The 109,701-nt window shown below is 53.3% G+C and overlaps 1 protein-coding gene and 2 long non-coding RNA genes across 5 annotated transcripts; 1 reads left to right on the top strand and 2 right to left on the bottom strand.

The window, feature by feature from the left end:
* Positions 1–9,243: 9,243 nt before the first annotated feature.
* On the bottom strand, positions 9,244–11,017 carry HES1 (hes family bHLH transcription factor 1). The gene is made up of 4 exons (XM_068692775.1): positions 10,790–11,017; positions 10,546–10,641; positions 10,374–10,461; positions 9,244–9,983 (listed from the first exon to the last, which is right to left on the bottom strand). Exons 1-4 carry the CDS (start codon positions 10,895–10,897, stop codon positions 9,499–9,501), a joined length of 777 nt encoding a protein of 258 aa, XP_068548876.1. The 5' UTR covers positions 10,898–11,017; the 3' UTR covers positions 9,244–9,498.
* Positions 11,018–11,223: 206 nt separating this feature from the next.
* Positions 11,224–11,915, top strand: LOC137861403 (uncharacterized). The gene is made up of 3 exons (XR_011099580.1): positions 11,224–11,579; positions 11,620–11,677; positions 11,758–11,915. It is a non-coding gene; the product is annotated as an uncharacterized lncRNA (long non-coding RNA).
* An 8,851-nt stretch (positions 11,916–20,766) lies between these two features.
* LOC137861401 (uncharacterized) lies at positions 20,767–92,556 on the bottom strand. Of its 3 annotated transcripts, none has more exons than XR_011099578.1 (6): positions 91,886–92,556; positions 80,579–80,701; positions 76,932–77,236; positions 61,394–61,562; positions 41,087–41,152; positions 20,767–40,319 (listed from the first exon to the last, which is right to left on the bottom strand). It is a non-coding gene; the product is annotated as an uncharacterized lncRNA (long non-coding RNA). The 3 variants fall into 3 exon arrangements; XR_011099577.1 differs by lacking the exon at positions 91,886–92,556 and adding an exon at positions 81,277–81,457; XR_011099576.1 differs by lacking the exons at positions 61,394–61,562; positions 76,932–77,236; positions 80,579–80,701; positions 91,886–92,556 and adding an exon at positions 41,310–41,682.
* Positions 92,557–109,701: the final 17,145 nt, after the last annotated feature.

Below are 109,701 nucleotides of genomic sequence, written 5' to 3'. Positions count from 1 at the left end.
AGCCTCCACGGCTTTTGGGGTTCTTACACGAGTCCTGCGATGCCCCTTCTGGTGCAGCCAAGCAACGTTAAGCTCGGCTGTAAAATTAACCCAGACTCAACCCTGTTGGGGCATTTGGAAAGAGGTTGCTTCCAAGGTTCGAAATAATCGATGAGAATTGCCCCCATTAAGCAACCCCGTGGCCCCCCTCCTGCGTTTATAGCTGGATTAAAACTGCCTGGTGCAGGGTTAACTCCCGGAGCAGCGAAATGAAGTGGCACAGACCGAGCACAGATCTTCTTGGGTTTCGGGAGAGCCAGCAGCGAGCAGCACCTGCAAAAACAGCGCCGGTGTCACCGGCTGCTGGCAGGAAGGGAAGCGAGCAGCACAGGAGCCGGGAGCAGCAGGGCTCCCACCGCTGCTGCTGGGAGATGGGCACCAAAACCAGTCTCCCACCAAAAAATTGGGTGCCCCAGGGCTGCTGCTGGCCCCGCAGCAGGGGACGTGCCGCCGGGGCTGGAGCGCACAGCCCTGGCCGTGCCGGCGCGTGCAGCCCGGTGCCGGGAGCAGCGAGGCATCGCGCTTGGCCTTTTAAGATCAGAAAGGTTTTTGAACTGACGTTAGCTCTGGTGCGCGGGGGAAAGCATACAGAAGGGTAATTAAAGTGTAAGAGCGAGGCTGGGTTTGCCTTTAATGGCTTGCAGCTGCAAATATTTTTCTGTCTTCTCTAGCCCGCTTGTAAGCTGTCTGGCTGTATTTCTCATCCCGGCCAATTAGATTCCCATGTGTGCTGCAGGAGTGAAAATATAGAAAGTGAATAATCCTCCGGTGCTGCTCCTCGTGCAGAGCCCTTTGAACCGCTCGCTGCCGCGGCTCCGCTGCCCCCGAGCCCTGCCGGCTCCCCGGGCAGCCCCCGCTCCCCTCCGCAGCACCAAACCCAGCCTCCAGCCGACCGTCCGGGCACCACCGCCGTTCATCTTCAAGCCTTTCTGATCAAAGCCATTTTTTTTTTCTTTTCCCCTCCTTTTGCTGAGTTTTACAGCCATTTTCCTTTTTTTTTTTTTTTTCGAGGCTGGTTTTCTGCCAAAAGTTCCACTCTAAAATCAAAAGGGGTAGTCCATTAATACGAGGCAGCTGTATCGAGTTCACCATTGTGCCGGCTCTTCCAAGGTACCTCGGGTTTTTAATAAACTGCGGAGCAAGGGGAGCTGGTTGGCTCCGCAAAGAGGGAGGCAGAAGGGGGAAGAGGCTGCCGAAAGCCGCCGTGCGGTGCGGGGCAACGTGGGGCAGGAGGCACCGGCAGCCCCCCGGCTCTCCTCCAGCTCCAGGATCAGGTATCAGTCAGCTCGCTTTGATCCCTGCCTGCTGATGAGGCTCTTGGCCAGGACCCACGCTGTGAAAACAGGCTCCCCGCCCCGGCTGCCCTGCGTGGGGCTTCTGCCCCGGCATCTCGCTGCGGGACGGGACCAGCAATGGGGTTGGTAGTGGTGGGGGAACCAGCTGCTGGTCCCCAGCACGGGTCCAGCATGGTTGGTTAAGGTCCCCAGCACTTGATCCATCTCAGTCCATGTGCAGGGCTGCAGCCAGTGCACAGCAGGGCCACGTGTGAGCTGTCCCATCCAGCTGGGAGCCATGCCCAGTGCCCCTGAGGTCTCCAGGACACGTGGCTGAGCTGCTGGCCACGGGGACCTCAGGGGCACTGGGCATGGCTCCCAGCTGGATGGGGCAAATTCCCAGCTGGAATTTGCTCCAGCACCACTTGCTGCAAATCCTGGTGGTCCCTGTCTTCCGCTCCCCACCTCCGGCTGTGCACGGAGCATCCCACAAGCCAAGGGCTTGAAGGCAGGTTCCCGTGCTGGGATTTGGGATCCACGGGGCGGCGGCGCTGACCCCACAGCGGGCAGGCAGGGATGCCTTTGGGAGTCAAGGTGAGGACGGGCTGGGAGCAGATGGGACCTGCCCCGGTTGTGAAAGAGCGTTTCTGCTATTTATGCTAAGCGGTGGGAATGCTTCTCAAGCATTTTGGATGGCTCTCTAATGAGGCCGGCCTAAATATGCCAGCATTGTTTGTGCCGGACAATTAAAAACTCCCACTTGCCACATTAGCAGTGTCTCTGGTCGGGAAGGGCCCTGGAAGCGGCGCAGGACGAGGGGCGACCACAAAGCCCGCCCTTTGTTTTGTGCTCCTTTGAACCTCCTCAAAGACCCCGTTTCAAGGGGTGGCTTTTGTTTTCTTTTCAGCGGGACCAAACCCAGAGCTGCCTGTTGTTTGGCGACACAGAAATGTGACCTTAATTGACTCTGCTGCTGGGCGCACTGCGTAAATCACTCCTGGCACCGAGGGAGCTGCCCCGTGTGCCCCAGCCCCACGGCAGCACCGTGTCCGGGACTGCTGCCAGAAGGACAGGGGTGGTGGCACCGGGTGGTGGCACGGGGTGGTGGCACATTGTGGTGGCACAGTGCAGTGCATGCCCTGGTCCACGGAGGCAGCAGCAGAGGCTGTGATGCCCTCCGTGGATCCCAGGCTGAGCCTGCCACTGTGCTTTTGAAAGCTCTGGGGCCTTGGGACTGGGACTACACCAAGCATTTAGGGTTTTTTCATCTGACACACAGATGAAAAACTGTTTCTCTGTGCTCCTCAAGACCCTTTAGCCTCCTGCCTCTGCCGATGGCCCGGCTGTGCTGATAAGGCTCCTTACCTGCCGTCCCCGGGACTCACTGGGTTAACATCACCGCAAGATAAATTAAATGCGATGACAATGCAGCAAATCCTCCTGCAAATGCCTGCCTTGCACTTAGCCAGACGACTTATTGGGAGGGTACCAGGGGGCTGGACCATTAGCTGATATAATTTGCAGGCTCCCGAGGAGAGGTTAAGGGCTGGAGCAGCTCCCTGCGAGCCGCCTCCGTCTCCCCGTGCCGCCCGCCCCGGCCCTAATCAAGTTCTCCTCTCAGCCCGTGTCCTGCGGGCCCCTCGCTGCCTTCAATGAGGGGAAATTTGCAGACAAATTTCTGCCAGCAGGACGCTGGAGCTCTCCTGCGTGGCGGGATAAAGATCCCTGCGGCCTCCACGCCTGCCGGGGGAGTGTGTCCGGGCGTGGGGGGACGAGGGGACAGGCGGTGGCCATCGAGAGCTGTGCCCTCAGGAGAGCTCTGAAGTACCTGCCCTGTTATTTCTGCCAAGGTACTTGTGCACCCAGGCCCTTGTGGCTGTAATCAAGCTGCCTCTTGATCTTTTTTCCTGATAAGCAAGAGGCTACTGTGTGCCTGCCTCCCTCCAGGGCAGTGCTGCAAGCTGCTGGGGACGGACAGAGGGGGACCAGCCCTCCCCTGGGCACAGCGTCCATCCTCTAAGCCCATGCCCAGCCCCTGGGCAAGCAGCTAGCTGGAGATGTGCCAGCTGGGTGGCCACTGCCCAGCAAGGAGGACGTTTGGGTCCGTGGGTGTCACCTCCCTTGGGCCCAGGGCACGGCGTGAGCAGCAGGCACCGAGGAAGGTGGGAGCGGGGCTCTGTCGCCTCGAGGAGCCTGCTCGTTTCACTGGCTTGTTTTAATTTCAGGCACCCGTCAAATAAATGCGTTTTACAGCCCTTCCCTTCCTCGCCCATTGGGATGAGAAGGTTCCAAGGGGACTTAGGGCCCTGCCTCCAGCCCAGCGAGCCAGGCGGCCACACCATCAGCAACGCTCCGGCGGTGCCAGGCATGGCAATTTTCTGCCCCAGCGCCGCAAACAAACAGGCAGCAGCGGGGCAGGGGAGCCAAGAGCACAGCACCCTGCTCAGAAAGGGAAGACAAACAAGACTTTGTCCTCAGCAGGCAGCCCCGGGGCTGGCCGCGTGTCCTCCCCAGCACACAGCCCTGGCACTGGCTCTCCTAACGCCCGGTCCCAGCGGAGCAGACTGGGATGGGTGCGAGCAGGAGCCTGCCCGACCTCCTCAGGACATGACCCCAGCAAGTGACAAAGCAGCTCTGCTTGGGGAGGGGGGTCTCGGTGGGCTCTAGCAGGTGGGGGACAACTCTGAGCTGTGAAATTTGGCTGCTGTGCCTCCCCCATGAAGGATGGAGGCTGTGCACTGCCTGCCCCACCAGGACCTCTCATCCTTCTGCCTGGGGGTGATGGTTAAAACCAGCTTCTGCAGCCTGACGGCCTCTGTGGGATCGCCCAGCCAGGGAAATGGGGGCGATAAGGGAGCCCTCGCTCCCAGGAGGATGCTGCTGGGCATGGGAAGCGCCTCCGCCTCGCCGCCTGCCCCGGCAGCTCCCCAGAGGCGCGCTGTGACCCTGCCCTCGCTCCTGCCGTGCCGCTGGCTGAGCAAACACAATGCTGCTCAGCCCGCTGGGGGCCGCGGCACCTCCAGCCAGCTGAGATAAACCCCATTGTGCTCCCGAAACGAGAGGGCAAAAACCCAGCGCTGGCTCCTCCGTGCTGCACGGGATGCTCCCACTGACCACCCGGCAGTGCGGGTGGGGTGGTGGCACGGGCACCCCGTCCCCATGGGTCTGTCCTCGTGTCCCCTGGCCGTGTGCTACCCACCCGAGCCCCCCAGCCCCGGCCATGCAGCTGAGCCCAGCGGGGAGCCCAGCCTGCGCCAGCGCCGCCTGCGAGCGCTAACAGCTGCTTGGAGCCCGCTCAGAAACACCAGCACGGGCTGTCGGGCTGCCAGCCCCGCTGCTCCCGAGCACAATAACAGCTCGGGGATGGCTGAATGCAGGCGGTCCCGTGGGAAGGGAAGCGCAGAGCTCGGTGCTGGGGGACCAGCCAGCGTCCGCCCCACGGTGAGGGGTGAGGAGAAAGGAAACGTCCACGTCACGGCCACCGGGTGCTCACCGTGAGACCCTCTGGCAGCTCTCAGCCCCACCAGTGGGAGCAGAAGGGCTCCAGTTTGCACCAGTAAGACCCCTGGCCCTGTGTGTTGAAGCCTTCAGAAGGGCAGCCCCGAGGGATGCCCCAGCCCCTCCTCTAGCTGGCAGCAGCTCAGGTATCACCCCCCCATCCACACGCTGCAATTGTATCTCTGGGTGCAAGGGGCCATGTGCTCTCTGCCCCTAAAACGATTCATTTCCCTGCTGGGACGAGGGCAGGTTATCCTCCGGGTCTGGAGTGAGTGCATTGCCGATGGAGCTGGGGACAGGGCTCAGCCTGATGCCGGAGCTGCAAACAGAGCCAAATATTCCCCGAGCTTGGCGGGATGAGCGTGTTTTGGTCCTACTTTTTATTAGTCACTGGCCCCGGGGAGGATGCTGCGGGGCTGCGGCGGGCTCGGGCCCAAGCCAGCCTCCCCTCGCTGGCACCCGCACGGCTCAGCCCTGCCAAGGCTGCGCCTGTGCCGGGGCTGCAGCGGGGCTGGGGAGCCGGAGCCAGGCACGATACGCGGCTGCAGGATTCGGCATGTGCCTCTACATCCTCCTGCCTCTCTCCCGGTACAAACACTGTCCAGATTTCCAACGTCAGCAGGAGAGAGACCAGCCAGATTGTTTTACGGTTTCGAGAACTCCTAATGGTTTCCAGAGAACAGGACCGCAGCCCATCTTCTGCAGCAGGAAAAGCCGCCGCAGCCCCACGTCGCTGCCGGGAGCGCTCTGACCCCCAGAGGCACTGACAGAACTCGGGGTGCCCTTGGAAAGGCTGTGGGGCACCCCGGGGTTGGGAGACGTGGCTCTGCGGGGTGTCACCTGCGGGGTGACCCTGTCCCGGCAGTGGCACTGGGGGCACCAAGTGTCCCCTCCCCATGTCCCACCCACGCTGCGGTGCTGGCAGGTCCTTATGGAAATGCTTTTATTTAAGTGGGGTGCTGCTTTTGTGAGGCTGAAATCAGCGGAACCAGGGCATGGAGCACTCGCCCCTGCAGATGGTTCCTGTGGCTTTCTCCCTGTGTGGCACCGATGTGGCCGTGTCCGGGGGGGGACAGCTGAGAGGGGCAGGGGATGCTGCTGGCCATGGGAACACGGTGCAGCGGCTTTGGGGACAGGCACCCCGAGGTGCTCCAGCTGCACGGCTTCCCCCCGCGCCCCGTCCCAGCTGGGAACGCGGCCCCGAGCACCAGCTGATGGCGTGGCCGGCCGCAAATGTTTAATGAAACGCAGCGGAGTCATTTGTCTGGGCTGACCCCACCAGGAAGTCTGCGCTCCGCAAAACAAACCAGGCTTTTGTTTGACTTGTTTTAAGCAAAACACATGTCACCCCTGTAAATCACAGGTCCCCTTCCCCACCCTGCCCCGGGGTGAAGGCGGGCGCTGGGGCTGGGTGGCTGCAGGGGCTGGGGAGGGGATCGGGACCCCCTGTGGGGTCAGGGGGGGGAGCTGTGGGGCTGGAGCATCCCGTCCCCAAGCACCGCGGTGGGCAGCGGGATCACCCCCAGCTTGGTGTGGGGGATCCCCCTCCCTGCTGCCCACCCTCAATCCAACCCTACAAAACCTCCCCAGCCGTGCCGCAGGCCTGCTTCTCCACCGGCCCCCGGGGCTGGAGGCCTGGACGGCGGCCCAAGGCCCCTGGCACGAGCGAGGCCGAGGCCTGTGCCGGGCGGCCGAGGCCGTGCGGAGGCGTTGGGCCGGCGTTGGGCCGCGGCGCCTGCCGGCAGCGGGGGCCGGAGCGGGTTCGTGTGCCGCGGGCGCGCTCCCTCTCCCTCCCTCCCTCCCTCCCCGCCGCCTGGCAGCCCGCCACCGCGCCGGGGGTTCGCTCCTTTCTCACGACCTCTCAGGTTCCTGAGCTCATCTGGGAGCTATTCATTTCCTGCCAGAAAACAGCCTTGCCTGCTAAAAAAACCACCTTGGCCGCAGCGCGGCCCAGGGCTTGGTACGAGGGCTCTCTCCCGGCTTAAATCATAAAGCCGGGGCTGTCTGGCTGGAATCAAAGGCAGGGCGGGCGCGGGGCGAGCAGGGGGGGTGGGGGGGGGGACCGGGGCCCGTGCCATATGGTAGCACTTAAGAGCCAAGGAGGAAGCGAGGAGGGGTTCTGCGCCGCTCGCGAGGAGTGTGGGAAAAGTTAATTGACTTTAATGACAGGTTTCCCGGGTGGGCGGCAGCGAGCGGCTGCGGGGCAGGCGGGGAGGCGAGGGCAGGGGCACGGGGGGGGTGTCGGGGGCACGGGGGGGGTGCCGGGGGCTGCGGGCAGGTGTGCGGCACGCGTGTGTGCAGCCGGTGGCGGTGAAGGGAGCTCAGGGCAATCAGCAGCGAGGCTTGGAGGCGGTCAGGGGGTTTTCTGCTCTGTGTTTCTCTGCAGCCCCACTGGTATTTGTAGGGAGGTGTCTGAGAGACCTCCAGGGGTGAGGGTCCTCAGCGAGAGGCCACCGTGCAGCAGCTTCGCCCTGTCCCTTAGTACCTCCCCATCCCTCCCTTCCCGTGGGAGCTCATCCCACGGCATCAGCGTGACCAAAGGCCAATGCACTTGCTGTACCTGAAGGGCAACTCCTGAACTTAAAGGCCCACGGACCCCCGGCCCGTATTTATCATCCCAATTTGTCACGGTCTGAATGAGCTGGCATCAAGAGCACGGCTCCTGGGAATTGCTCTGATCCCCTCAAATCCCACAGACTCAAGCAGATCTCTCGTGTCAACAGGCTGTGGGACAGAACAAACACAAAGCTTCGGAGGAACCGGTACGAGCATGGCCTATCTGCTTTATGCTAGGCTATTTAAACTCCATCAGCAAATGGGTTTGTCTTGTCTTTCACTCCTGGATTTGCTCAGTCTCCTCCACGAACCTCCCGCAAAGCCCTTTCTTAATGTGCTTTCCAAACCAACTGCTCCCAAAGAAGGGGCGGCCTCTGCCTGGCTGGAGCAGCCCCGGCTCTGCAGGTGATGTGCTGCAGCCCCGTGGTGAGATTCCCAGATGGACAAGTCCCACCGCTGTTTTCCCAAAAAACGAAGTGGGCTCAGGCCTGCCCACCTTACCTGCAGCACAGAGAGGTGACCTGCAGCCAGGGGGGGGCTGCACGCCTGCCTGGAGGCAGCAAACGTGGCGTTCCCAAGCCTTGCAGCCACCGTGAAGGCAGCAGTAAGACTGAGCAGCCAAGGCACGAGGAGATTCAGGAGGGGAAACTATCTTAAAAAAAAGAGAGAGGAACATTCTTCATCACCCAGGTGCTCAGGAGATCATCCTCTGCAGCCACTTTTAGAAGACAACCATCACCAGCCAGGTCCTCATGAGCAAGCCCTGCAGGGATGGATCCCAGACACGTCCCCCTGCCTCCCCCTCCAAAATCCATCCCAAGGAGCGTTTCAGAACAGGAGGCTACGTTTGTACACAGGGGGCAGGGAGGGCTGCGGAGCCCAGCAGGTTTCATCTGCCTGCTCCCCTGCTCTCCTCCAGCTTTCATTTCCCCAGCACCTGGCTGCAGTCAAGCACCTGGCTGAGCCAGGCAAAACCCAACAAGCCTTTGCAGTGGGATTTGGAAGGAATCCCCAGTGGATCCTGGCACGGTTTAAAGCTGTCCGCTCTGAGTTAGGACTTGTTAGGAAAGGTGATGCAAGCTGTAACCCGAGACTACCGCTTGCCTCTATCTAGGGCTCGCATCTTGCCTGGAAATGGGGCATGACCAAGTCAGAGGGGTCAGCTGCCACTCGCAGTTAGGAAGGGAGGTAGTCCGCGCAGCCCCACATCGCTCCCCCTGACATGTGTTTTCCATATTAAAGCAGAGGAAATGCCCGACTCTATCAAAACCACATGCAGAGCATTAATCATCCAGCACAGCCTGCCTCGCGCCCAGGGCTGGGAAGGGCTCTGCGCTTTCAAGTCCAGGTGGAGGTGGTACCCAGTGCCGCGCGAGCGCCTGCTGCAGCCTGTCAGCCTGGAGACGGAGCCCTCGTGGCACTTTGTCCCGCAGAGCCCGGCGTTCCTGTAACACGAGCCGCTGGCAGGCACCCTTCTGTAAATCAACGGACTGGAGGCACTCGTGATTTACACCACGGCCGGGGAGCGGGCCCCTCGGGGTCGTGCCGAATCCGTCTCGCTTTACCTGGGCTGCTCCGCTGTGGCCAGCCCCAGGAGCCAGGAGGAGAGCGGAGGTGCCTCCCTCAGCGCATTCGCCAGCTCTGCAAACATAAGCTCTTTTTAACAAGTCTGATCAGCTGAACTGCTCCCGAGGAAGCAGTAATTACATCTGCCCCGGGGGCAGGGAGAGGGGCCGGGTGGTTTCAGAAGGCGGCCGAGGGGACAGAGGGTCTGACTGACAGCTCCAGCCCTGCAGCAGCACAATCAATCCACGGGCGGCCGGGAGCGAGCCAGGAGCCGGGCTCCCTCCTACGCACACAACGCCAGCACTCCGACTTATCTCCAAAGGCCTTCCAAAATGGAAGAGACTTTTTATTTTAAGAGCATTCAAAAAAAAAAAAAAAAAAAATCTTTGGTGTCACGTAAGGAAGGGGAGGGAAGGGAGGAAAAAAAGATCTCGTGTAAAACACGAAACGCTGTTGAGGGAGTGCTATGGTACAAAGGCACAATCCAATATGAACATATAACCTATGTACAGCCGTGCCAGCAGCACGGGGCGCGGTGCTCAGTCCAGTCCGGTGCCCGCCACCCTCACCAGGGTCTCCACACCGAGTCGGCGGTGCCGGGTGGCGGGCCAGGCGGCGAGGCGGCGGTGGCAGCCGTGGGGGGGCCGCCGTAGAGGGGCAGCACGGCCCCCCCGGGGGCGAAGGCGGTGCTGGGGATGAGGAAGGCGAATTGCCCGTCGGAGGCGGGCAGCAGCTGGAAGCCGCCGTACACCTTGGCCGCGTCGGTGCCCGGCTTGCAGGGCATGCCCGGGAGTGGCCCCGCGCCACCGCCCGGCGGCACCAGGGGTGGCCCGAAAGCTGCGGCCGGCGGCAGCGGGGGCGGCGGAGGGGGCGCGGGGTAGTTCATGGCGTTGATCTGGGTCATGCAGCTGGCCAGGTGGCCCAGGAGCCGGGTGCGCACCTCGGTGTTGACGCCCTCGCAGGTGGAGAGGAACCGCGTCACCTCGTTCATGCACTCGCTGAAGCCGGCGCGGTACTTGCCCAGCACCGTGGGGTCCGTGCTCAGCGCGGCTGCGGGGCGAGAGGGACACGGGGAGGGGGTCAGCGGGGTGTGCAGCCCCCCGGCATCACCCCCTGCAGCCCCCCTGGGAGCAGGGGGATCCAGGCAGAGAGCACCGCACCCCCCAGCACCTCAGCCCCAGGTGGCGAGCAGAGTCCCCTGCTGCCCCCCCAGACCCCGTAGCACCGGGGGACCCATCCTATGAGCACCACCTCCCCAGCACCCTTGGGCAGGGGGCACGGGAGCCCCCCCAGCCCCAGAACCACGCACGCAGGGCGCAGCGGGGAGCCCCCAGGGCAGCAGCACGGTGCTCCCACAGCACGGGGATGGGGTCGGGCACCCCGGTACCCCAACCCCAGCCCCCCTCCGCCACCACTACCACCCCCAGCCCCATCTCTCACCGGTCATCTGCGCCCGCTGCAGGCTCCGCAGGTGCTTGACGGTCATCTCCAGGATGTCAGCCTTCTCCAGCTTGGAGTGCCGCGAGCTCTGCGGGCAGAGGGCTGCTCACACCGGCACCCCAATAACACCCCCACACCCCCCCCCCTCCCACCCATCCCCTCCCTGCCTTACATCCTTCTTCAGCGCGTCCAGGATCAGCGTCTTCAGCTGCCCCAGGCTCTCGTTGATGCGCGCCCGCCGCCGCTTCTCCATGATGGGCTTGGATGACTGCAAGAGAGCGGCGGTGAGCCCGGTACAGCCCAGTATAGCCCAGTACAGCCCAGCACGGCACTGCACAGCCCGGCACAGCCCCGTACAGCCCGGCACAGCCCCGTACAGCCCAGTATAGCCCAGTATAGCCCCGTACAGCCCCTACCTTGCGGTGCTCCGCCGCCGTCTTGGGCTTATCGGGCGTCGCGTTGATGCTGGCGGGGGTGGCTGCCACGGGCGAGGCGCTGCTCTTCTCCATCAGGTCGGCCGGCATCGTGCGGCCGCGCCCGCCCCGCCGCGGAGGAGGTGTTGCGGCGGCGGCAGCGGGCGGGCAGCGGGCGGCGGGCAGGGGGCGGGCGGGCGGGCGCTGGGACCGGCGCGGCGCGGCTGCCGCGCGCCCTTGGCCGCCCCTACTTATAGCGCGCGCCGCACGCGCGCGGCTCGTGTGAAACGTCCCCCGCCGCCGTTCCCACACTCGCGCCCAGCCAATGGGCGCCGCCCGCACGCCGCCCCGGCTCGTGGACGGCGCCCGCCCATTGGCCGCGGGCCCCGCGCCGCGCGCCGGCCAATGGGCGGCCCCAGCGGGTGCCGCGCGCGGGGCGGGAGGGGGGGAGGCCGCGGGTTTAACCCCTCGGGCGCCGCGCTGCCGCCGCAGGGCCCGGCGCTAATTGCCGGGTTAATGGCAGCCCGCGGGGGGCGCCGGCAGCGGGGAGGGGAGGTGGAGGGGGGGGGGGGCTGCGCTGTGGGGGGCCGCTGCCTGCGGGGTGAGGCGGGAGGGGCGCTGTCGCGGTGCCTCAGGTGCTGTCACGATAGCTCGAGTCCTGTCACGGTGCCCGGAGCCTGCCGCGGTGCCTTAGATCTTGTCACGATAGCTCCAGTCCTGTCACAGTGCCCAGGTCCTGTCACAATGTCCCAAATCCTGTCACAATGCCTTTGTCCCTGTCACGATATCCCAAGTCCTGTCACAGTGCCCTTGTTTCTGTCACGATATCCCAGGTCATCTCACAGTACCAGGGTCTGTCAGAGTCCCCCAGGTCCTGTCACAACGTCCCAAGTCTTGTCACAATGCTCTTGTCTCTGTCACAACATCCCAGGTCCTGTGACAGTGCCCTTGTCTCTGTCACGATATCCCAGGTCCTGTCACAACACCCTTGTCCCTGTCACAACATCCCAGGTCCTGTCACGATACCAGGGTCTGTCAGAGTGCCCCAGACCCTATACAATTCCCAGGTCCTGTCACAGTGTCCCAAGTCCTGTCACGATGCCTTTGTCCCTGTCACGATATCCCAGGTCTTGTCACAACGCCCTTGTCCCTGTCACGGTGCCCCCAGCCCTGTCACAATGTCACAGTCCCTGTCACAGTGCCTTATATCCTGTCACAGTGCCCCCGACCTTATACAGTGCCCAGGTCCTGTCACGATGCCCTTGTCCCTGTCACAATGTCCCAGGTCCTGTCACAGTGCTCCTGGCCCTGTCACGATGCCCTTGTCCCTGTCACAGCGCCTTGCATTCTGTCATGATACCCATGTCCCTGTCACGATGCCCCAGCCCTGTCACGATGCCCATGTCCCTGTCATGATACCCATGTCCCTGTCACGATGCCCCAGCCCTGTCACGGTGACACCAGCAGCTCTGCCCCTTGTCCTGTAGCACACCTCAGACCCCTCACACCTCCCGCTCCCACCAGTTCCCCCAGTGCCCATCTCCACAGGCCCACCACCACCAGCACCACCAGCACCCCGGGCACACCGAGGTGACGGCGGTGGCGGTGGCGGTGGCGGTGCTGGCCCGGTGACGCCGTGCGGTGCGGTGCGGCCGCAGGTGCAGCGGTGCGTGCGCTGCCGAGGGCGCCCAGGCGAGCGTGAAACCGCAGCGTGGTGCCCGGCGCTCGGCCCCGCTGCAGCTGCGCCTCTCCCACCTCCGGCTGGAGGGGTTACTTTAAAAAAAAAAAAAAAAAAGGTATTTTGCCTGGGGACTTGAATCTTTTTTTTTTTTTTTTTTTTTTTTTTTTTTTTTCCCTCCGCTTGACTGGCTTTCTCACACTCCTATTCCCATAGTCTGCCAGCTAAGCCTGAGTCATCCTGCCAAGAACTAGACCTGGCCTATTCAAAAATGTGCTCGCTCGCTCTTTCTGTCTCTCTTTCTTGTCTTTCTTCCTTTCTTTTTTTATTTTTTTTTTTTTTTTTGAGTATACACAGTAATGTTTTTCCACCTCCTCCAGTACCTGATCCGCACCTGTACGGGGCCAATCCCACACGTATCACCTGATCTTGCCTTTTCAGAGACCGTGAGAAAAATAAAGTTCAAGAAAGAAGAGACATGTTTGCAGATCTCACCGGGGCAAAGCCCTTGTCTCTGCAGAGGCTTGCCTGCACTGCCACGAGAGCTTTAAAAGGGAAAAATAAATAAAAGAGAGTGTCATGTTTAAAACTACAAGAAAAGCACAAATCCAGGCTTTCTTTCAGCTCCTTGGTCGAGCCGCAAGTCTTAATTTAAAAACAAAAAGCGGCCTTCAGCGTGTAGGGTTTAAGTTTAGATGAGCAATACTTGAGGTAAGCTCCAGTTATCCAGGCACTCGGACAGAGAGGAGTGGAGAAAATACTCAGACTGCATCAGGGAGCTACCAAAAAGTCTTTTCTTGCCTTCACACAGCAGTCCGAGCCAACTGGGTAGCATGAGAACTGCCATACATTACCGAACAGCCTAACAGGTTCGAGTGGGCCAATATTTTTTAATACTTGGGGGTGAAAAAAAAAATAAAACAAAAATGAAGGTCGCCACGATTGCCGAGCCAGCCCTCTCCCTCCCACGGGGATTTGCAAAGGAAATGCGAAGCCGGGCAGCCGGTCCCTCCTGGGCTGGGAGTGAGAACAGGCTGCAATTACGCCCATGTTTATGGTAGCCCAGGAGCTGCTAACCACCTCTAATTGCTGGCAACCGCTGGGTTTCTCTGGGGATGGAGCGAGGCAGGCGGGGAGCGGAGCGCAGGCTGTAATTACGGGCCGCCAGCGCTCGCCCCAGCCTTGTCCTGGCCCCATCGCTGCCCGCCGCAGCCCACGGGAGGTTTTTGCTCCTGGGGAGCCCGTTTTGGGACCTCGAGATCCTCCAGCCCTGTCCCCGCTGTGGGTCTCCGCCTCTGCCTGCCTGCTGTGAAATGCCGTACACGTGCGAGGGCTGCGGCCCCGCAGAGGAAGCGTGCCTGCGTGTGAATTCCCCGGGGATCAGGGGAGGAAGGGGAGGATTTACATGGAAGGATGTCTCTGGAAATGAAGTGGCCAAGGCCGAGCTCCAGCTGGAAGGAGGTGGCGAAGAGGCTCGTAACCACGGGGGGATCTGGAACAGATCCTCTGGGCTTCTCCAGCCCTGCGTTTGCTTAGGAAAGGGCGGTCAAGGGGGGGGAGAGGCTGTCCCGAGATAAGGGGCTGCCCCCGGTACCGGCATGTGCCATGTCCTGTGGTCATCTGGCAATGGTTTGCTTTGCTCAGGCACTAATCTTGGGTTACAAATTGGGAATTGTCCAAGGAAGATTTGGGGAAAAAATGTGGACAGCTCATCGGGGCATTACTGACTCGCAGAACATCTCGGAGGGAAAACGCCTTGGCAAAGAAGTTCAGACTGGTCCTGGGCACAGGCCCAGGGGCAGGGAGGTGGAATAACACAGGATGCTGCCGCCGCCGTGGCACGCAGGAGGCGAGGAGGTGGCAGAGCTGGCTGTGCCTGCTCTCCCGTCCTTTAGGAAGCAGCCCAGACCTGACCCAAGTGTGCGTCTGGAGATCCAAGAGCTTTAATATCCAAAGGGAGCAGGAAAAATACAGAATACAGAAAGCTGGGGTATGGCGGGGAGAACCCCTGGTGCGAGCTGGGGCCCAGGAATGGCACAGCAAGCCTTCCACCTGCAGGTCACGGACTGAAACCCTAGCCCAGCTGCAGCTGGAAGCTGTCACCAGCCCGAGGGCTGCAGAACAAGTGCTGCGTCCCGGGGACGTGCGTCCCCGCTGTGACAGCTCCTCTGTGCCGCCCCACACACGTGCTTCCACGTGTGCTCCTGCGCAGCCACCCCGCTGGCACACACGGTCTCGGGTAGCTCCGGGACAGCTTTCAGGGATTTTTCCCCTCCGTCAGTGTTTGCCAGCTCTCTGGGCAAGGTCACTTTCAAACTGACTTCCTGATGGAGCTCCCTAGACAAAGCAAAGCTTTCACGGACGTTGCTTTCCTGCGCACCGGGTCCTCAAGGTAAAAAGGGCAGAACAGCTTTCAGCAGCAGCACCGCTGCCCAGTCCTGCTGGCAGGAGCAGCTCACTCAGGGGGCTGGTACCCCCCTTTTCCAGCAGATCCTGCCCTCTTGGACGCTGGGGACCCGTTCCCAGGATCTGCTGAGACCCAGGACCCCAGGGGCAGGAGCAGAGGAGCCTCGGGGCTCTCACCCAGTGGCTGCTCCTTTGGTGCGTGCCCTGCAGGATCAGGGTGGCTTCAGCCCTTCCCTGGATGCCGCCGCAGAGAAGAGGCTGACGTGTTTGTTCATCCTGCTCCAAGCTGGGTGACTCAGGCTGGGTGTGGGGAGCCGCAGCCATCCCACAGTGACAGCCCTAGCACTGGGGAGGGCACCCGTGGGCTCCAGAGACCCGCACCCATCCTTCGGTCACCCACCCTTTGGTCACCCACCCTTTGGTCACCCACACGGCCACCCCGACGCAGAAAGCCGTGGGGTGAAGCAGCCAAGGCTTTGCTGGAGTAGCAAGGCACCACCCTGAGAAATTCGGGTGACTCCTGGGGCAGGAACCAGCCAATTTCCATCTCCCCATCCCGGCACTGGCTGCTGCGCAGCTCCGCACCAGGGAGGGCGCTGGGACACGAGCCAGGGTACCTGGATCTCTTTCTGAGCTGATTCCTCTTGGCAGGCTCCTATCCTGCTGAACCAGGGAAACGCTGCCCTGGGAGCTGGGGGTGGGGTTGGGGGAGTTCTGGCAGCTGTGGAATGCCACCCATGTGGACGGGAATTCCCTTCCTGCCCTGATAACCATCACGATTTTCGCGGTGCTGGTTGGGCTGGAGCAGCCGCACGTGTTAACGGGCGCAGGATGGTGCAGCCCCAGCTTTTTCCCTGATCCCCAGACTAACTGCAGGGTTGGGAGCTGTATCTGCCACTGCCATTGCCAGCTGGAGGCTGTGAGCTGCCTTATACCCTCCTCTCCAAGATGCTCTTTCCATGGGGTATGACCTGAATTCACCGGACCATGGATGTGCAGCCTGCTGGCCATGCCAGCCCCGCTCCGGCACAAGTCAGTGACTTTTGCAGGATGCAGCTCCAGCTGGCAGGACGCACGTCTCAGCCTGCAGCCCTCTGAGAGCCACAAATCCCGGAGGAGAGGAGCGTCTCTCGGTTGCTGTCCTCTCCGTGCGTGGTGGGAGGTGTTGGCAGCGCGAGCCAGCTTATTTCTGTGTTAGGATCCCACTTGTGTCGCTGCCTGAGGCTGCTGTCTCTGTGTCACGGTGCCTGCGTGCTCGCAGGGCTGATCCTCACGAGGATCCCTGCGTCAGCCCCTCATCTGCTGACTGCAGCCTTCAGCCACACACCCCTTCCCTGGGTGCTGTTTGCACCTCTTATTTTTGAGCAGCTTATTTTTGAGGGACAGGAGGGAGCGTGGCAGGGTGGGACCCTCACCAGTCTTCATGGCCCCATCCTGGCTGCCTTTGCCCCACGGGTGCCCAGCATCGCGGCTCCTGGGTGTTTCAGCCTTCTCCGAGCCCTGGTGCTGAAACCCTACAGGGCGAGCAGCTCCTGCCCGCAGCCTTTGCACTCCTCCGCAGTGATCAATCCCATTTTCCAACACGCTTCCCTCTCCTCGTCATCAATCAATCCGAGGAAGGAGGCTGCACTTATCGCCGCCCGCAGCTCCCCGTGGATTCACCAGCTGATCGTCCTCTCGTATTTACGAGGCCATGAATCAGCACAGGGCAGAGCAGTGCGCGAACCGCGCCTGATCCTAAAGCCCTGGCGGCAGCTGAGACACAGCCAGGAAATATTTGGGTTCCCCAACCCCTTTGGGAAGCGCTGGGGCAGGATCCCGGCCCTGCAGTGGGGCAGCTGGCAGGTAAACGTCCTTCACACGGCAGCAATTGGGTCGCTGCAGTGCAACACGAATAAATTCAGCATCTCTTCGTCTGCACCTGGAGGGCGCGGGATGGGCACAGATGCAGTAACAGCCAGATCAGTAACAACCCCACCGCTTCTGCTGAAAGCAGTGTAGCATGGCACAGCTTACACCGATGTAATAAAACAATCCATATATAAAGATATATTTCATTTTGGCCCCCTCGGTCCCGCTGCTCGTTCCTGCAGGCCAGCTGTGCTGAGCAGCCAGGGTCAAGCACTGACACCCCGGGACACCTCTGCGACTGGCTGCAGGCTGCGGGTTATAAATATTGATTTTATTATTTATAAATCAGGGCTGGAAGGCTAGGAGTGGTGCGAGAGGGTTGCTGCTAGAGAGTCAGAGAGAGAAATACAGGGTGACTTTACTGTTTTAAGGGGCAGACACGGGCTGTGAAAAGCAAATATCCTCCTTTGGGGCCGGTAAGAAGAAATTTACAGCATTCCCATCATCAAGAGCTGCGCCACCAATGTCCACTACCTCCAACTTTTCAATTTAAAACACTTTATTCAAGAAAACTCGGCATACCTCAGTGCGGCACCTTGCTCCTGTAGGACACCGCCTCTGCACAGCCAGCGCCCTGCTGCAAGTGGTGAGCAGATGGACTCTGATTAACCTGATCAATCTGATTAACCCCTGATCAATCACCTGCACTTGGCGCCTGATCCCACCGATGCCTTCAGTCCTGTTTGAGCTTGGCAGCGTTTCAGGGGCCATTAGCCTATCTCACTGATACCGTAATGTGCATGCAATTTGAACGCTACATCGCCGAGATCAATATTTATGATTCGAGGCGACAGCAGAACTAAAATTAGTCCAAGAATATGCGGACGGTTGGATGTCATTTCGGTTGGTGACCCTGTCTCCATGCGTGTGTGCAGGGCACGTGCTTGAGGTCTCACCGGAGAACAGCTTCTCTCCAGCTAGCTAATGCCAGGAGAAAAAAGGTGCAGATCTTTTACATGCTAGTCAAGAACCGATGTGTTACTAATTACTGTAATAGAAAACATTATCCCTCGGAGGATGTTGTTATTTTATAAACAAGGGGATAATTTACAGCTTAATTACTGACACCAAGAGCTAATTGCTAAGTGTAATGAATAAATACATTTGCAAGTACAACATTCACTTTGCACCGATTCCAGAAGTTTAGGCATTAAGAGGCAGATCTGGGTACATAACCTGGAGTGTCGTAGGAAATGACAAAATGACATCGAATCAAATTCCAAAATGTCCTGCAACAAGGCTCCAAGGGCCTTGTCCTTCCCCTCCGTGGTGAAGGGCAGTGTGGTCACCACCCTCCTCGGAAACACGTCCGTGTGGGAGCGCAGGGGGAAGGCAGAAATACCCCAAAGCGGCGCAGGGAGCCGAGCAGCAAGCCCAGCCCCAGCACGTCACCCTGCGTTAATGCAGCTGCGAGGTTCTTAATGCTAGAAAATGCAAAGAGAGAATGGAGACACCGAGATGGGGGACGTCTTTTGGGGTGCCCAGCCACCCTGCTGCCTCCCCACGGCCCCGGCAGCCCGGCACACTGCAGGCACCTGCAGGTTGCTGGTGCTGAGCGGTGCTGGGCTACTGGTGCCCTCTCGCAGGCTCATATCTTTATTGGAGGCTGTTAAAGGCGAGCCTCCCAACAGCAATAACGTGACTACAAAGCAATTCTAAGAAAAAGTACGTGGGAATAAGGGAGATACTGAGATCCCAGCCAATTTCAGTACAATACGAGGCTGAAGTATCCTTATAAAGTTAACAAGTCGAATTTAAATGTATACAAGGCTCAGGAGCATACAGGAAACAGGATCGGCCAGACCTTCAAAGGCCCATCATTGTCTTTCAGAAGGTCCACTGAAAGGCTCACGCCATAAAAAAGGTGTATTCAAGTGGCTGATAAGGTGATAAACCCGGTGGAGAAATGCCAGCAGAGGGTGGGCATGGATGCTCGCTGCAGGGATGTTAGGGTGTCCTGGCGCATTGTTGCGGAGCGCTATTGTCCCGCTCCCTCCGCTATTGCCCTGCAATAAAATGGGATGTAACTGGGGGGGGCTGGCAGGTGATTTCCTCCGGGGCTGGCAGCCGTCCTTGTCACCAGCCCCGTGCGTGTCCTGCTGTGCTGCGTGTGAGCCACCGTGGTCCCCTGCTGCTGCAGTTCCCCGAGAGGTGAGCACCTCAGATGCCAGAGAGAGGATGAGCAAAGATTTCCAGGAGCCAGCCTGCTTGTGCTGCCTGCCCAGGAGCTCCCCAGGGGCTCTCACTCATCCTGGCAGCATGGAAACCCTGCCAGACAGTCCCACGCATGCTCCTCTTGAACCCACAGAAGGACCAGATGAATGCCCAAACGTGCTTGGGAGATGCCGAGGACGCACAGCTGGCTCAGCCCGCAGCGGTGGTGCTGGCACATCCAGCTCGTGGTGCCTGCTGATCCTGCTCCTCGTGCTGCTTGAGGACATTTGTCACGTGCCCGTGTGTGTCACTGCGTTTCACCCATCTGCTGCAGAGCAAGAAGCAGTGCCTCGTGGCTCCAGCAGCCACGCTCTCCAAATAGCGAAGCATCAGTAACAGGCGGGATTGCAAACCATCCCCAGGCTGCAACGCAGCGGCATAAAAAGAGTCTAGAAAATGCCCAGCCACGCAGACATTGGAAAAATCAAGGTCATTTCATGGCTTGTTTGTGAGCAGGAAGCAAAACCACTCCGATTTGTTGACTCTGAAGAGGCCAGCAGATCTGGAATGCGTGTTGCAGGACCTGGCGTGCAGGAATTCACGAAACATACGGCCTGTCAAAAATAATTTCTAAATGAAATGCAGTGTCCTAGCAAAACACATGCCTCACACATAAAACAAACCCAAAGCACAAAATGTGGCGTTTAGAGGCTGGATTCCGTCTACAGTGAATAGAAGCCACATGCATGCATCTGAGATCAGATTTTGGCCTGATTTTAAACTTTGTTCGCAGAGGCTGCGATGAGAGCAGGCAAATGAAGGCTCCGTCTCCTTTTATGACCCTCTAGCCCCGAGCTACATTTTTGAGCTTCCCCAAGAGAGGAAAACCCTCGGTTTTTCACTGCAGCGTGTGTGCTGGGCTGGTAGCACGGCTGTGTTTGGTGCTGAGGATGCTGAGCACCGCTGGGTCCCACCCGCGCCTGCCTGCTCACAGGGCGGATTTGGGCAGGGCAAGCACTGAGCCCAGGATTTCCCACAGAAATCCTAGCACCGAGGCTTAGCCTTTATTAATTGGGGAGGGGAGGACAAAATAAAGCTGGCAAAATGTTGTCAAATACTCCAAATTAATGATTAATTCTAGATGGAGTGATAGCGTTTGATGTGGTCTTCGCTGGTTTGAACAGGAGGAGGGTGATTCACTCCGCAGGAATTTATAAAAACGCGAGTATTTGCTCATGGACAATAAATACTGGGGCAGATAAAAAGGGGGATGAAGTGTTCGGCTCCATGATAGCAGCTCCGCTCCAGAAAACTTTTGACCTTCTCACGTCTTAAATCAAGGCGGCTCCCCCCCGGCTCTCCTCCAGGCCTGCCCTTGACGCCGACGGGCCGGGCGCACGGCGCGGGCTGCGTCCCCGGCAGGTCCCTGTCCCCTCCCTGCTGCCCCGAGCACTCACACCAGTGTCGGTGTCGGGCCGTGACAGTGGCCGTGAGCGGCGGGGAGCACGCAGAGGAGCGGTGGCAGCAGGGCAACGCGTGCCTCGCGGCACCCCGCGGCCAGCCGGGCCTCACCCGGGGCGCCGTTCCCGTGGGAATGCACCTCAGCCCGGATAACCCCTGAGCCTCGCTGGGGCTCTGCCAGCCACATGAAAGCGCTCGGGCCCGCTGATTGCTCCGGCACGACGCCGGGTTTATGGGGGTGAGATTAGCCGCTCGCACTTTAAAGGCAGGCCTGGCACACAGCACCACCTGCTCCTGCCCTCCGCCAGCGGCTCGGGGCCTCCTTTCGCTCCGGGAATCACCGCTTTACAAAAACCCCTCTTATTATTTATTTTGATTCCACCTAAAAGGGAAGGCCTCGCCCTGCAGCAGCTGTGGCTGGGCTCAGGGGACGCGGGGCACGGCCCTGTCCCCCCGCCTAGATGCGGAGGCAGCGGAGCGGGGCCCGGCTCCGTCCTGCAGGCTGTCAGCGAGCCTTTCAGCGCCAGCCCCGCTTCCAGCACCCTGTGCAAAACACCTCGGCCCCGCGGCCGCTGCACTGCTCACACTTGGAAGTGACAGCGGCGTATGGTTTCAATTAACCCGGGGGCAGCCGGGGACTATCTGATTGCACGGGAGCGGAGGGGAGAGGAGGAACGGCCTTTCCTAGCGGCAGGGATGGAGCCTGTGGCGAGGAACTGCTAAAAAAAGCAGATGGTTTCTCTCTTTCCTTCCTCCTCCTTTTCCTCTTTTTTTTTTTTTTCTTTTTTTTTTTTCTTTTTCTGGGGAACAGACAGCCCAGCAGCACATTATTCACCATCAAAGCCCTGCTGAAGGGAATTCTCCACTGCTATTTCATTTCTTCCTGATGTTCACAGATCGTAAAGCAAACGGCCTCTGGAGGATGGGGAAAGCAGTCGTGGCTTGGGGCGACTGCAAAGGATCAGCCCCACACGGGGACGGGGAACAGGCAGAGGTTTGCAGAGTGCCTGAACCCCTATGGGGCTGTCCTCACCCCCTCGTGTCCCTCGAAGCAGTGTGTCACTGCGGGGCCACGTGGATGGCATGTCTGTCCCCCTGATGACCCAAAAAAAAGTCCTGTTGAAGGCCACGACATCCTCACTGGGCTGACAATGTGAAAGCAGGCACCAAGGTCCCTGAGGGCAGCCCCCCATGGGGAATTTTCCTCTTGCAGCCTCCCTGTGCCACGTGGGCATCCCGTGCAGGAGCAGCCAGGGATCCCAAATCTTCTGGGATCTTCTTGTGGGAGACGTGGGCAGGGAGGCAGTCATCATCCAGGGCACGAAACCACAGCTCAGCGTGTGCCAGCTCTTGAAAACACTCTCACTGCTGTGCTGCATGTTCAGTGCATTTTGGAAGAAAGGGAATGAAAGGAAGAGGTGTAAATGGGAAATGGGAGTGAAGGGAAGAGCCATCTGGCAGGCAGTGTCCTGCTAGCCTGAGATCTGCCAGTTTCAGACCTGGGAAGGCTGATTGCTGTCCCTGCAGCATTACGTGCACCATGGGGAGATGCTATCGGAACAGGAGGAGATGAGAATTCAGCCCAGGAACAGCAGGATGGGGAGGGATAGGGGCCAGAGACGGAGAGCTGTTGTTTTTCAGGGCAGTTACAGGGCTAGGGGAGGAGCCCCGATGGATCTGACCTTCTTTTCTGATGGCTTGGCACGAAAGTGAGCATTTGCTGGTGAGATGTGGATGCTGCAGACCTGAGAGATGCAGCAGCACGGAGGAGGAATGAATCACCCATCGGAAACAAGGTGCTGGGGTAGCTCAGGGACAGTGTTTGGCCTGGGCAGGCAGGGATGCTGCCCTGCTGAGATGCCCCCAGCATACCAAGGAGACACCTGGGCAGGTGAGGGCCAGGGCTGCTCCCTGAGGGCAGCCAGACACAGAGCAAAAACCACTGGAGGGAACAGAGGAACTGGTGGAAAGACAAACGGGGCTGAAAGGTTCATCCAGACGGGAGCAGCTCCCAGGGGAAGAGCAGCAGCCAGAAAAAAGCCTCATGGGCAGCCGCAGCCACGTGTGAGAGGCACGGGCTGGCGTGGGGCTGCGAGGAGAGGCACGGGGAGGGGTGGGCATCTTGTGCTCCGTGCCCCCGTGGCCTTCTTTCAACCTGGCTCCCCCAGTGTCACGAGCTCACACCTCGCTGCGAGCAGGAGGAAGAGATGCTGGGGAGAGCCGGGAGGACCAGCCAGACCTGTGTGATTTCTCACAGCGGGTTGTGTCGCGTTTGTCACCTCCTACATCAGCTTAATGCCCTGAAGATGCTCCTCACCCGAGGAAAAGCCATTTGTGGGCTCCCTACACGGGCTGGTGAAGGCTGGCTGTCCCAGATGGGATGTGGGTGGCACAGCAGGGGCTGGCGTGTGCTGAGCTGGGTCCGACCCCATGTCCTGGGGGGCTCAGGAGCCAGCGGGATCCTCTGCACCCCTGGGGCTCTCCCCAGCACCTCAGGGCTGATGGTGGGCACCCCTCATGGCCCCCAGTTACCGGGGAGGGGGTGTCAGGGCTCGCTGGGAGCGCTGCGCAGCCGACAGGCCGGGAGCGAGCTCCGCCAAAGAGTTTATGGCTTTCACACCCCGTCAGTCTGATGAATGGCCCCGCTCCCCAGGCGCTCAGCGCCTGCAAGGGTCAATTACAGCGATTACTTCAAGGAGTCAAACCGGCTGCCGGCGGCAGCGCCGGGGGAAAATCTTTGTTTCGGGTTCAGCTTTGTCGAGGGAAGGCAAAAAGTGCCGGGGCGTGCGCCAGGGGATGGCGGGGCCTCTGCCATGCGTAGGGCGAGAGGTGGCAGCTCAGCGTCCTGCCAAGGGCACTGGCACCCGATGTCCCCAGCCCGGGTGCCCCACGCCTCCCGTGCACGGGGCCAGCAGCGGCGCTCGCCCGTCGGGGTGGGATTTGGGGAGATTATGCCGGAGGAGTTACAAAGGAGCAGACTTTCCCACAGACGCTTCAATCGCCGCGCTGAGAAAGTGTGTGAGCCGAGCTGGCCCGCCTGCCTCACGGTGCTTTGGGGAGCGCGCAGGAACAGCACACACGGTTTTTAATAATTAAGTAACTTTAATTGTCCTGGGAAAGCGGCGCTTGCCTTGGGGCACTCTGCGCAAACTCATAATTAATGTTACCAGGAGAGATTACGGGAAGGAGAACTGAAGAATGATTCACTTTTGCTTTTTAAGCCTCCCCACGTTAAAGCTGTATTATCCCCCTGGTTTTAAGCCCCGTTTAGCCGTCAAGAAAACTGGGGGGAGAGGCGGGGGCAAGGCAAAGCACCCGGACAAATTGCCAGCGGCCGGCACAGCCTCGCAGACGGAGGGGCCGGGAGCAGCCCAGCACCACGGGCACGTGGCTGGCACCCAGAGGAGCAGCACTGCTCGGTGTCCCGAGGGATGCTCGGCACTGGCCCCCCCATGCAGCCCCCACGGGCAGCTCCGTGCCGGCGGGCTCTGGCTTCGTCTCGCCCAGCCTGCAGCCCAGGGCTAAATCCCGGGTTAAATCCCCGGATTTGGCAAAGCGCGACCTCCTCCTTGGAGTCAGAGGGTGGCTCATCCTTTGGAAATCCGATTTATTTCTAGCAAATAAAATAGGTGTTTAAAATGCTAAACCGGGCTGTGCTCCTGCACCACCGAGTGCCCGGGTCCTGCTCCGATTCCCCTTGGCTGCGGTGCCTCCCTGGTGTGCTGGGCAAAGCCCTTCCTTGGGTGGTAATTCACCCGCACCAGCTCAGCACCCCGCAGCCCTGGGTGGCTCAGCTGAGTCCTGGCACTTCAGAGAACTCTGGCCAGCCAAAACAGCCCCGCAGAGGGGTGCCAGCAAGCCCCCCGGAGACCCAGGCGGGAGGTTTGCAGCCCGCGGGGTGGCACGCAGGGGTGGCACTGATGGCATGGGGCCGGGGGACACAAATCCTCCCCGGTGCGCGCGGCGCCTGAGAGCTGCGGCGCTTGCTGGAGCGTTTCCCTGCTTTAAAACCAACAACCCCTTGGACTGGAGCGGCTCTTTTCTTTCTTTTTTTTTTTTTTTTCCTTTTTTTTTTTTTTTTTTCAAAGCAAATCACTGGACTCACACAGGACGCAAGGTATTTTTCTCTATAGAAATCCTTTTTTCAAGCAACTATGTCAAGAATGTTTTCATACTTTGGGCTGGATGGGAAAAAAAAAAAAAAAAAAAAAAAGGGCTTAATCCCCTGAGATGGTTATTTCTCTGAAAACAGACATGCAAATGCTGGACTTGTCAAACCTTAAAATGTTTTCTTTATTCAGGGAATTACTGCCTGCCTGCTGAGCCCGGGTAATGCTGACAGGCTAAGCCCGGGGCCTTGGCAGCCGAGCATGCAGAGTGTGGGAAAGGGCGGCTGAGGCACGCGCCAGATAAGATCATACAATAAATGATACAGCCCCGCGGAGCGCACGGCCACTTTCATATGCAAACAGGCTCCCGGTGCACGCACACGCGCGGGCTGCGCCTCACCTTGCGGCGGGGAGGCTGCGGCCAGGGCTGGGTGGCTGGAACCCCCCCGGGACCCGCGGCACAGCCAGGCACAGCCAGATCCCAAAACAGATCCCATAGATCCAGCAGGAACCCACCCCGTGTTGCCCTGTGCCTCTCGGTGCTCGGGGCTTGTGCTGCAGCTGGGGAGGTTGCGGCTCGCAGCCCCCAGAAGAGGAGGGGGAATCGTGCTTTAAGCACGTTTCTGCCTCTTTCTCTTGAGCGCGGGGTAAAAACCTGCCAGCGCGACCCAAACGGCTCCAACGGGGCCAAAGGTGGTCCCAAACGCATTGTACCTTAATTGCATTTTGCTAAGCTAGCACGCTGCTTTTGGCCTCCTTGACGATTTTCAGTGCACTTGCCCGGGGTTGGGCAATCCAGCGACAAATTCCGCCCTTTGGCAGGGATCCATAGACCCACGGAGCAAAGAGCGTGACCCCGCAGCGGGACTGCCACATCCCTGCCACCACCCCGTGCTTGGGGAGGCTGCGGGAGCCTGGCACCACGTCCGCGTGGCCCCTGCATTTATTTTAACAACCCGGTGATCCCCTGTGTCCCAGGGGAGGCTTTGGGCATGGGGATCTCCGCACTTGCACGGCCACAGGAGCCCAAAAAGCGCGGTGGCAGGAGGCTGCCGTGCAGGTGGGGGGCACGGCTGGGCGCTCCCCCCGGCGCTCGAGGTAGCCGGGGGGCAGAGGCAGGGCTGGGGCATCCTGGCCTCTGACTGCCGGCTTAATGCGGCGCATTCACACAGATAATCTGTCAAGGAAAAAATGAGCCAACAAGCTATCTATTCTTGTCTGCGCTACTTTCCCATGTCAGGAACAGGCTGGGCTGAAAAATGTAGGTTTCCCCTTTCATCTTGCCTTTCAGAGCCCCCCGAACAAGATGCCTTTCTTTGCCAGCGCTCGCTCAGGAGATCTTGCCTCAAACAGTGGGAAAAGGTGATTTTTTCTTTTTTCTTTTTCTTTTTTTTTTTTTTAAATTGTGTTTTCATATCTATGCTCAGGCATCTGGCCGCCCACGAAGCGAGGTGTCAGGGCGCTGGGGGTGCCGCTGATCCCCCCCTGGCTCCCCGCCACTGTCGCTCTCTCCCCACGGAGCTGAACGGGGGCAGCAGGATTTCCCTTTCCCCATCGGGATATTTTTATGTTTAACCTCAAAAAGAAGTGCCTGGAGAGGCCAAAACAACAAGGGTGACCCCTGGTGACAACCACCCACCCCGTGTGTCCCCACGGCCCGGGCAGGCAGGAGACGCGCACGTGCTGCCTGGGGTGGTGGCAGCCCTCGCGCTCCTCGGTCCAGGCGTCCCGGGATTGTCTGCTCTTTTCGTACAGTTGCGTTGGTCTAATAAAAGCAAGAAATATGTTTTTATAGGCTTTGTGGTCTGTCTTTCATTAATCATGTTTCTGTGTGTACTTGCTGGTTTGTTCTGCTCCAGTGACTGGCAAAACCACCGGCTCTCCAGCTGCACGGCTCTGCCGGGCTGCCTTTGTTGATCTATGGAAGTGGTTTTTGAGAAATAATATTTGAAATGGCCAGGTAACGGCCAAGTGCAGGAAGAGGACGTATCAGTGGCACTTGTACAGCACAGATCCAGCTATCTGGTTTCTTGTAAAAGCAAATACTTTAAAGGGCTTTCGGCTGCCCTGCTTCCTTCGCTATTTCAGAAGGACTGAGAAGTGTGGTCCCGTTTGCCATGGTTTCCCCGGTCTGGGGATCACACGTGGCAAGCAAACAAAACCTCTCCGAGACCCAGCTAGCAGTGCCAGTGGGAACCTTCATCTTTTTCTTTTCTTTTTTTTTAATACATCTTTTAAAAAAAGGTAGCTGCTCTTGCCTCCTCCTGACCCAGGGAATGAGGAAATCACGCTGTGCTCCTCCACAGCCCGTCCGCCCCAACGGCGGGCACTGGAGACCAGATGTTTCTCCAGCTCGGTGCGACACGCAACCCCTCCGACTCTTTTCCCCTTGGCTTTTCTTGGCGGCTTCCAAAAGATGGGCAGAAAGAGGAGACGGAGCACTGGGAAGCAATGGCTGGGGACAACCTGGGGGCCCTGCTGGTCCCTAGGGGACACATCCAGCTGGTGGCCCTCTGCCAGGAGGCTCCGTCCGCAGGGCTGCGGCACAGGCTGGTGGTGCTGGTGCTGCCCAGCCTCGCCGTGCCCGCAGCGCAGCCAACGCAGCGCCCGCGGCCACCCGAAAGCTGTCGGAAGAGCTGAAGGGCACAGGATGTGGCTCTGCCTCCTGACATTTGGGAGGCCGGGCTGCTGGGAGGAACCGCAGGGAAATGGGGGAGCAGACAGAGCAGGCAGCTAATTGCAAGGAGCAAAAAAACACATAGGTGAGATAAAAGAGAGCGTTTGCATTGTCTGGGCTCCCCCAGACATCCCAAGGTTTGCCTGCGGCTGCTTGGCACAAAATCCTTCCAGCCTCGGAGGAGGTCACGGTTAGTCTGGAATCAAGCACAACCAGCAGGCGACGAGAGCAGGCGGAGAGGAAGGCACGAAACCAGCTCCTCTTTATCGGGGGGAGGACTGGGAAACGTGTGAATGCGATTCCTGGTGGTGCTGCAGCCCTGCCGTTGCCACAGCTTTTGCATTACAGCACCCGGAGACCCCACCTGCGGCTGGAGCTGCTCCAGGCTCCGCGGAGAAGAGCTCCTTGCCCGAACACACACGGCAGGAGTGGAAACGAGCACGAAACCACTTTCCCACAGGCAGAGTGGGCCAGGGCTGGAGCAGACACCCCCTTGCTCACGTCTCCAGCCCTGTGGTGGAGCTGGGTTCTCCAGCATGGGAAACGCTGGGCGTCCTCAAACCTGAGCCTGGCGGAGCCCCCCCAGGATGCTGCTGGTCCCCGTGCAGGCTGCAGGCTGAGGAAAGCCAAAAAAAAAAAAAAGAAAAAAAAAACCAAACAAGTGGCTTTGCTTTGTCCCTCCAAAGGGTTAAACATCTCACACGAAGCCACCCCGGAGCCCCCACGCCTGCTCTGCCCCCTCCGTCTCCTTCACCCTCCGTGCGGGCCGGTGCCAAAGTCGGAACCTGCTAATCAGCAGCTCCCCGCGGCAGCCCTCCGCCTGCCTTGACTCCTGGCCAAGCGCGGCCGAGCCTGCCGGCGCAGGAATGTGTGAGAGCCATGTGTCACTCCTCCCGACTGTGGGAAAGTGCTGCTCCAGTGAACTCGCAGCAGCTGCCCTGCCCCGGCCCGGCCGTGCGCCGGGACAAACAGGAGCTGGGGCGCGCAGCCCTCGCCGCCGCGCGGGTCCCCTGCCAGCCCCCGGCCCCGCGGGTGACAAAGAACATCTGAGCCCCCGCCGGCTGCAGGGGCTGTGGGAGGGATGGGGAAGGAAGGGCTGCTGCCTTGTTTGCCTTCACCTTTTCCCCCAACTTTGTTGCTGGTGTTATTATTTTTTTTTTTCGGCGGAGGAAGCAGAAGCGGCTGCGGGGATGCTGCCAGCAGGAGCCGCGCGAGCCGGGAGCTGCCCCAGCGCCGTGGTGAGGCCGTGGCCACCCCACCGCCACCTGGCACTGGTACAAGGCCTTCGTCTTCAAAGCCTGCGGCACACAAAGGCCCCTTTCAGAGCCTGGAGCTGGCCCTGGTCAGCCCGGCCGGCTGGGGCTGAGCTCAGCGGGGCTGCGGCACGGCACCGGGGCAGGAGAACGGCACCCACGGGTGCTCCTGCAGCTCCCCCAGCGCTGAAGTTGCACACAAGCAGAACCAAAGGGGATGGAGGGTGGGAGCGACCCTTCCCTCTGCCCTGGGGGATTAATGGCCAGCGGGGGACCAGAGGAATAGGGTTTGTGCTGGGCAGGGGGCAGAGATGCAAAGTGCTGAAGCCGCACATTTGGGGCTGCCTTGTGCCCCGGCGCTGCCCCAGCCCTCACCGGCTCCTCCTCGCCCCACTGGCCCTGGCGGATCAGGCTCTGCAGACAAGCCTCTATTCCTGCCCTCGTTTTCATCTCCCTCCTTTAAGCCTGCCGTGGGCTCTTGTTAAAGCTGCTTGCTGGGGACTCATTAACTTGGCAGGCTCAGCGAACTCGGATCAATTAAAAGGAAGCTCCTCAGGCTCCCTGCCCCTTGCCGCAGTGCTGCCCCTCGACATCGCTCGGGGGTAGGTGCTGCCTGCTTCAGCTCTGAGGCTGTCCCGCAGCTCTCGCTGTGCTCAGTCACATATTCCAACGTGCCCATTGCCGGCGGCGGTGTTAAGGGTGTAAGAAGAAAGGCAGTCACCCCTTTTTCCCCCAGAAAAAGGTCTGGATGCCCCACAGCCTGTGGAGAGGTGGGTGTCCGTGCTGCTGCCCTGACACCCGCTTCTCTGCCCACCTGTGGTGCCCTGTTGGGTATTTCAGAAACCCTCAGTGAGGGTATCCAGCCAGAGCCACACAAATCCAGAAGCCTCCACATCCTTGCTTTCAACTCCTGAAGGGACCCAAACGTCAGACATCACCTGCTGCAGCACCTCTTGCCAGGCTGTGTCCCCCCCCGGCAGGCTGCTCGCCACGCTGCCTCCTGCCCACGAGCATCCCCGCACGGCCTCTCGAGTGGGGAAAACGCTCACAGCTGGCTGCAGGCGCGGACCCAAACCCTCCCCTGCAAGCCCTTGAAGCGGGGAAGTTTGCCTGCGGAGGAACTGAACTTGGGAGCCTGGGGTCAGCAGTTTCTGCTTGCCAGAAACGAGCAAGAAAAGCAAACAACCCGTGCGGCCCTCCTCTCCGTTGGGTTTTGTTACACTTTCCAAACACATCAGTCAAATCTTCAATAAGGATCAGCCAAATCTTTCCGAGGCTTTGAGGCTCAGTTTCAGCTGAGCGTTGGCCTTGGTGACACGGCGCAGAGGTCTGAGTGCAGCCACCCAAGCTGGGTGCCAGCAGGGCCCCGGAGCCCAGGAGCACCCTGTTCAGCACCAGCCCCGCGGGCAGCCGCTTCCCTCGCCCCTCGCCTCGATGGGTGGGTGCACATGCACACGTACAAAGGCATACGGGTGCTAACGACCGTGTTTATGTACTGGCTGTATTTGTTGGGCATCATTTGCGGGATGCAAATGTGGGGAGGGTGAATCAGCTCGCTGGGGCTGCAGCCCCACCAGGAAGGTGACGGCCAAGCGCCCGCAGTCGCAGGGAGAAGGCTGCAATGTGAGCTGCAGGCTCGGAAATTAGGGGCAAGGGCAAGGAAGCCCGGCATCTCCCTCAGCTCAGGAGCCAACTGGGAGGCAGACAGCTTGGCTGGCAATGCACAAAAAATGCCGATGGGGCCTCAGAGCCCGGCCGGCTGCGGGCAGCCTCCCGGCCTCAGCTGCTGCCCGCTGGCTGGGCAGCTCCGGATACCTCTGGATAGCGTTTCTGCTCGCTGCCGATCCCTGCTTAGTGGGCACATTGCTGGGATGGCAGAGCCGCCCCGAGCCCCCAGGCACCGGGCTCAGCCCCCGGCTCGAATTCAAGGCACCTGCTGCCTGCAGGCAGCCCGGGGCTCGGCCAAGCTCGGGGCTGTGATCGGAGCCCTGGCGGTGGGTTCAAGCCCCAGCACCAGGGGCTCCTGCACCGCCGTGCACAGCTCGGGGAGGGCAAGGGGGCTGAGCAGGACTGCGGCTCCCAGGGCCCCTCGGCTACACCAAATTTATGAGGGGCCTGTGGGTGCTTGGCTGGGTTTGGTGGTCCAGCCCCTGTGCTGGGCTGCTGTCCCCAAGGGGCAGGAAGGGAGGGGATTGGCACCCCCTGGCCCTACAGGGGTCTGGGGTCACCATCTCCTCCGCACCACGGCAAGGGAGGAGCAGGATGCTGGGACAAGGACCATGTGCAGGGAGCTCTCACTCCTTTGGGAAAGGAGGGCATCAGCACAAGTGCTCAAAACCAGCCATTTCACCCAGAAATTTTGGTTTTTAAAAAGTATTTCCTATTCTAGTTTCTACTTTTTAAAGAACAAAGTTATTGTTGAAGAATATCCCTTTTAATTCCAATATAGTGTAATAAAACAAACGCTGTTCTGTGGTTGACATGTGTGCCAAGCACTTTCTGCAACATTTTTTCTTTTAATACCGAAATCATCCAACCAAAAGCTGGTTCTTTGACGTGACATTTTTATTTTGGTCCAAATTCCCTACCTGTATCCTGGAACCACCCCAACGAGCCACTTGCACACAGCTCCTGCCCGGGCCGGCCCAGCTGGGAGCCGAGCGGCGCTGGCAGCAGGAGCAGCAGGGCTGCGGCTCGGCCGCCTTCACCCGCACACCTCCAGGGGAAGGGAGGGGAGGATTTTAATGAATTAGTCCTGGGCGCTCTGGAGCATTTCCAGTTTGCAAATTACCGCTGCTTTATTAGGCTCTAATTCAATCCGCCCCAGGGCATCGCTTGCGAAAGCCTTCCCGAGGAGGAGTGGGGTGAGGTGTGCGGGTGCCCTGTGCTCTGCTGCCCCGTGTCCCAACGGGTGCCCCCCCTGCCTTGGTCCCTGTTCCCCTTCCAGCAGGAACAACGGGGGAGGAAAATGTGCCCCGAGGGTTGCTGGAGACGTGTAATTTCATCAGGTGCCCCTGCTGCATGATGAATCCCATGACAAGAGCCATGGAGAGGTTGGGGTTGAATTGCGAGGGATTAATGCCTGCCTCCATCAGCCCAGCCTCGGGGGCTGGACCCCCCCCCAGCTCCCCGGGACCCTCAGGGTTGTCCCCGTGTGCTCAGCACCACGCACAGAGGCTCGCAGGTCACTGCTGCTGGGGACGAGTCACCAATGGAGCAGCCACACGTCCCCGACCACAACCACCTCGAGGGTCATCGAGATCCTACAAGGGCACTAGTACACACTGGAAGACCAGAATCCCCTCCCCTAAGCCCTAAAAGCACTCAGCCCTGGCTCTTTTCTCCCCGCACACTGCGCTGTGAAGGGCTCCCAGCAGGGTGAAAGCAGAGGGTGGGGGGGGGGCAGGAGTGAGGGGGATGAATGGGGCTGGTCCAGGGCTGCTCTTATCTGATGGCTGCTGAGTGAGGCGTGATGGGTTCCCCCACAACGGGGCTGGATTGTCATCTTATCAGATGGCACAAGCCCCGAGCTCTGGCTATGGCCATTAATCACCTGGCTGCAGCTGCTCCTCCAGAAGGAGCCGCCCCCGCCGCCCCCCGGCTGATTCCCATCTGGGGGCTGCCAGCAGCAGATGGGGGTTGGTTGTGGGGGCATTTCGAACAGCGGGGTGGGCTTTAATCCTAATAATCCCGTTTGGGCCCTGAGAGCTTCCCACAGGGCAGCGTCACCCTGGGGACACCCGGCCCAAGGGGACACGGGTGGCCGATAGCCCCGCAGGGCCACCAGGCTGTCCCCAGGGGTCACCTCGGCCGCAGACCCTGCAGGAATGCTGCCCGTGGGCACAGAGCCCAGCCGGGAGGGAGCCGCTCGCAGGGCCTGGCTTCTCGCAGAGGACGAGTGAGGTGTCTGCCCCCACGGGCTGGAAAATTTCGGTCAGGAGGCACAACGAGGGGCTGGTGCCAAGGCAGCGACCCGTGCGTGGCCGCCGGCGGGGTCCTTTTACCTCCCCCCTGCAGCCAGGGCGGCCGGCAAAGCCGTCTGCGTGCTCGGGCGCTGGTGCCATCAGCGCGGGTGGCATTTGTCCCTCGGTCACACTTTCCCCGTGCCCAGATGGTGCAAAGTCCTCGCTGTCCCCGTGTCAGCTGAGGAGGCGGGGGGGCAGCCCGGTGGCTGAAACCGAAGCCGGGGCGGCCGCGGGGCCACGTGCACGTCCCCCCTCCATGGAAAATTTAATCCTGGTGGGAGCTTTCTCTCTGAGGGGCCAAGGAAGGGGCTTGTGCCCTCCTCCCGCAGTCATTTTTATTTTCCTTTTTTTGTTTAACCTCGCATGGGACAGCAGCAGGGAGCAAATCCCACCCTGGGGATTTGTTGCCATTGAATATTGTGCTTCTCCCGGGGCTGTCAGGATGCACAGGACATTTCTGTGCCTGGTGACACTTGCTCAGATGCCGGGGTGTCCCAGCTGTGTGGGGCAGCCAGCACCGGGCCCCGGGGCCGTGTGGGCTTTGTGTCCCAGGAGCTGCCAGGCAGCGAGCGAGAGCTCGTTCCAGTGCGTAATGGAAAGCACTTGTCCCTTGCAACGTCGTCTGGCCGTAAAATGTCAGAGAGATGCAAAAGTTAAAAATACAGCAGAGCAAACAACCACGGAGCAGCACTGACCCCAGCACCAGGGTGCTGCTCGCCCAGCACAGCAGAGGGGAGCCAAGAGCCCCCCAGGCACAGGGTCACCCCAAGGACAGCTGGAACGGAGCAAATGCCACCTGTGCTGCCTGACACCGCTGCTGCTGGCGGGTGCTGACACAATGCTGACAGGAGCCGGGCTGTGTGCTGCCGTGGGCTTCTTCCCCCTCCAGTTTGGGGACATCCCGGGCAGGTTTCTGTGTGCTTTGGTCCGCTGATGAGACCTGCAGGGCTCAGCATCCCCTCCAAACAGAGCCGAGGCAGTGTCCCAAAGCAGGGACATGCGAGGAGCTCAGCAGCTGGAGCGGGGAACGGCACGGGCAGGGGGGCTGGGGACACCGCCGGCTGCGCGGAGAGGTCACCCTCGAATCGAGCAGGGATCGCTTGCCATTGCGGTGGGATGTCAGAAATGTCCTCCGTGTATGTATACCCACACATCTAAACGTGGCTGCAACAGTTGAAGCAGATCGCAGAGCCTCGGAGGACATTCCTGAGAAACCTCTCGCTTCTGCAGTGCCAAGACTCCGGAGCACGGTCCCGGCTCCAAAGGTACGGCTTGGAAGTGAAACACGAGCCTGGGAGAGGAATTCCCGCAGGAGAGCCTCTCATAAGGGCAAGATGCGGAGGAGAAGGAGGACTCGGAGGAACAGGTGCAGGCAGTTCTGCAGCACTCACCCACGTCTGCAAATCCTCTAGTGGAAATAGTGAGAGGAGCAGGGAGCAGCGGTGCAATAAATCTTTTAAAAGAAACAATGCGACCAGGACAGCTGGCATAAAAAGGAGCACGTTCCCTTGGCTACCGGGGGCTTTAAGAATGAAAAAATCAGAGTGGCTGAGAGACGATGTATTGGCCAGGGAAAAACAGCGATCTCAGGGAAATTTAAATCCTGAGATCCTGAGAAAGATTCCTGGGCGATCTGGGTACTTTTCAAAGGGTTGGAGGAGAGACGTCTCTGCCGCTCTTTGGTTTCCTTGCACGGCTTTTGTCCTCTGGTGCTGCAAGAGTCTCCAACAGATGCCTCTGCACCCTCCTCTGCACAGGACCAAGTGGGAAGCAGCTCCCCTCGGTCCCCGTGCATCCCCCGAGCTTGTTCTCCCAGCTCGCTCGCAGCTGAGGAGCCGTGGGGACGCTAACACCGTAATGGGTAACACACTGCTTCGGCGGGACGGTGCCTCCAGAGCGCAGCGCGCTTTACAGCTACCATAAATAATGGGATCAGTGTTTGTAAACTCCACTTTAAAGAATCCATTCTTTTCCAGAGATTTCAAAAGCATGTCATTTTCCATATCATGAAGTTTGCCAGTTGGTCTATTTTTAGCAGTTCTCACTCTACTGATGTGGTCAAGACAGCCCTTAAACAGAAGAGAGCGGCTGCGTGCCTCGAAGGTATAAACAGCCAGACATGTGATGGGAAATGCTTCAGAGGTGAGCGTGTCAGACTTGCAGACATCAAAGTCGTTGGGTGGTGGAACTGCAGGGACCGATCCGTGCGCAGGCTGGATCAACAGGCACGGAAAAACATCTTAAAAGTGCCTTTTCTTGGAGATCTGAGGAGTCTCCGGAGGAGTCTCACGGCCCAGGGAGCGAGACAGATGGCGCAGAAAACTCGCAGCACGGCCTCAGCTGGTACCAGCACTTCCTTGGAAACCTTTGTTTAGTAAACATGAAGATAAAAAAAATAAATAACAAGGTTGTGTGTGAGGCTCGGGGCTACGACTGGGGATCCATGCCGCCAAGTCAGGGAAACATCACCGGACTCCAAACATTTCTGGGCTGGGGAGTGTCCTGCGTGCTCCATGGCCGAGGTTGGGCCTCGCTACTCGTTAGCTTTGGTCATTAAATTCCCCAGAAAAACAGCAGTGTGCCTCTCGTGTGCTGTCGCAGGCCTGCATCACCTTTTCCACGCCCGCCTTCCCAAGGTGTGCTGAGCTCCAGGCTGCGGGGACTCACGCGCTATCCTCCAGTGCCCCCCTTCCTCGCTTACGGTTCCAAGCAGTTTTCACCACATTTAGCATCTCAAGGACCCCGTTCTGTCTAAGTGATAAATTCCCATCCTGTGTACATCCTTTTTTCCTATTTAAAGGCTGTTGACTCTTTGGCTTTCAGCACGTGCGTGTATTTATTGGGTTGCTAGCTAAAACAACTGGGTCGTGCCTTGCTGCCGCTCAGCTCTCAGTTTGATTAAGACGGTGGAGCCTCTATGAGTTTCACTGAAAAACTTCAGTTCCTCCACCAAAGGAAGGCCATCTTGGCTTGCAGGTGGTTAAATCACCTCTTGACCTTCTCCTTTTGCCTCTCATCACCAGCCTGGCCGTGCCAGCTCCTTCCTGCAGCCTCTCCCCGCAGTGCCCCATCCTGCTCCAGGTGCTCGTTTCGGCACGGGATGTCCTTGCACCCTCCTTGCTCCCTGCCCTGCCCCGGATGGCTTGACTCAAGGCTGTGTCCCGAGGAGCCTCCTACATCTTCCTCTGAGCCCTGACCTTCTTCCTGCAGGGCTCCTGGGCCAACCCGGCACATTTTGGGGAGCCGCACGCTCCGGCTGTGACCCCGCACCAGGTGAGGTGTCTTGGGGTGAGGTGGGGACACGGGGGCAGCCCCTCTGCCTGTCTCCAGCCACCTGGGTGACCAAGCTGAGGCTCCCAACACCTCACACGTGGGTGTCCCTGTGCCTCCCCGTCCCCACCTCTCCCCAGCTCCCGTGGAAGCTGGCCCTGCTCCAAGGCTCACGCAGGGCGGCAGCAGGGCGGCAGGAGGAGGAAAGCACGGAGCAATCCATAACCTTTGTAGCGCTCCCCAGAGCAGCTGTCTGGCAAATGTCAAGCACTGTCTAGGGCTATTTTGGGCACTTTATTTTTGTAAAGGATGCTTTGGGGTGGGGGAAGGGCACAGAGAGCTTTTTCCCGTTGCCAGTGCCTCAGAGAATAAAACCCCTAGGGAGGAAGGTTCAAGGACACTCCTTGGTCATGCGCACAAAACCACGGTTTGGAGAGTCCCTGGAGGCTCTGGGACGAACAGGACACACCAGAGATGGGCCCCAGCTCATCTCATGACCAGAGACCTCCAGAAGGAGCCCATGGAGCAGGGGTGGTGACATGGGGGTGGCTCCTGCCATGGACACAACCTCGGTGAGCACCGTCACCCCAGGGGGACCAGCCCTTGTGCTGCCCAGCTCCCCAGGAGGGCTCTGGGTGACAAACCCCCTCCCTCAGCTCTTTTAGAGGACGCCAGGCACTCCAGTGTCCGATTTTTGGTGTGTCACTGTGTCACGGTGACCCCAGGGGAAGGCCCAGGCCCCTGGAGGCGTGCGTCCTCTGGAGAGCTGGCAGAGCTGCTGCGTGGCTGAAAGTCAGATGGCAAAGCAGCTCCCCAGCTGAAGCCTGGCCAGATGAGTAACGCAGCCACCGAGTGGCCCTCTGAGGGCTCTCCCAGCCCCATACAGCCAAAACTCTGGATGTTTTCCTCAGCTATCCCAGGGACCCAACCTGCCCGGCCCCAAGAAGCCCTCAGACTCCACCGCTTTCAGCAGAGCCAAGACCCAGAGCCAAGGCATTGCACAAGGAGGAGCGGGGAGCATCTAGAGGTCCTCGTGTGAAAGACTGCACAGAGCGCAGCTGGAACAGCCGACACCAAAACGTCCCTGCTGAAAGAAGCGGGTGTTCTTCCAAGAGCTGAACCCCTTGCGGAGAGTCGCTGTGTTTGTCTCTGAAAGCTCTTCTGGTGAGCCCATAAAATAAAGTAGCGCTCATCTGCAGTAGCTGGAGGGTTCCTTCCCCCCACAACACGCCCCTATCAGAGGGGCACGCAGTGTGGCTGTAGGAGAAACAGCCCCTCAGCATTTTAAAACGTTGCACAAAAACATCAATATTAAAAAATGCTGTACAGGGCTGGCAGGTGTGCAGCTTTGAGCAGTACGGGGACCAAGGGCACCCCTAGGAAATCCCTGCCTGAATAACCCAGCAGCACGCACTGGGCAGCTGGAAGCGAGCGCAGGGATGAGCAGCATCTGACACGGGTTTGTCGAGAACCAACACGCCAGGGCGGCCCCATTTCCACCTCCAGTGTGGTACAGTGGGGACAGGTGTCCCCGGGGGCTCTGCCCGTGCCCTGGCATCGGGCAGGGGGTGCAGGCAGGGGGTCCCGGGATGGCCATGGAGCCGCGGGTGACGGCGCTGAGGGAGCTGCTCTCAATGGCTCGCTTGTGGGGAAGCCGCTGCCGAGCACTCCCGGCGCGGCGGAACAGAGAGCGCATTTATCCCGGCTGCGGGGCTGCGGACAGAAAAGGGATTGTGGCAGGCTGGGGGATCGGGGTGAAACGCCGCGAGGAGTGCTGGGGGAGAGCAGGGACGGCGTGCCGACGGGTGGCCCTGCCAGAGGTGGACGTGGCTGGCCAAACCCCGGTGACAGCCCCCCACGGGTGGCCACCACAAGTCACTGTGCAAAATGACAGAAAAGCCCACGCGTGCCCCCAGCCCCTGCCTGCAGCGGGAGCGGGGTGCTGGGGAGCCAGGCGCCCCAGGGCAGCCACCAGCACGCAGGGATGGCTTCCACCCCCAGCAACTGCAAACAGAAATGGAAAATTGTCTCTATCAGCCTGCGGAACGAGCGTGCAAACAACCCCCCAGATCCTGTTTTTTCCGTGCTCCCAGAAGAATGTAAACTTTTTTAAACAAAACCCAAACTTTTCTAGCACAGCGAAAAAAAAAAATAGAAGAAGAAAACAGAAAGCAGCCCGAGCTACTAATTTGTGGCAAAGCCCAACAATCCTCAAACTCCACAGCAGCGCAGCCCTGGGGGAGGCTCGGAGACCTGCTGCTGCTTTCGGCCTCCTGTTGGGACGCGGGCCCCTTCTCGCCGCCTGGAGAAGGACGCGGCCGCATCCTGCCCCGCCGGGGCCCCGTGGGGCTGGGGTGGGAGCGCAGGGAGCAGCCCCCAGCTCAGACGGAGCCCCAAGGCCATGCGGCGTCCCCGCGCCGTGGCGGGGGATGAAAGGAGGCCTGGGCGGCTGGCGTGCGACCGCGCGTCCCCCGGGAGCGGCCGGCAGCGCGTGCGTCCGCGAGCGGCTGCTGGCCGTGCGCCACGCTCCCCTGCGCTTATTTACGGCGGTTTATCAGGGGCTGCGGGCTGCGATAAAAGTTTATGAAAATAAAAGGCGTCTCCAGCAGGCTGCGGCGAGAGCGGGCCCGGCCGTTTCTTTCCCACACTGATTAGGATCTGGGCAGGCTCCCCGCGCTCCAGATCTCCCGATGAAAGCAGCGGGGCCGGCGGCGCTTCCCTTCCCGGCCCCCGCTCAGGGCCAGAGGCAGCGAGAGGTCAGCGGGCTGCACACCACGCAGCGGGCGCCTGGCCTGGCACGCCGCACGCCACGCACCGGGCTCCGTGCCACGCTCAGCCAGCGGCGTGCAACCCGCCCGGCGTGCCAGGCAGCGGGCGGCACACCAGGCACCGCGCACACCCTGTGCCGTGCCACGCGGACCACGTCGCGGGCAGCGTGTGCCAACACAAGCCCCCACCTTCCCCAAGCAGGAGGTGGGTCGGGAGCCGCAGCCCTTTCCCTCTGAAGGGGCACACGCACGTGGGGCAGAGCCAGGATGGGGACAGGGCTGTCCCCTGTGGGGGTGGCGGGTCCCTGCCCCATCCTCACGCCGCCCTCCCCAGCCCCGGGACGCCGGGCGCGTTTCCGCCGATTGTTCGCTGGCGGCAGGGCCACGGCTTCCTCCCGGTCACGAGCCCGGCCGTCACCCTGCGCTTCCAGGGCAGGTGGGCTCAGGGAACAAAGCCAGAACTCACCAGGCTGCCTTTACTGGGGGGGGACGGACAGAAGCCCTCAGGCACCGAGGGACAGAAACCAGGCGGCGTTACAGGCTGGAAAAAGGGAGTCAGCTCCAGCAGCCAGCGGGGATGATAGGAATTTTGGCAACGGCAGCAAGAGGAGAAGGATCAGTCCCCCCAGTGCTGCTGGGCTTGGAAACGTTCGGTTAAGTGTGGGTTTTGTGGGGGCGGTTTTATTGCCCCTGTTACCTCCAGCATGCTCTGGGAGAGGTGCTGGGAACCAAAACCCTCCCCAGCCGCTGCAGACGAAACCTCAAACCACACGGAGCTCACTCAGCCTGGGCTCTGCTCAGCAGCTCGAAGCACTGACTGGTTCCTGGGGGGACCCTGCAGTCCCCGAAGGGATTTGGGTTTGGGCAGGGCTCGCAGCCCTGCTGGCAGCACCGGGGCACTGGGGCCACGATCGATGGGGCGCTGGCAGCGCACCAAAAGCAAATTCAGTCACTTACAGTAAAATCAAAGAGGGCAGAACAATGAGCACGAAGCAAGGTTAAAGCACCTTGGTACAGGAACAAATTGTTCAGCTGGCAGCAAAATAATGGGATTTATGGCCCCGCAGGTTTAGAGCCAGATTACTCGTGGTGATGTTTGAGGAGCTCGGCCTTGCCAGCTCCTCCCGTGGAGGTGTAGGGTCGGACCCTCCACATGCAGGGGCTCAATCCTGCCCCTGCCATCGTGGAGGCCGAGGGGTAACCCTAAGGCCTGGAAGCCCAAGAGCTGTTGCAGCTTTTCCCATCCCTTTCCCACCAAACCCCTGTTGGTTTGTGCACCGTGCACCTGCCCGGGGACACAGCAGGACCCCCCCTGCCCCTCCACACCCAGCAGCTCTGTCAGAGCACGGCGTGGCCGGGCTTGTTTTGGAAATGAGTTGTGAGGCACTTCATTGCCATGGAGACTTGTTTTGTGGACAAATAAATATTTGGTGCTCTTTCCCCTTGCCTTGACAGTCCATCCCCTCTCCCCCTGCATCCTGGTGGCGTGTTTATACTGCAGGGTCCCTGCTCCTTCAGCCTCGCTCATCCCCCTCGCTCATCCTGCCCGTGCAGCACATCCGCTCTCTCCGCATCCTTCATCCCTGCCTCCTCCTCCTCCTCCCTTCCTCTCCCCTTCCCTGTGCCTGTTTGCTGGGTGTCCCAGAGCAGGACGCTCAGTTACCTCCTCCACTCCTTCCAGCAGCAGCTGATGAGCTTAATTGGGTCAAAATTGCTCCTTGCCCCCTCTAAACACCCAGATAACCAAACATTTGACCCACGCTTTTCCCCCTGTACCTGCCCGTGTCCCTGCAGGGATGGGGACCCGCGTGCCACCTGGCTCCAGCAGTGTCCCCTGCACAGCAGCAGGGCTCTGCTCCTCCTGGACAGGGAGCTGCCTGTCTGGGGAGAAAGGAGGCCATTAAAAAAAAAAAAAAATAAAAGCATATTTTGCCCTGAGGAGCAGCAGTGATGGGGAAGAGGGGAGGCATTTGTGGGCTCAGCCACGCGTGGCACAGGGTGACGCCGCGGGGACAGCGTGCTGCCACCTCCTGCCAGCACAAAGGGGCTTTCTGTGGGCAGCATCGCGTCCTCGTGGGGACACAAAGTCCCTTCTGAGCCCCTCCACGTGCCAGTGCCCCAAACTTTCTGGTTTTATTAAGAAGCAGGGGAAGGGGAGGCAGGACACAAACGAGCCTCCTTCATTAATAAATCCTCACAGCTGTGGAAAGTTTGAGGCAGCGAGAGCACCCAGACAGAAAATTAAAAAACTAATAAAGTCCTCAGTGTGGGGGCACTGGCATCAGGTCAGCTTTACTTCTCGAGACACCTAATAAAGAGGCATTCCAGGACACTAACTCATAAGGGAAATCTGCATGGGGTCAAGGGGAACAGTGGAAAACTAACCATGGTAACTCCAGCATGCTGGAAAGGCAGCAGAAAGCCAGCAAGGAGCTGGGGCAGGCTGTTCCCCCCCTATATCCCCAGCAGTTGTTGGGGGCTGAGTTGCTGGATGGAGCCCCTGTGATGGCCTGGGGGGAAGGATGCTAGGGGACAGCTTGCCCCTGGGGACAAACCAGGCTGCCAGGGGACAGCCAGGTGGGGACGTGCCCAGGCTGTGCACTGATGGCAGCATTTTGGGGTAAGGGTTAACCAGGGCAGCATCCTACCTGGGGGTGCCTTGATGGGAGTCGCTGTATTTGGCCTGTCCTAGAGCTGCCTGGGGACCTCAGCGCCTTTAAAAGAAAAATAAAAGTTAATTCCTGCCTTCTTGCTGTTGTTTTGATTTATAGCTTTGAAAAATGCGTCACGCTGCAACACAAGGCTAAATCAGCCATTGACGATATTCCAATGTTAGCTATAAATCTGAGTTACCACGTTTTGATTCCTTACAGATAAAAATCTGAAAATTCCTCCATGCTTCACCTTTCTTCCCGGGCCCATACCTCACGCAGGTGGGGCTGCTGCCACCAGCACGGAGGTGGCAGTGGGGGAGCACAGAGCTTGTAGCCAGGGTCGTGGTGGCTGCCAAGGTGCTCTGCAGGGCTTAGCCAGGTTAGGGTCAGGGCCCTGGCCAGAGGAAGGATTGTAAATCATTTTATGTAGCTGGCTTAATTGAGCTCCTCGCAGGGGGTGCCTTCTTAATGGGCTGATGGCACCAATTACCTCGTTAGCAGAGAGGGGCAGCTCTTACGGCAGGGTTTGTGCTGTTGTTGCGTGGCAGCCCTGCTGGCAAGGGGCTGCCAGGTCTGCTGGCCACTCACTGCCACCCACCTACCCCGTAAGCACCCTCGGTGTGTGTGCAGGTGAAGGGTACGGAGCAAGCCATGACAAAAAGACGTGTAAAATCACCCACGTTGAATATTTCAGCAGAAAACCCTGGGTTTTCCTCACTTGCTAGAGCCCAGCCTGGAGGGCAGTTTCACAGCCAAGCTATAAACATGGAAAAGGGGGTTTCTAATGGAAACGTTGACATAACCTGTAGCTGAGACACCAGCAGACCCCTCTCGAATGCCAACATTTCCACTGCTGGTCCCCCTGCTCCCGGCCAGTCTCGGGGGGGACCTGTGCAGCATCCCCGGGCAGGGGTCTGGCCCCATCCTGCTGTGTGGCACGGCAAGAGCACCCCTCTGCCACAGAGCCACGGTCCTCAGCCACCGAAAAGCCCAAAGAAAAAGGCAGAGCAGTTCAGTTGGTTGTAAAAATTAATGAGTTCAGATACAGACTTGCTTTATTCCGGTCCAGCTGCGTAACCACGGCGATTGTGTCCGGCACACTAGACAGTTACATCAGCTCCACACCCCTGTACAATAAGACTCTGTTTGATCTCAGAAACAAGATCAGACTCCTGGGCTTTGCACATCCTGCTTCCTACATATGTAAAATCATTTTATTACCAGCCAGGAGAGTTCATCTAAGCTGCTCTCGCTGTGCAGCTGATGTGGAGGGAACATGCCCCTGTCTGCACTTCTCTTGCCAGATGGAGATCTGCGGAGGGGCTGCAGAGCTGCTGCTCCTCCGAGCTTGGCTTTCCTTCTTTTTTTTTTTAATTCCTCCTCCGAGGCTGGAGGCTCCGGGGCAGGAGCTGAGGCTCCTCGTGTGCCTGCACAGCCCCGGCGCGGTGGGAGGTGTGCATGGCTCAGCTCTCCTGAATGTCGGTGGGAAATAAGCGGCCGCACGCTTTTGGTTGGCTTTATCCCCCTTTGTCCCATCTGCCCAGGAGAGGAAGTCCCTTACAACAAATCTGCCCTGCCCGTGGAATAGCTCCTCAGATCCCCCTGTTTGTTAGCTCTGTGAGACGCCGGGGGACTGGGGAATTATCACTGAACAGCATCCTCCCTGTGCTCAGACACCCACCCTGCCCCACCGCCACCGAGGCAGGAGTGCTTATGCCCGAGCTGCTGCCAGCTCCGCCAGGCCAGCCGCAGCACCACGGCTCCTCTGCTGCTGATGGATTGCTGCGGGGAGCTGCAAGGCAGCAGCTCTGCCTCAACCCCGGCCCTTTAGTGCCACTGCTGCCAGCCCTGCTCCTCCCGGCCGTGAGCTGCTGTGCTGGGTGCCAGCGCTGCGTCCTGGGGCGCACCCGCAGCACCGGTGCGCACGGAGCGCCGCGGAGCTCGCCCCTGTCCCAGCACATTCCCGAAGCAGAAGGGCTCTGCTTCCCAGCCCTGGGTGTCCTCTGCTGCTGCTGCCTGCGGGGTTGTGTGGCCAGGGCTCACTGACTCACCGCACGCGGCCGGCCGGCAGCTGCCGGCTGGGAACTCGTATTTACTGCTCCGCTGCGGTTGGCCTGGGACCAGCAGCGCAGGCGGAGGGAGGGGAAATCCCCTCCTTCCCACCCCGGCTAACCGGAGCAGTTCCTCCAGCGCATCCAGCTAAGGTCTTGCTTCACCCCTGGCTGCTTTCTTCCAGCTCGGGTCTCCTGTTTGCATTCCATTCCCAGCCTGGAGGCTCTGGGGTGCTTGCAGCTGTGAGTAAAGCTGTGGGGACCCAGCCCCGGTCGCACACCAGCAGCTCAGAGCGGGACGGCTGCTCGGTGGCAGCAAGGAAAAGCGGTGCCAGCTGGTGCCAGCCAGGCTCCATTCGGAAAGGAGGAGCTGGTGGCCCTCTGCCCAACGCAGCAGCGACCTGCGTGGGCACGGGCATCCCTGCCTGGCACAGCCCTGCTGCCCCCACCTCTCACACCTCCAGTCCTGCGTAGCCCCTGCCTGGCACCCCAGCTGCAAGTAACGGGGGCTTCAGACATCCCCAGGGACCTGGGCTGCATGGTTGCCAGCTGATTTCATGCTCCTCACCAGCGTGCATTGCCAGGAGAGCGACCAAAGCCATGCATGGCATCCTCCCAGGCTGTGCGCCCTGACTTTTGGCAGCTTTCCTGGTGGTTTTCTACTGCGGGATGGAGACCATCACCTCGAGACCCTGCTTTTTGTAGGCACATTTTGACTTCAGCTCGTGACCACATGCGTGTGTTTTCACAAGCAGAGCAAAACAAATCCCCTCCAGACGTCCCTCTGCAGAGCCCAAGCACCTTCCATCCCCTTGGGATTCTCCCCTGCCGGTGTGTGATTCCCCTGGGTGCCATTCCCCCATCTCTCTGACGACAGCCACAGGTCCCCAGCCCTGTCAGGCTGCAGCCAGCACCCTCCTCATCCATCACCCTCTGTCAGACCGGGAACTCGAGCAGCCCTGGTCCAGGCCGGGACGCGGGAGATGTCCCCTCCCGTCCCCTCCGCCCGGCTGTTTGACAGCCCAGCTCGAATAAACAAAACCTGAAAGGGCCAAGGCAGCTCCAAAGGAAACTGTAAACGATCCCATCTGTGCGTCTTGGCTAATATCTCCTCCAGGAGGGGGTGCGGGGGAGAGAAAACAAGTCGAAGGTCCTTTTTTTTTTGCTCAGAAGGAAATACCATTGCACTCAAACGTTGCTACTGCTCCAAATCTCATTCCAGAGCCCCGGCTCCTCCTGGGCGGCTTTCTGACTGCAGATGGTGGCAGGCGAGGTTGCCATTTGCAGGGATAACGAATTGCAAAGCAGCGCTGCACACGCATGAGCTCAGCATTCAGAAGTAGATCAAGAAAAGAAAGCAGATGATATGTGACAAAGTCGTGTTCCCTGGTGGAAAACGTGTTCTGCCAGGCAGCGAGGAAGCAGCCCTGCTTGCACTGGAGAGCCCGAGCCGGCTGCGCTGCTCTCCGGCGTGCGGGCTCCCATAGGGGCTGCGTGGCTCTGGAAGGGGTCCTGTGCTCTGAGCACCTTCGTGTCATGTAGTGTCACGTCCTGTCCTGTCGTTTTGTGTTGTGCAATGGGCTTGAAGCCAGCCCCCAGCCCTTACCAGCACGGCGAGGGGGCACCATGGGCAAGGAGGGCCCTGTGGTGGCAGCTCAGGGTGGGAGCAGCTGGGCAGGAGAAGTGCCTGGGTACATCCAGACTCCCCTTGCCCTTTCCCCATTCCTGAACCTTGCCCGTTTTCAGCTTTTCCCCTTCTCAGGGCTGCTGAATGGTGTTATCCGTGTCCACACCTCTCCATGCTATCCCCATCTGCCTTCTGCCCCCAGCTCCAGGCTGGGCTGAGCGCTCTGTAAGGGATATTGCAGTTGTATTGGCAGCCCCAGTGCATGACAAAAGCACTGCAAATCACAAAGGAGCTTTATCTCCAGCTGTGTTGCCCAGTCTCAAAGGCTGGGCATTGTCAGTAAGGGCACTTTGCATCTTCAAAGAGCAGGAGCAGCTTCAGGCCCAGCCCAGGGTACCCTGGAGACCCCACGATGCCACCCTGGGGGCTGAAACCCAGCTCCGGGCCCTGGAGCTGGAGCCTGCAGAGAGCGGGGCAGACACGGGGATGTGTGTGGGAGCTGCTTCTAAAGGATCCTGCAGAACCAGGGCTGCCTCCTCGGGCGTCCTGGTCAGCCATAAAAGTTATTGGGATCCTTGTGCATGAACGATGTGACTGGGTCCTGTAATAAGCCAACGTGAAGTTACGTGTCCGGGCAGAAAGAGAGCAAAAGGCTGCTTCTGATGTGAAACCAGCAGTGTGGAGGGATTTGGCTCCAGCACAGTGGTGCTGTGGCTGAACACCCGGGGGCTCCTGAGCCAGATAACGGGGAAGTGCTTATGAACTGGTGCTCACGCTGCAAACTGTGCTAAATGTTTGGTGAGTACCAAAAGGGTCTGAAAAAATGTCTGAAGGCAGAAAGGAGTGCTCCGGAGTGAGGCATGCGGTTCTCAAACTGTTTGGAGTAACACCAAAAAATGAGCATCTCTTACACATCGAAAGCTCGTGACAGGAGGAAGAAACAGAACAAATACTGGGCTTAGGAGAGGAAGTTACAACAAGGCACAAAACCAGGGAAAGGAATCAGGGCACATTTAGCAGGAACCAGGCATTTATCTTTAAGGAGTGGGGTTAGAAACATCTGTAAGAAAGCATGAGACAGATTCTCCATCCAAGGAGAGATGCTTTCCTAGCTCTTTCTGGGCTCAACTCAGACATTTCTGGGCAAAATCCGATGCCTGTGAAATGCAGACCATCCATGCCGAACAACTCCAGCCAGCTCCCTTAGCTGTAAGCAACACAAGCCTGTAAGCCCAGGGGGGGAAATGAAGAAAAGAGCCCAGCAGGGAGCTGCACAGCCACTCTGTGCTGTCCCCAGCCCCGCTGCTCCTCACCCTGCCAGCGGGGTGGGTGCCAGCAGGGAGCCCTGAGCACATTTGCACCTTGCTGCCCTCACCCCTGCCCCGTGCACTCCTCTTGCCTGTGTTTGCTGTGTGAGCCCTGCAGAGCGAGGGGATGCTGCCCTGCACCTCCGCCCCTGCTCATTAGCTGGCGAGAAATAAATCCCTTTTATCTCCGCACTCATTTTCTAGGAATAATAATCCCTTTTCGTGTGCACCCACTTTAACTGTTCCCAAACTGAGATGTAATTGCTGATAGTAATTAAGTTAATGCATATTTACAGCCGTGCAGAATTATAGAGGGTCTCCTGTAGTTTTATATGGGGCATTTTCTTTAACCTGCTATAAAAGCATTAACAAGTTGTTCGGCATTAATTGCCTTTTTTGCTATCCTGTCCCGTGCCGTGGGGCAGGGCAGGGCAGGGCAGGCAGATGGCAGGGATGTTCCCCCATGGCAGGCCCAGCCTGGCTTTAATTCAAGGCAGAGCCTGGTCCTACGGGGTCTATGAGAAGGTCTGGGGTCTGTTGCAGGGTATGCCCAAGGTAACCCTACAGGACACGGGGTGACCGGCTGGGTGCCTGGTCTTCATGCCGTATGCTGATAAACCCTGGGTGAGACGGGCTGAGCCAGCAGTTTGCAGCAAACACGGGTGTCTTTTCTGCTCCTTTTCTCCAGTTTTACCAGATTCACTGCTGTGGCCACTTCCTGAGGGGTTTGCAATAAAACCCTTGTGTACCCTGGGGCACAGGATACACAAGATACGGGGCAAAGGATGGGGCAAAGGAGGGCTCGGCCCCTGCCCTGGGCTCTATGTCCAAGCGCTGTCGGCCCCCACCCCCTTCCAGATTTTCTGCTGCTTGCATTTGTGCTTTTGTGCTTGCCAAGAGCCCCAAAGCACTCAGCAAACAGCGTGTGTGGTGAGGGATCACCTCGTGTAATCTCCGGGCGAATCTCCCCATTATACAGTAGGCTAATTAACTCCGGTGCAGGGTCACGATGAGCTATCGGCTCCAGGAATGCCGCCCCCGAAGGGAAGTAAATATCTCTGCGAGAGCGAGGAGCCCCTTTCTATGGCAGTGAATCCTGATAAAGAGCTTCACTCCATTCTCCTGCCGCTGGCTCCAGCTTAGCTGCCTTAAAGCTGATTCTGCCCCGCGCTAATCTGGAGGAGCCATTCAGCCCAAAGCTCAGCGTCTGAGTCTGTTTGCCGAGCGTGCAGCTGTGTCAATTTGCAAAGACAAAGGAAAGCTCCTCTGTCAACAGGTTGGGGAGCTCAGGTAGCACGAGCGAATTGAGGGCAAGAAGTCAAAGCGGTTTCACCAGGCGGCCGACCGCGCTCAAATCCCAGCCGGCGCGAGGGGCCGGGGCCGCGCGAGGGATAAAGGGGGCACAGGGGAGCGGCCGGCCCTGTAAGCCCACCAATTAGTGCTATTAAAGAAAGATAATTAGATCTGCTCCATGGAAACCCCGGAGGAGGGAGAATGCAATTTCCACTTGGGCTTATTTTAATAAAAGTTGGAAGTGCCAGGGGGTGCCCAAAGGGCGCTGTAGGCAATAGCAGCAGGGCCCCCGGGCACGGGCAGGCAGCCGTGCTGTGAGCAGGGCTGGGGGCACAGGGCAAAGATGTGAGGAGGGCAGGGGGCACACCAGTGTCCCTGGGGGAGTGAGAGGGTCGTAGGTAAGTCCTGGGGAGGACAGGAGGCTTCTCAGCCAGGCTGTGCTGGACTCTGATCCTATCTGTGCATGCGTGCGCAGGGGGAAGCACCCTTAACCTCAGTGCTGCTGGGTCAGGGAAATACTTATCTTAGTTCCGTGTGGGGGAAACAACGTCTTGGGGAAGTCAGGCCTGAGATTTCTGAGTGCCACAGCGCAGCCTGGGCTCTCCCCACCACCACCAAGTGAAGCCCCTTGAGCCAGTGCGGGATCCGGCCAGGCTCCGAGGGCAGCAGGGGCACGGCCGCAGGGGATCGCGTCCCTCGGCACTGAGGGAACAGGCAAGGAGCTGTCACACAGCCAGCGTGTGAGGAGATCCCCAGCCTCATCATTCTGATCATCTCAGCTGATTTCCTGCCATGCAGAGATGCACAGAACGAGCTGTGCCTCAGCAAGGCCCTCTTGCCACCGAAAACTTCCACAAAAGCAAAAATTACACTGGAAATAAAGGAAGTCTTGCCTTTTTCTTTGAATATTTGAAAGAAAACACACACGGGACTCGGGCTCAGGAAGATTTTGCTACAAATTGGCCTCTTGGAAGAGACTACACGTGGGGAAGAGGAATGTGAAAGGGAAACAACTGAAAGGCTGCAAACAGCCGACCAGGGCTGATTTTGGTACCGGCCATGTGCTGTCCTCACCCCCAGCAGCTGTCCCTCCCCTCTGCCCGCTGGGCAGCAACGAAGAATTCAACCTAAATGAGCCGTGCTTGGAGGAAATGCAGTTCTCAGACACTTAACACAGCTTTAGTGAGCGCACAACGACCATACACATCAAATACCGAGGTGATACCACAGCAAGCAGGGAGCACAGGAGAAATCTCGTGTTTGTAATAACTCCTGACACACGGCTCAAAATAATATTCTGCCCTAAACTTCTTCCTTCTGACGTAAATAGTCCCGGGTTGCAGATGTGTGACCAGATTCTTCTCTCGGAGTTAAGCTTATTTATTTTGATAAATGTCTGGGAATATAACACCTGTAACATTAATAAACACAGTCATCCCTTTCAAATACATTTTATACCTACTGTACGTTTTTATTTTGAGATAATAAATCACATGCATAAACCTTATTAATCATTTAAACAGCCCCTTAAAACACTGCTGAAAAGATTTTCCAACTCAAACACCTTTTAAGACGCAATGACATCATGTCTGTCGGGACATTGTTGTGTGGCAAGGACTGTGAGACATTTTCCCCCCATAAAGCCGCTGTAATAAAGTTTGTCACTGCAGTCATTAACCTCATGTTTTCTCCTCTTGCCTTCTTCCTTACTCGGGCACCACCCATCACCAGGGACAAAGAGAAAACGTGCCTCAGTGAAAACTTTGGGGGTCCAACCATGGAGTACACCACTAGGCAAAATACCCAGTGATTTCAGGAGAGTTACCTCTGTCCCTTCTTACATTAACTGCAGGGGTACCTGTGCACCCCTGGGCAGGCAGAACAAGAGTGGGAAGCAGGAGGAAGACAAGACTCCAAGTTATCCCCAGAAATTGAGGAAAACTGAGCAAATGGGGTCACTTATGGAACTGGACATCCCAGGAGGAACCGGTCCTCGCTGGAAGTCTTCACTTGTGCATCTCCTGACCTGGGAGAAGCTGCTGTCTCAGCTGGCAGGCTCAGTGGAGGCTTTGCCTGCCGAGCAAATGCAAAGCTGTGTTTGACTAAGCTAAGAGAGGGGAGAGCAGATGTGGGTGTTGAGATTTTATCGGGTGGAGCCTGGAGATGCTTAGGCAGCTGGAGCTTCTGCGTGAGCAGAAAGCCATGCTGAACCTGGTATTTGGACTATCTGCCTCTCTCCTGTTGCTGGAGCTGAGCTCCGTGCTTTGTGAACACACACAGATGAGTGCAGCACGCCCAGTCCCCATCCTTCGGTGCTCTGTGAAACCAAAACCTCAGAAGTGCGGTCACTGCCAGAGCTGTGACTCAGCCCTGCTCCCTGGTCCTGTCCCTGGGGCAGGGAAACTCATGTGATGAGCTGCTGGGCTTGGCTGCTTCCAAAAACACCTCTCCTGGCAGATGGTCCCACTGGGGAGGGCAACGCTGTGGCGTGCACCCCCTGCAAGCAGGGACAGGGGCTGGCGGCATGAGGAGAGCTCCTTGCAGGGCAATTCCAGCCCCAGCTCCTTAAAGCTCAAGGCTAGAAGGGCCTCCTGCATGCACACACACAAATCCAGCTGAACTCAAACATTTCAGTCCATAAAAGTGAGCCCCATGGTGCAGGGATGTGCGTGCTGCAGGCGGGTCCCAGCAGGGACCGGCACCAAGCGTCACCGCCGCCCCTCCAAATTAACGCACACAAAGCCCAAGCCCAGCTCCGGGACGGTCCAGCTGCAGCCCCTGCTATGGTTTTCCTTCTCAAAAGGCACCCCGGCCAACTTTAAGCCAATTACCAGGGAGACAAACACACCTGCCTAATTAGACACAGCCTCAGCCCCAGACCCCATGGAGCTGCAATGCCCGTGAGCTGCAGCGGCGTCCCCCGGGACAGCATCGCGCCTCCAAGCCTGGCAGCGCACGCAGCCACCCCCAGCTGAACAATTAAGCTATTAAGTAACTCAGGTAATAAATTCAGATTTTGCCCTAATACATTTCTAATGACCTTGTCTAATAAATTCGGAGCAATCTGGGGAGAATGCCTGTTGCCATATTTTAAAGGCAAAAGTGATTTACGTGTGCTGAGAGGGCAAAGACAGCCGCGCGTGATTTATTGCTATCAGTCACTGCATCTTTCATCTCTTTAATTATTTTCTCTACAGGCAGCTTCAAAAGTGCTCTTGAAGGCTGAATGCTGAGCATTTTTCGAGTTCAGATACTTTGCAGTTATAGGTCGGAACTCCTGTGCTTTCCTTCCCATCTGTTAGCCACAGAGGCTGCGGTTCGGTCTGCTTCGCTTGGACCTAACGCGACGGGTGATTTTGCATGCTCGGTGTCGTACGGAGCCAAACGCCTGAAACCTCCAAGAATTTGTCCACCAGGCATCCAGCATTTTCCGGTGGGGAAGCCAGCAACAACCACTGGCTGACTGTGATTGTAACAAGATTTACCTCTTGTTGCCAGACTACAGGCAGGGGCTTGGGGAGCGATCTGAGGGTTGCTCTGGTTTTATTGGGCACGAAGACAAACTTCAGCATCCTTCCCAGAGAGAGAGGAGCTCGCCCAGCACCGACCACGCAGCTGAAAGGGAAGAGGATGTTGAAAAGCCTGAGTTTGGGACGGAGGAAGCACAATTACACAAGGAAATTAATCTGGTTTCCAGTGGGGGAGAGAGAAGCCGGCATGGCCAAGCCCGGGAACCTGGGGGCTTTCCAGGGAGCTCATGTCCTCTGGGAAACCCAGCTTAAAGCAGCGGGGCAGTGCTTGTGTTTGCATCCTCTCTCTCCTGCACACCCCAGAGCTTCCTAAGCTTTGACAGGGCCAGATTTAATCTCTGCCTAACTCCACTTCCTAGCCAGGGCTCCTACTGTGGGGAGGTTTCCTGCCAAGACCATCTTCCAGCTATTTCCAGGTAGCCCTCAAAACGGGCCTGGCTGCGAGTCAGACCGGAAAAACCATTGCTACGAGATTTCCTGTCTGCCTTTACAAGACAAGAGCTCTGGAGAAATACCAAGGAATCACCCAAGCCCTTGATAAACACCTGCCTGGCTCACGGACAGGCTGGACATCGGGGACGTGGGACAAAGTGCGGCTTGTCCTTTGCGGAGATCCCAAAACTGCTCATCCTGAGGTGGCCTCATGTCCTGCTGGAGGTGGAGGGGAGCAGCAGGTCCAGCTCCTTGGGGCCTGGACAAGGTTTTGTTTCACAAACCTCCTGCTCAGCAGCGTCACCATGGCAGGGGTGGGATGTAACACAGCCCAGCCCCAGGGGCTCGTGTGCTTCAAGTGCTCCACCGTGACCAAAACACCCCATGAGCAGCAGGGAGCTTCCAAAGGGTTCTTCTCCCCACATCCCACCGGGTCCCACCGTGCTGGAGCACGCGTCTTCTCGAATGACTTGTCTTGCTGCGATTCTCTGCAGCCAGAGGAAACCCTCAGCAGCATTTTTTGGGGTCAGATTTTCATGACTGAGACCTAGTCATGCAAACAACGATTTATTTTTTTCTTACCAAAACAACATTAAGGAGAAAATTCTTTCCCATGACTAAAGCCGAGCGGGAATTTTTCAACAGCACGTCAAAGCAGCAAGTTTCGGGAAAAGGGTCAGTTTGGGTGCAATTCGAAATGTGATTTTTCTTTCGGTTTTTGAAATGGGAAAAGGCACACTTCTGGTGTCAAGTGCTTGTCACACAAACGGGAATACTGTTTAGAAATACCCTGGTCAAAAATGCAAACCTTTAAAAGGCTGTCGAAGCTGAACTTTCATTTTGATTGTAATGGTTTAAGATTTCTAGTTTGCAAAACATATAAGTAATTCTCATCAACACTTTGTCTTTTAATTAGGTGAACACATCGCTCTCCTGAGTGCAGGTCAGTGGGGCAGAGCTTGGTAGCACGGAGATGCAGCAGGATCTGGTGCTCTGGTTTTCACAGCGAACGGCGCTGGGTGCTTGCTGTGACACAGACACAGAAGGATCAGGATGATTCCAAGGCAGTCAGCATTCAGCTGTGCCGTGCCAAATATCTGAGAGCTCAGAGCTTTGAAAAAGAACGAACGTAATTGCTCAGCCAAGGGTGACCAGGCACCAGAGCTAGGACCTCGCTCTTATATTTGAAAGGGAGAAATCCGCACAGCATCTCATAACAGGACTGCGTTAAGGACTACGTTCAACAGGGGGCTGGTGTTGAACTATGTTCCCTGGTACTTCAGGGGATACAAAAACAGATAATGAAATTTAAACACGCTACCTCCAATAAAACTCCGAACCACTTGTTGGTCAAACTAAAGAGTACAGAATATTGTTCTCACCCTTTTCTGCAATTACACCCTTGCCCGGGAGGCTGCTGGAGGGAGAGGGAACTCCTGAGCAGCCGGAGCCCTTTCGGGGGGCGGCGGCGGAGCTGAGCTATCCATCGACTGTCCAAACACCACGCAGCAACAATGGAAATGGAATTCATTAGACCTAAATAGACATGATTTTATCCTTGTTGGCCTAACCTTGGTTCCTTGTACATCGAAGCCTTCCGTTTGTGGGCTCAGACGTTAACAGATGAGTTATTAACTAGCCGTGGCTAATTACAGATAGCTGCATCACCTTCTGAAAAAGCAGCCATTGTCAAGGCCGGCTAGGGCCAAAGTTGAGGTCTCGAGAAGTTAATCTTACTGAAAAAATTCCCCTATGGAAAATATATTTTTTCCTTCAGCTTCATTTTTATGGGAATTTGCACACTTTCCCGAAGTGTTTGCAAAACAGCCACCAAAGCCAGGCAGGAGAAGAACAGGACGGGCTTTCCCCGTGTTCCGAGCTGGCACTGAACTGCGCCCATTGCTGAGGAGGAAATCATTACGCCCTGAAACTTTCTTGCATCTAGATGATATACAATATTGTTAATGAACACAGGTCCAGGCATTTGCCTGCCCCAGCTGCATGATTTTTCACTTAGCGCCGCGCTTTGAATCTTCCCACAGGCTGCGAAGAGGGTTGTCCCGGAGAGGAGGGCAGAGATTTACTTTGCTAATGCGTTTGGATGAGGCAGAAACACGGCGTGGAGGAATTACAGGAATAAGGGAATTATCATTTCTACCCACAGGAGGAGGAGCCTGCCCTCACCTGGGCTGGTTCCCAAGTGGGTGTCCTGCCCTGGGGACACTGCAGAGCCTGGGGGCTCCCATCGTGTAGGGCATGGCAGGAGCTGGACGGCAAAACTTGGGCACCTTGAGCCTGGAGATAGCTGAGAGACCCCAGACCCCTCCAGAGGGACTGCGAGTGGGGACACGTGTGACGTTAGCCAAGGCTTTCTAATTAGATGGAGAAAACAAATCTGCTCCACCCCAGGCAGCTGCGGCTCCAGCCAGCATGTTACTTATTAGCTCAAATTATTATTATTATAAAAAACACTTGACTTTCTTGTTCAAAAAGTAAAAAGGGATTAGCAGGGTCTCTCAGACGGCTCTCCTCAGACTAACCTCCAGCATCCCAGACAAAGCCCCCACCAGAACAGAGGCTTTCTCAGTGCAAGGACAAAACAGGCCCCAAACGGCAGCAATAGAAAGTCAAAGGCAATACTTGACGGCGCACTCAGCTCTGTTTGCTGACTTTCCCTAACGCATACAATAAAGTTCAGCCCAGATATGTCACTGCTGCCAATTACCCAGGGCAACAGCCGGACCCTGGCGCTGGTAAATCAATGGGGGCACAAGGGAAAGCTGCTTTCCCCAAACCTGAAGTACGTGGAGGACCATAGAGCACACAAGGGCGGATTAGGGGCTGGGGAACAAAACGCACCGGGAGGGCTCTGGGTCCCCTCTGCCCACCGGCCCTGGTGGCTTTCCCAGCCCCCTGTTGTCCCAAACCTGTCCCAGCAGAGGCTGCACCCTCTTGAGGAGTTTGGGGACAAAGGAGCCAGAAAGCCCCCAGGTTTCAGCAGGAAGGCCGGGACAGGCAGGGACATCCAAAGCGGCTTTCCCCAGGGCTGGCAAAGAGCTGGGCGGCGTGGGAGAGGGCGGCCAGGGTTGGCGTTGGTCGCATTTGGCTAAAAATGATTTGATTGGCAAATCCAAGCTGTCTGGGAGTCGGTGAGTAATCAGCATGAGCCACAGCTTTGGTGTGAAGAGCTCTCTTTAACCTTATTTTCCTGTTAAACGAACTGCACCACGCTCAACCCAGCTCTGCTCAGGGACCGAAGCTTTCCCCGTCCTGCAGGCAGGGATGCTGAACTAAATGGATTTCAGTGATTTGCATGGAAACGCTTGGTTTGACTGAATAACAACTGGCATTTTTTAATCACACAGCCCCATGTGGCTGGGTGCCTTGAGAACGCCACCCTGCAGGTAACAACGCTTCTCTGGATACGGCCTGAGGCTGGAAAAGGGCCGAGCCCTCATCCCACTGGTGCCATCAGCACTTCTTCAGTCCTTGAGGGGAAAGCTGTGCTGCCAAGAGCCCTTGGAGGGCTGCGGCATTTGCTTGGAGAGGATTTTGAGTAGCGTGATGCTCGGTCACTCTGGGCTGCCCAGCACCGTGGGCTGTGTAATGGTCCAGAGAAAATCAATTGGACGCTGTGTTTCAGAGATAAGGGCTGGGATTTTATTCCGGAGAACCTGGTGACCCCAATCAATCTCTGTCCCCAAACTGTCTCAAAGTTTGATGCTCTACTCTGCAATTAAACTTTAACAACCAAGAACTGCAGCAGATGTTCCAGTCAAAATGCATTTATTAACTATTTATTTTTGATGCACATCAAGAGGTACCAGCCAAGGTATTTAAAGGCAGACAACCGTTTGCTGGTATATGGTCCCATTAAAACCTGGAGTTATTTTTCATCTCCTGTTTAAGGTTCCATTTTATGCTGATAAAAATAGAATAAGCTATGAAATCTCCCAAACTTTCTTCATGACAATTACTCTGCAAAAAGAACTTAAGCCAACAGTTGCAGCATAAAGCAGAGAGCTTGAAATGTGAATAAGGAGTTTGGCCACAAACCCAAAAGGAGTGGGTAGGGAGCACAGGGAGGCAGGGAGGACGTTCCCCCTGCTATGCAGGTACCTGCCTCAATGCTTTGTTGGCCTTGCAGTGCTGTAACGTTACTTACAGGAAATCTTGAAAGAAAGAAAATGTTAGTTGTTTTTTTTTTTTAATTTAATAAAAAGTCAAGCATAATTCCTGAATAGTCCTATTCCAGAATAGCCCTGCCCAGGACATCAAGCAGAGCCCCAGATGAAAGTGTGCAGCATCTATGGATGCAAGTGCTTGTCCCCAGCATGTTCAAAGGACAGGATTTGGGTCTGTAAGCAGAAGTCGAGATGTGAATTCAGTATCCAGCGTTGGCACGTGCACCAGGACCCAGTGATCCCTCTCTGGTGAGCATATAACATGGGAGAACCTTCCCTTGTGGCACTTCTCGCAAGCACAAGTGATTTGTGGGATGGGGACACGAGGCATTTAGCAATCAACCTTCACACCCTGCAGCACAGCCCAGGACACCAGCTGGACCCCGTGCCCACAAGGCAGCGAGAGGGCACCCAAGGAAGATGCTCTTTGGGAGATGCACAGAAAAATCCGTGCTTTCAGCTCTGCACCACACTGGGCAGCTCAGACAAAGCTCACCCCACAAGGTGGTGACACGGGGTGCAGCCCTGAAGCCCGCAGGGGAGCTTTGCCTGGTGCCTGCTGCCTGTCCAGGCACCGAGCATGCTGCCGGCTCGGCCCCAGCCAAACGCCCTTGGGCTGGCCCCGTCCAGGGCCGGGAGAAAAAAAGGGGCCTTCGGCGGGGAGGCGTTTTTCATCGCCCTGAGAGCTGTGTCCGATTGCATTGTCGGAAGCAGCAGGTAGCAGCGAAAGGCTGGGGCATTCCCCTGGCCAGCCCCAGCCCCCGTTGCGCTGCCTTTCAGCGCGAGCCAAAGGTCAGCCCGCAGCCACGGCTCCGAGCCCGCGCTGTTTTGTTACGATTGTCACAAGGTAAATTAATCAGATTTACGGCATTAAGCCCTGCCGTATCTTGAGCCTTTCAGTCCTTTCTGCCCCCAGATCTTGCCCCGTATGAAGGGGCTCTTTGTTTATCCTGCACTTACAGTCTTCATTTGGTGCCGGGGAGCAGCTAGAGGGATGACAAGTGTAAAGGAAGGGCGGCTGCTGGCAGGTGCCCAGCAACAGCGGCGCTTGCAGCCCCAAACCTTTCCCATCTCCCTCCATACCAGGGCAGAAAACAGTGGTTGCCTTGCCTTAAATATTCCTCCCAGGTAGCCAGCTGGGCAAGGTCATGTTTTCAGAGCCACACGCCTTCTGGGGAGGGCAGCTCCCCCAGATAACAGAAGCAATTCCAGAGCAGGGCAAAGCGCCACGACCAGGAGCACAAAGCTCAATTTATGTCCTCCTGACGCACCCCCAGCATGTGGGACCACTTACACACTTGTTTGCCTTGGTCAGCCGGGCTGCAGAACCACCAGGGAGCTCAGCCTTATTTCATTTTCCAACGGGGATGCCAAAATGCTGGTCTCAGGCACGCAGGGGGCTGCCCGGACGCGCTCCCCAGCTGCAGGGATCTTTATCCCGCCACGCAGGAGAGCACCAGTGTCCTGCTGGCAGAAATTTGTCTGCAAATTTCCCCTCATTGAAGGGAGTGAGGGGCCTGCAGGACACGGGCTGAGAGGAGAACTTGATTAGGGCCAGGGAGACGGAGGCACATCAATAGCCCTCCTGTCAGGGGCCAGCCATGCACTTCTCCGCGCTCTTTCGCGCTCACAGGATCGCATCCTACCAACCGCCGGGCTTTCAGTGAGCCTCATTTCTCCCCAGTATATGGCATTAAAAAACCCTATAGTTAACCTACCCATATGGAAAAGCAATCTTGAAAGAAAGAGCAATGGAACCAAGAGAGGACAAGGAGCTGGTGAAGGCGGCTGCAGTGAAACTTGGAGCTAGAGTGGAAGAGGGTGGGAACCGGCATCTGCGACCTTATCTCCTGCAGGTGCATTTGATTATCCTCAGGGCAGCTCATAACCACGGAACATAAAATAGATTGATGCATTTGTTTTGAGCAATGGCATGCAGATAAGGGGAATTATACGCCACATTTGGATGTTTTGCTTGTATTGATTTTTCTGCTTCAAGTTTTTAGCTTTTCCACAAGAAAATGAAAAGCAAGATGACAGGATATGGTCTGGACATTAACATGACCTCTCCGTAATCAGAAAACATTTCACATGCATTTAAATTTAAATAAGGGGACCACAATGACAGCCTAAATTCCCACCATCCATCACTCTTTGCAAAAGGACCTCTTCCCAGAGACGGCTGGCATGCCGAGCGCCTCCTCTCCCAAAACAAGCAGCGTGGGTGAGTTTGCATATAATCTGCTGGCCCGGTGCTGGTATGTAACCCAAAGATGCCTGTAACTTTCAGAGCGTGAACGGTGTCATGTTGACTGAAAAACGAGACTTCTCTGCGAGCTGAGGCTCCCCTGTGGCACGGCAGCACGGATCTGTGCACAGAGCCAGCAGCCTGGCTTCAGGGGATGCATCCTGCACGCCTCCCAGCCACAAGCTTCCTCCCACACCTGCCTCCAGAGCCTGGCCCCGCTGACTCATGAAAACCTGGAGGGCTTCAAATAGCTTTTTTTTTTTTTCTTCTGTATTTTCAGATGAAAAAGCCTTAACCAGTGTATTTCCTAAAAGAAAGAGAACATAGATGTGATTCATGTTTTCAGGCACACGTCTGCTTAAATGTTTTGCCAACATACATCGGCTGCAATCACCGTGATTATTTCCTCAAGATTAAAAAAAAGGAAGAAGAGGGAAGAGCAGGCACTCCCAACCATGCCTGAATTAAAGAAATGGTGTCATTTCTTTGGCATTATCATTATTTTCATTTCCCTCTTCTCCCTCCCCTCTACAAAATCATTAAATCATTATAATGATTAAAAAAAATACCACAGCAGATGTCTGGCCTGTTTGATCCCGAGCCTGAATAGGAACAAAAAAGGACTCGAGACTCTGATTATGGAAAAAAAAATGAAGTAGAAGAGAGAAGAAATTTGTAAGAGGAAAGCCATGAAGGAGAAGCTCCGGCTTTGATCTCCGCCCTGCTCCAGCTCTGCCAGGGGCTCTGCGGAGCGAAGCCAGGCCATTACGAGGAGGAGCGCAGGGGCAGCATTTTATGTGACCTGCTCAAAGGAAAACAAGTCACTCGGAGTGAGATTTCCATCCTTCGGGTAAGAGAAAGGAAAGAAAACACAGATTGGATGTGCTTAGAACAAACACAGGCCTCAGATCACCGCTGCTATTTTGACTTGTGTGCAACCGGCCTATTTTAGCCTACGGAGGCTGAGGAACAGGCTGCCAGCCTGGGCTGGCTTGTTCCCTTTAATGCCTGATTTGTATACCCTCACGTCTGCCCTGCTGCAGGAATCCAGTGCTGAGGGAACAGCCAGTGGAAATCAGAGCGATGGCAGCATGGAGCATTAGCAGGCACACAAAGCTGGGCTGTCACACCGACCTTGGTGCCTTTCAGCAGTACAGTGACACCGGGAACAGTGAGGGGACATTTCCTCCGTGTTCCCTGCTAACAGCTCCTTGCATGTGCTGGAGACAGAGACACTTGTGTCAAGCCAGCTTCCAGGTGAGGAAGCTAAAGGAGATGTTGCCCCAGCCGTCCCCAGCCCCGCACTGTCCCCACAGCCGCCTCTCAGCACGGCAGTGGAAAATTTGCCCTTAGGAGTCTGAACGGGAGCAGACCTGGCCTGAAAATCTGCCACTTGGAGTGAGCACACCAGGCATCTCCTTTTCCAACTGGAAAAGTGTTTTACCTCAGCCCTGCTGATGAACATTAATTGAAGACACATGTTCGCGAGACCCAGAGGCCATCTGTGCAAGCACTCAGTGAGAAGATCAAGCCCAGCTCACACCACGAAGTCATGTGCGTAACCAGCATCACCTGTGCTGCTGGCTGCAGGCACGCAGGAGGAGGACTTGGGGTGCCAGGCACCCAGCTCCCACCTAACCCGAAGCAGCCTGTCCCCTGGGGATGCTTGCAGATGTCACCTCCGCTGAGGAGCGGCCACCCCAGAGCTGAGAGTGGCACCTGCAGGGCAGAGAGGGAGCCCTTGTTTGCTGCAGCAGGCCGTGGCAGCAGCGGGGCTCCCCAGCAGGCAGCTCACACAGCAGGCACGACACCAAAGCCACCCAGAGCTGCACCAGCTGGGGATGGTTCAGGGCTCGGGGTGGCCTGTGGTGCAACTGCCAGAGGTCACACGTGGCAGCCAGCTCTCTTTGCCCTCCATCCCTGTCTCTGACCAGAAGGGGACCAATGGGAAACGGTCATTTTTAGCTCATTTTCAGTTGTTTTGGGTGGATTTAGCATAAATGTTTTCAATGTGTTCTCCCCTTCCCCCTTTCCAAAACAAGGCATCACACAGGACAAAACTAAAGTAAGAAAAGCCCAACCACACCTGGTCAAACAGAGCATTTACCTTAATCCATGAGAATCAGTTTCTTTTTCATTTGTTTCACTTGCATATTTTTTAAAAACAGTAAACTCATTCGTTCATACAGACATAGCAAATTCCACATTTCGCAGTGGAACACCAGCCCGAAACAATGCAAAGAACTTTCTCAAATCAAAATCCATCTGCTCGTCTGGCTGGTTTGCATTCATTCTCCATCTTTTTCCCCTCCCAGATTGCCCACTGAACGTGATCCCAGTTCAGAAACAGTTTCAGCTGCCACGAGCGTTTGCTTTTCACCGCATAAACTGTGAGCTCAGTGCCACCCAGCATTACTCCTACCACCGAGGAAAGACCGCCTTATGCTTCACAAGCACTTCTAACACCGTTTGGGAAGTTTGCCCAAGGGGAGACCAAGCTTTTCAAAACGAAGGGCCCCACATTGGGCTTTTGCAGAGAGCTTTGGGCAGCTGAAGGAGCCGAAATATGTGTCCTGCTGCACTGCTGGGTGCTCCCTGCCGAGGGGACGGAGAGGGTAGAAAATGGGGGGGCTGCCTTGTCAAGACACACCAACATTCATCTGGAGGCATCCTTACACAGCCTGAGGGACCTGCCTACATCGAGCTAGTTTACACGTGGAAGTCAGAGCAAGTTAAGTCCAAGTGTCAATTTAAAGCACGGCTGATCAAAGAGCAACAACGCACGAGCGCGTTACTGCTAGCTAGGAATTCGCCCTGCTGTCAAGCTGCCTCCCAGGCACCTCTCCCCAGCGCTGTGATCTCCCGGGGTTTGTCACCAGCCAGCAGCCATCGCACGGGGGATCTGCTGCTGAAGGCAGGCACAGCACACGCCGGTGCTATGGGCAGAAGTGAGTCTGAAAACGGAGAAGGCAGTGCCGGGAGGATCGGGCAGCCCCGGCCGCCTGCGCTCTGCCTGCTGCCACGAGGGAACATGTGCTGCACAGCCCCGGCTGGGAAACGCGGGGAGAAGTCATCCAAAAGCTCACTGCAGAACAGGCTGCTTTTAAAACGGGGATTTTAAGGGAGTGTTTTCATTGCTTGAAAATCTTCTAGCTCCAAAACAAGAATTATTGCCCAGCTTTGGTAAAAGAAAGCAGTAAAAGCATTTATGTGCATAAATCCCAAATGTAGTCTTTATCCAACTACGTTTCCATAGAAAATGCTTCTACTTTCTTGTCTGTTTTGATGTTGAAAATACCTGGTCTTGCTCACTGACAAAACTGCACCTCACGGACCCCTCTCTTTTCCAAGGAAAACAGCATCTGATACTCAGCCAGGGAGTATCTTAGCACCTCTGTCTCCTGTGGATTTTGCCTCTGGCTTTAAGGAGAGCAAGACCCAGCCCAGAGCCCCCAGCACAAGCATTTGGAACTGGTTTGCTCCACATCTCGCTCCCACTTGTTTGGGATTAAGGAAGAGAGGCATTTAAAGCCATGGGTGGGGGAGACGAGCTGGGAGGCAGGGGCGGCTGCAGGGAGCCCCAGGGAGGAAGCTCCAGCTCTGTACGGGGACAGCGGCACCATCCCTACCTGCTCTGTGTCCCACAGCACAACGCTGCCCTTTCCTCAGGGGTTTGTTCTCCAGTATGGGCTCCAGCGTCCTCCTGGGTGTGCAGAAAACATCTTTGCCTGGGGCTCTGCACCCCCAGCTCCTCGGCCAGGCGCCCTCACAGCCTGACTTCTCTCCAGCCTCATCTCCCTGTGCAGCACAGAATAAAAACAAGATAGTGTTAGGAAAAAGGGGAACGATTTTAAGCTAAAAGAGATTTAGATCAGGTGTTAGGAGGAAGCTTTTTGTTCAGAGGGTGGCGAGGCACTGGTGCAGGCTGCCCAGAGAAGCTGTGGGTGCCCCATCCCTGGAGGTGTCCAAGACAAGGCTGGATGGGGCTGGGGGCAGCCTGGGCTGGTGGGAGGGGTCCCTGCCCATGGCAGGGGGTTGGAATTAGATGATCCTTAAGGGTCTCTTCTAACCCAAACCATTCTAGGATTCTATGAAAACCTTTACTCTGCTGGCTGGCTAAATGCCTGCATTTTATGTTACAAACCTTCTGCCTGCTTGACACACTTGCATCAACAGCTTTTCTGCCCATTCTCATAGATGCAAATGATGTAAGTGAAGTTGCGTCCAAGGCACAGCAGTGTGCTCTTGGGCCAGAGCAGCTGCAAGGGATCTCCCAGTGCAGAGATAAAGCCTGAGCCACTTGGACTTCAGAGTTGGACCAAAGCTCTGGGAAGACCTCGATATTGATGCTTGCAGCGGGGCCAGAAGTGTCGTGGCAGCAGCATGCTCCTGGCCCCGTCCCAAACAGCAACTTCCCTGGGCAGGGTGGGGGGCACAGGGCAGCATCTCTGCTGCCTGTTGAGGGGTGTGCTGCAGTCTGCATGGGAGATTTCCCATTTCCACGGCACTCACATCCCTTTGGGGTAGGAGGGACAAAAACCAGGTCCATCTTCTCACCTGCCCGCGACCACCCCGCTGTTCGAGGTGGCATCCGAGCCTGCCTCAGAGCAGAAGCACAAACACACGAAAACTGAGTTATGGAGAGTCTCCTGACAGGCTGGCAGCCGTCTCGGTGACTCACTAACTTGTGATTTCCTCCGTGGTGGTTTTCCAGCACAGCTGCTGCTGGCCGCAGCACATGGCGAGCGCCGTGTCATTTCTCAGAAGGCCGGGCTGTGTGGGCAACCTGCGCATCGCTCACGCAGAGCCCACCACAACACCCCGTAATTGCCAGGAGGATAACAGGCCGTAAATCTGGGCAGCTGCACATGTGAGGCACGCACGGTCTGGCTCCTGCAATCAAAGCGCGTGTGTTTTTACTCTGTGCAGTGGCTGAATGTGTTTCTCATTCTGGATTCCCCTTTCCAGAGGAAACTCCCTCCATCCCCCTCACTTCTCTCATCCTCTTTATGGAAGGACCTCGGGCGTTTTGGAAGCGTGGGGAGAGGTTTACACCATTCCCGCAAGACATCTCCACTGCTCGGTGCCACTTGACAAGCGGGGAAGCTGCGAACAGAGCCATGGTGTAATTTTCTACACACAGCTTGCAGGGGAAGCTGGAGTAAAAGGCAATTCTCTGGCCTCCCAGCCCCATCTTTTCTCTCCAGGCTTGAAATCATAGCATCTTTGTTATGCACAAATTTGATTACAAAACGCCCGGGCTGCCTGGGTTACAGGTTTATTTGCAAACCTGAAACCTAGCTCTAGGGTCACAGACCTGTTTTGAACAAACTGGGGCTAAGATTTGACTAGAAGAAGAAAGAAATCTTTTTCTTCACAACCCCATGGAGAAAATATTGAAATTTAAAGAGGCTTTGTCAAACAAAACCCAACCTGGCCAGCCCAGGAGCCCCGCACAAAGGGGCATTGTACTCTGCTGAAGGAACGGCGCATCCAGGCTGTCAGGGCCATGTCCTGTGCTGCCAGTGAGTGCAAGAAAGCTGGACTCAGGCAGCCTGATGACTTCATGTCTGAGAGCCGGGTGAAAAGCATCTTGCTGCCTTCTTTCCCTTCTTCATAGAAGGCATTTGGCGGAACAAATCAGACTGCAAGGAGGGCCAGTAGGAGCAGGATGGAAAACAAAGTTAGAGGAGCACGGCCAAGAGCAACCGCAGGATCTGCTGAGCAGTGAAACTGCAGGAGGTTTTGCTGCTCACCAGCACAACAACCAGCCCTGCACATGGGGAGCAGGAGCCATCAGAGAGAAAAAAAGTACTGAGAGCAGTGAAGGAATAGTGCAGGCACTGGGATGAGTCCACAGCTCAGTGCTCCTGGGAGCATGGGCAGAGCAGGGCGCAAGCAGAAGGGAGCTGAGCACAGCTCTGTTGGCTGCTGCCCACAGCTCCCAGAGGCAGCAGAGCCAGGGGTACTGCCTGTGCATCCTGGTGTGTGCCCCTCTTATTTCTGGAGGACTGCTGAGTCTTCCTGACTTGACCTGCCATTGGATTTCTCTTCCTCCCCACACAACCAGCGATGCACGCTGAGCTCACAGATCTCACCTGTTGCTCACGAGCAGAGGGCACCGCTCACTGAGAACCAAGACATCCACCAGCTCTCCAGCTATCTCAGTGGGGATTTGCATTTAAGTGCCTTAATAAGGAAGCACAGGAATGAACTCCGTCCCTTGGAAGCTGTTCCCGTTGGCAGTGGAACCAAACCGGAGCAGACAAAATCAGCTCCGCACGTGCGCACAGCACCACGGCATCCGTGCGGTCTCTTCCTAGCACCCCAGGAACCTGCGGTGTGCGAAGTGCCAGCAGCAGGATTGCTCGGCCCAGCCCATCGCAAAGACCCTCAAAGCAAACGAGCCATCCCCCCGAGCCGCACGCCGCGTGCTGTCTGGTCTTGCTCCCTGCCACACTGGTTTCCTGGAACATACCTGAGACTTGGAGCCCCACTTTAAATGAAACAGCTGTTCTGACCGCTTACAAGGAGGCAGGGAACCCTGCCATGGATTTCCAGCCATGGAAACCACATGAAAAGCTCGGCAAGCAGCTTTCCCTGCCATTCCCAGTCTTCTTCATCCAGGCCAGTCCAAAGGATGGCTTGGCCAGAGAAAGGAGATTTGCAGAGCTGTTTGTCGTAAATCCAGGATTTCACTAACATTCACCAATGAATTTTCTCTCTTCTAGGAGGGTGCTTGAATCACCCTTGATGTGGGCTTCAGAATAAAAAAGAACAGATCTTTACAGACTGCAATATTTCTCTTTTTTTGTCTTTTTTGCATTCTCCCTGATGTAATTGCTGGTTGCAGTTCCAAATCCCTCAGAGGAAGGTGCCTTTTCTAGTGAATTTGTCTAAATCCCTCCTACCCCTTCCTTTTCATTCTTTCTGATATTCTTCCCCTTTGGTTTTCAACTGCTCCTTTGCATTTTACTGCTGTCAAGCACGGGAGAAATACCATTTCATTCCTAGATATAATTACCTCTCTTGTGTCCATATGAAACTGTTTATCTAGTCTAACTTGTAGTCTGGGAAAAGTCCCCACAGAACACAGCAGGATGAAACCTGCGGGTCAGACAGGAATGACATTAGCTGTCTCAACAGCTGAAAGCAGAGCTTTTTCTAGCAGGTATTAGACAGAAACTATGGCTTTAATAGGGAGTTTCGCCTCCATGGATGAATTTATAGGTTGTTTTAAAAAATCTTATGGAAAACCTGCCTGATTTTCCCTGGAGCTGAAAGCACTCCCACTACAGATATTTCTCTTACAACAGAGCAAACGTACTGAATGAGGACAGCTTGTCTGGTCTGGGGCTTTGCTGGATGTTCAAAGCTCAGCAGAGCCTCAAGCCCTCAAAGGAGCACAGCCCCAGCTGGAAGGACATTCAGACCGTCTGGATGATTTCACGTCAAAAACCCTAAAGCCTTAACCTGAACATCCCTAATCCCACAGAAACTCAGGTTTCACAGGATGGAGCTCTTGCGCTCACAGATTGCCCGAGGTGATCCAAACCAAGCTGAGCACACAAAGCAGCATTTAGACTCTTCGCAGGTCTGAGGCTTGTGACTGCAGGAAAACCTGCCAAGAAAATCCCATATCACAGCTCAGGCAGGGTGGCTGTGCCACCAAAGTGACCTCCAGGAGTCTGGGGACACAGAAGCTGGAAGCTGGGCAGGGCAGAGCTGGGCTTTCTGGGCTTGGTGGAGCAAGGTCACGAGCCCCTGTGCAGCTGAGCAGCAGGGCTCAAGGAGAGGTACAGGCTCCATTCCTGGGAGTTTGTCCCTGCAGGACCCTGGCTGGTGATACAGATGAAGCACTGCCCTGGTTTTAGTCCCTTGGGAGACCTGCAGAAATGAGATGCCCCCGGGTGCTTCAGCCTGTGGAGCTCAATGGTGCCTTTTGGATGACTCAGGTCTGCTGCCATCAGGCAAGGAAATTAAACCAAAGAGGCAAAATACAGAGCTTTTCCCCAGAATGAGACTTTCTGAGAAAGACCCAAAATGATACTGCACAACAAGATATTACCCGCTCAGAGAAGACTTTTGCTCAGCTGGTGAAAATACCATGTGTGGGCTTTCAAATGTCTGGGGTAGGAGCTGGCAGGCACTGAGATGCAGGTGAATGCATAGCAGAAGTTTCCTCTCAGCTGGAAAAAACACGACCTCATACAGCTCTGACTCAGCCTTGATTACAAGGAGGTGCAGATGCTGCTGGGGCTCAGCACCCCTCCTGCAGCTCACTCACCCCTGCGTGCTGGAGGCTCCAGGCCAACTCCTGCTGTGCCCTGCCCCACACCCTGGCTGTTTCCATTCCTCGCAGGAGGAGCTGGATGAGCCCACAAAGGCCTGGGGACTTCATTTCCTCCTTCCCAGGAGGTGGGAGGGACAGCTTTTATTCCCCCAGCAGAGGCAGCTGGGCTGGATGGAGATGTGGGTCGCTCTGTGAGCTGCGGGCTGCCCACACCCTGCCCTTCCAGGTACTAATCACCCCTTCCAAATAAGCCACCTTGCCTCCTGTGCAAAAAAATCCACTTGTAAAAACATCTTGGGCTGCTTGAGCGAGGCTATTACAGAGTAGTTTATTTACTCCATTGTGCACTATTTGCCTTCCCCTTGCTTTTGGGCTGCACTAGTAATTTTTCTCCCCCTGGATTAAAAAGATTTGTGTTCCCATCCCCTCCTCCCCCCCAGTAGGTGCAGAAAACCTGCATTTTGTTCCCTATTATCTGGGTTTTCTGTGTGCCATTAGGACTGTTTATCACTTTTAATGGATGTTCATTTTTCTCTGCACAACACGGGCTGAGGAGCACTGCCCTGCTCTGAGCCATCCCACAGACCAGCCGAGAGCCTCCTCGGGGAGCTGTGCCCAGGCCAGGGCTTATCAGTAGCTGCCACACTGTGTCTGCTGCTCTGCCTCAGCCTCAGCTCATTTACCCCTTTTGTGTGTTCAGCCCCTTTCCTACAGCACAGCAGCACCCTTTGGCATCTCTATCGATGTGACTAGGGCTAAAAACGCTCCTTTTCTGCCCCAAAGTGGTATTACACGAAGCAGAATTCACGTTTGGAAGCAAAACTCACATTCACCTCCTCATACATATGGCTAGCTGTGAGCAAAGCCTGTAAGAGGTGGATGTGGAGGTGTGACAGCAGCCAGAGCTACATCCCCTCCAGCAAGCCTGGCTCCCGTGGGGTCTGCAGCAGCACCCAGCTCCCCGCAGTGCCTTGCTCTGCCAGGGCTGGCTTAAAGGATAGACCAAGCAGGCGTCTACCCACCCCCAGGAAAAGCTTGTGCTGCTAAAAACCGAGTTTGCTGGAGTAAAATATTTATTCTCAATTTCCTGTTAAATTTGGCAGGAACAATGATTTTTTTTTTCCTGGTAGTATTTTATTAGGAGATAGGGAGTTAATGGGAAAAACCAGCAAAGCACAACCTGCCTCCTTCCCCTAGCAAACAGGGCAAGTCCAGGGCCACATTTCCCTCTCCTAGCTCGCACAAGGACACAGCCCTCAGCTTTACCCTTGGACATCGCTGGGAAACCTTGGATCTGGTGGCTGGAGGCAATGCTTCACAGCCAGCAGGTCGTTAGCAGCAAGCCCCTCACAAATACCTTGAGGAACGGCATTTAGGGAAATTAACTGCCTCTGGCAAGAGCAACCACAGCGCTAAGGTCACCACGTAAGCCTGCTTGCCCGGTGCTGCTCCAGCCTTTGCCAAGGCAGCCTTGCAGCCAAGCTTTCAGAGAGCAGTCCTGAAACAGCCTCCAGCCCACAGCAGGCAAGGAGGGTAAAACACAGGGGCTTATTTTCTAGTTGGGGAAAAAAGCTAGAGTGAAATACCTTCATACTGCTTTGCCAGAGGCCGTAAGTTCTTTCTTTTCTCTGCTTTCCTCTAAAGCACCAGAATAAAATTAATCCACGCATTTGCATCAGTGTCCCGAGCGCAGCAATAGGCACCGCAGAGCTCCCTGCTCAGGCCTGGTTGTAAACCAAGTGCTCGATATGAAATATTGCAGAGGGATTCATCACAGGGCAATTAGGCTTTAATGCAACTGCAGATTTATCCACTCGACGATTAAACCTGTCCTGGTTGCTAAAGACCTCCTAATAACAGAGGCACCAGTGACTTTTTTTTCCCCTCTGATTTAGAGCATTTAAATCCCATATCAAGCTATTAACATGAATTGAAGATTGGTTTATAATATAGGGCAGCACTATAAAGTTATCAGAATCCATTCCCAGTTGGGCAGCACGAATATTGGAGCATTTGCCATGCCACCACCTTGCAGGATAGGTCAAACGAGCACAGGAGCTCTGCACACCCACCAGGACACAGTTCTCAGAAAAGCTTCTGAGAGCTGCCTCCTCTCTTCACCCAAGCACAACCCTTTCCCTATTTTTTTTCCTCCAGGAGGACAAGATTACTTGTAGTACAAGAGGATGGTGAGCAAGAGGCTCTGTTTCTCCAGAGATACCCATGAACAGCCCTAGGCCAGGTGCCACCACCACAGATTTATTTCCATTTTCTGGTTGGAGCCCTGCTAGAGTCCATCCCTTTTCTGCTGCTGTCCTAAGCCTGATTTCAGAGACTTTCTTCTCATTCCTAACACAGAAGCTCCTAGATTGCAGCCAAAAACAGACAGAGACTCCCCGCTCCCAGACACAGCTCCCTACCTGAGTACCCCATCCGTGCAGCAGCAAGCCAAGCTGCTCCCCCCATCAGCTTTTATGGGCAGTACAGCCATGCAGCCCACCCACCACAGGTGAGATCAATCACCCTTAACGCAGCACACCACGGGTCCTATTTCCCAGCTGCAGTTCCTTCTCTTGATTTAGAGGTAGCCCTTTGCACCAGGCAGAGCTGGGGGCTAGCAAGGTGCGTGCACCCTGGGCTTCTGCAGGTAGATGTGGGGGTGAGAGCGCCCTGTGCTGGTTCCTACCTGGTCCCTGGAGGTTCCCCATCTCTCCAGGGGTATTCCTCTTTCTCCCTCCAAGACTGTTCCCCTGGCTGGTTGTGGAAGAGCATTTCTCAGCACCAAGTGAACCCAGAGCACTGCCTGTAAATAGTCACCACGCAGGAGCTCAGCCTCCATGCACCATGCAAACAGCTTTTCTGTGCTAATGGCAAGCTCGTTATGGCCTTCCACAAATGATACCACCTTCATTTCAGAGCAGGAATACAGTGAATACAGAGCCCTTCTAGCAAGCAGCCTTGTGAATGCTGCAGATCCCGTGGAAAGCCTGGGGAGCAGAGAGAACTGACAACACAAGGGCAGCAGAGGGACTCCCAAGGAACCAGGACTCACTTGGGAAATGCACCCAGCCCTTGGGCAACTCAGGGGCTGCCAAACACTTGTGCAGAGGGGAGGAAATCCTGCTACCTGGGAGCTTCCCACTCACAGCTGGGGAAAGCGACCGGGGCTTTGCACACAGCAGGCCAGGCCATCGCTGGGCTCTCTCCTGAAATTCCAGCTGGTGGGACCCGAGCCAGCACAACCCCAGAGCAGCGTGCCTCTGTGGGCAGGCTCACAAGGTCAGGCTGTGCCACCCCTTGCTGGCAGCACTCCTGCCCAGAGCAAGGAGAGGGCTGTCTGTGCCCTGGGGTGCCTGTTCCCCGTGGAGTCAGCTCTTGTGGGCCAGATTTTTTTTCTTACCTTGAATGAGTTTGCCCAGAACTGATCATGAATACAATGGAAAGTTTCACGCTGTGCAAAACGCTCCTTCCCATAAAGCAAACATGCATGGGTGGAAAGTTTTCAGCCAGTCTAATGCCAGAGCCAGGAAAGCAGGGCTGCACAGCTGCACCAAGAAAGAAAACCCTGAAAATTGCTGTGCCAACGATGCGAGGCAGTGTTATATGGCAAGCCAACAAGTGTGGCAGGCAGAGATCACCCCGTAAAAGTTCCATTTACTGTGTTGTTGCCCAGTATGCAACCCAAAGGACAGGCCTTGGTCTTTATAACCTGCATGGGCTGATAACATGCCCCCATTTGAAAGGGGGCCCCAATTTTCACGTCCATCCATTTTGTGTATATAATGACTTCAAAGACACTTGTACTAATGGGCTAAATCCTACCTGGTGAACAAGATAACCATCGCTGTGCACCAAAGCCTGCAGTAAAGTCAATATTGACCGAGCTGCCCCGCTGCATCCTGCTGGCTGGGGCTCTCAGGGGTGCAGCAGGTTCTCCTCTGGCACCCGCTCAGGTGAGGATGGACAGAGATTAAACAAGAGGAGCCGCAGAGCATGTTGTACAGGAACAGCGACGGCACCATGGGCTTTCTCAGCTCCTCAGACACGAGCAGTCCTGTCAGCTACGAATGTAAAGGATAATTTGTGAGAGTAAATCACTTTCAGGTCAGTGCATACATTATTTATTTTAATAATCAGATGCAAATGGAAGAGCTGTCCAGTAATTGGTCCCCGTGCTGCAAAATAATGCATGAGCCATAGGACATGATGACTCCACTGATGGAATCAGGTTGTAGCTTTGATTTCTCTTTCTGCCTCATGCTATTTTTCACTTATTCCGTTATCCCAAACACTTGTTCATATTTCAAGTGCATTGAGGCTTCCTTTGCAAAACTCCCAGACTGAAAGGCCAGCCTCCAGAGGTGCAGATCCCCCTGGAGCTGGTACCAGCCCCCACCTGAACATCACGCCTGGCTGTGGCTCACCTCCCTCCCTCACAGCAGGGTTCTCAGGCTGTGCTTTCAGCCCAGACGCCCTGCAGCACACGGAAACGCTCCCCCTGGGTCAGATGTGAAACCACTGGAGGCAGGAGGGCCGGGGTCAGGCCCAGCTCTCGCAGCAGCACGTTGTGCAGTGTGGGGGTCTCGTGCAGGGTTGAGAAGGAAAGGCAATGTCAAGTGGTTTAAGTGAGGGATCATACCACAAATAGCAAACTTCAAAAAAAAGCAGCTGTTACAAATAGTGTGCAAGCAGCTTCTGTGCTGGAACAGCACTAGAGCAGTCCTGAATGATAAATGTTGAAAGGAAAAGTCAGTTCAAAGAGAAGCAGTGATCCTCCCACAGGAAAAAAAAAACCCTTGGGGGAGAGAGATGGAGATAAAGATCAGAAACAATTAAAGAGCAATGGTTATTGAACACACTACCCCTGTGATTAGGGCTCCTGATTTGTCTTATCAGGACTGGGATGGGTGCAGTGAATACTGCATAGCCAGAAGCACCCAAATTGTCGATGAATTGCAAGGGCTCTGCCAAAATGCAGCTTGTCTACAAATAGAAATCCTGGTGTCGTCAGCATTGCTGTCTGCTCCAAACAGGAAAGCTTTAGTGTGAATTTCATGGTAAACATCTATCTCCATCATTTAGTTCTGCCCTTCAGAATGAAGACATGAGTTTGTTCAGCTAGAGCCTTTTCCCAGTACACCGTGGAGAACAGGATTTGTGATGAGATCTGTTTGCAGGCTGGACTCAATGGTTAACCAGTCAGATTAATAAATGCCAGAAGGAGGAAATAACAGGCAAGTTAAACAGAGAAGAAAAGGGTCTCTCCACATTGCCAGATAGCAAAGGTTTACAAAAATTCTCTGCCTTTTGGATAATTCTCCCCAGCTCTTATTTAGTGTTATTTTAAAAGAGCCAATGGCAGCATCTTTCCAGTACAGAGGTGCTGGGGTTTTCCATGCTGGCATTCTTGGAAGATCCCAGCCAGTTCCTTCTCTCTCACCTCTTTCTGATGAAAATGAAAGATGGGCCAGATGCCAGCTGGAAGTAGCTCTTCCTTCAGCAGTATTATCTGATGAAGGATGGTTGATTATACAACAACGATTTATTTTATGGGAAAGTATTACAATTTTATCTATTTATTGTTGATTTTCTCAGTCATTTTATTATTTCACAGTGTCTCAGGGGAAATACCTGCCATTTTTACAGCTGGTGCAGAACAGAGGGACTCCAGCACTTGACTGGGTTTCTATAGGACTGGAGAGCTGTGCCCTGCAGAAAGGAGGGGAGATTCTAGGTACAGCCAAGAAATCCAATGGAACAGCCAGTGGATGGAGGTTTGGGGAAACTTCTTGCTCCTGTAATTCAAACTAACTTGCCTGCTTTCCTTATGTGAAAAGGTATTTGAGTATTTAGATGATAAAACCTCTGTTCCTCATGTCTGGAAAGAGTTGAAAACAGTTGCACAGGGCATGTCTGAACAGCTGCCGACCACACGACTTTGTGGCGATGCAGGGACACTGGTGATGGTGTCAAACTTTCTAGCTCAGATGTCATCCGGGCAGCAGATGAAGATCCTCCTGGGTCACCTGTCCCTGTAATAACCCTGTATTTTGGAAGCACCCTGCTGTGCTCTGTGCTGCAGGAACAAGACCACTAACAGCAGCTCCGAATTTCAAGCAATCTAGTGTATTCACGCACACTGCCATCACAGCACGGCCTACAACACAGGGCATATTAACAGTATCACTGTTAATCAGGTTATGCAGGAAAATAGAGACTTGGTCCTTACATATATACCATCTTTCATGCTTGTTGCAAGGCCCTCTCTGTATAAAAAGATGGAAAAATAAGAGACTGCCATGAAACCTGCTTCCAGGTGAATTTAGGCTGGAGGAAAGGTGAATTTAGGCTGGAGGAAATGTGAAAATACGCCCCACAAAATATATAAAAAAAATCAGCTTCTTTCTAAAGACTGTTCTTTCTATATTGCCTACTTTTGAGTATTTGAGTGTTTTCTCCCAGGCCAGGCTAAGAGCTGGCTGTTAAGACTTGTTGCTGACTCAACCCACCAAGACACTGAAACTGATGAACCAGAGTAAAGCCAGTGGGAAGTAATTCTGGGACTCTGTGGGCTATTTCTGCTACACAAAAGCCTACTGCTCCTGCTCTGTCCTTAGCACAAACACAGCGTGCCCCATCCCTGCATCCAGCAGCTGCCACGTGCTCTCCCCACACAGGGGATGAGTGCCTTGCCCGGGGGGCTTGGGGCGACACGGTCCTGGCTGGGGCAGGTTCAATAAGGCTCTTGTCTTACTTGGGCTTGTGCTCAATTGTGGCCCTGAGCAATGGAGCCCTCTGCTTATCCTGACACGAACCTGGCTCCTCACTGAGGAGAACAAAAAGGATGATAAGGCATAGGAAATTTATCCAGCTGTATGAGCAGAAAGGATGTGGGGATTACACTGTGCTCATTCAGCTCAAAGGCTGTGAAAAAGGAAAGGAGAGAAACTGTTTAACAGCTGCAGTTTACTGAGGCCCCAAATATAACAATAAACTAGACAACAAGGGCAAAAAGGCAGAAGTCAGGTGTTTTACTTGCACTTTCAGGTGGTGCAGCACACGGAGAGACCAAGCTGGTTATTTAATGAAGAGATGAGGCTGGCCTTTAATGCTGCTGAAAAAGTGACTGTTCTGCAAGCATGAAAGCTGCTGAATAATACGTTCAGTGATTTTTTTCTCTTTTCCTCCCCAGGTATGTGAAAAGCTTTTCATTTATTTTAGTGTATCTATTTGAAATATTTCTGTAGTCTGACTGAGCCATGGTTTGGAAGCAGTTTTTTAAGCTTAGTGCAAGCCCTTGATATTAAAAATTGGAGCAGCCTGGTTATTTTGGACTGTGTATATAAGTCAGGTATCATGATTTCTTTGGCCAAATGAATGCAAATCTTGGAAACACTTCAGATAGTCCTTTTTATAGGCTTCAAACTCACTTTAGGTAAACATTTGCTAATGACTTCAAACTGAACATGCCAGGAAGCTCATTTACTGAAAAATAAAACAGAAAACGAATACAAAAGGATTGCAAGTACTGCAGGCAGCTGAAATGCAGACCTGAGCAGACTGCGACGCTGTGCTTTCTTCAGATCTCCATCTACACAAAAATTCAAGCGTGTCCTTTCAACAGGGCTTGTCATTCCCTTAGCCTGTCACTGCCACAACGTGCTGAAATCTGCAGCATGCCTCAGTCACACAGCTCTGAGCATTGTACAGCTCTATCATCACATGCCCCAGGAAGGAAGTCCTGCATCTGAAAGAGCTCATGAACTCAAATTTCCTTTCAAACAAATGAATCCAAAGTAATTGTTGCTCTTACCAAAGTATTGACCTTGCTATTGGTTACAATGCCTGGTAATGCCTCAGGTAATGCCTGGGGAGAACGAACTCCAGTCCTGCAGCAGGGCCTGGACATCACCTTGCAGGCTGCAGTCCTGTGACTCTTCCATGCCATCCACAGATTTTGTTGAATGCAGCTCCAGGCACCGTGCCTGCCTCTCATTTCAATGCACAGCACCCACCTAGCTGCTATAACCCCCAGCCTGCACTCCTGTTTCTGAAGAGGAGCTATGAAATGAGCCATGTGCCAGCATTGTAGAGACATTGATGCATACAGTGAGCGCACATTTTACTATTCCAGCCTAAAAATACTTGTGACAAAGTCCCTTTGAGGTTCTTTTCCACAAGCACTGTTTGCTCCTCATTGCCTGGCTGCAAGGAGAGGTGGGGAAGCTCATGCAAACACAAAGACGACAGGATCTACCAGGCTCCTACAGTGCTGGGGCTCTTTCCATAACCACTAAAAAAAACCCCAGACTGTCTACAGGAACTTTCCAACAACAAGAAATAAAGCAATAGCAATGAAAAGTCACAAGATCTCTGGAGTAACAAGGCCTGCTCTCCTCAGCAGCTCTGTCCTAAAGCGCCCATGCTCTCCGCACCCCCATGACCAATGTCCAACAAGTTCCCTTCCTTTGACACCTACTTTTTTTCAGTCTATCTGTGAAAACATGAAGTCTTTTTTTTTTGTGACATGGTGGAAACGAAAGCACACAGAGCCTGATATTCAAAAGTTAAGATATATTGGCTTAATCCTGTCAGAACTTTAATGTAGATTATGTAGGGACAGGCAATGACCAGAGGGAGGGAGAGAGGTGTAAATAATCCAGAGGAGTGTGGACTTGTTGGCAGGGTGGATTTATGCCCTGTCTTAATAAAGTGCCCTTTCATCTCTGGAACCTGGGCTCAGAAGCCAGTCTAGACAGGAATTAATGGGGCTCCTTCTCCGCTTACAGTTCTGAAGGTTTCCCAACACCCAGCATTCTCATATGCAGCGAGGAAGTGCAGATTTACGGGATACACTGCGAGCTCAATCACCCACAGATACTACTTTTTGCACTGGGCTTTTAAATGCAAACTCTGACCATTCATCCAAGAGGGTCTGCTGCTAGGCCAGAAGAGAAATTAAATTCACTTACTACAGCCTCTCTATGTGATTACCATTCTGAGATGAAGCCTGTCAGTTGGGAAGCCTGTAACAAGGAGACAGACTGGAGGTTGCCAGGAAAATGGTGGCGTGCACTGCTTTGGGCCAGGACTTGATTCTGCCTGGAGATCATGCTTAGGACAATTACTTACTCGAGGCAATACAGTACTAGGGCCTGCAGATGCAGAATTGCAGTCTCCTGTGGTGAAGGAAAATTGCTAATGTTTCTGCTCGCAGTGAGCCTTCCCTTCTCTTCTCTTGTTCCCTTATTAGGGGTCTGAAAGTATAGGTGAGGATGGAGCACCCAAAAGCCTTTCTCAGTGAGGGATCTGGGATGTCACTGGAGTGCACAGCAAAACATGTGCACTGTGAGCAAAAATGTATACATCCAGCGGGATTTAAAGTATTTAAAGCAAAATACTTGGGAAGAAGTTTTGTTAGGGATTGCTATTTCTTGAACTGTTCAATTGCCATTCCTGGGAAAAGCCAGAAGCTTCTCATTTCCAGGCATGCACAAGGACCCCCAGATACAGAGACATTCTGTTCCTAATTTTACACGTTTAATTTTCAGCAAGGGAAGACATGGAGCAGCGGGACTCACTTGTGACTATTAGGAAGCCCCTTTATGATGCAAAACTTGCGTCTTGTCTAAGTACAAGGACTCCAGCAAGTAACCCATTAAAGAAAAGGAATTGGAGAACAAAGCGGTCTCTAAAGGCACCGTAAGAGGTAAGAGCCCACAGAATTTGATGATGATGGACAGTGTGACAGATTCTCTTCCCAATGCATTCCACAGATGCTTGGACAGTAAAGATGGAGGTGGCCAAAGAACTTGTTTCTGGGAACTTGAAATTTTACCCCAATAGCTCCCTGCTAGGCAGGAAGGCCAGCCCTAGGACTATGCAACTGGTAGACTCTTGAAGCAGGATTTGCCAGAGTCACCGACAATGTATAAGCAGTTGTCTGCACGACGTTTAATTCTGTCCATAAAGCCTAGCACTCAGACTGAAAACTTTGACTTGTCCTAGTGATGTGTGTCCTGTGCTGCCCAGAGCCATCTCCAGAACAGGAGGAGCCCTCTCCTTCCTTCTCCTTTTCCTTCTCGGGTCAGTTTTATACAAAAGCTCACAGCACTGCTCCATGAGGCTCCCGTGCCTAGGGAGGGAAGGCAGAAGCTTTGTGTTTGATAAAAGATGGCTGTGGGAACATGAATGATATCCACAGCTGCATCAGTTAGATAGCAACTGCTCTCTTTGCCCTAACCCAAGAATCTCCTGGGCCTGCCTCACCAAGCAGGGGCTGCTACCAGAGCTCCAGGTCAAACTGCAAGCTAGCTCCTGGCCTGGTAAAGAGTAATGTTTCCTCATCATGCAAAGGTCAGCAGTGAGATCTTGGGAGAGGAAGGACCCTGACTCAGCTGAGCTCACTTCAGGAGCATACACTGCATAAAGACTGCTTTCTGCCACCTGCTGAGGTGTGCTGTCTATCAGTAGGAAATGTTAAAAGGGGTTAGAAACAAGGAAGGGTGTGGAAGAAGATCAAGGGCTTCTTTGTCATGCAGGGTTTTGTGCATTAGTAGAATTCATTAGTGCAGACTAAGAATAAAGAGCAGTAATAAAGCCCATTAGACCAACTTTGCTCCTCTGGAGCCATGGAAAACTCATCTATGGCAGGGTGCAGCTGTAAGCTTGCTTAGCTCAGATCTCAGTCTGCAGCCAGAACACGGCATTTGTCTGGTAAGAGGTTCAAAACAAATTAAGCCTTTCTGCTCTAAGCAGTACTAACACGAGCCAGCATAACTTTTCTCCCAGCTTGTTTCTCCCAAGCAGCTTGCCTATATCAGCTGTAGCACAAAGGAATGTAGCCAGTAATGCACGTGCAGGGTGAATCTTACCTCTTATTGTTTCAGTCCAAAACCTTTGCTGTGCTTCGCTCTGCCAGGTCCCACTCCACAGACAATTTAGAAGCTTGTGCAGGGTCTTCTGAGACCATATCATGGATGCTCCAGTGTGGAGCTCTGGGCTGGACGGCTCTTGATTCTCAGCTTCATCGTTCCCAGAGCTAGGTGCTGTGACGTGCAAAAAGCAGAGCCAGGGAGGCAGTGGAGGTCTGCAGCACAGGGTGAAAATCCCCCATCACAGATATTCTCCTGACAACTTCTCTTTTGTGCTCACGTGGTGATTTAAAACTTCCCACTACCTGTAAAGAAAGGAAGACACAGAGAAGTGGATGGGAGATAGATGGCACTTTGTGTAGGGGGACAGCCAGGAAAGCCCCAGGGCCTGACGTGGTCCAGCAGACCATGCTGTGTGCAGCCAATGTGGGTCTTGCTGTTATCCCCCCAACACATCACTGCTCCACAGCTCCTTTCATCCATGCAAGAAGACTGGATGCTATCTCAGGGATGTGTTAGTACGAGACCAGCCTACAAGGTCTCTATTTACAGACCTTGGGGCACCTGCAGCTTTTCTCTTCTGGGTGACCGAAGGTGTCAGGGACAAGACCAGGGCCTCTTTTTTTTCACACCCCTGTCTCTGCTGTTTTTGAGCCCAGGTGCGTGCCATTAGCACATGCACACAGGGCAGCCTTTCCTGTCGCTGCTGCTGGGAAGCTGTCATCTGGCATCCAGCACTGCTGACACGTGCTGTCCCCATCTGCCCCACTCCCTGCGGCTCTGCCACCCACTCAGTGCAGGGCTGAGCCTTGTGCTGAGCAGGGGAAGGAGGGTCTGGGCTTTCTGAGGAGCAATTTGTGCTTACGGCCCCCCAGAGCGCACGGGTAATTTGCACAACTGAGCGAGATGCCGCCTATTGTGGAGCAAATGGAAGTGGCCTGAGCTCTTCCTCCCACCTGCGCTGTCCCCTGCCAGAGCCTTGCAGATGCTAATCAGCTCCGGAGGAAGCTCCTTCTGCACCGGGGATGTGCTGCAGTGAACCTCCCTGGCTCCCCCAGCTCCAAGAAGCATCCATCAAGGAAGACGTGGGGCTGTGTGTCCCCAGTGGCTGTGAATTTTTGGAGCCGGCTCCTTTGCTGGACCCAGTTCTGCTAAGCTGTTGGTGTATCTGTAAGGAGGATGGGGGATGATATGGAGTGGGAGAAAGTGAAGACACCTAAAAAGCGTGAAAAATCTGGGGCTGGATGGGATAACCCTGCACCTTAATGAAACAATCCTGGCCTGAGCCCTGGGAGCAGAGGGGGTCAAACCTAGCCCAGCAGAGGAGCCTGCTTGTCTCTGGGTTGGCCACGAGCAGAAGCCTTCAACCCATGGGAGATCCTGCAAAAGCCATGATGCTCTGTGAGCTCTGAACACCAACAGCCCTTTACCTTATCAGAGCTAGGTAACGGGAGCCAGGAACAGCAGGGTCCCACATGCAGCTTCTTTACAACCCCTTAACAGTCCTGGCACTTCAGTTCTGCAGCTAACTGCCCCCTGCCTTTGAGGACAATCACCAGCAATTCCCACTTTCACTTCAGTGAAAGGTGCCAGAGTGTGCCAGGGAGGGGGGTATGCTCCCTGGGGGTGTCCTTCAGGTGTCACAGGGTGCTGTGCCAGTGCTGGCAGGCTGCCCTGAGCACAGCACAGTGACAAGGCAGGATCCCAGTCCTGGGAAAGGGACTGCTGGGTTATCTGGGGAAGCAGACAGAGCTAACACCAATGTTTGGAAAAGGAGCGGCAGATCCGCAGCACGTGGGCAGCAGTAGGGCCTCCGCAGAGGGAGCTGCCTTCACTCAGCTGCAGTCGAACCTTTGGTCCCAAAGGAGCAACTGTTTCAGGAGCTTGAACCAACGTGAGTTAAAAATTACTGCTAATTACTGACCCCTGTAAAGGCGAAAGCGCTGCGTAACGGAGGAGGTGCACGCACGAAACAAAGGCCTACGATTCAATCCCAACAGCAATCAAATTGGCGGAGGTTACGTCCTGTAACACGGCATTACGGAAGACAAGGCAAACAAGATTAACCCGCATTGACAAGGTATTTATCCACAGCTAAGAAGAGACCCGCGCCGCAGCACCTCTGTCCCACAAGTTTACACCAGCCCACAAGAGTCTAATCCCTCACGGCCTGTCAAGCTATTAGGCAAATCTCTGGCTCTCATTTGCCTAATCCAATAGGCCCCAGCTTCATAAGAAAGACCTCCCGGGGGGCCTTAACAGCGATGTTTGTTAGGTCTCATATAAGTAAACAAAGCTCTGAAAGCCAAACAGCTTCCTCTTCCATCTGGGATCCCAAGACCCTCTTAACCTGGAGATAAAACCAACCACGCTCAAGAGAGGAAGATGTGTTTGTACCAGGTTGAGCCCTGCCTGCCCACGAAGCAGTGCCAGAAGGATTTTACCATCAGTAGCTCTGCACTTAACACCTGGTGCAGAGGTGCCAGGTGCCGGATTTCACCCCCAAGCCCTCCTATCATCAGGGACTTATTGCAGAGCGGATGGGATCACAGCACTCATTGCCTTCTCTTCTAGCTTCAGCTGAGGAATAAGCAGCGTTAAAGCATCCCTTCCAGACCAAGACGATTTGCCTTCATTTGCTAGCATTGCTAGGCAACCAAACACTTTTACAGGCTTTTATACCCAAATCTACAAATGCTGTCTTAGAAGTCCTCTAAATATTTTTCTGAATCTGGCCACGGGCAGTGCTACCTCTAACATTGAACAGAGTGCATGTATTTTGCTGCTCCTCAGATTTTAGGGCACTACTGCCTCTGCTCTAGGGATACGGGCCTCCCTGGTGCTTTAGCTAAGGATCCAAACTGTCTTAAGGCTCTCTCTGGGCTGAGAACTACTCTTATCTCTGACACATCGTTAACAATGCCCTTGACGACGTGGTTTGCTCCACAGACAGGCAGCCCTACAGGGAGGGTTCAGGCAGATGAATAGTCACTCAAGGCTTGGCTGCCTACCAGTCTTTGCCAGGCCTCTGTGGATTTGGAAACTAAGCTGAAAATATCACAGGAAAAAAAAAGTTTCCCAAAGGGCCTTCCTCTACAGCTTGAGTAAGGCAAACGCTCATCACAATTTCTTCCACAAGCAGCATCTTAAGATGCAGGAAGGACTTTTGCTATACAGTTAGTACTATCCCTCTCCACGCAACTAGCTTGGTGCTGTATGGTCAAAGGAGGTGTGAGCATCTTTACAAAGCCGTGCACAGGCTGGCAAATCCATAGGGACCTAGAACAGTGGCAGTCAAAGCCTGGCTGCTCTGAGCGTGATGGAGGTAGGCTGGCTGGGTCCTCAGCTCATCACTCAGAGGCAGCATCATCTCTATGGGCACTGACATGGGCACGTGCAACACGTGGAAAGCAAAAATGTTCATCACTTCCTTCATATGCATGATAATTTCAAGGAAAAGAGAGAAATTGAAAAATGAACATTTTAGCTTTAAAATGCGGAAAGGCTTCAAGATGTTTTTTGGCCATCTGGTCCCCCAACCTCTGTCCCCTGCCCAAGCTGCAGACACATCGGTATGAAAAGTTGCATGTTTTCTAGCAGTCCAGAGCAGAGTTCCCTTAGAGACTGGTGGTGAGAGGGGACCTTACCCAGCACTGTAAATCCTTCACATGCACCAGTTGAACAGCTGTTCAGGTTGGGTTTCATTTAGATGCAAAGCAGTTTAGCCATCAGCAAGGATCTCTAATGATGCAAATCAGTCGTGTGTCATCCTAGCAAAGAAAGACAAGGGAGCTGTTACTTGCTTGAATCCAGTGCATTTCAGCAAAAGTGCCATTTGATAAAAGAAAAGGGATTTTTACTGTTGAGTATAGCCCACCACCCTCAGTCACTCTGCAGCTGAGATCACAGATAAATCGCTTATCTTTACATTTCCATACAAATCAGATTATCCATGAACAGCTAATTGTTTCATAAGTGTCACTTGGAAGCTATCCATTTCCAGCACAAGTAAAGAAATTGCACTATAAAACTGTCTGCCTTCACCATGAGTCACTTTAGCACATAGGATGAATATTTGGCACTCCTCACTTTTTCAGATTAACTCGCATATTTATTTTGGAAGAAAAAAATGGACAGCTTTAATTCCTTCCCATCAGAATTCCTCATATTTGCTTAGCTTATTGAAACTTTTTAATAGACTGTACAGTATGTGAATATGTTATGCAGTGACTGCTGATGGAGACGACATTCACATCTCCTTTCATCTAAAGGAAAGGCAGAAAAAAATCTGTAAGAGCGTTTGATACTTTGTTAAGAAAGTCACTAAACCTACAGATTAAGTCACCTGCCATGAAGAAAGGTTTCATCCCTCTGGCTGAGGCCATGGAAACATCAAGAGAGGGTTTAAGTTCAGTGTTTCCTGGATGTGCTGTGTGTTTCTCTTCCAAAGAGAAATTCTAACATGTTGCAATTAAATTTCTTGAAGATCTGTTCTAAGCCAGGCTGGGAAAACCTCTGAGAAAGAAAAGAAGGCTTTGGTCTTCAGAAACAAGTCAGTTTTCCAAGGACAGCAGTCAGTAACAAAATTCTTGTAAACTATAATCAAATGATCATTTCCATATTACCACAAAATGTTTTTCCCTGTATAAAACAGATATTTCCTCAGCTGCTTGGTCTCATGAGAAAGCAGTTATATACCTTTGCAAAAGGATATTGCTTAGCCTGTGGAAAAAAAAATTCTATGTATTCTCCTAAGTGTGTGACCACATACGTCACCTAAAGTTTTTTTGTTTTTTAAAGCCTAGTTTAGCTCAGCATCAGATAATTATACAGTTTGTTAAAATCACTGGAGTACTACATCAAACAAAAATGTACTGTCCTTCTAGGTGGGCCTGATCTAAATGTCATACCCAAAAACTGAGACCAAGAGTTCTGCTTTTAGTTTTGCTTTTTGCCAACTAAAATCCTGCAGCGTGTAGGGACTGCAGGAAGAAGAATCACCAAAAGTTATGGTCATCCCCAAAGTGCTATTGGAGATTCAGCATGAGGAACATGCCTTTTCCCCCTACTCACGAACGAGGTTCATGTTATAGATCCTTTGCCAAGTCACTTATCCCAGGCTGCAAAATGTGGTATTAATTAGCGAAGGGCTAGTGAAAAAAACTGCAGAGCAATACGAGTGGTGTATCATTACAAGCAAGGCTTGTGTCAAAATCTAATGTTTCTGTAAATGTATGGAAAATGGACCTATCCAGTGATTTAAGCAAGGACTTGAAAGCTAAAGGAAATTGGAGGTACTTCATGCAGGCAGGATCCTTCGGTGCTAAAAGACTCTGCCTCTGCAAGGCTCTACGTGCCCTCCATTCCTATCAACCGAAATGAAGGCTGCAGGAAGTCCTCCCTCCCTAGATCGAAGCCTAAAATTGTCAAATAGGAAAACAAATGTAAGTACTAGACATCTTTTTGTGAGTGTCAGTTCAGCAATCACTTTATTACAAGTAATTTTAGTATTGAATGTAGTGCAATTTCAGTAATTTAGCCAAGTACAATGATGGATTAAAGTGCCTGGTGATCGACGTTTCTTTCACCTCCTGAAACACAATTATTATGCACTTTACTCAATAATAGCGTCTCGTTCCAACTAAAATACACGTTGTGTAATTCTTTAAACCATGGAATCAAAGCAATTAGAGAGGGAAATGGTTGATTAGGTCACTGATTCCATCCTGCTGCCAGCCCGCAAGTGCTCTCTGCCACATATCGGCTAGAGTTTCGCCCAAGCCCCTTTGCATTTGCATGTCTCAATGACAGTGATATCGATCAAAAAATGGAGACTTCATCCACAGGTGAAAGATGCAGCCTTTTACTGAAGAAAATCCTGCATATTCACAGTGGGAGAGGTCTGAGAGGTTTTCACCTCCTTCATATGACAGATGGCTGAAATACTTTCAACCATAACGTTCTTCAGTGAACTTTTTCCATGGAAGCAGTTGCAGTTTCACTGGAAAAACCTCCAGGTTTCCCCACTAAATGAAATGTTTAAATCCTGCTTTTAAGCCCCAAATTCCTCTCTTTATACAATGAGAGCTCAATATTTAGTATTTTTTAAAACAAAAATGAAAAGCCGGACTGAAATTTTACTCAAGAAAAGCTGCAATTCCTGACCTGTTCTGGCAAAGGGGAACTTCAGATGCAGTTTCAACTCCTCTTTTTAGGGAGCTCAGCCAGCCAAGCAGTCTCCCTGCTCTGGAGACCGGGGCCCTCTCTGCCAGAGGAGGCTGGGTGCTCATTGCCACGTCCTAGAGCAGGGAATGGAGCAGACACACAGAGCCTGGCATTCTGTAACACAGAGATACCTGCCTGCATTTCCCATGGAAACTGCACTCACGCTGCTGGCTTTGTGCCCTCTCTGTATTTACCCTTGGGTGGTATCCTTGAGAGCAGGTGCAACCTACGGAAGCGGCACATTTTAAACAAATAACAGAGAATGTCTTGAGAAAGTAATCTTTGAACACGACCTCGTGCAAGCTGCAGGCCAGAAAAATCCATGCCGTGGAGTTCCTCCCATCCAAACATGGAAAAAACAGACCAGCAGGGAGCTGCCCATCCAGTCTGCCCTACAACGTGTGGCCATCCCAGCCTTGCTCATGTCACCCAGCTGCAGTAGGGCCAGCGAGGCACTGCCCACGCTTGGCAGCCCCAGTGAGGCTCCCAGGGTTTGCCATATGGCCAGCACAGGCAGGGGATGTGACATTCAGACGCAGCACATGACAAGCTCTCCCATTACAGATAAGCTCAATTAAGGAATTAGAAAAGAAAGAAATGTGTGATTCTTCCGGAGAAAACACAAGCAAGAAAAACCATTCATAAGCCCAGTCCTCACTCCACTGCTCAGCTAAGAAAGAAGTTTTTTTACGTATTGTTGGAGCCAACAGACTGCTCCTGGTGTAAAACACTCTTCTGTGAAAGCTGGCATTAAAATTAGCCTTATGATGCGCTTTTCACTTGTATTTCAGCAGCCTTTCTGCCTGGTTATCCTCCAGGAAGGCCATCCTGTAGCTGAGCTGCACACAGAAATACCAGTATCCTCTCGAAAGATGCACTGGCACAAGTGACCCAACATGAAGCACCAGCCTCCTCCTCCTGAATTGCAGAGGTTTTGAGGCTTTAGCCACAGTGCGAACCCCTGCAAACCTGGAAAGCAGGAAAAATCCCTGGTGCAACTGCTGGGTGCCATTCAGCTCCCCCCGTGAAATCACAACATTTACTTTGCAGGGCCGTGCCTGTGTCTTGTCAGACACACAGCCTCCTGCAGCACAGGAACAGGCTCTGGTCCCAGCTCTACCACAGACTTCCCGCATCTGTCTGGAAAAAAATCACTGAGAAGCACATCTGAAAAAATGTTACACTCTCAGCTCCAGACATTTGATCTAACACCTGGCCCAGCTCTCAGCAGTGCTGGACAGTGCAAACACTGTTGGCTTCGGCTGGGGCATTTCTGAAATCCAGACCTGATGGGCAGCAGGGATGGAGGGAACATCTGCTTCTCCACTGTGCTACGCAGACTTCACACTAAGGTACCTTTTCAACGGAGCTGTGTACAAGTCAAACCAGTTAAACCAGGGAACAGTTGGTCTTTGTTCTGCACACATGCCAGAACATTAAAAACTCTCACGGTTTGGCACCAAAAAGACAGAGACACAAAGCTAGCGACTGCATTTGGGAATAGGAGTCAAACTCTCTTACTTCTGTTTCCCCATGTGTGAACAGGGGACGCCAACTCCTGCCTCCTGCTTTGGACTCCCAGGAATTTGCAAGGCACTGAGGGCATCCAGCAGAAGACACAAAAGTAGCTTGCAGTACTTTTTGCTTCATCTGTCTGTTTGGCAAGTTTCTAGGATGCTGGCTGGACACTAGGAGTGGTTGCTGTGTCAAGTACAAAATAAGACACCGCTGCACATGCTAAAAAATAATGTACTGTTGATCTTGATGAATACACTTGCTGCTTTTTGACTCTTCATCTGATGCATTATATTCTACCCTAGACAAGCAATAACTGTGGGGCAGTGGTTGAACACTGCATGGATCTTTAGAAAAAAAGAAATATAAAGTTTCAAAACTTTTCCCTTGCTTTGCCAGATATTTTTGCACATAGTTGTCCCCGAAGAAGTCCCAGGATGGAGTTTGCCTGTGATACTTTCTGCATTTGCTGCCTTGCTGGAGCAGTATATTTGTGTTGTTTGTGATGCTACATGCAGCTAAGCCAGCCGTGCTGCTCTGTGGTGATGGGCTGTATGAAACGAGCGTGGGACCTCATGCCCCAGCCGGTATCAGTCCTCTGGCTGTGTCATCTAAGCTAAGGAGGCAGAAACAGGCTGATTATTTACCACTCGGTAGTCCTGATGCCGTGATTCTGCCAGTCTCCAAGGAGCCATATCTTGCATTACAAGGAGCAGGCTGGCTGTGGGGACACGTGTGACCTCGGAGCTCCTCCTGTGTGGGGTGACGGCAGGCAGTGAGGATGCCGCAAGCTTGAGGACGAGTCGGGCAGCGGGCGTTCCTCGCTGTCACACCCCACCATGTCTGCTGGAACATGCCCCAGATGGGGATCACTCCTCACCAGGGCTTTTTCAAATAAGCAGAAAAAAAGCAAAATGTCAAATACAATAGAGTAAGTAAGGAAAAGTGGCATCTTGTGCTCCTCTGGTCTCTTTCATTCCCAGGAGTCTCTAATGCTTTAAAAGAGTGGCGACGTTTCTGAAAGCAAACCTTTTTGATAAATGATGCAGTTATTTATTTTGCAGAAAGCCAAGATTTGTCATGATGCCGTTTTCAAAGTAACACAGCATCTAACAAAGAGAATCATAGGCAATTTACTGCGTGACACTCCATCTGTCTCAGAGGAAGAAAGACCTTGTTTGACCCTCTCAGGATTTGAACCTGTAATTCCACTGAACCAAGGGCTTTGAAACCTGAAGCGCGGCAGTTTTCCCCCAGAAGATAAGACTAGGTTTTCCTGTTTTCCATGAATCACCACAAACCCGTAGACTGCTGCGGAACGTGAATTCCCCACCGCACAGGAAACATCAGCATCTGCACATCCCATCAGCCAAAGGTGACCACCACACCTCCGCAGCCATCCAGGACACCATCCTCTCCTGTCAGTGCTCCCAGGTTGGGCACTGAGGATGGAGGAGTGAGATCTTGCACATGGGATGGATGCTGCCTGCTCAGTGCTTAAGCCTGAGCAAGGATGCTTCAGCATCCTACAGGCAAATGGAGGTTTTTTTTTCCTTGCCTATTATTAGCAAAAGCAGGGAAAAAAATGCTCTATGCTACCTATGCTGTAATGCACTTACTGATTCACAAAGAGCAATGTGTGTGCCTACAGAGGCAAGTGCAGGAGTCATCATTGACATCCCAGATGTGCAGAATTAGAACACATTTAGGAGTTCTGCTTAGCTTGAATCCCCCTGCCTGCTCTGACTCTGGCACTTCTCCACTGGGTGAAAATGCAAACACAAACTGAGGCAAACACAAACTTGCCAGCAGCTTGCCTTCTCCTGGGAGCATGACCCACCGGTCCGAACACCAGCTCTGATGTAACAGCCAGGCGTTACTGGTGAGGGCCTGGCAGAGACAAGCCTCAGGGTTGCACTATCATCATGAGATAAACACACAGAATTGCTCAATAGATCCTATGATGACCCAAAGCTGGAGGGACCTTGCCTTCATTTGCTGTCCTGCTGAATATCGCACCCAAGACCAGTACAGCCATGCTGACGAGAACTGGTTGCAGCTGCCTGGGGCACCACGTCCATCCTCAGAGGGAGCAACCCTGAGGCAGGCTGCGTGCAGGCATCCCCATGCTGTGATGCAGGCCTGGCACCCAGACCCTGTTACTCCCTCAGCCTCTGGGAATGACGAATTGTGGCAGTGAGCTGAGCCCAGAAAGGCTCTGCGGGGCTTCCAAGGCAAGAAGCATGTAGTTGCTGACAGCATTTTGTTCAAGCGTTGCCCAAATCTGCAACAAGTCACAACAGGCTGGTAATAAATTTGCCCTGCCAAACACTCCCCTGGAAGAGTCTCTCCTGACACCCAAGAGGGGAGACCTCGTGCCCTGGAGGAAGAAAGCAGGAGGCTGAGGCCAGTAACCAGACACTGCCTCGGTGTCTCTTTGCTGTGTGCTCAAAACAGGCAGCCAAGGGCACAGCTTCAGAGGTCAGACACCTTTGGAGAACGGCTGCTCGCCAGGCTTGCGGGAAGCACCACGCAGAGCCAGGGTCTCTGCCTGGGACAAGGCCACAGGGAAGAGGAGGTTGTTTCGTGCCCTTGGTGCTAAACCCTCTGCTTTTCCTCGGCTGGGCCATCCCACCCGTGCTGCAGGTCGCAGGCCCCCTCTGTAGGCCCAGAGGCAGAGGCGTTCTTCATCCACACAGAGAAGCACTGCCCTCACGCACAGCTGGGAGGGTACTGCCGTCACCCTGCCTGCAGGGTATTTTAAAGATCCTACACTCACCTTGAACAGCAAGCGGGGAAAGGGGTCAGGCAGGTTTCAGGCTTTATTCTGCAGGATGAGGAGGAAGGGGCTGTGGTTAGAGCACAGGACTGGGCATTAGGACATGCAGGGCTGCAACTCTACCGACAGGCATGGTGGCAAGCTGTGTCTGCAGGAGCCTGACCCTGCTTGGCTCAAAGCCTCTCCAGTGAGGTTTCCCATGCTCACTGGTGCTGCCATGCTGGCTTAGTGCATCTGTGGAGGGATCTGCAAAGCAGCTCTGAGAAAGACTTATTTTCCCTACCAACTGCCCCCCTTTTTACAACCAAGCTGAAGGAAAACATTTCCTGATGTTCTGCTTTGAGGAAGCGACTTTCCCCTTCCCGTTTCAATGGGTAAAGGCAGTGGAAACCCCAAGGAAACCCAGGCAGCTCCCAGCACATTTTCAGCCAGAGAAGTGCCAGAGTCCTGTGGTGATGAAGGGTAATTCAAGCTAAACGGGGCTCCCAGATTTGCCCCAGAAGAGCATCCAAACCAGACCTGAACTGCAGCGTGGAAACAATTTGCAAAATATGATCAGAGAGCAACTTGCACTACTGCAGTGTAGCAATGGAGGGGCACACAACCTGCCAGGGAGGTGCCTGCAGCATCACCCCTCCTCTCCCTCTCTGCTCCCTCTGTTAGCATCATCTCCTGCCCAAGTGGGCGAGCAGCAGTGTGGCAAACACCCGCATGTGTGCCTGGCATCAGAGTGATCTGCTTTGAGATCTCAGTGCCTGCCTAGCCCTGGGACCCCAGCACTGCTGCCCTCAGCAGATCCAAGCCGGGGCGTGCTGGCTATTGACGAGGCTTTAGCAGCAGGAAGAATTAGCAGAGAAGCCTCCATGGCTTTGGGTCTTAATGAGATTCATTTCCAAAAAAGCCCAGGGTCTCCTTGCAGAAAGGGATCACCTGAAGACTTTGAAAGGAAAAGAAGATGTACTTCATTAGCACTACAAGAGCAGAGCTCGGCAGGAAAGGAGAAAGGCGAGTTGAGTCCAGGCCACACGCGTGTCAGGGCAGCATTTTGCTCCATCTGTGGCACGGACATTTGAGTGTACTGGATTCCAGGTTAAAGGAATATGCACGAGTGCATAGTCTTCTATAAGCAAATGAGATGCCACTTAAAGGTCACACTGAAACTGGCCTCTCTGTGATTCCCTAGGAGTGAAATAGGATTTGTGGCCATAGTAAAAAATACCAGAATTGCTGTTTAGGCTGCACATAGCCTGGGATCTGGTTTCAGGGGCTTTGCAGGGACATTCCATGCCACTTCCAAGGACTTGTTAAAAAAATATTTCATACCAACAGAGTTCTGTGGTATTTTTTCCAGCTAGTCCTGCAGGCTACCATGGGGAAATTCACTAGCAGGATTGCTGTAGGACTCTGACTCACACAGGAACTTTTATTGCTGCTTTTAAATATTTGACTGCCTTTTGGCTGCTGGCAGAAAAGTTATTAAATGTTTTACCAGACGTGGCCTGAAACTCTTTATAAAAACATCCTGGCCTGGCATACAGCATATGTCTCTACTTATCTCTGTAGCATGTGCTCGAAGCTTTCACATGTCCCCTGGCAGTGGAAGAAACTTGGGACCTTCGTGTTTCTAGGCTGCAGATAAATAGAGCATCCAATGTCCTGTGCTCCTGTGAGTAAATCTTCTGGTATGCAAATGGTCCTGCTGCATCAAGTTTGCAGGACTGAAAAGGATGAAGCCCCAGTACAGACTCTAGGTTATGTCTCATATGCTCAGTTCTGTGGCCTGATATTGCCAGGATCTGTCTACTTAGACACTCAACCCTTACTTGAGGGACTAGATCGAGTGAGGAGCTCTTGCAAGTAGTCCTGTTAATGTCACTGAGTCGGGTGACACTTTTAGTAGCGCGACACATTGTTTCTTTGCTCAAAGCCCTTTCCCCTCCATCATTGTTCTTCTCCTTCATCTTCCTTCACAAACTAAGATGAAACAAAGAAAAAGCATCCCACAAACCAGAGCAGAGAGGAACTCCTTCCCAGCATTGCGTGGAAGAAAGCAGGAACAAAATCACTGCCTGTTTCTGCTTTCACAACAGCAATAAATCAGGATGTTCTGCTAGAGGGGCTGTTCATCAGAAGTACTTGTGCCTGTACTTCGTTGCTCTACTCCCTGATTATTTTGCCCTGTGACACAGTGATCAAAAGCAGTGGGTTATCACTAACAGTGCCTGCTGCTTAGCCATGCTTCAGGAAAGTAACAAATACAGCTTGAACTTCTTTGCATCTCTCCACAGGCAGCCTACAACTGAACGCACCTGCAGAGGTGATAAACATAAGCAGTTAAGGGGAAGGAGAGAGGATTTGCACATCAGTGGCACAGCAGCCTGGAAGCAGCCCCGCTCCTACTGCAGGGGGTGAGAGTGTGCCTAGACCGCCCCTGGGGCAGCCTGGGGCAGCTTACAGGGGTTACCTCTAAATGGCCTAGCTGTGGTACTGCTGCACATCAACAGCTCAGAGGGCTGCCAGATTTCCTGGGGATTTCAGGCTCAAACAGCCAGCCTGCACTGGGCTCATTCCCGCTCTGCTGGGAAAGCTTGCAGGGAATAGCTTGGAGCTAGCTCAGGGTCGTCCCTGCGGGCTTCACAGTAGGCAAACCTCACATGCTCTACAGCTGTCGGTGAGGCTGAACTCTGGGGTCATGCAGGGCAGATCCAGGCATAGCCCCTGATCTGAACTATTTCATTGCGGACTAACCCCAAATCCCTACCTTTCGGCAGCTTCTGCTTGGGTGCAGATGGCAGAGCTGGGCCCTGCTGGGCTGGAGGTGCAGAATGGCCACTGGAGGAACTAAAAAGGCTCATGGGTGCCTGGGTGCAAGCCTTTCCTGCTCCGACACATGCATGTGCACTGCTCTGACCCACCTCCACCAGCTGTATCCAAGCCATCACTCCTTGCAGAAGATGACTTGCTCATTATCACAAACACCCACACAGGTCCAGCAGGAGCAAGCTGCAAGCCCCACTACACACATCTCCCCAAACCTGAGGAGCAGGATCTATTTGGTTTGGAGATTGCTTTCTCCCACATGTCCGAAGATGCCGGAGCAGCCCTGCATGTCCTGGGGAGCCAGGGAGGGCAGAGCCCAGCATTACCAAGGGCCGCTGGTGCCCTCTGTTGTCACAAAGAAATATAGGAGCTGCTGAGAGCACGAGTGGGACATGCCACCCAGCATGGGGAGCAGGGCACCTCTCTGGGTTACAGGCTTCAGGGCAGGGCTGAGACTTGCACCTCCTTCCTGACTGCAGCAGCACTGAATGGATTTAGCTTTGGGTTTGGCTACCGGTGGGTTTGGCACCCACAAAGGGCAAGACTGCCTGTTTCTTACGACTCCTTTATCTCTGAAGAGATCTGCTGCATCAGCCAGAGGATCTCAGAGCATCCCAGGATATTGCTTTTGCCTTCTTAAAGAGCTACAGGGATGCATATGAAACAGTCCCTGGCAACCACACCCCAGGGTTCTTAACTAAACACTACATGTGCAAAAGAACCCATGCCTTCTTTCAAAAGGGAGATGCAGCATTGCCATAGGTAAGGTTTGATGCCTCAACACGTGTGGTGGCACTGAGTGATCTCTGCTGAGAAGAGATCCCTGCAGTCCCTGCTGCCCAGCTCAGCTGCTGTTCACATGTTTTTCACAAAGCAATACACCCACATGTTCCAGCACCAGCGCCTGGCTGCTCTGAGTATTGCCCTGGACTGTGCCCAGGATCATATGGAGTACTCGAACTGTAAATTCTGCTAGCAGGAAACCTCACGCACAGTCCTGGCACTGCTCTGCCCCCCTCCCACCTTCACCCTGTGAACCAGGCCAGCAGTCACCGGGACAGGCAGCGTTTTGCTGGGCTGACTGCTGAGATTTCAGCCTGCCTTCCTGGTCCCTCACACCTCAGTGCTTTTGTTCACCATCAACAATAGCTGGTTTCACCCACTATCTGCTGAGTTAGTCTGCTGTAGGGAGAGGACTGGCAAGCAAATAAGGTTTGAGTTACGGTGATGGGGCCAAGTCTAAGTCCAGCTAAAGAGCAAAGCCTGTTTTTGTCAAAGGTGTTGAGATCTCCAACACAGAGAGCTACAAGGGGGAGAATGTGCCTAGAAAACTTGGCCCTATATGCATCGCTTATGACTTTCTTATGGTCCTGACCCAGACACACAGAGTTTTGGGCTCTGCAGCTTGTGGCCCCAAAAGACAAATCTGACAGTCTATCTTACAGCACCACCTCCTTCCCTATCTTCCTAAGGGGCAGCATGCCTCACACCAGCCTCCAAACAACAGTAGGGCCCTGGGCATCACTCAAGCACAAGGTTTTGTGCCCTGTGAAGCCAGTTTGCAGCCTCCCACCACATTCCCAGGTATTGCACAGAGCTTGAATTCCCTACTCACCTACTAATAGGGGCCCAACCCTGCTGAACAGGCCCCTGATGTCTTGGAGATTCCTCAGGCTCAGGCGCACTTCAGGGCCTGCAGATATGATAATACAGCCATCACCTTAAAAACTAAAATACGCAATCAGGTTCTTAACTAGAGTAGTCAGATTTGACTCTATTCAGAGCAGAACAAACATCAGTAGGAAGTGGCCAGTTTCTGTCTCTTCAGTGATGGTCAGCAGGAATTTGTGTGCATGTCACAAGGCAGCACTATGGAGAAGAACCATTCATTTTTCTACTTATTTAGTATTTTAATAGCAATTCAGCACCTACCACAAAGAACCTCCTTACAGTCTATAAATGTTTGTGTAATTAAGTATTAACATTAATTATTATTGCAGATAAAAGAAAAATTGCTACCTGGTCAACTCAGTATAGATTATACTCTTTATGGATTACCTCTGGAGAGATGCAAGTTATCAATATTTGTTATTAAAAATAGCTGCAACAATTGAAGCCCCTGCTTGCTTGTTAACTTGTTGCTAATAACAGAGCTCAAGAGCTTCAGATATAGCAATTATGTGTTGTATTTCCTTCTGCAGTTCATGAATGATTCACTGACATACAGAAAATCTCTTCTAAAGCCACCCTGCATCGCTTCCTTCAAACCCCACGAACACTTCTGCTTCAAAGTCCTCATCCTGAACATCTGTGGGAATCATAGGCTGCAGAGCAATAGACCCATCTGGGGCAATTCACCAGGCCCTGAGAATGAACATCAATCAAATGCTCCACAGAGCTGTGCCTCGAGCACAGATGACCCTCCCTAGAAGTCGGTTTTATCTGGGAGGGCAGCAGGACTCAGTTTCTCACCAAAAGGAAGTTTTTCACACACACTGTCTCAATCTCTGCATCATTGCCGGAGCATCCAGCACACAGCAGAAATGAAGGGTAACACATTGATGTGGGCTCTTCTTTAGGATCTCACCTGCATAACCAGGAGCAGACCCGTGTCCTATATACAGAGCCAGCTGCTGCATTAGCCCCCAAGCCCTACAGGGTGCTGCCCTACAGGCAGCCCCGCTCTGCCTGGGTGGCAGCGCTGCGGGAGCGAGCACTGGTAGGCCGCACAGCCCGCCCGAGGAGCTCCTACCTCAGCACGCTCTATTTTATTTAACAATCCCATTTCCTTTTCCTGAATTTCTGGAAAGAGACTGGCGTTTCTCCAGGGTTTTCTCTCTAAAGTGCAGCCTACACATGGAAATAAAAACATTTAGGAAGGGATTGGCCCCGCTAATTGGCTGAACACCTCCAGCAGTGCCAAGACGCTCGCAGGACAGACAGAGGTGCGGAGCTTCACGCCTTCTCCTGTAACCACCGAGACAGCCTGTTTCCAGAGCAGGGAAAGGCAAGGCTGCCTGTGTGCTGTCTCTCTCCCAGCCCGCTCTATCAGTTTTTAATCGATCCCCCACAGGGCAGCGGGCTTGGGCTGTCTGAGGTCTCAGGCCAGACAGAGCTGCACGCATGCAAAGGGATAATAAGGTTTAGGAAGGATCGATTTCATTACAAACCCCAAGTAGGAGCATGGCACGCACAGCTTCTGCTCACTGCAGACCACACCAGATACGCAGAACTCCCTCCTCAGTATCATTTAGACACAGCAAATGCTAAATAATAAATAAAAATTAGCTCAGCTGCACTGTGGAAATGGAGAGCCAGATATCGTAACAAAATCATTGCGGACATCCCCCATGCGTTGGTGTTAACCAAAAAGAACAGGCAAAAAAAAATAGGAAAAAAAATCACAAAAAAATTGGAAGCAGCTGTTGGCTTAAAGATGTTACAAGATAACTGTTTTTTTTTTTTTTTTTTTTTTTTTTTTTCCCTTCTGCACTCAAAAAGCCAAACAGGGACCCAAGGGAATCCTCAATAAACAAAGAAACAAATAAGCAAGCTGGTAGTCAACAAGCAGAATACTTTAGTCTCTCACGCTGCTTTTCTTCTGAATGGGATAGCCAGGCCAAGCCACTGCTAAACAGATTTTTAGGATGATGATCTTGAAAACTGTATATTTCAAATTATTATTATTATTATTTTTTTAACCAAGAATATTGATCGTGTGTGATTCTTTCAAAGCAATATGCTAAATACAGCCCTTGGCTAGCAAATTTTATTCTGTTTGACCCTGTATTTCTTCTGGAAAGTAGTATTTATACCCCAATTCAACCTTTTTGTGGACTCTTAGATATAAAGGTTGAACACAGAGTAAAAACATATCTCCCCATTGCAGGTAGAGAAAAGCAAAGTATTCTTGGCATTTTAATCACCCCAGGAAGATCGATGGATGATTTTATGCTTTTTTGTGGAGAAGGAGAGGACAGGGAAAAAAAATCACATATATCGATTCTCAGGCATCAGTGAAATGAATAATAGGGTGAAATGTCCTACGTAAGTTCTTTGCAGGTCTTGTGAAAGCTGCCTGCCAAGGAAATGTAGCTGTGCATGTAGGTTGTGATTATGCTAAAGAGGCACTAAATTAGTACATTACATGCCCCATTTAGCACTACTGTGCAAAATCTGAGAGTGCTAATACATTTTGTTTCTAGGGTCAAGAATCATTAAAGAATAGAATCATGGTCATTCATTAGCCAGCAAATTAAAGTTTGACAGCTGCTTTTCAGTTCTGATTTCTCTTAAATGGCAGTATTAGAAGTATTTTTTTTTTTTTTAATTCCAGGCTGTTGAATGATCAGTGTCATCCATAAAGCACAGTATCCCCAAGTCATTCAGCCAGACTTATTTCGTAAGAGTGCTGTATGGTTTAGGGGATTATTTACAGGGGCTGACAACGTTACTATGTGCTATTGAGAGTGGTTTCTTTCTTAGCTGTAAGGTTGTAAATGATCTGGGCTTGGAGTTTAAACTCAGTTCTGCATGACAAAAGAATCGTACATTGTGTGAGCAGAAACAAGGCCCTGAAGTCCTCTGTGGGCCATCAGTCCCAGGAAAGCAAATGGAAGTTATGCATGTGTATTTAGAGAGAGTGAACCCTTTCATAAAAACAAAAGAAGCAAATAAACCAACAGCCCTCTCAAACCTCAGCAACAGGCTCAAGGTAAGAGAAACCCTGCTCGCCCACTAAGGTAGGCATGCGAGGCTGGGCTCAGGGCAAGTCCTTAGCAACCCTGACAAAATCCCTTGGATTAGGGTCTTCATTTTGCAAAAGCATCTGCACGCGAGAAGTCTCACCACATTCAATGGTACAACTCATGTGAATTCAGGCCATGGCACCGACACAAGTGTTTGCCAAACTGTCAGGCAGCTGACAAAACGCAGCCCAACAGAGACGAGCTGACACTCAAGATGCCGTTGTTCCTCACTCTGCATCACAGCAGCCACTAAGCAGTAAATACATAAACAGATATACTTCTCTTTTCCAGTTTGCTCCTAGTAAAGTTATACCAATAACAGGAGGTGTGCTGCTTCCCCCAGACAACGGTCATCATACTGAGAGCCAGGCTTTACACCTCCATAGCATGGTTCCTTCCTGACACACCTCAGAGCATTTCATAAACTACAGCCAACATCTGAGCATCCTTCCTGTCCTACTGAGTTAACAACTAGTTGTGTGCTGATATCTCTGGAAAACAGGTTCCTCTCTCTGCAAAAAAGCAGCACTAAAAAGGAAGCATTGCATGAGAGGAAAGCTTAAGGAGGAAATAAAAAGAGATAGTCTTGGAAAAAAGAAAACCCAGCAGCAGTCTTCTATTGATCAGAGCCCATGCGCTGCCTTTGATTAATAATCTCTGCGTCAATACTTACAACTGATGTGATGTCCAAATATGTTGTGCTAAAAATGCCAACATCCAGTTGGATTGATCTAGTTATTTGTACTACAGAGACATTCAGTCCTAGTCAGAAGAACTGACTGTATTGCTAATTAGGAAAATTTAGAAAAAAATTATTTCACATTCCACTCACCACAAAACACTCTTCCTCATAGGCAAACACGTAAATAAGTCCCCGTACTTACATAGCACATCTGAAAAATTAGAACACTTACAGAGCAGAAACAGACTAAATCCAATAATTTATTCATTAGAAATTATTTCCTCTTTTAGAAATCAATAGAATTGAAAGGCCCTATTTTATAGTGCTAAAGCATTGTTCACTTCTAAAGATCCTATACTCTGATAAATTTATGCTGACTGCATTTCCCTTTTGGTGAAATGCTGCGGTCCCCAGAGAGCAGACACTGAGCACTACCAGCATGACTTCAGGTTTAAATCTCTGTCTTGGAGGTCTTCCACACGAGAGCAACCTGCCTCTACCCTCATGGGCTTATTCAGCTGCCCTAACGCACCTTGCTGTTACCACGTCCCCAGCTCCAAGGGTTACGAGAAGAAGTTGAGCCTTGAAATCTCAAGAACACGGGCCTGGTTAGAAGGAGCTCAGTGGGGATCCTGCCTCTGCATGACGTGATCATAGGGTACCTTTGGTGGGCACCTCAGACCCCTCATGGTGTGCAATGTTACCAGGCCCCTGTGAATGTATTTCCACAAATGCAGCTGATGGTCTGTCATAAATGAATTACACCAGGAGCTGCAGCATTCCTGAGAAGACACGAGCATCCAGGAAACACATGAATATCCAGAGCCTCAGATAAAACCAGAGAGTTAGTGCCATGCAGCTTTGGGTGCTGTCAGCCTAGACACTGCTTGTTCAGTCCATGCTTGAGTCCCAGTTGTACTTGCTCGTACAACCACAGCTGAAAATTGACAGCAACAGCCCCACTGTGCTGGGACCAGCCCTGCGCAGCCCCACAGTTGGCCACTGGCCTGATGCGCCCTTTTCTGTTCTTGTTTTCTGTTGCTAGCCCCATTGCAGCCATCCTGCCCTGACAGCATCTCCAGGTTGCGTCGCACAATGCTGGTGATTATTCTCTTGTCAGGCTGTGAAAAATGAACTCTAATGCCTTCTGGAGATCCCCCCTCCCTGCCACCCTAGAAAAGATGCTGTAGGAGGCAGATGTGCAAGAACAAGGTGGCGGGGCGGAGAGGAAGGCGCCTGAAAATACTGGATGAGTCCCCTGGGCTGAGCGTTATCTCCCATTTCCTTTGAGAGCCCCCAAGAGACAGCCTTCCCAAAGCAACCTCTGAGGTGGCCTGTTCCGCTTTTGTCTCCTTCAGCAAAAAAATTTCTGCCCCAGCGGCTCCGAACAAGGCTTCCATTAACTCCGTCCCCGCGAGGGCAGCACGTGGGACAAAAAGCCCAACACTGCGTCCCAGCCCTCAGACAAGCCTGGAAACAAACGGTGCAGGAATTTGTCAGAATAGAATCACCCGCTCGGTGTCACCGCATACATTTACCTACCTCAGCGCCTATTCAGGGCCCTTCCAAAAGGGCAATATTAACAGAGAGGGATCGGACACCATTGCTATAGCAACATCACCGCAGAAAATTTACGGTTGCCCCAGCAAAGGGAAGCCCTGTTTTCAGAGCCCTGCAAAGTCTAGGGAGCAGGCCTGATTTTAAAAACAATTCCCCTTCGACTTACTTTTGTTCCTTGCAATAAAACCATTTAAGCAACAGAGCAGTAACGTGAGAGGAAGGAGGGTGATGGGAGGATGCTTGGTGCAAAGGGGCGCAGCAGAACTGTGATGTGCAGCACTACAACACGCATGACTGTCAATCCAGTAAATCACCAGCCTGCTGCAGAAAACTTACAGGCAGGGAGAACTTTCCTGGTGCTGTTACACTCACAGCAAATCTGAGGGCACAGAAGACATCTTCTGGATGTTGCACCTGAAAACTAGGAGGAAAAGCATAGATAGGAGTTCTGGTTTTCATTGAATCAACAGTCACCCTTTTCTCCTCTAAAAAAAAAAAAAGTTCTTTAAATTAAATAAAGTGCCTTTAAGTTTTGGGGAAAGGAAAGGCAAGAGCAACAAAGAAAGCTGTTGTAGAGCAAGAACTGCATTAGAAAAGTGGGATTCATTACAATGAGAGCTACACAGTGTAGAGAATATGAAAGTAAATATTTAATATTCTTTAACTTTTTAAATCAAGAGGGCTGAATTGTGTGTGGGGTAGAAACTAATGAGATGTCCCAAAGATAGAAACCAAACGATCGGTCATTCTGCCAGCAGGTACCTGCCCTGTGAAGCCCTTCCCAAAAGGGCACTCTGGACGCCAAGGCAAGTATTCAGAAGAGAGATCTGATCTCCTGAGATGACAATCTAAGGAAACCCCTGGGTATGGGAACAGATGAGTCAAAAGGTGTAAGAGCCCACAGAAGGAGAGTCACATGCACTTGTCCTCCTCTTGCTCTGCCCTAGACATCTGCTGCAGAGAGGACACTGGGCCTCCAGACTCCTGCTCTAACCCCTCGTGGCCTTCCTCGTGTAATGAAAGTATAGTCAGAGATGCACGTATAAATGGATTAACTTACCCAAACCAGTTGATGCTACATGTCACCTATGGTCTTTCTTTGAAAGGGCAGGCGAGTGTGAGATTTTCTCCACATATGCTACAGTACCCTGGCACCACAACAAATGGGAAGTGTATTTGCTGAGCTGCAGAAGACAGGACTGGTGTAAGAACCATAGGCAGGTATGAATAGAAGGAGCTGGCTGCAGGTGGCTGCAGGGGAAGGAGAACAATGCTGAGCAGTAATAGGGAACTAATGGAGCACCTCATTGACAAAATTTGGACAAGATTTCTTCAGTGTTATCACTGGCAACCTTAGTATGGAGGGTGGTCCTAAGGAAATCTGACAGGGAAAATAAATCCAGGGGTACTGTTAAGAGAAAAAGGGATTACAATGAGACAGAAGTCATGAGAACCGGATGGTTACAAGGAGTGTAAGACAAAGTTCATAACCACGTATGCAGGAAGCAGCAGAAGGAATTTCTGCAGATACCTGGGCACTCGGAAGGAAATAGAAGGATGTTCCTGGGTATATCACTCAGACACAGACGGGCCGTGAACAAAGAAATGGAGATGAGAAGAGACATGACAGCTATCACTCTAGGAAATGAAATAACTTAGAGGCATGTAGTGCAAGAAACCAGAACCCCCATTTATAACCCTGCCGTGAGAATTGAGTTCAGCTGACTTGCTGACTGCAGCCAAATCTCAGCTCATCAGCTGAGCTCCCAAAGGCTGAGCTGCCTGCCCTCGGGCTGTGTACAGGGACCAGTTGGGAACCACAGAGGCCCTACACATCTGACATCAGCAGTCCCTCTTCTTCCCTGAAACTCCTCAGCTGGGAGAAAAGAGGCAATGCTTTCCACTGTCTGCAGTGCAGGGTTATTCAGGGAGTCCTCAAAGTTACAGGGCAGCACAGATGTTTGGCTGGGTGCTGCTCTCTGTGCTGAGCATGGACCACAGAGGGGTTAAACAGGGAGGAAGATGCTTTTTATGCCAGTGTCATGACCCAACCTTTAGCATCTGGTAATGCTTTCAATGCTGGAAAGCATTCCAAACACTTGGAAATTGGAGCCTCAGGTGCTGAACTTCTAAATTTAGTATGCAAGAAGCATTTCTAGAAGGCAGTTGGTCCAGCCGCCACAGAGACGCTTTCACTTCATGATTCTTGACAATTTACAGCATTGATCAGCATTAAAACCAAAGCAGGAAGCTTGAAATAGCCCCATAATTATGCTGCAGAGAAGCCTCAGATGACCTTCTATTAACACCTGCTCTGCACTAACTGCTGAGCATCAATTCACACCCAGCTACAAGCCCAGCTTTTATCCATGTTTAACATGCCAGAGCACTGAGAACCCTGCAGCCACCCTGATGCACATTCGTCCAGCTGCACACCAGTGCAAAAGCATCCTGAATGATGGGGAAGGCTCAACAAACCCTGCTAGAGGGGCGTTTGGGTGGACACCTAGAGGAAAGACCCTGATGTGTGCATCCGAGCTGTGCCTTCATGCAATGACTTGCTCTTGCTGAAGTAAAGACCTCCAGGTCTGGAACTATCCTAACATGCCTGGTGCTGCTCTGCCTGCCCAGCTGGAAAGTAAAGATGCTTTTCCACCAGGGGTCAAGCAAATGACTCTGCATGGCTACAGACACAGCCCTTCTTCCCTCATGGATTTGCACAAAGAAGAGTTTTCAGAGCAGTGACTGCAGGGCAGTCAATGTACAGCCATCCTTCTGGGGATAACAGCACATTCATGGATCCAAAGAGCGTGGCCAAAACCTCCAAAATTTCTGTAGGTCAAGCCAAAGACATACCCATCACCCAAACACACCACAGTCCCACTCAGGTTCCGGTGTCACCCCCCCATGTCTATCATTTAAAGGACTGCCAACAGACCTCTGCTGTCCCTTCTTGCCTATGTCTGTGTGCCTGCTCATTCTCCCAGGTCCCCATGTGTCCTCTCTGGGGCCACTTACTCTCACAGACATGCAGAATTCCTCCCTCTGCTCACACCCCTGGCTCCATGGCACTGGGCCCAGCAGCCAGCTCCTTGCCTGGAGCTCTGGGATCCCTCAGGAAGGAGAATGGAACAAGCAGAAAAAAACTCCCAGAGAAAACTCTGCTGCATGCCTCCTAAGACTTTTTCTCCATGGACAATGCACAGCTACAGTTCGTAACAGCCAGCAGCCCCATCCGGAATCCTGCCAGATGCTTTTACAGATCAGTATGATCCTAAGACCTTGGTCTCTGTTTCTGCCCTGTCAGATTTACTGGATAACCTCTGCAAAGTGATTCCCTCAGTCCCAATGGTAAGAAATATTTAGAGGCTGATGCTGCGTGTGATAAACAGCACAACCCTTGGCAGCAGTAAGGCAGACCCTTCCCCTCAGCTGTGACCACAGCTTCTCCTTATTAAGCTCTTTACGTCATTAAGTGGCCCCACCGGGAGCAGCAGAAAGCACAACTGGGAACATTAATGAAGATCTACAGCATTACAAGGAAAAGCTCAATGAATCAATGCCTCGTGCCTTATTCCCATGGCTATGACCTGTCCCCATTAGTAACAGGAGAGGGTTTGAAACAGGAGAAACCTCCCCTTCTCCTCTTTCCCACTCGACAGGGTTGCACTGCTCAGCAGCGATAGCTTCTTGCAGGCCACAGAGGTGGCTCTGGCTAACTTTGTGCCCTGGCGCACCCCCTGTGTCAGTCCTCACCCAAATGCTGCCCACACCAGCAGCTGGGACGCATGCTGGCTCTGTCACACATCCCTTCTGCCAGCTGGCAGCAGCTGCTTCACTCTCAAAGCAACCATCCCCCTTCTCTAGGGACAGAAGTGAGCCATCACTGGGCACCAGGGCTCAGAAACTCAGCCAGCAAGAGATATGAGGCAGAAAGGGAGGATTAGGAGACTTTAGGCTGCTTTAGGGAAACCCAAAAAGCATATATAAGCCATCAGCTTGCACAGATGAGCAGCAGTCTTACCTACTGGAACGAAGATCTGTGGCACGTGTTCAAAGCGTACCAAAGGAACCTGGGTGCACAGCCAGGGGATTAGGAACAGGCTTCACACCTGCACACATACACCCACAGCTGGATTCATACAGCGGCCAAATAGCTCCGAGCAGCAGGGGGAGACGGTGAGGGGAGAGGCTGGGGCTGAAGCTTCATGACTGTTGCAGGATGAAGACAAAGACCCACGTCAGGCACAGCCACAAGCAGTGATGCTCTGCAACTATTGCAGGTATCCCTCCCGCAGGTCCCTGTCCTAGTGCACAGCCCTAGGGACGGGAAACTGCTGAGGAGGTTCCTGCACCAACACCCCGAGGGCAAGGGCTGGTTGTGGGAGCAGACCTACACTTTTCTGCCCTGGGTCACACCTTGGGAACATTTTGGTTTCCATCAGCAGGAACAAAAATTGGTGAAAATCAAGGAAACTTGACCAGATTTCCCCCATATTTCATGTACATGCTCAGCAAATAAATCAGTGACCTTCAATTGCTCAGTTGTTAAGTTTTGTACTCAGGGTCATGCAGCCACAGGGTGCGGAGGCATACACGTGTACCTATCAACGGCACAAAAACAGCCCCAAGGCTGTCTTGCAGGGAGTTACTGTACACAGGCCCTGGTTTTCCGCTGTTCTTCCTAGCACCTACTCTGAGTAGGGGCAAGGACTACACAAAATAATGATGTGTTTCTTTGCAAGGGATTTCTGTGTAGGGATGAGTTCCCTCTCCAGCAATGACAGTGTGAGAGCTCACGTGTTAAAGAAGGACAGCACCAAGGGGGACAGAGCAGTAATAAGGCTTATGCAGAGGGTAGATCAAGGGGGCTGTAGAGCTTTAGGCCTTCTAGTAGGTTTGGCAGGAATCTTTACAGTACACAGCCCAGTTCCCATGGCATTGATAATGATTCTTATACCAGTACTAATCAATCCCATCCATAGTTCCCCAAGAGCCTACTCCTTGCAAAAAGGATTACCAGTAACACTTGCCTGCAGCATGGAAGGAACAGATCACAGATCTGAGCTCCCTGTGAATGTATGTTAGGCAGTAACAGCCATCCCCTCCTAGGCCTGTTATGCTTTCGATAGCCAAAAATAAGACGGGGAGTTGGTCTGTGAGGCAGCCTTGTAACCCTGCCTACACCCCACAGCAAGGTAATAACATACCCGTGAAAGCACCGACCACTTCCACTTCGCCTTTCCTTAGGTGCAAACCACAGCTCCTGTTCTCTCCTAACCTTCTCCCTCAGCAGCCTGTCGGTGCCCCTTAGTTCTCCAGGCTTCTCCTCCGGGCCCCCACGGGTCACCAGCACCACGGAGTCAGCCTTGATATGGGCAGGATGTCACTTGACCCAACATTACTGACACGGTGACCATGTCTATTACTCACAAGAGAGCTTTGCCCAGGTAATCTGCTTGGTGACTTGGGGAGCAGCTAGGGACTGCCGGGTACCACACATTTATCCAAGTGTCTGTGATGGGCATGTCTTGGCCTTGTCACCGGGCAAGTTTAACCCCAGAGATTTAACACATTAGTGAGTGTCAGCCTGACAGTACTTTCCCCTCAAAAGGAAAAGCCCAGAACAAGACAGTGTCAAGCAACCCTTTCCAGTAGCTCCCATGCCAGGAGGGCCACAAATCCCCCTAGGAGGAGGCACCATAGCACGGACCTCGTCTGTCTTGGCCTCTGCTGAAAAGCACAATGAAAGAGCCGGTCAGCAACAGCACATGTCAAAATCTGCCTTTAATACCACTACAGTGACCGGCGTTGTTCCAGTGGTCGCCCTCTCCCTTCACAAACACCTAGAGAACAAAGTGTGATACTGGGCGCAGGAGCCCAGTTCCAGCTCATGCTGCCTCATTATCTTCTCAGCCTTGTTTAGTCTTTGTCTCCAACGTAGATGGTAAACTCGCAGGGGCAGTGACCATGACTTAGTTCACTGAGTGCCAGACAACTGCTGGAGTTCAGTTAATGATGAGACAACTCCCATAGGTCCATTGTCTTAAATGGGAATTTTGGCTAAGCGAAGACTTCAGGGATTTACCCAATAACAAGTCAGTAATTCAGGATGCACTTAAAGACGCATTCAATGTGCCTTTGCAGCAACATCCTTGGGAAGTGAGCATTTGTACTCCAGAGCACAACTGTGAGGAAGTCTAATATTAATTAGGAAGCAAACTCAAGGGCTCTGAATAGGTCCTCATAACAAAGGATCTTTCATTGAATAACTGTAGAGGAGTGCAATGCCAAAGTTTTCAAGCCAAAGTAACAATAAATGAACTGCAATTAATGCCTTTAAGGCCAGTCTGTAAATTCAATCTTAGTTTAAAGAAAATAAGAAACTTCTGAAAACATCTTTTAAAGACTGTAAGAGGGGAAAAAAAGAATGAATATAAACTTAAATAAAATACACAGGTTGATTCAACCTGTTTCAGCTGATAAACGGCACGGTACTCGTTCTGTGCCAAAGTGACACTTGACCTCTATATATCTTCTTAATGAAGTCAGCATAGAAAGACACCCAGTGAGCCTTTGTAACAGTGCAAGCAAGTTGCAAGCTGGGCTTCACTAATGGGAGCTGTCACTTGGTTTTTTCCAGGTCACAAACTAAGAAGAGCAATTAAATCAAATTGGAGGCTACACAGATTGGAGCAAGCCTCAATAGACCAGGTACCTAAATCATTAAAGACATAGTTCTTTTCCATGATAAATTGTGGAGGAGAGTGAAACATGCTGCTGGTCATTAATCTAGGCTAATCAGCTTGAAAGCTGGGTTGTTTTATTTAGTAATTAACTGGTTATTTGAAAAAAATGATACATGGCCTATAGAGCTGCCATCCAGCAGATAATAACGCAGAGCTACAGGGAATCTCTCGAGGGCAATTCATGCCTTTTCAATTATAGCCATTGGCAAACTCTGAAAAATGGCTCTACGTTTGTATTGACACGTAGTAAAGAAACACACTCCAATGAACATAGCAGGCATCTTGTTGCATGCTGGTAATTGCTCTGGCCTACCCCTTACACAAACCTCACTAAAGCAAACAAAACATTTTGGAGGTGTCCTTCTTCTCACCTCGTGGATTTACAGTTAGTGCTTGTCCTGCCCTTCTGCTGGAACTGAGGAAGAAGAGCTCTGATGTGTAGGTGGTTAGGCCTGCAATAGGGTCTCAACTGGCTGAGACCGAATGAAGCCTTACGTAAAGAAACAGAAACCAATTTCCTGGGGAACCTGCTGAGCAGGAACACCAGCCGATCAATCTCTGCTGTCCCACATTTACTGATGGACAAAATACACAGGTCTGTCTGTCTGTCTTTGTGCTGCAGCGAAATCAGAGCAAGAAGGTCTCTTTGCAAGAATGCACTGCAGGAATGGTGCAGTTAGCTTCTAACTGGGAAGAACTAACTGGTCCTACCTGCCCTATCAGTGAAAGGTCAGCATCTCCCAGACCTAGCCACAGTTTTGATAGGATTTTTCTTTTTAAAAACTCCAGTCATTTTGCACAGGGGCACCTAACTCGTTTGCCCTAGACTTGTGTACATAAACGAACAACTTTCTCTTGTTGACTGAGACAGATTTTTTTAGCCATGCCAACAATTGCTTCCAGGTGTCCACAGAAAGCCACTCAAATGCAGGGATCATGCAAGCAAAACCAACTTTTGTCCTTTGTTAAAGACACCAGGGAAGTTACTTCTGCTGGAAGAAGGCCCTGGACAAATCTATAGAAGAAAACTTAATTGGGGTGCATCAAGCACGGCATCGCTAGTAGGTCGAGGGAGGTGATTGTCCCGCTCTACTCTGCGCTGGTGCGGCCTCACCTCGAGTACTGTGTGCAGTTCTGGGCACCACAGTATAAAAAGGACATGAAACTGTTGGAGAGTGTCCAGAGGAGGGCTACGAAGATGGTGAAAGGCCTGGAGGGGAAGACGTACGAGGAACGGCTGAGGGCACTGGGCCTGTTCAGCCTGGAGAAGAGGAGGCTGAGGGGAGACCTCATCGCAGTCTACAACTTCCTCGTAAGGGGGTGTCGAGAGGCAGGAGACCTTTTCTCCATTAACACCAGCAACAGGACCCGCGGGAATGGAGTTAAGCTGAGGCAGGGGAAGTTTAGGCTGGACATCAGGAAGGGGTTCTTCACAGAGAGAGTGGTTGCACACTGGAACAGGCTCCCCAGGGAAGTGGTCACTGCACCGAGCCTGACTGAATTTAAGAAGAGATTGGACTGTGCACTTAGTCACATGGTCTGAACTTGGGTAGACCTGTGCGGTGTCAAGAGTTGGACTTGATGATCCTTAAGGGTCCCTTCCAACTCAGGATATTCTATGATTCTATGATTCTATGATTCTAATCATGTTATACTAAATACATAGACAGCAACTCTGGCATAAGAAGTTCACAAGCCACATGTTGCTGGCAGACTATGCTGGAGCAGCATGTTCACTTGCTCTGCTTTTCATTCTATCCTAGGTATGTGCTGCTGGCAACTGTTTGAGACAGGATACTGGGCTACCCGGACCACTGGTCTGATGCAGCATGACTGCTCTTTTGTTAGACGTGTTCTCTCCCTCAAGATTTAGAGGAAGAGAAATGTACAACTGAAACAGCAGCAACAGGAAGGAAGGGCAGCACCATTATCAGGTGAGTAAGCACTGGAAGGGCAAATGCATGGCCGTGTTGCTCAGTCATTGTATCTAACCAACTGTACTTCAAAAATAATTGCTCTTTTGAAGAGTCTTTGATGGATATATTGGAGGCAAGATGAGAAAAGAAAGCCTGTTCAATGGGGCAGGAAGCTGTATCCACCATGCAGAAGCAGCATCCACCAGGCACACAAAGCTTACAAATACAGGCCGTACAGAGTTATTAAGCATGGTTGTGGGGTCAGGAGAGCCCCAGAGCCAGCAGCATCCCACAGTGCAAGCCAAGAAAGCTCCAGCAAGCTTAAAAAAGCACCCGCTAATGAAAAACTTTACCAGGAAAGCAGATCACATCAAGGCCACACAGAAGCCTCAGATCCTTTAAGCTGCGCTTTGAAGACCAGTGGTGACAGACCGACAGATAAAGGCAAGGTCACAGGCCAGCGAGACCCCCTCCAACACACCGTGCAGCTGAGTTAGAAAAAAGAAGAAAAATCATTGTTGCTATTTGACTAAACATTATAAACTAAAAATAGCTGAATATCTCTGATTAGGAGAATTCCCGGGGCTTACAATCCTTGCCACTTGGGGTCCAATTTTTCTCTCTTTTATTATGAGCATTAGGCTTTGGACAATACCAAGGCTACAGAGGGCATATGTTAAGTTAGTCTAAGCCTTCACCACGCGAACCTTTGCACCCTGTAGGCTACTTTGTTGAATATTTCTGTCTCCAAATGAGCTGTAAAGGGTGCAGTTGTTCTGGCAGCAGCCAGCTCAGCTCCCATTAACACGTTTCACGAGTGTAATTTTCAACAGTATTAATAATTGTCCTCATAAAAGTCCACGAGAGGAACTTAACGGACTAGACTGTTTTTATTTCCATGAAATTCCTTCTCTTTTAAAGGCTCTCCTTGCCTGGGCTTAATATTTTCTACTTTCAGACCTCAACCAACTGTTTCCAGACATAAACTTTCTTGCTTCAACTGTGCTAATGCCAAATGCAAAGTAAAAGTGATTTCAAGTTCTGCCAGAACCCACAAGTTTGGTTGAAAAAAAAAATCAAGGATGAAAGGGGTGCACCTGCCAGTCCCCGTCAGATGACCAGGGTCATGTTCTGGGGAATCATTAGCCCTGAGCAAAGATTTTTGTTTTGACTGCACCGAAGATCTCATCAGCCACTGAGAAGGCCCACTGCATGGTCTGTTCTACAAAGGATGGCAGCTGCCCGGATATGTCCACAACAGATAAGAAGCCATGATCCAATTCCAGACCAGGATCTTAGGCCTGGGGTCAGGTAGGGGAGAGACAGCAAGCAGAATTCTTGAGCTGCACTTGCACTTTTGGCTCATTCAACCACTCTTTTATTTTCCATCAGCAAAACAAGGTACCCTGCCTGCAGGTACAGAACGCTCTGATTACCAAAAAGCAACAGTACAAAGTATTATGGCTGAAGCTGGGAGAGTCTACGTAGAAAGCTTCAATAACTTTGCTTATGCAGAGAGGGAACAGGATTACTAGCCTCTAAGTTCAACATTCAGTCATAATTAACGCTCTGGGGAAACACATTCAATTCAAGACAGATTCTGTTTCAGCACATAAAAGGCAGAATGAGATCTCAGTGCTGGAAGCTACAGAACAAATCTGGCCAAAGCAGGGTGGTAACATTTATCAAAGACAGTAATAAGCTTAACAAACTTACCCGTTGACAAGATCCATCACGGAGAGTTGTTAAATCAGTCCTCAATGATTCTTTCTTGCAGGTCTCTTAGCCCAGACAGAAGTTGGAAGCTTGGTGCAAATGATCACAGGGGCACATTCTGGTCTTTACCACCTATAAATATCGAGCAGTAGGAATATTTGTAACAAACTGCATATAAGCAGGAAAGGGAATTTCATTTGTTCCCTGATGTCTTTAAATTGCCCAAGACAATCCATTATAAGAAATAAGAAATCTAAGATGTAAAATACTTTTATTTGTGAAGTATGCATGTTACACTAGAAATTGGCCTTGTAAAAACAAACAATTAAACAAGAAAAAGCACAAAATCTAGTATTAGCTCAAATACTTCATGCCAAGGACTGTTAAATTCCTTTCACTTCCAGTGTCAGTGGAAAAAAACAGCAGGAAAATTTTCATATAAATCAGAGGACCCGTACCCATGCCACATCAAGCAACTGTGAAAACCCAAGATCAGCACTGACAGGACAAGCAAAGATGACCATCAGCATGCGTTATACCTCAGGATCTCTCCCCTGTAGACCAAACAAACACATCACCTCAGATGTATCTTAGACCTATCAGATATGTTTTCAGGTTATTACAAATGTAATCAATATTTGCTATCTTGAAAATGTTTGCTTGAAAAGTTATGCGACTGGCTGGCCAACCCTTTCCTCTTTATTGTCACCTTTAAAAAAAGTTTTGTGTGGGGATGTTTGTCTAGACAGTCTTTTCTGAGTTAATCTTGCCTTGATTGTTCATTACAGTAATTGCGAACGAACTGTACAACAGTGTAGAATCACAGTGATGGCTGAGCAATGTGTCACTAATGGGAATGACCTTCTGGGGGACCCGAAAACCTGAATACTGGCAAAATCACTGAAAAGGAATTCTACAAAAGAGCAGGAATTCATGACATAGCTCTCCCAAAAGATTTTTGACAGAAGTCTTAGCACATCCTGTCAGTCCTCTATCACCTAATACGATGTGATGTGATTCCAAGGGAATCCTTTTGTCTCTTTACCCTAAATTAAACCTTACATACAGGAAAGCTATTTCAAGAAGGGCTCAGAGCGAGTGGATTCAGACACAGCATACTGCCACAGAGAGACATTTCCAGAGAAAAAGGCCATACCAAAGCACTGATTTTACAATTCTAATAAGTAAAAAAAAGCCACCCTTGTATTTCTCATCAGCCACGTGGGTTTGTACAATTAAAACTCAATAGATTCTCCCAGGGCTTTGTTGGGGTCCGGAACAGCTCAAAGTGTTCAGCGTGGCATGCCATGCTTATTCTCTTTCTCTGCAGGTCTGTCTGCCTGAGACAGTTCCTTGCAAATGTGTTTCTCCCTAGTCACTGGAAAGAAGCTGTGGTTTTGCTTTGCTGCATTTGAGCAGTGTTTCTGGTGATGTCTAGGATCAGGTATTGGTACACTCCAGAAAATAAATAGTTCAGGTCATCCAGAAGCCTTTGTTCAGTCAGTATTTCCTTAAAGCAGAAGGAAATTTTCACATTAACATTTATCGTAAAATTATCACACTCAAGGAACCTGACAAATTTTGCAAAAACCTTTCTACCACATATTTTGTAAGTCCATAAATGAACATTCTTGATAGAGAAAAGGTTTATGTTCAGGGGTTTTTTTAGTTATTTCTTGTTCTAAAAACCAACTGATTATTATTCTGAGGAACAAATTTGAAGCCCACAGCTTCTGAAGGACCAGAGATAATGAACTGATATTATTTAGTATGGATAGGCCCAGCTTGTAATATACACATATGCAGAGCCTGAGGAGGCCACACATCAAACCTTTTAAACGAATAGCTTAATGTTTCAAATGGCAATATAAAGTGTTCTCCACTTTGCTTTATAACAGCACTCAGCTGACCCCGTCTGTACAGGAAAGGTAGTTTGTCACTGTGCAGAAAGTCCTAATCCAAAGCCCAAACAGGGTGGTGGGCTGCTGCCAGGCTGCTTGGCCTGTTGAGCTCCTACCAGCAGGGAAGCTGGAAGATGCTGCCTCATCAAGAGTGCAACT

The sequence above is a fragment of the Anas acuta genome, chromosome 9 (assembly GCF_963932015.1).
Source record: "Anas acuta chromosome 9, bAnaAcu1.1, whole genome shotgun sequence".
NCBI lineage: Eukaryota > Metazoa > Chordata > Aves > Anseriformes > Anatidae > Anas > Anas acuta.
The sequence above is the reverse complement of the archived record's forward strand: the minus strand, read 5'-3'. Positions and strand labels throughout refer to the sequence as shown.

Coding starts and splice junctions, on each gene's coding strand:
- HES1 (XM_068692775.1), bottom strand. CDS start 10,897: ATGCCGGCCGACCTGATGGAGAAGAGCAGCGCCTCGCCCGTGGCAGCC. Junction 10,642..10,789: donor CGGCGGCGGAGCACCGCAAG/GTAGGGGCTGTA, acceptor GCTCTCTTGCAG/TCATCCAAGCCCATCATGGA. Junction 10,462..10,545: donor TGGACGCGCTGAAGAAGGAT/GTAAGGCAGGGA, acceptor CTCTGCCCGCAG/AGCTCGCGGCACTCCAAGCT.